The sequence below is a fragment of the Lepidochelys kempii genome, chromosome 1 (genome assembly GCF_965140265.1).
Source record: "Lepidochelys kempii isolate rLepKem1 chromosome 1, rLepKem1.hap2, whole genome shotgun sequence".
Lineage (NCBI taxonomy): Eukaryota > Metazoa > Chordata > Testudines > Cheloniidae > Lepidochelys > Lepidochelys kempii.
Genome location: NC_133256.1, coordinates 225466121 through 225582094, shown reverse-complemented (window position 1 = coordinate 225582094; position 115974 = coordinate 225466121). Strand labels below are relative to the sequence as shown.

Sequence of the window (115974 nt, the reverse complement as noted above, 5' to 3'; positions counted from 1 at the left end):
TGCAAAGCTTTTGCAAGATACAAACTCAGAAAGAAGGATGGAGAGACAATGACAGGAGGAGGGAAGGAAGAAACAAAAGGGCAGAAACAACCTGGATACTTGTAAACGTTGGTATCTCAAATGCTTTCTGCCCAGGGACATGAGGGTCACTACATTTTGATGAAAGAGAGTAAAGGGCTACATTGTGAATGCCTTACGCTGGCGAGCAGTTACTAATGCAGATAGTCCCACTTAATGAGGGTATTTTGTCTAAGTGCTCATTAGTGTACATAGGGGGTTCACAACCTGTCCCTAAACTTGTATTTTAAACACATAGAATGAAATAATGTGTACCCCCAGCTCCTTTGTGATACAAGGAGAGTGAATCTAGATCCACTCCCAGGGCCCAATCTCAGGACCACTGACTTTCAGCTATTTATGTAAGGAAAGTTTGGTCAGGCTTAAGTGTTTGCGGACGTGGGGCCAAAGTGCCTGGGAGGGCAACCTCTTCCCTACATGTTTCCGTGTACCATTAGCTCTCTGGTAACATTTACACCTCCCCCCAACCCCCCCAGGATATCGTAAAATCCTGGCAGCAACCCTGATGCATTCAGTCAACCCTAGATCTTCCTTTGACCAAAGATCACAGTGTTTTTGAGTCCTGTTTAAACAAGATAAGGAGACCTTTTACAGATAGCAGCGGTATGCCACAGCTCTAACCAGTTTTATTGTAAATAAGACGGTCACCTTGATTGTTTGTTTCAAATGAGTTTCACTGACACTTTGGAAAACATCACTGGTGCTTTGCTTTTTTAAATCCTCCTTGTTCACAACATTGTGATTGGAGGAAAATCTGTAGAAACAAGAGAAAAAAAAAGCCTCGGGAGGGTTAACCCTCCGCCGGCCCAGGTGGTTTTCTTGGATTTGTCTGCATTTCGTTTTGTTCGCGGGTTTCGCCTGCACTTGGCATCCAGAGAATTTGCTGCATGCCTTCCAACCAAACAATTGGCCACTAGGGTCCCACTCCGTGTCTGCAAAGTTTCCCGAGCTTGCGAAGCTGGGGCAGAAGAGAAGCGGGATCCCAGCAACAGCAGGGGCTGTGCCTCCAGGCGACCGCGGCGGCGGCTCCGTTCCGCTCAGCGCTTGCAGGCGGGCTCGTTAGAAGGGCAGGCAGTGAATTCCCTCGCCGGGAAGCCCGCTGAGAGAGAGTGTGTGTGTGTGTGTGTGTGTGTGTGTGAGGGGGGGGGGGGTCCTTCCCAACCGGTCTCAGGCGGCTGCTGGGCTAACACGAGGAGAAGCAGCGAAAAGGGGGGAGCCGGCTGGGCGCTGCAGGAGAGCCGAGCCCCGCTTTGCTCCGCGTTCGCTGCCCTTCCCGGAGCTGCTGATGGAGACTCTGCGCGGGACCCGGCTGCTGCAGCTGCTCCTACCCCTCAGCTTGGTCCCTTTGCTGGCGGGGCAAGGTAGGTCCGAGCCGGCCGGACACCCGAGCCGGGGCATGAGGAGCCTGCTCCCTGGGTAGCCTGGGCCCGGGAGTCCGCACCAGTGGGGGCACGGGGAAGCTGGTCCCTGCAGTGCCCGGCCTGGACGCGGGTTGCCCTGGGAGGCGGGAAACCTTGGCCCCAGGGGAAAGGTAACTGGGCGACGGGAGGCTTAAAGGAGACGCGGTTCTGTTTCAGGCCATGTAACCCTGGCTCCTGTTCCGAGCCCTTCGCCCCAAAGAGTGGGACGGACTCGAGGGGTGTTGCTTTTTTAAGAAGGAACGTGGCTACATTTCTTTGGGGGCATTTCAAGGGGGCAGTGAAACCGCTGTGGAGTTCCTCCTGCCCTGCCCGTGGAAACGCAATTGAGAAGCGCTGAGCACCCGCAGCTCCTGGAGACTGAGGGATTTCCCTACAACCGCCCCCCACCTTTGGCCTACAGTTACATCTGATGTTGCCACCCAGTGTGGCGAATTTAGTTGTTTTCCACCGCTCTCCCTCCCCCCCCCCCATAAATTCCAATATCCCCTCTAATTTCAATTCTGGGGGAAGGTGAGTTTCAAGGGCATTCAGTGCCTTGCAATACTGTGCCCTAAATCAGTGGTTCTCAACCTGTCCCGACTACTGTACCCCTTTCAGGAGCTGAGGGCTGCCTGCCCACCCTGGGGGCTGAAGCACGTAACTTAGCTGTGGCATGGGGCCTTAGGCAATTGCCCTGTTTGCCACCCTCTAACGCTGGCCCTAGACTTGTGACCCTCCTAAACTTGTCCTGCGATATCTCCCCCCCCCGGGGGGGGCTCATGACCCCAGGTTGAGAACCACTACCCTAAATGAATGACTTGGTATTGATATTTACTTACGTTGGGTGGTCACTGATGTCTGGGCCCACCTACATTGAAAATCAGCATTACAATGAATTGTGAAATTGTGTCTTGGTTAGAATCAAGGCTTTCTTGCTTGATCTGTTTTAAACTCTAGTTTTCTCCGATAAAGGTCAGGCACAGCAACTTCTTGAATATTCAAAGCCTGAAACATCATAGGTTTTACTTACACTGAGATTCGCACCCTCTGAAAAGGGAACAAACATACATTGACATTCAGTAAATGAGTGGTTTGATTTAATACAAAAATGTTGCATTTTAAAATTAATTCTCATGAAAGATGACTGATTGAATTAACTGAAAACTGAATTACAAAAGATGAATGACTTCAAGTCAATTCCTTACAGAAGAAGGGCTCTAATTTGGTTCAGTTCAATGAAGAATTCCGAAGGTGTGTGAAGGTGGCAAAGTGGTTACTTTATATGTAATAAGAGCCAGTTCTTCACAACAATCCAAAGAAATGATATGAGTATTTATATTACAAGCAACACCAAGAGGCCCCATTCAGAATCGGGGTTTCATTATGAAAGGTGCTGTACAAACACATGCAAAGACGTGGTCCCTGGCCAACAAAACGTATAATTAAATAATGATAGATAAAAACCAGTGAAGCAAATTATCAGTTACAATCACAATATATTGGGTTTGCAAATTCTCTTGTAGCACAGCACTTGTCACAGTCAGCGATTCATACAGATTTTACTTTTTAAAAAGACAGGTAATTAGCCGGTTCTTCTCTCCTCCCCGCTCCCCAAGAAGTGTGTGTGTGGGGGGGAGTTAGGAAAGCAATATCTACTGTAAAAATCCAAAGATAGCAGTTACTTTTTCCGTTTGTTCTGACAACAGAACAGTTTTTTAAAAACATGCTTTTGATGTATTCTGCTGGCTATTGAGGATAATTAAAAATATTGTGCACAACTGTTATAAAATGTTTACTAATTTCACATTATGACTTCATTGCACATTTTACCTCAACTACTGAATTTATATTTCTGATTACTGGTATATTTTCCTAAGTGTTTCTGTGAGCACAGTGTATGCTCAAGATTATCAGAAATGGGTCCCTCATATTTGGCTTCTAACTGCATATTTAGGCATCTGAATCCATCATCTGATTTTAAAAAATGCTTTGACTTCATTTACAGCTCCTGGGTGCTAAACACTTCTGAAAATATCAACATGGGATTTAGGTGCCTAAACAGGGACTGAAGGTCCTTCCATTGAACACCTATTTTGGAAATCTTGATCTTAATTCAGCTAAGAGATTGTTCTAAAACGTAATAAATATAAACATTAAATAAGGTCCTTTTTATCTGTTTCCGCAGGCCAATGGACCAATTAGGGTGTTTTTTTACATAAATAGCTTTAATGTACTCTAATAATTATGTTATTAACACAACTGCATCTTCTGTAGATATGTGCAGTCAACATCAAGAGCAAGGACCTGTTACTGTTACTGTCATTTCTCTTAATTGTTATTCTTTGTTGGTGTTAGTGTGTGCGCTATCAAATGTAATGCAACTTCTCATAACTAAGGCTCCCATCCTGCAAAGAAAAGAAGGCACCCACTTCAGCACGACTTGTTCTTCGTGTGTAAGCATGTGCATAAATCTTTGCAAAATTGGAGACTGTATAAAGTTTAGAAACTCTATAATCGTGACTAAGATTTTTACAGAAAGTATCATATATTATTTGTAACTTACAACTAACTGTGTTTGAAAGCACTGCTCACTGAATAAAATGGATTATGCGCTTACATGATTGTGTCATGTCCATGAATGAGCAGTTCATCAGGCTGGGTCTTTGGTATGTCTTGGTATTACACACAGATAATGTAGCATAACTCAACATCTGGAAATGTCTAGTCAGTGTGATCTTATAGTTTGTAATAAAAGAAATTCCACTGACTTTTTGTGGATTGAGTTCTTTATTTTAAGATTACGATTTTTACATGTGCTTTTTTCAGTAGTAAATCTTATAAGAGTTGTTTGGGGGAAGTAGAACTTGTAAAGGACTGAGGAGGGCTATGTCTATACTGCCCTGCAGTTCAGACTATGGGGGCATGAATAACAGTGTGCACCAAAGTGTTGTGCTGTAACTCCCCCATGTGGTTACTGTGGGCATGAACTAAAAGGTTCCTGGAGCACATTAACAGAGTCCTGTTCGAAGAGGACAATGTTAATGCAAACTAGGAACCTTTTACTTCATGCTCAAAGCATCCACATGGAGGTGTTACAGTGCGGCACTTTGGTGTGCATTGCTATTCATGACCCCATAGCCTGAAGAGCAGGATAGTGTAGACATAGCCCTAAATCTGTGTTTTCTTATCTTAATATGGGGGTGAAATGGTGCTCTTACAAATCCCTAAAAGTTATTTTATAAACACTATAATTCTAAAATGATTGCAGTCTCCAAAGTACAGTTTTCAAATGAATTTCCAATTTTTATTAGTTTTTTTTAAATCCAACCTGACATCTTATTGTAATCAGGGGAATAGCAACATGGTAAACTCTTGTTTTTCATTTGTATAATTGAAATCCAACATGGTTGTGAAATTCAAGATGAAAATCCATATCGAGTTACTGCAATATATTTGTACTTTGTTAGATTTTAGGCGTAATTTGATAACAGGTTGGTGGATATTATTTAATTGCTTTAGCCAGTAACTGCAAGTTTCGTATTAGGTGTTTTTCATAAATACTCCTGTTAAAAATCTACCTGTTCTACAACATCTGTATTAATAGTTTCTAAAATAAAATATGGGTCTTTGCTTTACATAGAGAACTAGGCTGTGGGCAGTATGAAGAGTCAAAAAGAAATTTAAACTTGGTACAGTGGATATGTGATCTCAATAGAGGGATTCAAAGAGGAAGGTGACGTGGTCAGATCCTAGATGAGGAACACAGTTTTAAAATCCATGCTATGTACGGACCAAAGGGGAATAAAGTAGGTATAGAGGAGGTCAGAGGAGGAAGTTGTAATCAAAATGAAAAATAGTCAGGACATGAGCAAGAGTTTTAGCTGTGGGGATAAAATGGAAAGTTCATATCTTCAAGATATGGAGGAATGAACTGTGGGATCTGCACATGGTCTGGATATGCTAAAAGAAAGATGAATCCTGGTTCAAGGTTGTGTTGCTGAAAGTAATGGAAATTGGGACAAGCAGAGAAGGTTTAGGAGGAAAAATAAGTGCCTTTATTTTTGCTGTGCTAAGTGTAAGCTGTCAGTGAGGCATCCAGGAGGAAATGTCAGACACCCAGACTGAAATATAGATGGGTGGAAGAAGATGTGAAGTAAAATAATCACCATGGATATATTTGCAATCACGTGAGTGAATAAAGTAGCTCAGGGATAAAATATATGGAGAAAAGAGGAGGGGGCCAGAACCCTTTGGAAACCACCCAAAGGACAAAAAAAAGGGCGGGAGGGGGGGAGAGAAGGATCCACAAAAGCAAACTCTGAAAGAGTGATCAGAGGCAGTAGGAAAAACAGTGGAGGTTGGTGCCATGAAAACTGAAGGAAGGGATGGGAGTGACCAACAGTGCTGAAAGCAGCAAAGAGATCAAGAAGGATGGGAAAGGATTATAGGTTGTAAGTTTTTGCTAGAAAAAAAATGGCTTAGAAACTTTTGTCAGAGCAATTTCAGTGAAGAAGAGGGGAGGTGGTCAAGGCAGCATTTGTAAATGTCATGTTCTGTGTCTTTACGGGAGAAGGGAAGAAGGAATATAAGTAGGGCCCTACCAAATTCACGGTACATTTTGGTCAATTTCAAGGTCCTAAGTTTTTAAAAATAAATCTTGAAATGTACTCATATTTAAATCTGAAATTTCACGGTGTTGTAATTGTAGGGGTCCTGACCCAAAAAGGAGTTCTGGGGGGCAGGTCGCAAGGTGTGTGCGTGGGGGTGGGGTGAGAGGGTGGGTTGCGGTACTGCTACTTTTATTTCTGCGCTGCTGCTGGCAGCGACATTGCCTTTGGAGCTGGGCAGCCAGGGAGTGGCGGCTGCTGGCTGGGAGCCCAGCTCTGAAGGCAGAGCCACAGCCAGCAGCAGCACAGAAGTAAGAATGGCATGGTATGGTATTGCCACCCTTACTTCTGCGCTGCTACCTTCAGAGCTGGGCCCTCAGTCAGCAGCTGCCACTCTCCAGCTGCCCATCTCTGAAGGCAGCAGCGCAGAAGTAAGGGTGGCATGGTATGGTGTTGCCACCCTTATTTCTGCACTGCTGTTGGTGGGGTGCTGCCTTCAGAGGTGGGTGCCTGGCCAACATCCGCCACTCTGACCATTCCAGCTCTGAAGGTAGTCCAGAAGTAAGGATGGCAATATCGTGGCACCCCAAAATAATCTTGACATCCCTGCAGATCCTTTGGGTCAGGACCCCCAATTTGAGAAATGCTGGTCTCCCCCTTGAAATCTGTATAGTATAGGGTAAAAGCACACACAAGACCAGATTTCACAGGGGGAGACCAGATTTCACAGTCTGTGATGCATTATTCATGGCGGTGAATTTGGTAGGACCCTAAATATAAGGGGAAATGTGCACCCGTGGCATACTCATCTGCAACATAGGGCAATGAATCCACTTGAACAATACACCAACACACTTCAAGGACAGCTATGTTGTTAAGAGTTGTCTTTAGTCAATGCAACATAGTAATATGGGAAGCATTTTGAATTCAACTCTAGTGTCTAATAAATTTGCCCATCCAGAAAAGGGTTTATGTCCCCTATTGATGTAGCTCAGAACTTAGCAGGACTTTCATAGATTCAGACATTTATAAAATGTAACCCCCTTGCCTTGCTTTCACTTGAGAGATCTATCTATTCTTTGTGCTTCACAGAGGTTACTTTAGAATCTTTAAAAGTTCTCCATATATTATTTTTATTTCCAGTGAAATTCTTCTATGGATTCCAAAGAGCTGTTGTTGGGTCTCAACAACAAGTCATTGAACAAGCATCGCTTACAAAGTTCTTGGTACTTACTTTGCAAATGTAGGGTCTATAGGAGAATCTATTATTTTTTATTTATTTGTGTTACCAAGGAGTCTATAGGTACATTTACACTGAACCCTTTCCCCCCTCACCCTGCAATAGCAACTGACTTGAACTTATGGGGCTTGTGCTACACGGCTAAAAATAGCAGTGTAGACATTCCCATTCAGACTGGAGCCTGGGCTCTGAGACCACCCTGATTGCCAGGTCTCTGAGCTCAGGCTCCAGCCTGAGTGAGACTGTCTAAATAGCTATTTTTACCTGCGTAGCCTGATCCCGTGAATCTGAGCCAGCTGACCTGGGCTCTGAGCCTCTCTGCCACAGATAGTGTTTTGGTTTTTTTTTGCAGTGTAGATATATCCTTGGGGTATGTCTACGCTGCAGTAAAACACCCATGGCTGGTCTGTGTCCACTGACTTGTGCTGCAAGGCTATAAAATTGCAGTGTCGATGTTCAGGCTTGGGGACTCTTCCCCCCCACGGGATCTCAGGTTATGTCTACACAGCTACCCACAACTAGCCTGTGCCGCCAACTCGGGCTCGGATTGTGGGACTGTTTCATTGTGATGTAGACTTCCAGGTTCGGGCTGGAGCCTGGGCTTTAGGACCCTGCAGGGTGGGAGAGTCCGAGAGCCCAGGCTCCAGCCCGAGCCTGGAAGTTTACACAGCAGTGAAACAGCCCCATGAGCCCAAGTCAGGGCTCAAGCCAACTGTGTGTTTTTCTTTGCTGTGTAGACATACCCTCAGGGCTTGGGCTGGAGCCCAAGCCCAATCGTCTACACTGCAATTTAATAGCTCCACGGCCTGGGCTCTACAAGTCTGACTCAGCTGACATGGGCCAGCCATGGGTGTTTTATTGCACTGTAGATGTGCCCTTAATCATGGATTAGGATCCCTATTGTGCTAGGCAGTGTACAAATACAGAACACACAGATAGTCCCTGCCCCAATGACCTTACAATCTAAGTAAAAACTAGTGTATCCAACTGTTGTTTTGGCTTTTGTACAGGTCTTTTCCTTACTTCATAATCAATTTACTGTTTCCTAGTCAAGGAGATGACCTAATGGACAAGAACGCCTCTGGGTGTATCTGGTCTGGTCTTTGCTCCTCTCCTTTGGGCTAGTTTCACTGGAAGCTGGGCATCATATCTAAGCCTTATTGAGGTAATATTAGATTAGCGTTTGTATAGCGTTTAAGGTACTCTATAATTTTTAATTCATTGTCATAATCAGGAGTGCATTGCTACACTCTAAAAAAGACAAATTAATGTGCTGATTTCTTTTATTGAGTTAAAGGAGAACCAAATTCTACATTTCTTCAATCGGGGAGGGGGGGAAGTTAACACATTTATTCTTCAAATTATCCATGTCTACTGAGAGAAAAAGCTCATTTTGATCCACTGGCCTGAGTCATTGATACAGACTATTCTCTGAGAACCTGATAATTTGTCTATATAACTTTGGGAGATGCTATTGAGTTCTGAGCTAAATGTCTTAAAACATTCAAAAATGTCACAGACAATGAAACTTTAAATTTCATGTTATCTGGTATCATTCAGCAAAATAAAAGTGGGGAGATAGATCAGAGCAAGATAATGGCAGAGTAACAATGTGATTATAATATAACTGAATTGAATAGTACAGCCTCAGATAAGGGGGAAAATATTAATAATTTGAAAAATTCAGCTAGAGCCACATATTAGTGTCACATACAAAGTACCTTAAGTATATGTGGAAATTGCCCTTATTATATCCTCTTATTTAACCAAAATCTCCCTATTGCCTCTTTACAGAATACTGAATACTAAATCCCAGTGCTAGCAGTGTGAAGGAAATGCCAAGTTTATTGCTGCTGCTTACTTGAACTTAGTAATAGAGACGAGGACCTGAAGCAGCAAGGGTGTTTTTATATCAGCACCCAAATAACTAATATATATACACACAGATACACACTCTCTATGGCTGCCATGTTAAAAAATATATTTAAAATTATATATTTTTAAAATATATATCTTTTTATGAAGCTTACTTGGAGTCATTCAACACTACAGTGACATGCTGTAGAACTATTACAAGTAATACAGCAGTATAAAATACAAACATCATGGACTTTCCAAAGTTCAGACTCTTATCACAAACAAGATTCCAAATTCAGGTTCATGGGGTATTTTCACATCCCGTGCCTTGGCAGAATAGTTATGAGAATTGGACATCAAATTTACTGTGGGGCAGACATAACTTGAAATAGAGAGGGAGGTAAAAGTTGCAGTTAAGAGGCAGCCAAAGTAATATTTTTCTCCACAGAAAGAATCATCCATAGATCATTGGAACATAAATAAAATATAATCCATGTTATGCTCCTGTTTTATAAATCTCAGTGGCACTTCCTAGCCCACATGCTTACTAGTTACTTGAATCCTGATGTGGTATCCCATGAACTTTAACCGATCCACAGAATGTTTCCATCCAATTTTTTTAACATGGCAGCCATAGAATAACAAAACCTTAGATCACTCATTCCTTATCTCTCACTTCAACAAGATTCTTGCCTAAACAATTTTTACAATGTTACTTAATCTCTATGTAACACAAAACATACTTACTTCCTCTAACTAAAAACGTCTCTTTGTGCCTGATCCAAAGTCCGTTGAAGTCAATTTGGATCATGGCCTTAATCCACACGAGCAGAACTGTTAACAGATGATTGCATAATAGCATCTTGCAAAGCTTGTTAATCAGAATACCTCTCAAGTTTAGAAAGGAGAAATCAATCTTTTGTTTTTAATTAAGAGGTGGAAAGTGACTTAGGATGTTGACATCCTTTGAAGCCATTTCTTTCACTGCTTGGGTAAATCTTTTTGTCTAAAACACCATAACATCCATGGAGGAGAGAGGGAAGAAGAAATTCAGTCTCAGTATGTTTGGAAAAACCAACACATGTTCTAATCCATTTTTTTCCCCCCTTTTCTTCCCCATCTCCCTCCCCCCTTTTGTACTGGTGACTCCTTTCACATAGGAAGCCTCTGAGTGCGACCCCCCCCCCCTTATAAATTAAAAACACTTTTTAAAATATATTTAACTCTATATTATACATGCTGGAGGCAAAGCGGGCTTTAGGGTGGAGGCTGATGGCTTGCGACCCCCTGAGGGGTCCCGACCTTCAGTTTGAGCACTCCTGTTCTAAGTAGTCATTAGAACCTCTTGGTTCCAAAGTACAGGATTGAAATCCTGGCCCCTGGACAGAAATCTCATTGACTTCAGTGAGGCCAGGATTTCACTTCAGGAGAGTAATTCAGATGCAAACAGATTCTGGAATCTTGAAAAAAGTAGACTTGTCTATAAATGTCAATTGTAAAGGCAAACAGCAAAGCAAAAACACCAAAAATGTTTCTCCACATTTTATTATTTCATTATGTTTTAGAAGAATGGCCTCAAGGTACGTGTTTTTGTATTGCTTGTTTTTTAACTTCCCTTTCCTCTCAAGAGGGCTGTGGCAGGTTCTTTGGATGGTATGAACTGTAGCGTGAACTGCAGTTTTCCCTCCACAATCCAGATCTCCCCTGTGTGGACATATGTCTGCATTTTATATGGCATTGCTGGGCCTGTTTTAAATTCTCTGGTTACTTGGTTGGAGTAGGGGTGTATTGCCAGAGGTAGAAGCAAGGGTTGTCCTTTTCAGGAGGAACTTGGCTGAGGACCCTGATGTTACTTTGTACAGATTCCTGCAAAAACCTTGGGCCAGCTCTGCACTTCACGTGAATCATTTTTCAATCTGGGTAAAATTAATTGCAAACAGCAGCAGTAAAATGTGGTCATTCATAACAAATTTCATTAAGCCCAAAACACTCAGTGTTTGCTAACAGTACACTTGCAGGAGAAGAGCACCAGACTTCATATAGATGGGTCACTCACACCCAGGCAGGAGACCAGACTCCAGATATCATTTCCATGTCTCCCATCACAGGCAGATCTTTACCAGACTTTGATTTTCTTTGTAGTACTGTAAGCCATATCTGTCTTTCAGATAGTTGCAGGAAATCCTGGACCTACTGAAATCAATGGTAATTTTATCATTGACTTCAAGGGGGCCGGAATTTGACCCTTTGTTTTTGAGTTGTGTATAGCACCAGATGTTCTTGGGTGCATTACAGGAGGAGAAGGAAATGGTCGCTGCCAGGAAACAATTATATGGGGAGTCAATATGGTCCTGTAGCCAGAATGCTGGGCTGGGAATCAGGTGATGTGAGTTCTATTTCCTCTTCTGCCACTGATGCGATGTGTGACTCTGAGCAATCACTTCATCCTTCTGCACCACAGTTCCTCCATCTATAAAATGTGGGTGGTATTTACCTTCCTTTGTAAATCACTGCATGACCCAGGAATAAAAATATCATCTTTATTATATAATTTAAAAAAATCAACAACCAGAACCTGTATAAAACAAAGATAAATTAACAGGAACTTTACACTAGAAGTCGCTCTAATCACAAGCCTCTTCCTCCAGAGTGTACATTTCTGCCTGGTGCGTGTGCAGTGAACTGTTCTGTGACTGGATTTGAATAATAAGAAAATATGACTCTTGCTTTAGTCCAAGTTTTAACATACCTGCTGTGTTGTGAATTTTTGCACATGAAACAGACCTGTGATCCTTGTCGACTTATTAACAGTATTTAGGTTTGCTAAATCAGGTAATTCTGCACAAATACTATTAAAATTAAATAACCATCTCCATTAGCTTAATTTGTTTTTATTTTTACCAGTTTCCCTCTGACTTCTGCTATTTATATCAACTGTATATATATTTATTTATTTATTGAGTGGCCAAAATGTTATATACATTTGCCTTTAGCTTTCTCTGAAGATAGTTATGCATATATGATTGATTGTAGACACTCTTAAAGAATCAATGTTTTAGATGTTCAGGAAATAAGGAAGTTACGTAAATTCATTTATAATTAATATTGTCCTTTTATTGCTGAAGGAGGGATGTCAGATGCTTCCTCTGTGTTATACAGTGTGGCTCATGGCTGCCTTCACCTTCAACATTAAAGTGTGCAATTCAGGGAGATGACTGTTCCATCCAGTATTCAGTGCTCCATCTTGCTTTTGGTGGGAAATGGCCCACGGCATGCTGGGAGCTGCAGTCGCTGTCCTACATCTTCATATTAAAGGATAAGGGTATCTACAGTCTGCTCTGTTTAAGGATAATTAGGTGCAGCAGTTGGGCTCAGGACAAGCTGCTAATATATCCTATGGGGATATATCCATGTGGGCTGCAGAGGGGAGCCAGCAAGAGACTTCAGGTGGTAGGGGGCAAAAACAACCAAAGCGGAAGCAATGGATCTCTGAGCATTCAGAGAACTTTTTTCAATTTTGATTGGACTTTTTCTGCCCTTTGTTAATTGGCTCCAATCCTTACCCTTCCTCACATTCTCTTCACCTCAGCTTCATTTCACAGTTGCCCCTCTTAGCCCCACCTATCCTGTCCCCTTCACTCCCCACAGCCCCAAATAATCATGGAACTAACGTGACATTTGCTACCATCACATTGTCCACTCAGGTTGCGTGTTCTCCTCCTTCCCCACCCTCTGCCTTTCTTGTCTATTTAGATGGTCAGCTCTTTGTGACAGAAACCATCTACAACTGTCTGTCCCGCACCTGGCACAATGAGGCCCCGCTCTTGGCTGGAGCTACCATAATAAACATGTTAAATATAATAATTAAAATACAACTCCTCATTTGGGCATCCCTATCTACTGCATATGTGTGCCATTTCAACCTTACCCAGGGTGCACAGGGAATAAGTAATTGGCTGTCAACTGTAGTAATTACTAGCAGACTTGACACTGTTTGTTAAGGTCCTATGAAATATTCTGATTTTTTTTTTGTTCATTTCTATAGAAAATTCAGTGGAAAAATGCTGCAACAGTGGTAATGAATGGGCAAGTCAAAAAAGACACTGCAGTTCTCTGCCATTTATTTCTGAATCCAAAGAATGCAGGTATGTTATTACTTAATGTTGATTGTGAAAAATTATAGTGACTGGCATTAGAGCTAGTTGGAAAATGAAAAATTGCTTTTGAAAGTTTTTGACCATAAAGTTTTGGTTTCCAAGGGGAATTTTCAATCCAATAATAATATTTCAATAATATTATTTTGAAATAATATTTCAAAAACCTACTTTTAAACATTTCCTTATTGTCTTCCAACTTTTTCCAATTGGAAAATATTTAAAAAAAGTGGAAATAAGGTTCCCACACAGACTCTCTCACATTTTTAATCCCCCCCCACACTTTTTCCAGTGGGTTTAAAAAAAAAAGTGGGGAGAGGAGGAGGGAACAGAGTGGTTTTGTTTTTTGTTTTTAAAGGGAGGAAAAAGAGAAACAAACCTCTGATAATCCAGAAACTTTAAATGGAAAATTTAAATTCTTTTTGCTTCAAAAAACCGAGGAGGAAATGACATTTTTAAAATTGAAATTTGAAAAAATTGTTTCGAATTTTCCTGTCAGCCAAACAATAGGGAACTGAAACTTCATTTTCCTGTGGAAAAAATTTTCTGGTTTAAAAAAAAAAAATCAACCAGTTCTAGCAGGTGTCATAATGAGAGAAAAGGCAAACCACGAAAGAGATTTTGTTGATAAAACATTGGATTAGGACTCAGGAAAACTTTGGTGCAGCCAGGAACTGAACCTGATTTTTGCTAGTTACTTAGTCTCTCTGTGCCTGGAGATACATCTATTAGAGTCTGTGAGGTGCACAGACACTGGTGATGGAGAGAGGAGGGCAAATGTTTAGGTAGATTGAAATCTGTATGTCAACAGGAGACTAGGAAGTTTGCAGAATTCTTGATGTATAGCTTGTTCTGGAATTGTATCTTGTAATATGGAGAAAATGTTTGTGGCTGTATTGGTATACAAGAAGTATATTTAACACTTTGCTAAAATGGAATGCACTCAGCTAATCAGAGAACATGGATATGTGCAGTTAATCACATTATGGTAGTCTTCTGTAACTACAGTATACAAATTCCTGCACTCTGGTTTGCTGATACCATTTAAACTCAGTGTTCACTTTCTCACAGCACATATGGCCATTCCAGTCCTAGTACAATTAGCTGGAGGATGCTACCTATGAATGTGTTCACTTTTACAAAAAGAATAGCAAATGTAAGTAGACGGCCTGCATAATGTCCTGACCAGAGAGAAAGTAAGAGATGGGAATTCAGCACCTGCACTGTCTGTTCTTGATGTGTCATATACAAACCTCTTTAAACTCTTTGAACCAGTTGCTGTTGCCATTATTCATGTTAAGTAGCATTGTCCTCTTCAGGTAGGAGCTATTTGTGAAGCAAAGCCCTACAGCGGGTAAGGGTAGACACTGGCCGTTTATGGCCCACGGAGTTCTATGCAGCCCACAGCTAGTCTCATTTAAAGTATGAAGGCACGATACATAGAGAAGAAGAAAACTTAAAGCTCCTAGTATGTAGCAGTCCATCTTCATCTGAGCAGCAAGCTTTTAGTTTCATGGCAATATTTTGAGTAAGATTTTTGTTAATATCTTTTAAATAATGAAACATATATGGGCCAGAGCCTCAGCTGATGTAAATTGTGTTGCTTCATTGGCTTCAGTGTAGCTATACTGATTTATGCCAGCTGAGGATCTGGCCCAATGACAATAGAAATTCTTGGATACCAGTCAGGCAGGGACAGTAGCCAATATATATAATTAGTATCTTTTACCCAATTTCTCCAGTGTAGTCAGCTCAAGGAGACTTCTGTATTTCCTATTTAGTTCTATATTTGGTTATATGCATAAGTAAGAGGGTACTAATAGTAGTATAAGAAAAGCTACAATTCATGAGTATAAGAAAGTCTGACTTGTTTTGGCTATGGTTTTGTAGGTATAAAAATAGCCTTTGAGTGTAAGGATGAATAGATCTGCTAATTCTATTGATATTAAGAGTGCACTATTTCCTATTATGTGATCCAAAGAAATGAAGCAATGAACTTTAAAAATACTATCAACATTTAATGAATGTGGTGTTTATACTGAACCTTGTAGATATTAGAGGTGTTTATATTTTCTCTGGCACCAATATTTTATGTTAGTTTTGCCATTAAACCAATGCGTAACACTTAAATTGTGGATTTGAGAATAATAGGGTTGGTAGTTTGAAAGGCAGCTTCTAAAAAGATTTTATATTTCTCCATTTAAAGCACATCACCCTGCCTTCTTCTCTCATTTCATATGAATTGCTTAGTGCTTTAAACTTATGTAATTGTAGAAGTGTTGGATTGACCTTTGTTAGGGAAAGAATGTCTTTTGCAGTCATGTCTGTTTGTTGTTTCTGACTTTTTTCGTTTATATTGGCATAGAAAGCAGTCTCTTACGCGCAAGAATTGACAGATAGGACTTAAATCCCAATTTAGGAAATACTTGAAGAGTGAAAAGAATTATAGACAAAACATAGACAGGAAAAACAGGAAACCAAGTTTATTGAACAACTTGGAAGCAAGAGTGTTTCTGATTTAAGGATCATTTGATTGATGTGAGCTGAGAGTCTCATGAATAGTAATTTATCTTTTGAATATTGTAATTTTAGAGGGAGACCCTTAACTTCATAGGAAAGCTTAAAAGTGTACTTAACTATATCTGACTTGTGTATATACAGAAAGAGTCTAGCATCTAAAATACTGTATTATGATAAACAGACACCGTATATTGCAGTCTCAATAAATAACACAGTAACATTTGAAGTGCAGTCCTACTGAAAAGTCACTGTGTAAAAATGGCATCCTTACCCGTATATTTTATTGGCAATAATAAATTATATTACTTTTTATTCCAGTTACCATTCCATCACTAATACAGTAGCAAGACACTCAGCTGGATTGTTTTCTGATGTCACTTCATCAGCAAAATGTCAAGGGCCAAAATCTGCTCTTCATTACATCTGTGCAACCCTAGTCTAAACAGTTGGGTTACACAGATGTAATTGGGGCTAAAATGTGAAGTCAGGGAGCCTAATTCATCTCTCATTTATACCAGTGTAAGTCTACTGACTTCAGTGCTGTGACTCCTGATATACACAGGTGTGAATGAGAGCAAAATCAGGTCCAGTGGTTTAGCTTAAGACTAAATGGGGATAGAATTTAGAAAGAAATTTTCAGAATGGTTCAGGACCCACAAAATGGCACCGGATTTTCAAAAGAGCTCAGCTCCTATTTAGGCACCTAAATACATGTCACAGTTGGAGCTGCTGGGTGCTGAACACTTTTGAAAAACTGGCCATAAATTATGTGACTTAAAGACAACTGAGCTCTTTTCATGCCGAAGGAACTCCGCTTGACTTCCAAATTACAGGTTGAGTTTGCAGGGCAGGCAGTTAGACAAGAATAAAACGCCTTGTAAGGTGAGCAGATTTGATCAGGAAGTCCTAGAGACAACATAACAATGGACTCAATCTGCCACTTTTACAGTCACAAAGTAGAACTATGCTACAAGGACTCTTTTTAGTATTGAAAAGTCTGGATGTGTGCAGGTGCCTTTCCCAATCTATTTTATTCAGTATATTGTTTTTAGTGTCCCTTCCTGGGCTGTGGCTTGATTAACAAAGAAACTAATAACAGTATAACAAAGACTCAAGCTCGGTCCTCCTCCTAGATGGATTACCCCTGGAGTTCCTGCTTTAGGACTGCTCAGCCCATACCCTAGATGGTCCTCTTTTTCTGCTCCCATCTCCCTTTATCTGAATCTGGTGTGGCAGCTGAATCATCTTAACCCTTTTGCTGCAGGCCAACACTTACTAATAGGAGATGGAGGGAGATATTCCAGGCAAATTTTGCCAGCCTATTATGTATCTTGCTTCCTAGAGCCAGCCCCAGGGAATGCTCTCTGGATTCATTTCTAGTCTGTGCAACACCCTTTGGGATCTGACTCCAAAAGATGCCTCTGGTTGCCAGAGGACTTGCCATCCATACTAACTCCTTTTCCATGGGTCTGAGCACATGTCATGAGCTGGAGCCCAGGTTAGATTGAAAAGGTACTCAGTCTTGCTCCACAGTAACTAGCCTGGGCTGCAAGTAGGCCACCTTACCTCAGAGCTGGTCTTTCTGATCTCTCTACTTGTAGAAGAATTCTATCTCAGGGTAGATTTGGAATCCTCATGGACGCAGGTAACCTATTTGGCCTCTGCTGCCCAGTTGTAGTCAGGATGTTCCAAGTCTCCTGCATACAGTGATGCCACTAGAATGGCCACCATTTCTCCCCACAAACTACTACATTTCACTGTGTCATAATAATTCCCAAAGCAACAAGATTTTTGCGTATGTCCCCTGTGACTAGAGCTATGCAAATAACTTTTTTTTTTTTTTGGTTCTCAGGTCATTCCAAAAACAAAACAAAAAAAATTGTTTAGCTTAGAGCAAAACATTTTGTTCAACCTGAAACAACACATTTTGTTTAGTTTTTGGGCTTTCTAACACATTTCTAATATTTTAAAATAAAATTTAAATGAATTATCAGAACAAAAAATGTGTGTTAGGCAATATCAAAATGATCTAATGTTTTCAATATTTTTGGAATTTTTATAAAGGGTTTTGTTTTTGTTTTTTTTTTATTGAAACAATTTGATGAATTTGACATGAATTTGCAACTTGATTTTGGTCAACCCAAATCTGCATTTATTTGGTGGAGGCAGGGAAAAAAGTTTTGGACAAAAATTCTACCTGTGCTGACAGTACAAACAGATAATAGGCCTAGAGTTTGGGTGAGCAGGCTTTTTCTAGGACCCTTGTGCTAGGTGCTGAACAAAAAGACAGTCCCTGCCCCAAAAAGCTTACAATATAAGACAAGAGACAACAGGTAGATACAGACTGAAGAACACAAGGGAACAATGAAACACAAAGAAGTCAGCATGATGGGTAGTGGTCACAGCACATGCCTAACTATTTTATATAAAACTTTATAATTTTATATCATTCTAGTACTGGAAGGGTCTGACATGTCATACTTTAAAGTCGTGACACTTTTTTATGTTTAGAACATTTTGGGTCATTTTTGAAGATGTTCCATGTTTTAACTTTTCTTCTGTGCCTGCTCATGAAACTCAGGGCCCCTCAGGCTTGTGGCGTTGGAGTCTAAAGGATTTTAAAAAAGCAAGTCTCAAAGAAATGTTTAAAACTCTAAAAAAAAAATTCCTTGGCTAGTTTTTCATTAACATGTGGTATATTCAGAATGCATGATCGTGTGCCATGCTGTAAAGATTTTCAGTACTCATTTGGGGTGACCGGTGTAATTCACTCATGGCTTCCTATCTTGTGAGTAATGTACCCATCCCAAACTCAGGCTGATAAAACATTTATATCCCACCATGCCATCAAGATTTTCTCTCTCTAATAAATGGTATGATCATAGTTTTCCTTTTAATGTTCATAAAACATCTTTCTTAATAAGCAGATGATCCCAAGCCACTAAGTTCAGGTCTGGATCAAAATTGATGAAGTTTGATGCTGTTTGGATCTAGGGTTTAGGTTTGGGTCCATCTCTAATATATATTTTTTTGGACAGGTGATCAAGAAGCATGTATCTCTCTGGGGCACCCTTTTTGGTGGCAGCATGGAATCGGTGTTCACAGTGGGTTGGCCTATCAGGTGTCCTGGCTTGCAGCCGAGTCACTAAGCAAATGGTAGCTCAGGTCTCCTTGATTAAGGGTGAGGTGGGGTGCAGAGGAGATGAACAGCCAGTGGATCAGGCCTTCTGGCTTTAGGCTAAAAGCTGAAAGCCATCTGTGGCTCAGGCCTCTTCCCTGAGGGCTAAGAAAATAAGCAGTTAATGGGTCAGGCCTTCTCGGTTAGGGCTGAACATGCAAGCAGTCTGTGGCTCATCCAGCTGTGAGTGCAGGGTAGTGGGGGCCCAAGCCCACCCTGCGCCACCAGGTCCCAGCTCAGGGCCCTAGAAGCGAAGGGTGATCCCACAACAAGGTTGGCGGGGAACTGTGGGGTCGCTGCCTTGCCTCTTAGCAACACAGCTGAGTCAATGTCTCGGTTCCCTGGGCTACTTCCTATCATTGTTGTTGGCTCACTCTCCACTTCCTCATTGAGTCTCTCCATCGTCTGAGGCAGTGGCTGGCCTTCTCTCCAGGCTGGGTTAGGGGAGTCATCACTGGGCATCACAGCCAGTCATGGGCTCTCTTGGCAGTTTGGCTCCCTGGGAAGGACATCTGGATCCTTCCTTGGTCTGGCTGCAACTGAGCTGCAGGGCTCTACTCTTATGCTTCCTGCCTGGCCACCACACTTCCTGCAAGGGGGAAGGGGCAGGGTTAACTGAGCCCAACATGGTGAGTTAACCCCCTTTGTGCCAGAATGAGGTCATTCCACCTCATCATTACACTCTTGTTGCTGAGACATTTTACATTATGAATGTACAGAGCAAGACCTGTAATAATTTTTATTCAACATATATACCAATCTTTCTACAATCATGCATGTTACACAATAGTCTTTGAACTGATAAGAGGGATGACAGAAGGACTAAAGCCAGAGAAATGTTTTGGTTTCAAAAGTCTGTTTAATTTGAGAACATAGCTTGTCTCTGCAAAGCACTTCTTTGAGCGGAATCATTTTAATTCTAGTCTTAATGATTGACTCAAAGATAAAACCTCCAATTCTTCACATGAATAACACAAAAGTGGTTTCAAGGCACACTAATAAGTCAAGGGAGAGGGGAGCAAGGTAATGAGGGTTTTTTTTCCCTGGGTTAAACTAGACTGGCACCAAATGAAGAAATTGTATTATGACCAGTGTTAAATGTTAATGCTTTTATGGAAAGAAATGAAAGGAAATAAGAGCTCACCAGAGGTAATTAGAAAATCCATGCTGGTTTAAGAGTGCACCCTCTGGGGAGGATAATAAAGAAGATGAAAGGATTCTGGGGGTATAGCTGTTTAGTAAACGAACCTGCAAGTTTTTCACTATAAAGTTGTTCTGTGAAAATCAGTAAGCAGGTTAAATTTTAACATAAAGTAAAACCACATGACTCTGGTTCCTCACAGATCTATTAATCTAACGTCCAGTACTTACTTAACTAATTTAAGGTTTTTCAGCTGTTTAGGCTTTCATGAGTTGGGTGTTATGTGCTGTTCTAAATATTGTTGAAATTTATCTAAATCTACTCCCCAAATTACTTTACATTTTCAGCAAATTTGTCTGTGTGCATAAGGATAAAGAGGGATTTCAGAGTTAAACAACTGTTGCCCTTTAATTGATTATATTCTGATTAATGAGTTATTAAAAAGTTTATTTCATGTTTTCTGAAATATCTGTCTCAAAAATACAGTTTTTAAAAAAAGTCTAAAACATAAGTTTGTTTCATTGGTGATACATCGATGAAATGTGATAAAATCCACCATAAATCAGAGATCAGAACATTTATGTGACTCTGATATATCCTCAGTGAAAGTCAATTCTGTAGCTATGTACTCGTAGGATTTCCACATTTAAGGTTTGGGATCCTAGTGAAATTTCAGCATGTACAACAAAACTATAAATTGAACTTCACAATGTTCTCGTACAATGTGATTACTGAAAAACAGAACATTTCTGATGAAGTTGAAGAGGTGACTATTTTGGTGGTTGGTTGAAGTAGTGTGCTCAATTCATCTAAAGAATAACGGAAAACTGTTTATCTTAATTTTTCAGGCCTGATCTTGTAAGCCATCCATATGCTATTGAATCAATAAGAGTGCTGAATATGGAGTATTTGCAGGTTTTGCTCATAGGGGCTGGGTATTGTATAGACATAAGAAGAGACAGTCTCAGCCCCAAAAGTCTAAAGATCTATTGACTTTCCTATATAGTGTGAAGACCTCCCATAGGTGATCTCTCTCTCTCTCTCTCTCTCTGAGTGGTAGTGCACAGAAAGTGGGAGAGGATGAGGCATAGGCAGACTAAGTTGAAGTCAGAGGATCAGCACCGTGAAGACTTTCCAATGGTCTTCATCCACCATTGCATAAGGGCTCATTCTGATGTTGCCTTTGTAGAGGAGATGTATAGCTATTTTACAGCCACCTGTACAGCCTTCTCTACAGCACTGAGCCCAGCTGCTTTGGTTGGGCTTTGGGATGAGAATTTGCCTCATAAATAACAAATAGTATTTTTATTCAACTATTTCCATTCTATTGAATTTTAATTCCTAGTTACATTTAAAGTTAGTTGAACTGCTTAGTATGAATAAAACTGGTGGGGGAAAAAATAGACAAAAAACATTTTTTGTCAGAATTTGCCAGTTCATTGTGAAATACTTTGTGAAGATTATTCAATTTAGACAAAATTCCACCAGAAACTCACCCACCTGGCAGGTTGATAGACAGCCAGGAGTTTGGAAGCTCTGGGGGTCCTGGCTCCTAACTTGCAAATACTTGGCTTCCCAGCACCCAGGCTCCCTGAGCTTTCAGGGTCACTGGCTGCGGGACAGGCTGCCAAGTATACTGCCCCAGAGCTGGGCCTCCCAGTAGAGTTTTTGGCAGAAAATGATAGTCTCCTTTCCCAGAGAATTTTGAAATTTGTGAGTCTGTCTCATGTTGAAACAAAGTCACATGCTCCATAAAAAGGAACTACCAGTCTCTGCCTACCTCCAATTATGAATTTAGCCCCTCTTTTATAATGATTTGTTTTTGAACTGATCCTGATTATCCTTCTCTGCAACTGTCATTTATAAATACTCACCAAATAGTTTGGACAAACAATTTTCAGACTCTGAATGATTGGATTTCACTGTTCACTGTTGCTACTGGGCCTGATCAAAAAGCCCATTGAAATCAATGAAAAGACTCCATTGACTTCAGTGGGCTTTGAGTCAGGCCTGTTTTGTGGCTGGTCGCTGTTGCAGGAGGAAATGGCCAGAAAAGAGTTAAGGGCCTATCACGTGGCTCAGCAGAGGATTTAAAAAAAGACCTTGCCCTCTTTCTGGGGGCTGGGAGAAGCAAGAGGAAAAGCACCTGGGGACTGCAGCCAATAAATTGGGCCCTGAGGCAAGGGCCTGAAACAGACTTAAGTATGGCACTTACGCTTTCCTGGACTGAGGAGTGAGCCCATCAGTTTAAAGTCACCTAAGTGGTATGGTATTGTTGCTGGTCACTGAGTGGCTGACTGTTACATCTTAAAAAGAAAAGGAGTACTTGTGGCACCTTAGAGACTAACAAATTTATTTGAGCATAAGCTTTCGTGAGCTGTACGAAAGCTTATGCTCAAATAAATTTGTTAGTCTCTAAGGTGCCACAAGTACTCCTTTTCTTTTTGCGAACACAGACGAACACGGCTGCTACTCTGAAACCTGTTAATCTTAATGAATGGATGAGAGAAACATTTTAAACAGGAGAATAACTAATACTGATTCATTTACATTGGCCAATTTGTATACTAATAATACTTTGAAATCTTGTGGGTGTTTTGCCTAAGTGAACATTGTAAGATGAGACCTTTATATAGCTAAATAAATAAACAAAATTGATTCGTTATGAATTTAGTCCAGCAGCTTTGAGTATCATCAGTCTGCCCAGAGCTGTACTAAATGGAGAGGATCACATATATGCTACTTGCCTAAGGAGTTAATCTCTTCCTTCCGAAAATATGTTGGATGGCCTAGCCCCATCATCACAATTGCAAATAGTGTAGACACAGGTGTTGTGTAGCAAATAGCAAATAGTGTAGACACAGGATGTTGTTTCTGAATTCCTTTTCAGAATTGTGGGTGCTTCTAAATTATGCCTGCAAACATTTTACTGACCTACTCTAGTACTGTAATCAGTTAATTTAAAAAAAAAATAGAGTGCTTTTTACAGTTAACAATGAGGGTAAATCTTTTATCGTCTAAGATTTTTAATAGATGTAAGGGACTCAGGTGACTTGTTGATGGATGCAAAATATATATTTCTAAATAAATATCTTTAAAGGTGACCTGCAGTGCTTTTTCTGACCTTTTTCTTTCATCCCCTTATATGTAAGAAGACACAGGTGCCGGCTTCCTCCAGCCCAAGGGTGCTCAATCCCCTGCTCTGCTCCAGGCCCCGCCCTGCCTCTTCCTACCCCAGCTTCGCTGCCACCCCCTCTTCCCACCTAGTTCTGCCCCCTCCCCCGAGCGTGCCCTGTCCCCGCTCCTCCCTCACCCCCCCACCCCTAGCGCCTCCTGCATGCGGTGGGCGGGAGGTACTGGGAGGGAGGGGGAGGAGTTGATCAGCAAGGCTGCTGGTGGATGGGAGGTTATTGGGGGGGTGGGGGGAGCTGGCTGCCAGTGGGTGCTAAGCACCCACTAATTTTTTTTCCGTGTCGGCACCTATGTAAGAGAATACTTTTTTAACTTCCCGTATTACATATAAATAAAGAAAAGTTTTACAGTCTAAATTTGCCCTTTGGATGCTCTTTTGTCTTCAGCATCTTATGTAACTTTGTCTTCTGTCAGATAGTAACATCACAATCAACTCATGAATATATTTATTAATTGATGTAAACTGATCTGTTCCTAGTCTGTGAAATTTCCCCTCTTCCCCACTCTATACTGGGTTGCAGCAATGTGACTGCTTTAACCTAAACAAGGTAACAGCATTCTTCAAGATGATGTAGCAATGTGTAAAGGGGAGGAAGCTGTTTGGATGTGCTTGGCATGCAAATATCAGTGATGTCGGGAGAGGGAGAAGTTTGTCCTTACTCAGTTTTATCCATGGGAAGGAGTTGAAGGAACTATTTTGATTTACAAAATTATATAAACAGGGTTGTGATAAATGTAAATAAAGCATTTATGGACCATGTGTCTCAGAGTTGAAAAAGTGAACAAACTTGAAAAGCTTTGCAGGCCACCATTACGTGATAGTCCACTGATGGACACACTTAGTATCTCATAGACATTCGTTCTGATTGTACCTAAAGATTCTTTTTAGCGGCTTTTTTTAAAACTAAGATGTTTGTTCCAAGTAAACCTTTTCCCACTGAAACTCGGTACAAATACTAATTGGTGCATCATTACTTTTGTTCTAAGCATGCTTTTTTTTTTTTTTTCCTTCTGCTGTCACTTCATTTGAATTGCCAGCATAGTCCAGGAGCAGTGCTGCAGTAATAAGCTGGAGGAACACTACTGTTCCATTGGCATTAACATTGCCAATGAACATGAAGAATGTGATTCACATGATATTTCCACTTGTGAAGCCAAATTCACTAAGGTGAGACTTCAGAACAGCTGTTAACTGTTGTTGTTGTTTATTATAGCTAACATGAGTTTGATTTACTCTTAAACTGAAGCATCTCCAGGATTTTGAGGACAAGTAAGTGTCTTCATCATTCTGTACCCAGGATGAAAATGCTTATCTTGGACACCTTGGATTGACTAGTTGCCACTACCCTGTTTACAATCTAGTTTCATTCTTTCTTCAAAATGAACCCTCTCCTGTAACTACTACAAGTGTTCTCTAAAGAGGGTTTTCACCAGTGGGAGATGACCCTAGCCACCAGCTCTGGCTTGCTTCACAGCATGGACTTGCTCTGGGTCCGGTCACCACTTTTTCTCATGCCCTCAACAACATGGCCTCTGCTGCCCTCTGAGCTGCCTGCCCCCCTTTTTTTTCTCCTTCGCTGTGGGAAGAAGTGAGATCCAGGAGCTGAGGGAGGTGGAATCAGGGGCCAGGGGGATGCAGGTCTTACTGCAGGCAGTAACAACACCTCATGGGTTGTCAGTATTTTGTTACACTGAGGTGTTTATGGTGCTGTTGATGGCTTCCGCAAATAAGGGCGGATCTACAGATTTGTTTTGTCTTCCATGTCTGTGGTAGCAAAGCATGTGTACATAAATTAAAGTATAGTTTAAACATTCATTAGGCAGTTGTCACAGGGTAGCTTGTCCCTGTGGATCAACTGAACCCAGCTCTCCTGTACCAAAAGCCGGTGAGCCCAGTCCAGCTAATTTAAGAGGGCTGGGTTGCTCCTGAGCCTATAAAAGGCTGCTAGTAGACAGCTAGGGAGGAGGAAGGCCTGAGGCAGGCTGAGCCCTGGGCAGCACAGGCCACATGAAGTGGACCTAACTCCTTTGTTGAGTCCGTGGAACAAGGGGTGGGCAGGGACTCAGGGAAGCAAGCCTGTGGCTGCTGCTCCAAGGTGGGAGCCGAGCTGGCAGATGCTCGGAAGTTGCCAGGAGCTGAAGAGCCAGAGACCCTGGAGGGGTGGCCCTTAAATGTAGGGCCACATATTGATTTAAGACTGTTCTGTTTGTTTTGTTTTAAATCTTGTTATAAAAGACTAAACCTCCTGGACTGGGACTGGGCGTGAGCGCATGTATGGAGTGGGGGTGCAGTGACGCCCTCCACCCTCACCCCTGATGACAGCAGCATAAGTGCCTACTACCCTCTGCTGAGCCCTCCTACTCCCTTTTTTTTCCTCCCAGCCACTTGTTTCTTGAGCATGTGATTTATTTATTTATTCATTCATTCATTTTTTGTGGAGAGGCAGTTTTTTACCTCCCTTTAAGTGGAGGAAGCAGCTTAAAACCAATCAGAAGTCTTAGCCATATCTTAACCAATTTTTAAGAAGTTTAAAATCTGATCTGCATGTGCATTATATCCACTTTTAAAATGCTCCTAACCCAACAAAATTACTCTGAACTTGCTCACTGTGCAACCTTCAAATGTTTTTTGTAAAATCAAAGTAATTTTTTTTTGACTAAACAAGCAGAGTACATCGAAGGCACCTTTTACCCGTCAGCCATTTTTGACATAGTTCTGGTTTTAAAAAAAAATCAGGGATTTTTTTTACAGTGACAGATGCCTCTCTCCCCCCACCCCCCATTCTTTGTTCACAACTCAGTAATGGCTGAAGGAGTTTTACGCAAAGTGTTTAAAAAATTCACCATCAGAGAGAGATTAAGCATGACAAATTTCAGCCCTGGAGGTAAATGTTTTGAAGAATTATGAACATGTGAAAACAGGGCTGTAATGAAAAGTACAGATCAGCAAGTGTTTCCGAAAGCTAGATCCACAAATTAAAGGGGAGAATATCGTAGAAATTTTGATAGTCCTTAAAATGCTCCGAGGTCTGCCCAAATCATAGCACTTTCTCTCTCCCAAAGGGATAGTATTTAGCCCTTATTCTCCCATTTTCTACAGAAGCTTTTATTTGTCTATATTATTGAATACATCATTTTTTTTATTCTGAACTGCTGGACATAATTTGTATCTTTGTTCACATCTTCAGAAGTTGTGAAAATTTCCACTGGATTCTTATTTTGTCCAGTCTATTTTTCGACTGCTGACAGAAGTGTGTACTTCAGTAGATGAGACCTCTTGTAGAGGAACCTACAAAAACATCATTAATGCAGCATTTGCTATTCAACTGTTTTATATTTAACTAATGATATAAATAACATGGAGGTATTATAATGTTTAGTTAATTCAGTGGTTTTATTGGCTAAGCACTATCAGGTGATTCCTAGTCATACTAAGAAATATTTTAAAACTACAGACTTGTAACTATGGGCTGAATTGAAAATGTATATATGTGTATGGCCTGATTTTCAAAGGTGCTGAGCACCTCTGACTTCCCACTGAAGTCAGTGGGAGGCTTCGGATGCTCATTACCTCTGTCTACCAGGCTATTACTGGATAGGTCTCTAATTTTGAAGCAAGTATATGGTATGCATGTTTGTCTTCCTATATTTATTTACTCCTTTCCATGAGAAATTAAGGTGTGTGACAACTTGATTGTTCATGAGATCATGCGCACCTATGACCCAGGTTGGTAGCTGGATCACGTGCTTAAGAATGACCTAGAGGCAGTGACTGGGAGTATTACAATTGGATGGTTATTTTGCACTCTACATTAAATGAAGAGGTAGTCTCAACCCAGTTCCTAGGGGTTGTCCACATTACAACAAATCTCTGGCACAGTTGGCACCCTTATAGGCAGTGTCTTCAAAGAGATCAAGAACTGAACAGACAGAGAGTCTGAACTTCACTTTCAAACAAATAGATGTTCAAGCTTACTTCAAAATAGGATGGAAGCACTTGGACAAAATAGTATGGGAAAGTTTGTACTGGCACGTTTCATCTTCTTCAGATTATACTTATTTAGTGCCTTGAATTTGAGGACCCTATAGTGTTTTATGAACACTAATTAAATTAGCCTCACTGGCCTCTGTGAGTTATCTCCATTTTATGGATGGATAGATGGACTGAGACATAGAGAGGATAAATGATTAGGACAAAGTCACAAGTGAGGTATGTGGCAGAGCCAAGAGCAGAACCAGGTCTCCAGGCTCCCAGTCTTGTGCTGTAACCACAAGACCATCTTTTATTTTCACCTGTACTTCTTCTTTAATTGAGTGGAAGATCTCCGCCTCAGTCCAGCATCTTCCATCAGTACTAAATTTAATTTAAAAAAATTGTAAACCAGCCAAACAAAATAAGCAAGAATTGACATGGTGATATTTGACCTAGAAGTACTGCATTTATTGTTAATCTTCGAGACTTCTGTTCTTTAGATTGGATAATTCTGTTAGTGTGCAGGTGTCATGATGGTAGTGGCAATATGGCTAAAGAGTCATTCTGAATAATAGTGAAGTTATTCCCTGCCCCTACCCAGACACCTTCGTTTGGAAATATGTGCATATCTGAAATTAAGGTCTCAATATTTAAATTTTAAAGCATTTTCCTCTTAGAATGAACAGTGATCCTGAAGTAACTTAGAGCTGGAATGGCAAGCTATCTTCTGGTCTTAGCGAGAGAACCTGTTGTAGCAGCTGCTGGAAATGTCTGTCTTTCTTTTTTAATGACGTTTTTCAGTTCTCCATGGTACAATCATTCCTGCAGGTCAAACAAAATGCAATAGAATCTTGGTTTTTACAAATACTAATTTTAGGAATGACAAGCGGTTATATAAACCATTTTTTTTCATGATATGGAGAGGTAGAAGGGAATCAAACTACAAAAATGATATTGATGTAGAACAAATTGTCATCACTTCACATTCTGATGCCTTGAGTGCATTTGAAATTGCTTTGTAGTGGTTTGAAGGCCAAGAAGAAAGTGAAGCAGTGCACTGTACTTTAGATGAACAACATCTAATAATGGAATATTGAGATGTTCAATTTTATGAACTCCTCAATCCCAAATTAGTTAGTAAAATAGGGATTCTACTGTAATATGGTCAAATTATGTACATAAGAGATGAAGCATGAAGTAGAATACTTGTGTAAATTGCTCTTCTAAGGAAAGGAAGCAAGCCAAAGCTATTGTCAACTCTTCCTGAAAAAGAAGCAGCAAAAGCTCTATAAAACAAAGGATAATGCTGTAAAATGCAGCACAAAAAGGGGCAAGAGGAAATACATGGATAACATCACCAAAGAAGTTGAAGTGGTTGATAAAAGAGATAATAATAAAACACTTCTGTCAGCTCAGCAAGATTCTAACTAGCAAGTTTACACCAGTTGGAGGCCTGTTAAGGTAAACAAGGAAAGACCCTAGTAACAGAAAGAGAGCGATAGGCAGAATACTTTTAAGGAGTGCTAAATAGAACAATGCCACAAGAAACTATTGACTTTGACAAAGACATTAAACACCCAGAAATAGACATTGTAACATCTAACATTAAAACCGAAGTGAATGATGCGTTAAAAAGTTGAAACAGGGGAAACCTTGCAAGTGAAGACAGTCATGGGGGAAATGTTGAAAGCTTGTGATGAGACTATCAATAAAATCACCAAACTTTTCAACAAAGCATGGGACCAGGAATAGCCTCTGGGACAGTGGGAAAATGGCATTCAAGTCAAAATTCCAAAGAAAGGTAACCTAGATGGTCAAGCTATACCTAATCCTGCTTCATCATGCAGGGATGGACTAAACTGAGGCCCTTCCAGTCTTAGATTTCTATGATTGATTTGAAGCAACTGCAATAACTGGTGAGATGTTACACTTCTTTCAGTGACAGTCTTCTGTAGTACCATCTTAAGCAGAATAAAGGAAGCAGATCAGGCAAAACTAATGGAAGGCAATCTGGATTTTGATTTGGAAGATCAGGAGTCAACCAGATTTTTATCCTAAGGATACTCTTTGAAGAGTGCATCAAATGGGGAAAAAACACTTTTATAATAAATTTAATAGATTTTAAGAAAGCACTTGACAGCCTCCATCATGCTTGACACTGGAAATCTTGAAGAATTAAGGAATACCAACAAAAAACATAACATCAAAGCTTTCTAGCAAGGCGCAGAATGCACAGTTAAACACAGGCATGAGCAAATGGTTTAACATAAACGCTGACACCAAACAAGGGAGCATTCTCTTCCCTCTCCTGTTTGGATTGCCATTGATTTCATTATGAGAAAAAGTGTAGATGGATATAGCACAGGCATCACGTAGTTTAGCAACAGCATACTAGAAGATTTAGATTTTGCTCAACCAACATGCAAACAAAAACTGAAAGATTGTTCAGCATTGCAAGAAAGGTGGGATTAATCAAATATGAAACAAATCTAATGAGAACCCCAGCAACTCCCAACACAAAAATTTACTACTGAATGTAAAGGAATGCAAGGGGTGAGCCAATTCACATAACTTGGCAGTGACATGAAAATGAATGAGAATCTCCATAAGGAAATAATGTCATGAATTGGCATGGTGGCAGCTGCAATCACCAACTTCAACAAGACATTTGGTCCTAAAAAATCTACAATTTAAAGACTAAACTGTGAATCTTCAATTTAAATATAATTTGCACCTTAACATATGGATGTGAAGGCTGGAAATCCACCAAATATAGACAGAGGTCTAAATGCTTTTGAAAGCAAATACTTCAGGAAAATACAAGGCAAAGGCGCCAAGTTTCTTATTTGCTCCTACCCTGTTCTGCCTCCTCCCCTGAAGGCGCCCCACCATAGACGACTCGAGCCTCCCCATACTGGGGGGGGGGGGGGAAGCACGATCTAAAGGGGAGGTCACATGTGTCCCTCCCGCCATCCTGCCCCCTGCACTCAGCCCGGGGCCACCGCACTCTCTCCGCCCCATATTACCTGCAGGGGGGATGCTCTGTCCTCCCGCTGTTCCTGGCCACCACGGTACATTCCGCTGCCCTCCATAGTGGGAGGGAGCTGCTTCTAACGCCAGCCCCTCCCAGTCACTGCTAGGCAGCCTGGCAGCTGCCTGAGAGAGCCTGGCTGGGGAGGAGGCAGCTTCCGCTCCCCCTGCTGGCTCGGCTGCCGGGGACGGCAGCTGAGTGAGCTGGAAATATGCCAGGTGGGAGAGGGGCTCCGACTCACTCACCCCCAGTCCCTGGCACCCGAGCCTGGGTGGGGAGTGGAAGCCGCCTCCTCCCCAGACAAGCTCTCTCAGGCAGCTGCCAGCCCACCACACGGCCACCATGTGCCCCTGACACATCACCCAGCCCCACCCTTGCTCCGACTCTTCCTGCCCCCACTCCTTCCCTCCTCTCCCCCCACAATGCCTCCTGCCCGCTACTGAACAGCTGATCCTCCGCAGGCAGGAGGTGGTGGGAGGGAGTGGAGGAGGTGCCTGCCGGTGGGTGCTGAGCATCCACTTTTTGGGGTTTTTTTTCCCTTGGGGGCTCTGGGACTGGAGCATCCATGGAGATGGCATCCATGATACAAGATATTAAATGGAGTGAACCTGTAACAAATGCTGAGACTCATCAGAAATTTCAACAACTCCTTATGCCTAAAGTTATCCAGAAAAAAAGATGGAAATATATGGGATGTGTTTAGAATGAGGCCAGGACATTTGCCATAAAAAGATGAAGTACAAGTTACAATGCTTATGACTAACTTGCTCTTCTAAAGCTAAAGAGTGTGAGGGGGGGGAAAAGGAAAAGCTGATCTCTTTATTTTATCCTCGTGCTGCTCCAGGCTGTAAAGGAATTCTTCATTACAGTACAGAAGAGAAAACACGTGCACAGTTATTTATATGGGTAAGTAGAGAAGGCGGGCAGGCACGTATCTCAGAGGTGTTGGGAGAAGTGTACTGTTCTTAGCTTTTTGTTGGAAATGGCTTCTTGAACTGATACAAGGAATTTAGGTCATTAACTTCCGTAATGAGTAGTTATTTTATGTTCCAGCTGTGTTTTTAACTTTTTTAAATGCTGCAGGCTGTTTCCTTTGAGCCAAAAAACAATTATAAAAGTAATTTCTAAAATAAAAATTTTAATCTGCCTTTTACTTCATAGCAGTAGTAGGCAGACGCTGGTTTCAGTGAACCAAATTTCACGCTAGCTTTATAGCAGCAGGGGAGAAAATGGAACAATCTGGGAATGTGTTTTCAACTCGGGCTAAAACAAAATCAACACAGCCGTTTGTTCAGAATCAACCTTTGTTCTGCAATGGATTCTGAAGCCCCTGTTCTTCCAGTGCACACCCTCATGCCTAGAAGGAATGGGCACTAACATCCCATTTCAGGACTGGGTTCTTAAGAGGTGACATCCTTAAATAATTACTGTAGAGATGTGTGGACCAGCATTTAGGACACTGGATGAGACTTGCAGACTTTGTTCTCGTTTCTACCACTGACCTGCTGCATCGCTTTACCTCTCTGTGCCTCTGTTTTCCCCTCATCCTTTGTCTCTTGTTTGTTTAGACTGTAAACTCTTTGGGACAGGAAGCATGTGCTTGTATAGTGCCTAGGCTAATAGGGCCCCAATCTCAGCTGAGGCATCTGGGTGATACCATAATACAAGTAATTAATATTAAGTTAAAAATGTTAGGCTCCAGTATGAAGGATTTTTTTTCTTTTTAGTACCTTTTAAATCATGGTTGGTCTGTACAGAATAGTGTCATCTTTCATGTCTTTATGGTCTGTTAATTTTAAGCCCAGGTGCTTTTTTTTTAAAGTGAGGATTTGGGGGAAGTTTGGGAGGGCAGGCAGGTGCGCAGTTTATTTATAAACTGAGCAATGCCCCTCATCCTCACTGTGACAAATAAAATTTGTTTTAAATTAGAAGTGGAGCTCAAGTCATAAAATGTGATTCAGGGTTTTGAGGAGTCCCCCAGTTTGGTGGTGGTCAGAACTGGAGATTTGGATCTGCTCATTTGTGGGAGGGGAACCCACCACAACTGTTGTACATGGACCATTCTTGCCTTCCCATCAAGGACAGTGGGGATTGAATCAAGGGCCTGGGTTTGGCTTCCATCTTCTTTTTGAGGGCCTGATCCAGACCCATACAAATGTTCTGAGATCTAACTAATTAAGCACAGCAGGGCTTTTGAACATCGGGGTCTGAAAGCTTTGGCTGACAGTTTTCTATAAACACACTGGGTGAAATTCTGGCCCCATTGAAGTCAGTGGCGAAACTCATTGATTTCTTTAGGGCTGGGATTTCACTTACTATCTGTTCTTTGTTTTGACAGAAATGCTGTTATTGTTGCTTGCTGGGAAAGACAGCCCAAGTTCAAGGACAGAGCTGTGAGCAGAGCCAGCTGATAGGATACCAGTGTGGGCAGGTGTTCAGAGCTTGCTGTGTCAAGGGTCAAGAAGGCACTGAAGGGTCAATTAGCGATGTTCCTAACAAAGATCAAGGTATATTATACCAGCATTAAAATTAAGCTGAGACAGCAGAGCACAACTTCAAGACATAGTAGGATGCAGGGAAGGAGACGGGCTTGTACTTTTGGATAATTTATGTTGCAACTCTTCTTGTGCTGTTTTAAAATGTACGCCCAGAACAGCCAGAGATTTGGCTGGGCACCTTGAGATGTGAAGTTGCTTTTTAGAATAAAATCTAAATGAATAAATAAGGTTAGCCTAACTTCCGTCATAACTGCTAAGCACGCTCAGTTGCAACCAAAGTCAATGGAAGCTGAGGATGCTCAGCACGTTTGATGAAAATCAGGTTGAACTTTTACGTAGAAGCCTAATGTTAGGAACTCTTATTTGAAACTCTTGGTTCATGTGTAATCGGCAATTATACAAGCTATCTTATGATCTATCATTCATTTGGCAAGTATACTCTGTGTGCACGTGTGTTTGAATCAAGTGTCAAATAAAAACTATTTTGTGTGTTTATAAAATGAATAAATAATTCTTCAGTATTATCCTGTGGTAGAAGTACCCACAGATACTTGCTCCTCATCTTTTCCCAGGTAGATAGCATTTTATTATGAGAGGAAAACTGCTTTCCCTTCTAATGTCTCCTTAACCTTCTTAATAGTTAAAATTTCTGACGAGGAAGTAGACCAAGAGGATCCTTACCTTCATGACCGCTGCAGAGGTGAGTTAACTGACTGTTCCTATGTAGTGACTTTGTGTGTGTGTGTAATCATTTCAGTAAATGTGAAAAACTAAGCAAACTTAAATCCAAGGTTCACCCAAACCATTTTGCTTAGCCCAGCAATTCGCAATACAAATGGCATGAGAATCCTCTCTGAAATGGTAGGCTGTTTCTACCCTCTTTTAATGCTATTTTGATTATTGGAAGGAAAATCTTGCAAAATATGAGATCCTTTTGGATTTGTTAAACCAATGTCCGAGTAAGATGAGAACTCATTTGTCGTCTCTGAGGGACCAGTAAATGAATACTTTTTTTAAGGCACTGTGACAGGGTCCCTGGGGCAGAACCTGGACTATGGGACTGCTGAGCCATCCAAACCCACCAGCCTGGGTTGTCCTTGACATTGTGATGCAAATGTCAAGCTACAAGCTTCTGACCAGTACTGCACTTACACAGCCACCCACATGCAGGGACACGCCCAGTTTAGTTAATGAATGATCTCCCAGCCACTCATGAACCATCAATTGGGAGGCGTTAGCCAATCCCCACCCCAGCTCCCCAGGCTTGTACACCAGAACTGTAACATCTTGCACTGGTCAGAAGCCTGACAAGTGTAAGCTCAGTACTTAGTTCGCCCCTCCCTCAATGTGGAACGAACATACGCTAGCCTTTGTAATTTGAGCTGAGATTCACCAAGCACTTCAACCAAAGACACACTGTTTTAGATAAAATATAAAACAGATTTATTAACACCAGAAAGATTTTAAGTGATTATAAGTAGCAGGCATGGAAATCAGAGTTGGTTACCTTAGAAATAAAAGTAAATTCTCTGTCTAAATGCTAACTTAAACAGTTTAAGCAAGATTTGAATCAAACAGTGTCTCACCCTAATAGATGGTACAAGCAGCAAACCATTTCTCAGTACAAAAGCTGGATTCCCTTTCCAGCCTGAGATCAATCTTCCCCAGTTCAAAGTCTCTGTCTTCCAGGTGTTCTTCCAGGTGTTGAGATGGCAGGGTAGAGAGGCCAAGTGATGGTGTCACTGCCACTCTTTTATACTTTCTTCCAGCTGCTAGAAAGATCCTTGCTGTTGCAAGGGTTAGTCTGCCCCTGTGGTGTATGTGCCCTTCTTGGAGAAGTCTCCAGGATAGTTGATTCTTCTTGATGGGCCATTAACGCTGTCTGGGTCCTCCTTTGTTGCAACGGAGAGTCTGGCTGTGGGCATTTCCCAACCTCACAACATATTTCAATAACACCTATAGCAATACTTCATATACAATGGTTATGCACACAATCCAAGAGGATATTAAGGTTCAGCAGATCAAGACTTTTTCAGTGATACCACACAAGGCACGCATTGTACAAAATATATCATAATCATATGACAGTGGTGAATATGGGGGTTCCAGGATGCTGTTTTGAGGTACCAAGTGTCACAGGCACATAAACTCCTTTTAACTTCAGGGGCAGTTGAGAGTGCTCAGGGCTTTGTAGTAAAAAGCCCCTTATAAGATTAGGTTGATACACTGGGCCATATTCTGTCCTTCAGTACTACATGCATGAGCAAATTTGGAAATCCTCGGGGAGCTTCAGTCAAGATGTGAGTTGGCTTGTGGGCTCTATTGAATGCAGATGAGAAGATAGTGGGTCTGTTTTGATGAAGACTTTAGACCCCTCCCTATGGAAGGGTAAGGTGCTACTGCCAATAACATTTAGGCAAGAACTTGTTTGGCCCTTATTCTGGAAGTCCTCTTTTGAGGCTCAGAATCTCGCCAAATTTCAAGGCCTACTTCTTTTCATATTTGCCAAGGAGCTGGGAGGGAGAGGTGAGGCAGAGTTGGTTGGCTGTGTGGATGTTGGGTCATCTCTAAAAGTTGTGGAGTTTAATGTCTTACGTATTAAATTTTGTACATGCCCTCTGAGTTTTATGGAAGTGCATACTTTGCGGATCTTAAATCTATTTTATAGAGCTCCCAGTGAGCTCACTGAGAGTTATTCACACATGGCTAAAGGCAGAATTTGGCCCTCCATTATTGTCACTTTCTCCAACAAGATAGCTGTCCTCAGTAGTAGGCTCAGAAATGTCAATTATACTGTAAAACTTTTTATTTCAAATATAGGCTACAATTTAATCATGGCAAAAATAACTTTTTACCTCTTGCTATTTGTCTGCTGGTCTGAGGAAAAATAGCTTTCTTTTAAAAGTCAGACAAAAACCTTAGACCAACCACTTTAGAGCTAAAACTGTGACTTCCTTCTAATCTTGTGTATTGGGTAACACAATATTGTACTGCTCAGGAGTAGACCAGTTTCTCTTTCCTGGTAGAGCAGGGATGAAATCTGTACCAGCACCTTATGAGATGCAAATAACTTTCTCCTCTGTACCAGCTGTGCCCATTGCCCATCTCTACCTACCTGTCTGAGAGGGTGTGTAGCAGACCCAGGTTACTTGTGCTGACCCCGGTGCTCTGGCAGGCGATATGGGTAGCCCACAAAGGGGAATAACGGGACAGCTTATACTCCCTTGTTTGCTGGGTGGGCATGTAGGGAAATAGGCATTTTTGCCCTTAAGAAGTAGAGAATTTTACATCTTCTGCTGTTTCCCTTTGCCTGGGCTGTCTTTTATTTGTTCATAACATTTATTATACTAACGCATTAACAAAAACAATTTCAAAGGAGATATTTTTTTTAAATGATGGGCTAGATCCTCGGCTGCTGTTAATCAGCATAGGTCTACTGATTTCAGTGGAGCTATGCTGACTTACAGCCACTGAAAATGTGACGATATATTAGAAATACTCACTGGGATTTTCAAACTTCCTTAGGTCCCTTTGAAAATCCCAGCCTCCAATCTTAATGGTTTGTAGTTTGACATGGATATTGAACAGCATTCCCGTCTATTCAGTTGTATCGAGAACCAAAATTGATTCCAAACATATTTGACCTTTTATTTGAAAATGTCCAGACAAGTTACAACGAGCACAGTGGCATCAGGCATTCCACTTTTAGAGCTTGAAGAACATGTGTATTCTATTCCTATCCTTGTTCATGGTTGAGATGATTAGATCTGAAATGGCGTAACTAATTTCTGTTTGACCTGCACAATCCACATGAAAATTGGAAGGAAAATGAAAGAAAGATAAATAATGACTTGTGCATTGATTTTTTTTTGTGTGGCAAGTGCGTGGTGCCTCTTGGACGGAATATTTGATTTGGATAATCTGTTTATTTTGATTTACTGCCTGTCACATGTGTTTCATGTATCTAAAAGCTTAAAACATCAGAGATGTTTTATTTTTGGCAAACATTTCTGAATAAAGTAATACATTTTGGATTTAAAAAAAGTTTGAGTTAATAGACTGATATTCCAGTATAAGCTTTCAGCACATCGTAGTAGAGACAGTGCTACAAATGCTTTGTTTATGCAGGTGTTTCTGTAGGACACAATGTTTTGAAACTGTACTGTTTCAGTGTCCAGGGCATCTGTATCCCATAAGAGGTAGCCACAGATACTGTGCCCGTTAAGCGATGATTTACCATATTGCCTGTTTGGCTGTTATACTGCATAGGTGTTAGAAACAGAAAACACCTGTTGAGCCATCAGGTCCATTATCCTGCCAAAGCAAAAGCTGGCTCTCCTCCTTGACTCAGGATAATAAATCACATTAAAAGGTGTTAATGTTATACTTTCCTAATATTGCTTTTCCATGTAAGCAATTGCTGTAGTAGCCAGATGGAAGTTATTCGTTTGCCAGACGGAGGGGAATTGGTCTATCCAATTGCAAATGGGAGTTGTTATCCATTAGACATCCTTTCTATTAAGGGCTATGCTATAAACAAGTTTGAAAGCCTGTAAAGAATCATTTCTATCACTTTTTTCCAAAGATGAGTTCAAATGTGTCAGGCAATGGAACTTCCAGCAATTCTCTGGGAGTCCATTTCACAGTCTGAGGGTACTTATGTTAGGCAAATGTCTGATTTGACTATTATGACCCTTCTAGCCTTCCTTATGGGATAGTAGTTGATATTAAAAAGTCACGTTTTGCCAACGGTTACCCACAGAGGTATCTGAGCTTTCCTTCTGAACTCTGAATAGGATATATTTGTGATGGTTGACTAAAGTTGACTTTTTTTAATGCTGGTTTCTTTCTGCTAATTTTGTAAGATAAAATAATCTGATGTGTGAATATTTCTTTCAATATTCCTCCATATTTCCCATTTTTTCTTAGTGTATTCTTCGAGTATACTAGTCAAACATTCTGTATTTTGCTGGGCACTCAAGTTTAAGTAGTTGACATCTTTCCAGTTTTGTGTGATGAACTGAATTGTGAACTTTGTTCTCAAAAAATCACATCTGTTTTTAGGAGGTGGTCCCTGCACACAGCAGTGTAGGGACACAGGCTCCAGTGTTGTCTGCTCCTGCTTTGTTGGGTATCAGCTTCTGTCTGATGGTGTCACCTGTGAAGGTAAACTAAATGATATGATTGCCTCTGTTTGTTGCTTAAAGGTAAAAGTGTTTTGGTTTTTGTGGATTTTTTTTTCAGGATAGAGAATAGGACATACTTATATTGGGAGTGGAAGGAAACATTGGACAATGAAAGGCTGAGTTAGGTAGGGTTTGAGCATGGGGACAATAGAGGTAAGGAGCTGGGAAGAGACCAGTTCAGTGGGGCAGGTGGAGGGTTTGCAGATGGATAGGAAGGAGGAGAAACCTCAAGTCTGGTGTTGTAAGTGAAGATAGCAATAAAAGCATGCCTTTCCATTTGCAGTAGTAAATGAATATTTATATAAAATACAGGTTTCAGAGTAACAGCCGTGTTAGTCTGTGTTCGCAAAAAGAAAAGGAGTACTTGTGGCACCTTAGAGACTAACCAATTTATTTGAGCATAAGTTTTCGTGAGCTATAGCTCACCGATGAAGTGAGCTGTAGCTCACGAAAACTTATGCTCAAATAAATTGGTTAGTCTCTAAGATGCCACAAGTACTCCTTTTCTTTTTATATAAAATACAATATGTCTTAGACCTGAGTTGTTGAATCCTTATAGTTGAAAACACAGTGAGTATCTAAAAATTGAGAACAGAAAAGAGCAGTACTTTTTTGTGGGATATGGAATTCACAGTGCACCCCACATGTGGGTGTTCAAAGTTTCAGTTGCCCCAAGCCTGACCCTTGTCCCTTTCTCTTCACAAGGATTTCAAGTCTTTTATATGAACTGTTTAATTCTCTGTCCACTTTGGTTACTTCTAGATACTAATGAGTGTATCACTGGGATGCACAACTGTGGGATTGGACAAACTTGTGTCAATACAGCAGGATCCTTCCGTTGTCAGCGTGAAACGAGCTGTGGGACTGGTTATGAACTCACTGAAGACAACCATTGCAAAGGTATGTCCCAGGCTGCAAATTGGGCATATATGAGATTGATGTTTACCAACATTTATGATGCCCAAAAATGCTAAATAAATTGTCTTGTTTTTTTTTGTTTTTTTTTAAATACATGTGTAAGTTGTAATTCCATACCAGATGTGTTGTATAGTCTAATATGAGCATCTAACGCTTCGGCCTGAGGTGCTTTCTTCATGGAAATGTAAATGAGCCGCAAACCCAATTTGACTTGGCTTCCACTGGAAAACAATCCATTTGCAGCTGAGAATGGTCTTGATGATTTTTTGCACAGTATTTTCACTCCCCTGAAGGATGTAGGCCAGCTACTTGGGCCTAAATTTTGGGTAAGATTATATTATAGAGATTGATAGATAGTGGGTGTTACAATTTAATTTTTAAAAAAAATTTAGTGTTTGGTTTTTTTTCAAAGTGCTCAGTTGACCTAACTTGGCTCCCTTTTAAGTCAAAGGTAAAACTCCCATTGACTTAAATGAGAGAGCAGTTTTAAGGCCATGGAAAATTCCACCTATAAGCATTAATAATCTTTTCCCAAAGGAATAAGGGGAGTCAGCCTTTAGGCAGTGCTTACCTATTCACATAGCTTTGGAAACTCTTACTAGGAGTTCCCAAATTATCATCTTGGAATTATATTAACTATCAGGACAGAAATTTCTACTATTGCTTTGACAGCTTTTGAAAAATTACGTTTTCCCTTAAGGAAAATACCTAGCAGCCAGATGTATGATAGCTGATACTTGAAAAAGGACAGATCCTTCAACATTAATGGCATGGGGAAATATGAAATCCTTTTCAATGGAAAAAATGACAGAGACTTTATATCAGGATTAAATAGATGTTATAATGTCTGGTTATCATTTTTTGGAGTTTGAATAAAATAAATACACGGATAAAGATAAGAGGTTGACCAAATATAACAAATTTATACCAAAGATAACAAATACAGGCTATGAATAAGATTTGTTAATACTTGCATGGAATGTTCATATATGTTGTTGATAAAAAATATAAAGTTTTAAAAAAAATTAACACAGAATGATAACCTTCATTTATTGTTTTTAACCATCATGTAAAATCAAATGGAAAACTTTTGCCTTATTACAAAAGTCTATCAGTTTTATCCCTATTAAATACTACAAGGCTTTTCTATAAGGGTTTTTAAGCCTACAGGAAACATTTTCAATGTTCATGACATTTACATTCATTTTTTTTTCCCACTGAGCTACTTTCCCACAAAAATTTGCTAAAATACCTACATCTTTTATCGCTCCAAAGAATTTTTATCCCATGACAAATATAAGGCTCAAACCTGAAGTCTTTACTCTGTTTTTACATAGGCAAAGATCTTTTTAGAATCAATTATCTAAATTCTCATTTACACTCAGAATCTTCTACACCACTCTGACAGTGGAAGAGGGCCTTAAAGTGAGCATAAATTACACTTCATTTCATGTTAAGCCTTAAGATGTAGATGGGCCTTAGTGTAAAATGAGAATGAAGCCTGATGAGCTTTCCTGAGAAAGGACTTAATAAAATTAAGGACTTCAGGATTTAGGCCTTTATTCAGCAAAGCATTTAAGCACATGCTTAACTCTCATTGATTTCAGTGGGATTTAAGCACATTCCTGAGTGCCTTGTTGAATCAGGGCCTTAGAAAATACTGCTTCAGACTCTGTGAAAATATTGCAAGTCATTTGGTTGTTTAATAAGATGATAAAGAGTACCAGCCTGCTGCCTATTTCTGTGAGATTCTGGTAAAGACAATGGACCAAATTAATCTCCAGTGTAACTACTTAGAAATGATGAATGAAGTTACACCCAGGATGAATTTGGCCTATGTTTCTTAACTCTGTCTTCTGTCTTAAGTGTAATAAAAAAACTTCTGTAAAACTCTTACTAACTATTTTTTTTTGTGATGTACCAGATATTGACGAATGTGAGACTGGTACTCATAACTGCCTCCCCGATTTTATCTGTCAGAATACTCCGGGATCTTTCCGTTGCCGACCCAAGCTACAGTGCATGAATGGGTTTATACAAGATGCGCTAGGCAACTGTATTGGTAAGACATATTATCACTTAAATAAATTCTTAGAGTTGTGCAAAGGCCAAGTTATTGCTGTACGGGTTCAGGTCTGAGTCTCCCACGTCAATCCTAATGCTGATGTTCATCTTTATATATTACATCATCTTCCTGCTCCCATTAAAAGTAGGATTTGATTATAAGGGAATTAGAATTCTAAGTCTGATTTTTCAATAGAAACTTAGGCAGTAGAAATCTAAGACCTGTTGACTTTCAATGAGACTTAGACACCCAGTCACTTAGGGTAAAATATTCAAAAGCATGTAAGTCTTTTTTTGTTTATCATGTGCGTCTAACATAGGATTTGTAAAAATATTAATTCGTTTTGACATACTTTCTCTCCCTTTATTCAAATGATTTTAAATAACCATAGACATGTAGGGCTCGAAGGGATCTCGAGAAGTGATCAAGTCCAGCCCTCTGCAGTGAGGTGGGACCAAGTAAACTAGACCATTCTGGAAAGGTGTTTGTCCAACCTGTTGTTAAAAACCTCCAATGGTGGAGATTCCACAACCTCCTTTGGAAGCCTATTCCAGAGTTTAACTACCCTTGTAGTTAGACAGATTTTCCTAATATATGACTTAAATCTACCTTGCTGCAGATTAAACCATTACTTCTTGTCCATCCTTCAGTGGACATCGAGAACGTTGTTTAGAACTGAAAGTCCAATGCTTGGCATTACTTTAGCATAAGTGTATCCTCTACAATGGAATTCGCTTTTGCTGGTTTGTTCAGCTACGTAGAACAGATATTGCTTTCCCAAGCCAGCTCCCATAATTCAGAGGAAAGAATTTTTTACCTTCAGAATTTTTACCACCTCAGGAAAAGAATGTAACGACCTGTCGGAATGATAATTAGAGCCAATTATAATGGGAGTGGAGTTTAATTTGAAGGACAGAATAAAAACTGTTAAGTTTTAGGGTATTAATACTTTGCATTCTAGGACTTGTGGGATCTAACCTGACAAACTAGAATTCTATAGATGTCAGAATAATTGGCTTTCAACAGACTTTAAATAGATTCGCCTGGTGTGTCCTACAAATCTATCCGCTCTTTTCATTATAGTAGTACTTCAAGTCCCAACTTAACTTTAAATTCCCTTAGCAGCATAGCCTGTTTTGGACTCGTGAAATCTGCTGAGCAACAGGATTTGCCAATTAGGTAGCATGCGATCAACTTTCCATTTTCCTTTCAACCTCCCTTCCTTTGCTGAAAACTGACATTTGAAAAACACAAGGCTGAAAACAAAATTATCCATGTATAAAATTACACTTGATAAAATGAAGCCAGTTCTGTATGGTCAGATAACTTATCCCTTAAAGACTAATCTCTGACATTTATAGGGGACAGATTCGCAGCTGGTATAAATTGGTGTGGATCTGTTGGCTTCAGTGTACTAAACCAGTTTACACCAGCAGTGAATCTGGCACTTATAATGCCTTCCACAGTCCATCCTGAAGAATTCCCCGAACACTTCACATGGTGGTTGCAAAAACTATTCATCGAATGCTGCCCTGTGTTGTGATGAGCAGGAAGGAGAACAGGAACTTTCCTACCTTTCCAACCCACAGCTTCAAAGTAGGACACTTTCCTTGCACTCTTCAGAGCTGGTTGAAGCGTCTGCTGGTGCTCTGTGTCCAAGGGAATGAGGTCTGGTAGGTGGGTGCATGGCTCAGCAGCATAAGCTACAAGGATGGGGGGGGTAAAGCGTACTCTGGGACAGATTCACCAATCCCACTCCTGCCCTGGCTATCCAGAGTCATTCAGCCCTAAGGTGGATACTCTGCTCTATTCCACACTAACTCTGGGATGGAAGCCATCAGCTCTTTGACAGTAAACCATAAAACCATAACACTACATAAGAATGTAGGATACAGAGTGAAGAAGGTGTTCGCCTGAAACTACAGGGGGAATTTTAGGCAGGCAATTATCTAAACTGAATTGGAATTTGGCTAGGATGCTGTACACTTATAGAAAGTGCTATGCCCACATGCTGTCCGGTCTTCATACCATTTCCCTGTTCTCACACAGCACACTGCCCCCTGTACCAGCATGCTGTAGCACTGATTACTAGACTACTACTGAAATTCTAACTTCAGCCATCACTATGTGCTGGGCTTTCCTTGGAGATTTCCTCTTTAAATACTTGGCAAGTCCTTACTCTGCTTAGCTGGTGATATGGCAATCTGAGGTGCTTTGGTCTCATGTAATTACATTTTAAGGGTCTCTTAAGTTTATAACATGTTTGTGAATGTATATGATATATGCTCCTCCCTGTCATAAAGTGAGCAAATGCCCATTTGTGGAGAATAGTACGGCATTACATGGGTGACAGAGAGATGGCTAGTTTGCAAATAAGCACTTCTACTCTTCAGTCTCTGTGCATAAGTGGTCGGTTACATCTTTGCTCATGTTTTTATTTTCTGCATATTGGGGAGATTTCCAAAGGCACAAATAGGAGTTATGCACCCAACTCCCATTGACTTTCACTGTTTGGGCATTACCTGCCCTTTATGTCTTTTCAAATCTCCCCCTTTGATATACTAAATTGTGCAAATGTGTGTCTGCTCTCAAGGGCTGATTCCCAAGCTTTTAAGGGTGTAATGACAGTATCTTACCTTAAAATGTCTATAAACTGAGAACGGTTTTCTTTAATTGAATTTGTATGTCATCGTAGATATCAATGAGTGCCTAAGCATTAGCATGCCATGCCCAGTTGGACAGATGTGCATTAACACAGATGGCTCATATTCCTGCCAAAGAAATGTACCAAACTGTGGACGAGGTTATCATCTCAATGAAGAAGGAACAAGATGTGTAGGTGAGTAACAGAAATGGAGTAAAACTGTTAAATGAACACATGCATGTGCACACATCTACTTTTTAACCTAACTTGTCTGTTCCCTGCACTCAACCAAAGCCATTCTCATAACTACTTCCAAAGCCTACTCCTGACTCTCTTTTCTTGCTTCCCCTTACAAGCGATGGATTGCAAACAACCCCTCTCTCTCCTCCTTCAAATCACTCCTGAACCTCCATATTCTGTGCAGTTTGTGTGATAATGACCATGCAGAATGGCATTGTCTGCTACTTGTATGAATGTACTGAAATAGTGTAGCAAGGATGCTATTCACTCTGGTGCAGAAGACCAGCAAGAGGCCTCTGAGCCACTTATGTCCAACATAAACCATCATAACAGGTTTTAAAATCTTTAAATGATTATAAATTGTCACAGCTCCGTTGACTTCTTCAGTGAAGTTGTGACAATTTTATACCAGTTGAGGATCTGCCCCAATATATATCTACAGTGCTATATAAAAATTACTTTGCACAGTTCTTACATAGTGTCATCTTCGCTTTTTCATTTGAGACCCACCATAGTGGTAATGGGATTTTAATCAAATAATTGAAACCCAGGAATTGAAGTCCAGGAGCTACTCAGTCAGTGTATATACCTCTAAATAGGTTGTCTTCCTACATTGGTTCCTCTCTCAAAACTTCAATGTAGCTCTTATGTATTTATTAAAAGAAAAAGCAAACTAATATGAAGCTTAGTAGATATGTGACTAATTAATTTACTTCTGATTTCCCTAAAGCTAATCAAATAGAACACAATGCAATGATCAAATTAAAGTTACAATTGAAATTTGATCAATGGTTCAAACTACCTGACTTCCCAGGCTTGTCAGACACCTCGCTGGCACCTGCCCTTACTGTGAGGAAGCCTTGTCTGTGCCTGCCGAGGCAACTCCCCAACTCCTTTGGCCATGGGCAACACAAGCCTTTCTCTCTAAGCCCTGCAGATCCAGCTCGTTTTCTACAGGCTAGTGATAGGTGCACTCCAACCCTTGAGCCTTCCGAGCATCTCTATGGCCTGTCCAGCCCCTGGTCCACGGGACACTCGCAGTATTCAGTGCTCCAGAGGAACAGTCATCCCAGCTTACCAGCTACACCTCAGCTCACCACTTTGCTTGACGCACAGCACTTAAATAAACGTAGGCTTGATTTCACTGTGAACATATCTAACAAAACTCGGAGATTCAAGTGATAGCGAGTAGAAGTGTTAGAAACAAATGGTTGTATATAAAATAAGATCATAACATCCATTCTAGGGATTTGACTTAATTAACAAAATACTCTCATGTCTTGTAGAACGTTGCTCATCCAAAATCCTTGCAGCTCGTCACAATGAGATTGACTGTGACTCTCTTTTCATGAGACAGCCATGCCTCCTAGGTGAAGGATCCAATGTGTTTCTTTGCCCCACAAGATATATCTGCCCCATCCTTTGTTCTCGTTCATAAAGAGGATGCCCTCTGCTGTTTGCTTCATCCTGTGAATTTCTTCTCTTGTAGACTTCAGTCACTACTTTTGCCTGTGGCTCAGTATGCAAATAGGCCTCATACAATAGACAAATGACTAGATGGGAGATAAGAGTCTGCTGCCTCTTACCTGAAAGGAGCATTTGCAAAGTATGTCACCTTCTGGTGACCCACTTAAACACCAAGACCTTAAGAACATAATTTTTAGAATAGTTACATAACTCCTTAAATATTATCTGTACATACATTCTGCAATGATTATGATGACCGTGGGCTACTGGCTTTTAGTAGATACCTCACATGCCACCCTTTGGTGAACTATTATGCCTATATCTGACTCTCAGGATTCCTGTAAAATCCTGTGCCCTCTGCCAGTTGGTACCAAGAAGTCCCTGAATCACAGTAATTACATCGATTTATAAGGTAATACAAGAATTGCCTCAATGCTTCGCAGAAAAGTTAAGGAAGAACACCTTTCTTTTAATATAATCAATTGCATTAAGAATCTGCTAAAAGCAGAAGTTGACTTTTGCCTTTGTTTTAAGGAAGTATAACTCTTGGAATGATTTCTTCCTAGCTTCCTACTTTGGTGTTCTGCCTTAAGTTTTTCTGCATATACACCCTAGATTAGACTCTGTTTAATTAGCTTATTTCCCTCCCTATATGACTGCAATGTCTGCATCTTTCTGACACTCTTACACAAATGCAGAAGTGATTCTTAAATCAGGCACTTAGAAGTTTTGGAATAACATACTTTTAATCCAAAATAATATCCTTGTAATTAGATAACAGGCTTGTGGGTTTTTTTAGGGTCTACCTAGGGAAAAGGTTAGTAACTGTCTCTCTGTCTTTGTAATGGAATACTGGAGAATTCAAATGTCTCTGAATTCTATAAAAAAGCACTCTCTCACCTTTTTTTAGAGTGTCTAATTCATGTGACTAGTCTTAATTGAGAACTAGTTCTCGTGTCGCAGATAACTTGAGCTTTTTTTCATCTGCAAGGAGGTGGTCAGTCTATTTTTTCTCTTAGGGCTTGTCTTCACTACCGGGGAGATTGACCCTGCTGCAATTGATGCAGTAGGTGTTGATTTAACGGGTCTACTGAAGACCCACTAAATCAATGGTAGAAAACTCTGTGGTCGATTCCGGTACTCCAGCTACCTGAGAAAAGTAAGGTAAGTCAACCGGGGAGCGTCTCCCATTGATGCAGCACAGTAAAGAGACTGGGGTAAGTCGACTTAAGCTACGTTATTCCTGTAGCTGGAGTAGTGTAACTTAGGTCGACTTACCCCGGTAGTGAAGACAAACCCTGAGTGATAGACTTCAGGCTTGGAGTCTTTCACTTCTCCTTTTCTGGAGGCTGGTCCAAAGAAGAGAGCTTGCCACAACTTCAGGTGGTGTTGGTGCAAGAGAGGCCTCCTTTTCCTTCTGCATGGTTAGACTTTTGTTTGGTTCAGTATCCCCTTGCTCTGCCTCAGGGATCATCCTTGTCCAATTAGAGATTCTAGCATGTTGGCTATAGCTCATTATGGGCCAGTAATTTGGAATCTTGAACTGAGGTCATAGTAGAAAATTCCAGTTTGAGGCGGACATTTTCTTGCAAAATCCATTCATGACCACAAGCAGATGTCCTCTTTGTAAGCAGGACATGTGGGAAGGATTTGACAATAGACTTCTGTCTAACAGAATAGGGCCCATTCTCACTTTGCTAAAATATAATTAATGGTTGTTCATCATCAGTCACACTTGTGCATCTCCACTCGTTCCTTGTGACAGTTAGTAAGCATGACAAGGGAAAAGGGACTCGGGGGCAAGGAGGTGGGGGATAAGCCCAGGGTAAGTGCATGACCTACTCCAGTGCCATATCACCTAAAATCAAAGCCCCTTTAGCTTAGCATTTGATCAAATACAGTTATGCTGGCCCAAACTCAAATCCGGCCCACGTTCCCTACACCACACATAACATGGGATCCAAGGGATATTTGCTCTGTAGTAATAATTTGCACTTGTAGGTCCTACTCCAGCTCTCACTGACGTCAAAGAGAGCCTTGGTATTGACTTCAATGGGAGCTGGATCATGCCTGTATGCCGTAGTGCCTTCCATCTCAAACACTTTACAAACACTGAGGTAAGTATTTTATTCTTGTTTTACAGATGCGTAAACTGAGGCAGGGAGCGTTACTAAAGGGTGTGGGACAGAACTGGCAGCAGAATTTACTGCTTTACCTCCACTCCTAATCTTTAACCTCAAGACCCTCCTTTCATTCATTTCTCTCTCCTTCTAGATGTGGATGAGTGTTCGTCACCTAACCAGCTATGTGGAGATGGTCATGTTTGTGTAAATTCTCCTGGCAGTTACCGTTGTGACTGCAGACTTGGCTATTATTTTGATGCTATCAGTCGAACTTGTATTGGTAAGTTCCACCTACTGACTCAAACTATATAAGCTCTTCTTAAACATTGTACTGTGGCATTTTATTTGGGTTTTTTTATTATTATTATTTTATTTAATGAAAAGGGTAATTTTATTAGTTGGTCACAAACTCTTTCATCTGAAAATGCATTAGAGTATTTCATGATTTGTATAAGTCCAAAAATGTTTTAAAGAGCTATTGACATTTTGAAGAAAAGTACATTTGTATTGTTAAAATGTAATAACATTGAAAGGTAAGATCATGAGAGGGTGTGCATAATTGGTTTTATGATATTTATGATGTGCACCGAAAGTGAAAAAATTCTTTTAAAAGATCACAGAACAGCCTTCTTTTGCTTATCACATTTAGATACGCACCAGATATGATAAATAAAACCAGCTCTGTTTCCAGACTAACATTCTGAGGATTCATTCACTCATCAGTGTAAAACTTCAATGCAGAGAATGAAAATCAAACTCCAATGATCAAATGGTGATTTGTTAGGCTGCTGCTCTAAAGCTAATCTATACATTGGTTTCTATGCATATTTATCATTGTAGATGTTAATGAATGTAGACGCTACCCAGGTCGTCTCTGTGCTCACAAATGTGAGAATACTCCTGGATCCTACTACTGCAGCTGTACTATGGGCTTCAAACTTTCCACTGATGGCAGGTTATGCGACGGTAAGGATGCAATTTATGTAGGCTGAGTAGACAGAGAGAGAGAGAGAAGCAGAAAATGATGAAGAAAAATATTCAGTTTGTTTACTATTCTTGTTTGGCTGATTCCTTTGTTTTGTCATAGACTAAATTAAACTGGCATAAGAAATGGGTCCACTGTAGTCATTTTCAAGGTGGAATACAAGTGTTGTGATTAAACAATACCATTGTAACTCACACTTCCGCTGTGTGGCGCTCTCTCCTCTAGTGACTGGATCACATAGAGGCTTGAGCCTACTACCGCCTTTCAACTAATAGGCCTGGGCTTGTTAGCTCAGGCAGAAGAGGCTCAGGCTTTTAGATCCACAAGCTGTAGGTTTGATTCTCGCTGCTGATCACGCACCCAGTGTTAGCACATTACATGATGATGGGCAGCAACTTTCTAGGAGGTAGTAGTACATTGCAGGTTGCCTCCCATGTCACCGCCACACCACAGGCAGTACAGAGAGGATTGGGGGCTATCGCTTCGTCCTACCCCTTATTGCCAGCTTGCTCAGTGACACAAATACTAATACATATTTTTGTGAGTCTTATTTAATAAAGACATTTGATTAGTCCAATATGAAGGTTTTTTGAAATTTCGGCCCCAATCCTGCAGGACTAGGAGCCACAAAGGCAGACACCTGTAGTGGTAAATATAGATAATTTTATGTCTTTCAGACTTAAATGAATGTGAGAACAACCCATGTAGCCAAGAATGTGCCAATGTGTATGGTTCCTATCAATGTTATTGTCGTCGGGGCTATCAACTTAGTGATATAGATGGAATCACGTGTGAAGGTAAGAAATACTTAATCAAAGGATGCAAAAAAGGCATCTCCTAAGATGGGAGAAGAGCATTCCTTTCTTATTCTTGCCATGACAACAGAGACTTTATAACAAAAAGAAACAACTCCACGTATCTTAAGTTTATGCCACTACAAAATAATATTTCAACGTTTGGTTCTCGTAGCTCTTCATAGGCAATTAAACGCTACCTGCGTTCTCATATAAGCCCACCCAGCCTCTGGAGGTATCTTGGCTTTCATGATATGAAGGCCAGAGAGAGTTTTTTTGTTTTTTGCTGAAATTTAGTTTGAGGCTTTTTGTACACATTGAAGTGGTTTCAGCTGTGGAACTAAGTTGTTTGCACATTTTCATCATTGGAGAATCCTGGAGAACATTTAATAAATGTCTAAAAATTCTAGTTTAGTATTTTATTCATATCCCTTTTTCTGACAAGTTAAACACACATAAATAAGTCTTGCCCAAATATTTATCATAGGGAGGAAGTGTTGCCTAGTGGATAGAGCACTGGACAGGGACTCTCTTCACTGGGTTCTGTTCCCAGTTCTGCTGCTGGCTTGCTGGGTGATCTCAGGCAAATCACTTCAGGTCCCTGTGCCTCAATTGCCCCATCTGTAAATTGGGGGTAATTATATTTACCTCCCTTGAAAAGTGCTTTGAGATCTGTGGATGAAAAGCACTAAGTTTTTTCTTTGTAAATAGACAATACAATGTTTTTGGCTTCTTGTTCTCTATATTGCCTTTGATTTTCCCCAGACTTCCCTTGTTACCTTTATGCAGTGTTTTTTTTCCCAGCCTGCTAATCTGAGTCACAAGCTAGTGGCTTGTTGAATCCAACACTATCATGAAGCAGTACAGCTGCTGCAAACTAGGTCAAGCTTCACAGGAGTTTAAAAAAATTGGTGGGGATTTCTTTTTCAGACATTGATGAATGTGCTTTACCTACTGGAGGACACATCTGTTCTTATCGATGTAGTAATGTTCCTGGAAGCTTTCAGTGCACCTGTCCTTCTCCTGGTTACAGATTGGCACCCAATGCACGGAACTGCCAAGGTATGTTCAGTAACTGTGTAGGAATATCTGACCAGCTAGTTAGCTTGTGGAAAAATCTAATTACATTTTTAATTGGTGGGAAACATAAATGTGTCTGTCATATAGCCTTACAGACAATTTAGTAGATATCCTATGTCTACTAGAATTCAGTAGGGGCAAAACTAATAGTTCTATAATAATTAAATTGGATCCTATAGAAATTACTCTAAGACCCCAAAGGATACTCTTTCTACAGAATTTTTAAAGCAGTCCATCAAACTCAGTAGAGAACTACATCCCAGCTAATGCTACAGAATGAAATGGGTTGGTTTAAGTATTTAATAAAAATATAATCACGCTCTATAAAATGTACAGGGTTTTTTCCATTTAGGGACTATGTGGGAGAAATAGCTAAATCTTTACAACAAAATATTATTCAGTTTTATGGGTAGGCACCAGAGCGAAGGTAAAGCACAGCTTTTCATGTTGATAAACCCAGACTTTTCGCCTGTTTCCCCTTATCTGTTCCTTCTAGCCAGCGAGAAAAGTGCATGGATTCTTCAGAGTGGTGCTTGCACTTAGTCCCAAGGACTAATACATTTGGCTGCCATACTGTCCCCATGCACAAAAGAAAGCATTTAGTTCACTTGACATACTCCCCTCTTCTGCTGCAGCGTAGTGCGTTCATCTGCAAGGCCTCACCCTGTCCATATTTAAATTCCTCTAAATTAAAAGACCAACTTTTGCCATGCTGCCTACAGTGGATCAAGCTGACTTGTATATTTGTTCTTCCCTTTCCTCTGACCTCTACTTGTCTGTCTGGCCTTCAACCGTGAGCCCTTTGGGGAAGGAACTTACCTTCCTTGTATAAAAATTTTGGCATGTTACAGATGGTCTGATGAACCAATATTAAGTAGTAATGATAATCGGAGATAAATGCATGGATCAGGACACTTACAGCACACACACACATAGGGCTGGAGTTAAAGGAAGGGTAAATGTCAGACAATTTTGTTTCAACTTTTAATCTAAAAAAGCAAAGTGGCTTTTCTACCTATCCAGATGTTTGTAGCTTCCATCATCATAGTGTCCGAGCACCGCCTGTTACCTCTGCATGGCAACAGGCCTGCCAACCCACTTCCCTCCCACAAAGGCTGCTGAATATTTCTTTGCAGGCCTGCAGCCTCTCTATTACCCCCTGATTGCCTAGCAGTTTTTATTTTGGGAAGCAAGAGTTTTCTGTCAGCCTCTCTTATCTGGCCTCTGAGGCCAGCATCCGCCTGTTTGGTTGTTCCTCCAGCAGCAGTTGCTAGCCCCAGTGCTATTGTTCCTATCCCTGCCACTGATGACACAACTCTTGCACTCAGTAGAAGACTGTGGGAGGGGCCATTGGGGCTCCAAATACCTTACATTTTGGTTGTTGACCAGAATTTGTCATTTATTAACCCTGCCATTTGCTTATAGAAAATACAAAAAACCCAACAGTCCTGCCATGTTTTAGAATCTGAAAATCACATGTTCCAACATCCCTTTGATAAATCCACCCATCATTTATCCACCACCCCTGAGGAATACCCGCTTGTGGAGTTTTTTTTTTCTAGCCAGTAGTAAAATCATGTTGCTCCCCTGTATTGCATAGTAGCTAACATGTGAGCTTCTTCATCTGGGGCCTACAAGCAGAGGAAGGGCTTGTGTTTTTATCCCCTTTATCTTTTCCACTTGACAGATATCAATGAGTGTGTTGCAGAAACACATAACTGTTTATTCAATGAGACCTGCTTTAACATCCAAGGCAGTTTTCGCTGTCTCTCTCTGGAATGCCCGGAAAATTATCGCAAATCGGGAGATACGTAAGTACATTCCATTTTCTAGTAGGCTGGCTTGATGGGCATCTCCCCAGGCCTAACGCCACCATCAATTAAGCATATTGTGGATCCTCCCAAATTTGTAATTTTCCAATCTGCTAACCCCATGAGTGGCACACAAAAAATTATGGTCTTTCTCCCACATGTGAGACAGGCTTATGGTTCTTGGATTAAAAGTCTTTAAGTCACAAATAACACCAAATGGAGAGAGAGAAACATACTCATTGACACCAAGTTGGATGCACAAGGTGATGTTATCAGCATAGGCTTCTGATGGACAGCCTGGTGGTGCAGGTCACGTTTAGCCTCAAGATTCCAACACTCCCACAACTGGACTCGGGAGCTCCTTTCTTCCCTCAGATTGGCTAAGTCAAACCCTTTACCTGCTTTTATATTTCAGTGAAAGGTTCATTTTCCTTGCAGCTCCCCCTCTGAAGCCTTGTCTATAGTATGGACATTTTGCAAAAATTTCCCTCCCTGCTAACACCATTTCATCTCCACCACTGTTAGCAAGATTAGGAGCCCAGGTATAGAAGACCGGTTGGCTGCTACCAGTATTTGTTTCAGTTCGTGTTGCTCAGAAAAGGTCTGATCAGCATGGTGTATAAAATGCCACAGGCAGCTGGCAACCCATCGACACTGGCTGTAATGGTGCTAATGATAAGAAGAAATCTTTGCAAAATTTCTCTAGTGTAGACAAAGCTTATGGCTGCTCCAGGGCCGGACTCATTCTGGCTTCTTCCTCCTCCTTCCCATCTGCTTTATGGCAGTTCAGCAATCAAGAGGTTCCTTCTGAAGGCCATGTGATTGTTCCATAACCTTCCCAAGTGCATTTGCCCAGGTAAGTTTCTATTCTATCAGCTAGAGGGAGAGGCTGACATGCCACAGTGGTCATAAATCTGTTATTCCCTTCCCAATCAATGAGAAGACATGATTCCATCACATATCATGTCTCAGCTAAGATTTAATATTCTATGTCCCATCTGTGGAATGAGGCTAACACTTATCTACCTTATAGGAGTGTTGTGAGGATTAGTTTGTTAGTGTTTGCATCAAAGTCTAAAGATGCAAAGCGCTATATAAGTGACATGGTGGGTATTAATTTTATCATGACCAGGATGCTGTTGAGGGAGTTTCATATTAAGACCTTTATTTATAAAATATAGCAACAGAAAGTTTACTAGTGTTTTGTGAAATGTCAATAATTACATTTATGTCAATAAACAACACTTAACAACAATAAACAAATATCAGTAAGCAACACTTGCCAAATAAATGAAGAAAGAATGCTTTGTGATACAGATTTCTTATTTCTTTTTTTGTTTAATTACATCCTAATTTGTAAAATTCACTCATTTGTAATAGGTTACTAAAGTGATTTAGCAAAGTTCTATGGTTATGAAAATTCTTGAGGTGTCAAGATTAATTTAAAAATAAACATGACACACAAACGCACATTGCATTCTTCTTTTAGTCTTTCTCCATTTGTCTTTCCCTTCCAAAAAATACTCTTATTAGTTTGTTGACTTTTGGCTAACTCACTTGCTTTCTTCTCTCTTTTTGCCTATGCTTGCAATAAAGCACACAACAATTTGTGACTTAAAGAACGAGTCCCTGTTAAATAGTCTCTGTGTCTGCTCACCTGTGGCAACCAGCAAACCTCTTAGTATCCAAGCTATAGGAAAAAACACACCCTTTTTTCAGTGGCAGTAGTAGGTCAGAATAGCCTCTCTATGGCTGATCCCTTTTGGAGGCAGCGAGTCTGTTGTTTTGCCCACCTCAAATGGACTCATGGAGAGAGATTCCAGTGTATCCTGACATGGCCAGAAACCAGCTAGATCAGTTAGCCAGAAACCAGCATAAAGAGTTAGTGGTCCAAAAACTTCCCTAGCTAATAGCTTTCAGGCCTGGGTTACGGAACGGGGCTATGTAATGGTGGTAGTGCTCATTGTTGTTTGTTAATAAACCTAAGTGATGTAATTCCATAAAATTATTCAGTGCTTCACAAGCACAGATTAAGACCTGTTTCCTGTCCTAAGGTGTTTATATCTTACTACCAAGAGAAACACAGGATACCACAGAACAGCACGTAGGGTGGAATGGCAAGAAGTTTATTTGAAATCTCTAAATCCCATTTGGAGTTATGCTTTGGGGTCTGCAAATGTAACAGACCCTTGAATGGGTTGTACAAGGAAAGAGATGTTCCTTGCACACTTCCTGGCACACCCATTTATGGGCTGTCAATTGTGAGAAACATGTGAACGTGTTCTCACTCCAGCCCACATTTCACTCTTACTGACTCCTCTTGCTGAACAGCCCATGATCTTGATATTGCTTTTGCTTGGGTACTTCATACTGACAGTGAATTTACTGAACCTCCCTTAATAAACTTTTTGTTTCTGAATTGCATAACAGTTAGGGTCTCTGTGTGACAATTAATTCAAACATTGGTAATCACAAAGCTAAGGGAAAGAAATGGTTATGGCTGTTTACCAGACGTTTATGCTACATCAAGCTAGGACTATATATATATTATGTATTTATTAATTATTATTATTATTATTTATTAAAAGTTAACCATCATTTCCCATTATTCAGAACTTTTTTTCAGTTGCTTATAACTTTGTCAAACTTTAACTCTTTCGGCTAAAATTTGCCATGCCAGGCATCTTTCCAAAACCTTCAGTGTGAGGCAATTTCAGTCAAAATGGTTCAGCTGTTTCCATATATAAGGAGAAGGGGAGAAATCATTGTTTGACTGCTTTTAAAAAAAAGTCCGACCTTTTCTTTGAACAGCTCTAGCACTACCATGCTTTGGAGCAGGGACTTGAAATGTGTCAGGGATGTGCATTTTACTATCCCCATGAGAATCCACCAGAATTTGGCCAAGTTATAAGCCTTTGAAAACTTGCAGTTCACATGTGCTCAGTAGTGTTGTCTTTGATTTTTAGCAGCTAAAATCTCTGAAGATTCCATCCTCACTGAGCATGCTCCATCCCCTCTGAGCAGTTAGTGCTGACCAGACTCTGCTTGCGCTATCCCTACAGCCCAGGGCTACAGTTGGAGGCTCAGAAGGTCTTACCCTCTGTAATGGCTGTTCCCAACTGCTCTGGGGTGAGGTGGGACTTGAACTGAGAGCAAGGAGCTTGTATCTGCTGTGCTCTCAATGACCCCTTGCACACACACCCCCTGCACACACACTCATGCCAAGGTGGTACGGAGAAGGAAGCTATCTGATTCTAATGCGGGGGGTGGCAAAAGAGCAGATTGGGACAAGGAGTCTGGAGAGGTGTAGGGAGAGAAACTATACCTGACTGGGTGAGGTGGGGACTGGGAGCAGAGTAGGGGAGGCTGGGATTGGGAGCTGAGGGGAAGAGATTGGAACTGGTTAAGCAAGAAAACTGGGGGGGAGGTGGAGTGTAGACTGGGAGTGGAAGCTGGTGAGGGAAATAGAGGGGATAGGGGAGGAGTGGGACTGGGATCCAGTTGGCTGTGGGCAGGGGTGCCCTGGGATCAGATGAGGAATTTACAGGATTGAGCAACCAGTATCACTGGGAAAGAACTAGGACTAAGAGACTACGGTTGGATGAGGAACCCAAGGAGAGAGACTAGGACTGCGAGCCACTGGGTTGGGGGGAATGGGGCTGGCTGAACAATGAGACTGGGACTAGGTATGCAGAGGGGGAGAGTGAAATTCAGACAGCAAGCCCAGAGAGGGAACACCAGTACTGAGGAGATTGGGACTGAGATGAGAAGCCTTCAAGACTGGAGACTGAGATTGGGCAGGAAAGGAGAATGGAACTGGAACAAAGAGCTGGGGGTGGAGAATAGACAGGGCTGGGACAGGCTGGAAAGGACAGGGCAGAGGAGGTCACACTTGTGGGAAACAGGCAGAAGAATCTGAGCCCGCTAAAGCAAACCCCTTTACAGAGTCTGGTGTGGAACCCAAGTTGCCTGAGTCTTGTCTTATTCCCCTGCTGTCAGCAAATGTATGTGAAACCCAATGTCTGTGTGTCGTCCCCCTCTAGTCCTGGGCCCCAGAGAGTATGACAATGTATTACTGCCATCAGTTACTCTATAAGCTGAAGTGACAGAGGTCTGTGGGGTGGATATAAAGGGTCCCAACTTGCAGATGAACCATGCGGGTGTCAGTATGATACCACATGATGGAATTTATTTTTTCAATTTGCTTTTCTAAAAACCTAGGAAATTGCCACAATAAACCTCATTAAAAGACCATTATTAAGGTTGCAAAGTCGAGCATTCCAAAAATCAGGAAATGCCAGAAAGAAAGCTGCACAGGCATTATGAGTAAGGCTGCAGGTTTGTCATGGAAGTCACGGATTCTGTGACCTCCATGACTTCTGCAGGGCTGACGCACTTGGCTTGGCGCAGCTCAGGCAGCCTCTGCACCAGTCGCACTGGCTGCTGCTGGGGCAGTCTCGCGCCACTGTGCCCCTCCCCCTAGAGGCAGCAGAGGTTGGGAGGGAGCAGGAGGTTGGGGCCCGGGACGGGATGAGGCGGGTCCCCAGAAGCAGCAACATCCCCCTCGCTCAGCTGCTAGGCGGAGGCATGGCCAGGCAGCTCTGTGCGCTGCCTCCGCCCAGAACGCTGGCTTCGCAGCGACCATTGGCCAGGAACTGCAGCCAATTGGGAGCTGCAGGGGCGATGCCTGCAGGCAGAGGTGGCCATGCCTCCGCCTAGCAGCTGAGTGAGGGGGATGTCGCCGCTTCCAGGGAGCCCCCAGGTAAGCACGACCCAGAGCCCACCGTCCCGGGCCCCTGCCCCCTCCCACACCCAAACTCTGCTGCTGTTAGGGAGGGAGGCGCGGAGCCAGATAGGAAGCCTGCTGGCCCCACCAACCCCTCCTTCAACCCCTGCACCAGTGGAAATCCTGGGCCGCATGCTGCTGCTCGCCCCCTCCCCCCAGCAGCCAGGCTGCCCTCCCTCAGGCTCCACCTCCCAAGTTTTAGTCAGGGGTATATAGTAAAAGTCATGGATTGGTCATGGGCCATGATTTTTTTTTTTTTTTCATGCCTGTGACCTGTCCATGAATTTTACTAAAAATTAGGACTGTCAATTTATTGCAGTTAACTCACGCGATTATCTCAAAAAAAATTAACTGCGATTTAAAAAATTAAATGCGATTAATCGCACTGTTAAACAATAGAATACCAATTTAAATTTATTAAATATTTATGGATGTTTTTCTACATTTTCAAATATATTAAATTCTATTACAACACAGTACAAAGTGTACAGTGCTCACTTTATATTATTTTTTATTACAAATATTTGCACTGTAAAAATGATAAAAGAAATAGTATTTTTCAATTCACCTCATACAAGTACTGTAGTGCAGTCTCTTTATCATGAAACTGTAACTTACAAATGTAGATTTTTTTTATTACATAACTGCACTCAAAAATAAAACAACGTAAGACTTCAGAGCCTACAAGTCCACTTAGTCCTACTTCTTGTTCAGCCAATCGCTAAGACACAGAAGTTTGTTTACATTTACGGGAAATACTGCCGACTGCTTTTTATTTACAATATCACCTGAAAGTGAGAACAGGCTTTTGCATGGCACCTTTGTAGCCGGCATTGCAAGGTATTTACGTGGCAGATATGCTAAACATTCATGTGCCCCTTCATGCTTTGGCCACCATTGCAGAGGACATGCTTCCATGCTGATTATGCTCAATTAAAAAAAAATGCGTTAATTAAATTTGTAACTGAACTCCTTGTCTCCTGCTCTGTTTTACCTGCATTCTGCCATATATTTCATGTTCTAGCAGTCTCAGATGATGACCCAGCACGTTTGTTTTAAGAACACTTTCACAGCAGATTTGACAAAACGCAAAGAAGGTCCCAATGTGAGATTTTTGAAGGATAGCTACAGCACTCGACCCAAGGTTTAAGAATCTGAAGTGCCTTCCAAAATCTGAGAGGGACGAGGTGTGGAGCATTCTCTCAGATGTCTTAAAAAAGCAACACTCCGATGCGGAAACTACAGAACCCAAACCACCAAAAAAGAAAATCCACTTTCTCCTGGTGGCAACTGACTCAGATGATGAAAATGAACATGTGTCGGTCCACTCTGCTTTGGATCGTTATCGAGCAGAACCCATCATCAGCATGGATGCATATATTCTGGAATGGTGGTTGAAGCATTAAGGGCCATACGAATCTTTAGCGCATCTGGCACGTAAATATCTTGCGATGCTGGCTACAACAGTGCCATGCGAACGCCTGTTCTCCCTTTCAGGTGACACTGTAAGCAAGACATGGGGAGCATTATCTCCTGCAAATTGTAACCAAACTCGTTTGTCTGAGCAATTGGCTGAAGTAGGACTGAGTGGACTTATAGGTTCTAAAGTTTTTCATTGTTTTATTTTTGAATGCGGTTATTTTTTGTACAGAAGTTCAACTTTCATGATAAAGAGATTGCACTACACTACTTGTATTAGGTGAATTGAAATATACCATTTCTTTTGTTTTTTACAGTGCAAATATTGTAATAAAAAATAAATATAAATAAGCACTCTACACTTTGTATTTTGTGTTGTAATCAAAATCATTATATTTGAAAATATAGAAAGCATCCAAACATATTTAAATAAATGGTATTCTATTATTAACAGAGTGATTAATCGCGCTATTAATCATGATTAATTTTTTTAATCGGTTGATAGCCCTACTAAAAATATCCGTGACTAAAATGTAGCCCTAATTATGTCTTTAATTACATGATCACATACTATTTTTTCCACAGGACCCTTGCCTCATTAAGTGCACAGAATGGACCTGCTCTGGGGATAAATCAGGGTTGTGAGATAAAGGAGGCAGTTGTCAGTAGGACCCCTGCCTCATTTTTGCAGAGGTTAGAAGGTGTAAAATAAATGAAACTGGGGACTCTGGAGGAAGAGAAAAGAGGATCTCATAATGAAGGCAGTTGAAAGATCCCGTGGAGTACTGGATTCTGTCCCTGCCTCTGCCACAGTTCCTATGTGATGCTAGGCAAACTAAACATTTTGCACAGGGTCACTGATAGTGTGTTCCTTTGTTTTCTCAGTGCCTGACTAGAGACTCTGGGGTCTGATTTGTAGAACAGCTGCGCACTCACAGCTGCATCTGAAGTGAATGGGAACTGTGCTTTGAACACATGGAGTACTGTATAATGCTACGTACCTTGAAAAATCAAAACTAGTCATTTCAAATTGGGCACCTAAAATTACTGGAAACTTTTTTTCTTGAATCTCTCTGTGCTCCCCATAAGTAAAATGGAAATAATACCACTCTCTCACCACACAAGGGAGTTTTGAAGATATATTAATGTTTGTGAAGCACTCAGATATTATAAAAAGAACAAGAGTACTTGTTTCACCTTAGAGCCTAACACATTTATTTGCGTATAAGCTTTCATGGGCTACAGCTCACTTCATCGGATGCTTAGAATGGAACATATAGTAAGAGGGTTATACACACACACACACACACACAAACCTACAGAGAACATGAAAAGGTGGAAGCTGCCATACCAACTGTAAGAGGCTAATTAATTAAGATGAGCTATTATCAGCAGGAGGAAAAAAGACTTTTGTAGTGATGATCAAGATGGCACATTTAGACAGTTAACAAGAAGGTGTGAGGATACTTAACATGGGGAAATGGAAGTGGGCTGTAGCCCACGAAAGCTTACGCTTAAATACATTTGTTAGTCTCTAAGGTGCCACAAGTATTCCTGTTCTTTTTGCGGGTACAGACTAACATGGCTGCTACTCTGAAACCTGTCGGATATTATAGTGATGAGTGCTATAGAAAAACCCCATGAGGGAATTAATAATTCTGTCTTCAGAGCAGGGTTTGAATAGCGTGCAGTAAATAAGGCCTAAGGCCACACACACTGAACAGTGGGGAGAAAACAAAATATTGAATACCTGATCATTCTGTGAGCACCGTCTAGCCCGTGCACTGAATGAGGCAGGGAGGTGACAGTTATTTTTTTTAAAGTTTATGAAATTTTGGAAACAATTTATTGTAACATCACAAGGATCAGGAAGCTGAAAGCTGAGCAAGTGAGATGAAAGGGCTTTTTTAATCAGACTGTTGAGAAGTTTTTGGTTTTCTGTTTGCTTTTGTAAAAACCTATTTGCTTCCAAAGACTAACAGACATTTTGGAGAAAGGACATCCTTGTTAAAGACTCAGTAACTCACACTTTTCATTAGGTGGGAGAGCTGACCATACGCATGTTCTGAGACACACACAACTTCCCCATCCCAAGGTCTTGCATCAAAATCAGGGCAAGCCTGATTTGATATGACTGATGCTTTAAAGGCACAAAGCAAGCAGGGAAAAATCTTTGTTTAAATGTCTTGCACAAGGTCAAACAAGCCCATGGCATAGTTGAAAATAGAACTCAAGTGTTCTGATGCTTTGCCCTGCGTTCTAATTACATTACAAGCTTTCCCAGTCTGCATTTGGCTCTCTAATATACCTGGTTATTATGTATGTATGAAATGTATCTGGCTCTAATGTATCTGGCTATTATGAAACAACTCACCTAATGAGTTATTTATCAACTCAGTGTTAGGATTATGTGCATTATTTTGCATTTACTATGATTCCAACTACACATAAAAAATAATGGGTTCTAAATTAGCAGTTACCACTCAAGGAAGAGATCTGGAATCACTGAGCAGATGTTTTCAGAGAACTATCCACAATGTGCAGGGGCAGTCCAAAAAAAAACCCCCTTGTCAATGTTAGGAACTGCTTGGAAAGGGGAAGATAAGAAAATGCCATAATGCTACTTTATAAATCCATGGTATGCCCACACCTTGGATATTGCACATAGTTCTGGTCACCCCATCTCCATAAAGATATATTAGAATTGAAAAAAGACAGAATTGCAACAAAAATTATTAGGAATATGGAACAGCTTCCATAGGAGGAGAGATTAAAAAGACTGGGACTGTTCATCATAGAAAAGAGATGACAAAGGGGGGATATGATAGAGATCTATAAAATCATGAATGGTGTGGAGAAAGTGAATAAGAAAGTGTTTTTTACCCCTTTACATAACACAAGAACCAGGTGTCACCCACTGAAATTACAGTGCACTCCTTTATTAAGAATCACATCTGTCCTGAATTATTTTATTCTTATACATGGTTGATTCTTACAAGTGGAGTATTTTAGTTAGTATAGAAATGATTTCGTCCCAGTGGTTTCAATCACTATATGCAGTTGATTCTTATATCACTGATTCTTATAAATGGAGTGCACTTTAATAGGCTGTAGGTTTACAAACAAACATAAGGAAGTACTACTTCATACCACACACAGTCAACCTGTGGAACTCATTGCCAGAGAATGTCGTGAAGGCCAAAAGTATAAATGGGTTCAGAAAAGAATTAGCTAAATTCATCAAGGATAGGTTCATCAATGGCTATTAACCAAGCTTGTCAGAGATGCAGCCCCATGCTCTGTGTCCCTAAATCTTTGACTGTCAGAAGCTAGGACTGGATGACAGGGGATAGACCATTCAATAAATTGCCCCATTCCCTTCATTCCCTTTGAAGGTCCTGACACCTGCCACTGTTGGAAGTCGGGATACTGGGCTAGATGGACCATTGGTCTGACCCAATATGTCCATTCTTTTGTTTTTAAATAAGCTCTCTAGTGAACACAGAGTGGCAGATAGTAAGAACCCAAGTTATTTCAACTAAGGTTGGCATAAACACCCTTTCAAACTCTCCACCCAAACAAACAAGTAAAAGTTTTTTTGATGTTATGCTCTTTAGTATTGTTCTGAGCTGAGTCTACCCACTTGGTCAAACCATGCCCAATGTCTGGTGACTCTTCCAACTCAAATAGTGAAGACATGAGGATATAGCAATATGCTTGTGTAGAGGACTCTAACATGCCTCTATTGAGTGCAGAGATTCATATGCACCCTATAAACACACAAACACAGAGCCAAATTTCAGCACTGGTTGTATCACTAGGTCCTTCATTCAGCATATTGATATGGGTTCTATTTCTGGAATAAATTCCAGAGCCGTAGATCCATTGCTGAGTACAAAGCCTTACATCAAAAGATCTGGATACTCTCTCATCAGTGCATGAGGACTTTATGTACTTAACTCTTTTCATCATAATTGTATAAGTAGCCTTTGTATCAAGGGAAAGCCAGACTCAGAAACTAAGAACATCACAACAATTTCTCTTCTAACAATGTCCTTGATATAGAATACTTTATTATTTCCTTAAAAATGAAGTCTCTTTATTGTTTGGCAGAGCATTTATTCTTTAAAGAACCAATATTTTGCACACAAAAACAAAGGTCTCAGTAATCCTTTGTGATCAATGTTAAGTCGAGTAATATCATTTTAAAAGAAAAAGAAATCTGAAACAGTGCTCTAAAATAATTATGCGTGGATCCAGGCATAGTTTTTTTGCAATATTTTGATAATTGTTAGTTTATTTTTTCAGGACCATGGTTCTAACATGATTGCAGAGGTTTGCAGGAATTATAAAGAGCTATTGAGAACTGCTCCACTCTAAGCAGTTCTATTTTTGCTCTGCTACACCAGGTTTTATTTTTTCTCTGGTATCCAGATCCCTCTCCTTCTCTAACCCTTCCTTTAAATAGGTTCCTTCGTGTTTTTACCCACAGCGACACTTAGTGGTAGCAGGATTCAGTAACACGATGGCCAGCTAATCCATAGTGCAATACCACAGAGTTGGATCTACACCCCTGGTCTTGGTCTGCTCATTTGTTAGCACTAGGTTGTTAAATTCCCTACTGTATGATTTTCTTCTACCCGCAGAGGGGAAGAATTTAACGTTGTGCCTAGAAAGTACATTGGGATTTAGATACTCATTGTTTACTGTTCTTTTGGGGCATGACTCCAGATTGAACTCTGGTACTTTGAATGTGATAATATTTGCTAACTATTCTTTGCTGCTATTTGATGGGTCAATACACGTTCCCGAAACTGACAGTGAAGTGTGCACTGTGGAGGGTTGATCACCAAACTATAAGATAAAAGGTCATGAATTTTAAATAATTCTAACTTCCTAGTGACAGACCTATGTCTCCACAAATAACATTTCAGAATCAGCAGAATGTCCTTTTCAATAAGCTTTTTTTTTACATGAACTTTTATTTTAAAATTCATTTGACTTTAGCAGAAGAGTGGATCACCTGTATCTTTCTGTGTGCGCATGCATTTGTAAATGCTTCCAAAAAGCCATCTTTATGCGGGAATATTTTCCATGATTTCATACTCAGCATCTTATCTTTCTAACAACAACATTTCCAAAAAACAAAAACACAAATGCCATTGAATTTTCTTAAGTAAAATTAATTGTATGCTATGGAAAAAATGCAAAAACCAATATATAGCTTAAATATCATCAGAGCAGTCAAGCACAATTAGGCCTCAGCTTATGCCTGTTCTTTACATACATGAATAAAATTAAGCACGTACAAGTTCTACCGCTAGCCTGTTGGGTGATCTTGGCCAAGACACTTTCCCCTCTCTGCCTTAGTTTCCCCATAAACTGAGGAATCCTGCAAAATGGGGATAATGATACTGACCACCTTTTGAGCTCCAAAGATGAAAAGCTGTACATAAGAGCTAGGTATTATTATTATTTATCATTATTAAGTCTTTGAGGATTCAGATCTTAGACAATTAAACACACTTTGTTCAACAGGTTAGTGGCCTGTTGTGAACGTGACTATACTGTGTGTTCTGACAGGAACCCAGAGTGCTCTTGATCTTGCTTTTTAAACATGATTAGTCTGCCAACGGTATTCAATCTGGGTACACTCAAAGGGCCCTAAAATGTACAAGGCCACCTCACATTGGTGATGTGCAAAAAAGCATAGTGTGGCTTGCTCAGAGACTTATGATTTACATAATCTGGACATATTATGAGCCTGTAAGGGGCCTATTTGTTGCATCATGGTGGAGGAAATGGAGTCACATCTCTTACCAAGTGGGACGTGGCAGGAAGCAAGTAATGTTTTTGTGCCTGAGCAAATCTTCAGTGGAGAGCAGCCCTTGGAAACAACATTTTTTTTGCAAATAATTAATGTAGTTCTTATCAGCTTTGGAAGTATAGACAGGACATGACTTGCATGTTTTGATGGCAACGCACTGGGTTAACTTAGTTAAAAATAAAAAACCCCAAAACCTGGATTTCATTTTCTCATTGAGTTTAGCAAATGTCACATATAATTTTACTTGATGAATGACTGCGTATAAGATGAGCCTGAACTTTACTGATGTATCTGAACAACCGCAAAGGCTGTGGAAGTTAAATATCCAGAACAGAATATCATGTCTTTCCCCTCACTCTATTGCGGTCTGGAACAAAACCCTGGATCCTAAGATCCTGGACATGGAGAAGTTCAGATCCAGAACTGAACTTGGTGGTTTGGGTCTATTTTTAGTCTGAATTTGAAACCAGCCTTCATTTTAGGTGAATCTCTAATGGTAAAAATACAGTTCCCAAACCCACCAGATGACATATGCAGATTCTGATTAACATGTTAGCATACAATAATGTTCTCCATTAGCTATGAATGTTAATGTGCATATCCATCTGTCATATTTTACAGGAGAAGCTTCACTTATTTCAGTAGCTGAAAGGAAACAGAATGCTGCCTTTGCGGGGAGCATGACTTACAGTGCCTCTGGTGGGACTAGGGCTGCCAATCCATTGCCACTCTGACTGGCCAGCATTTTGTTGTGGGCATGATTGGCAGATTCACAGTCAGATGGATTTGTGGATGTGGTGTGTTATGGAGGCTGGGAGTTAGGGGGGGGGAGAAAAAAAGCAGTCAGCAAGGGGCTGGAAGACTACTACCAACGTACTGAGATTTTTCCCATTGATATTTCCTTTTGAGTCAGGTCTGTAAGTGTGAGGTTTATTGGTCCAGGGCATGGGCTGGAGAAATGAGGCTATTAGGTCTGGTTTTCAGTGCCTGTTTAGAAGTGTTCTACATTGAGTTGAGTTGGTTCTCTTGGTTACACAGGTTAGCAGTGATCACCCTGCTAGGCTCTGGAAGAAGTTCCTCTTCAAAGGAAATTGGTGAAATTGTCATGGTTAGGGTCAGGAGTCTTCCTCTGCACTACCATGGGTTAACAGACGTGATCTTGGGTGCCTCCAACTTTTGAGACTTTCGGGTTTTCTTTTAATATGGGGAAACCTTAAAGGAGTCTGATTTTTAGAGAGTGGATACTTTCATAAAAACAGGGATCTAGAAGGTATCTCAAGAACTTGGGCACCCTGAATTCACTAGTCACTTGAGAAAATATAGGCCTTTGTTTGCTAGACATGAGACCACAAAACAAAATCTGCTGTTTTTGAAATAAGCTAAACTCTGTGAAAGAGGATTCCAGACAATTGGATGCTAAGTTCTGATAACATTTTACCCATGGTAAGGTACCTCAGACTCCATTCTAGTTTAGCATATCAGCGGGTGTGTGGAAAGGGCAACTCTTCTAGAAGTGGTATAACTCTCTCCTAAAAACACAAGCTACAAACAAGTGCATACTTATTTAATGAATGTCTGTTTGCATTATGATTGAGCCAGTCATACTGGAGAATGGATACAGTGCGCAAGTCAGCATATCATTTCTCACCCCCACTGCCCCCCCTTTTGCTACCACGCTTGCTAAATGTACGTTAATACTCCTCTTGTCTTGTGTTCTCACTTTTCTTGCAGTCGCTGTGAGCGCTTGCCTTGTAATGAAAATAAGGAGTGCCAGAGCCTGCCTTTGAGAATAACCTCCTATCACCTCTCTTTTCCTACCAACATTCAAGTACCTACCGACATTTTCCGCATGGGCCCTTCCAATGCTGTCCCTGGGGATAAAATTCTGCTGTCCATCATCAGCGGGAACGAGGAGGGTTTTTTCACCACAAAAAAAGTGAACAACTACAGTGGTATTGTGGTCATGAAGCAGCAAATCACAGAGCCCAGAGACCTTCTTCTGACCATTCAAATGCAACTTTTCCGCCATGGAACTGTCAGCACATTTATTGCCAAACTTTTTGTCTTTGTTTCTGCACAGCTTTGATCCCTAACATGCAGGCATCGGCTATTTTTTCCCTCTGGCAGTGGCTTTTTATTTTTTTCTTCAATTTTAATAAAGTTTTAATGTCAATTCATCTATTGCATGCTGCACGTACAATTTATTTATCATTGTTACAGTTCTCCACTTTTCTCCATCACTTCTCAACGTGGGCAGTGTTTCTTATATATGGCATATATCATTATATAAGGGGCAAAATAGAGGTTCCTAGGGGACCTTCAGTGCAATTTCTACCCACAAAGGATTGAGGACATAGATAGCTTTTGTACAGCAGTGCAACTAGAACTTTTCTGAAGATGCACAGACTGATACATCTGGTTTCAGAACTCACCGGTGATTTGGGGTGCATCTGTGTTAAGGCTGCCCAAACTGGAACATCTTTAAGGCATCCGATTTTCAGTGAGTAGGTGGCTAACATGTTTTGAAACTCAAAACCCTTTAAGGTGTCTCAAGTTATGCACTCAAAAACGGAGTTGCTTTTGAAAATTTAGGACTTCATTCCCAGCTGATATAAATCAGCATAGCTCTGTTGAAGCCAATGAGTCTGATTTACACCAGCTGAGACTCCGACCCTTAGTTTTTAAGTATAATACAAAAGTGAACCCCCCTAAATGAAAGGTTTCAAGGCTGTTTCATCCTTTCACACATGGAACGTCCATTCAAGTCAAAACTAATGGTAGGAAAACAGCAACAATCTCATAAGTGCATTTCGTTAGTAGCAAACAGTGAGCACCTCCCTACTCAAGTGGTAATATTCTGAAGTTTCTCTAGAGAAAAAAATGAAAAGATGTTTTGTTGGGTTCCATATCAATTTTCTCTCTCTCTGGCTTCCAGATCAAAGCTGATAACATTACAAGTGTAAAGAGGTTTTTTTGTTTTCCCTTGCTAGAAACTCTGAAAAGCAAACCTGGATTCTGAAGGTCAAATCTGGTTCCTATTCAGTTCTGTATGATCACCAATAATGAAGAGGATGCAACAGGAACTCATTTAGCAATTCTACTAGTGCATGAACCAGCAGGGACGCTAGTTCATTCTCCAGTCATTGTACTGACTCTGCAGAGCTAGCCAGAATAAAACATTAAACGTACAGACCTGGGGGCATTGTCCACATATTTTAACATGAATGCTCAGTCATGGCCTCGCATTATCCCTGTCCTATCTAGATTGCTCCTGCCAGGAATAATCTGTGTGAGCATAAAATAACCCATTGTCACGTAAATACACACACCACAGATCAGCAGTAGGAAAAGAACTTGGAACCCCCAGTAGCAGTGTCACAAGCCTTGACCAACTGAGCTGAAGAAGTAACTATTACATGTAAGTTATAGACTTATATCCCCAATGTGAGCCAGTGACGAGATGAATGCATGATCACAACATTTAGCCAGTGTATTGCATGCTTCCTTAAGTAAAGCTTATCCCAAGCAGCTCACAGATGATCAAGTTCCATCGGGTGTGCCAATTTGTAATGATCCTGTCACCACATACTTATAAAGGTACCAGGGGCTACCAGTAGGGATAGAATCAAAACATTACATACTGAAATCACTAGCCTGTATTACTTAAGCTAAAGGAGTTTCTAATCCCACTGATAATATATGGCATCTACGTGTATGTGGTTACAAGTTCATTACCTGGTCTGCTCCCCATGAGGCCAGTGTCAACTTGACTAGAGACATAAAAATAAGATTGGTTTTGCAGCATTAATGTATACTCATTTGGGAGGGAAATCAGAACAGTGCAAGAATCTGGCCCAAAGTACTCTAAAATGCTATCATTTTATTGTGTGTGCGTCTTGAGCAAGTAATTTAAGAACACAGAGCCCACATCTTATGATATTAGACAAAAGCTTTCCTTCTTAAGTTTGAGACTTTTAAGTATATATAATTATATAGCACCATTGAATTTCTAGGTAAGACAATTAAACAATGTAAAGAAAAATGACAACACAAAAAAAAAGGAAAATATTCAAGGGAGCATTATTTACAAAATAATCAGAGCAACTGGATTTTTCTTTATTTTTCCTTTATATTTGAGCAAGCGTTAAGGAAGTAGCAGATAGCTCTGGAGCTGAGATTTGTGATAAAGGCAATCCAAAAGGAAGGAAACAATTTGAAGGAGCAAACATCTTGGCACACAGGATGGAGTCTGTTCCAGACTTAATGGCCACTGTGGAAAGAGGCACAAGTAGGAGAGGAACACACACAGTGTTTAGCAAAGTGTAAGATTGAGTGCAGGAGGAGTATGAGAAGGAAATAAACTGAAGGTAGTTGGAGCCGTGTGCAGCTTTGAAGGTGAAGATAAGGAGTCTGAACTAGGTCCCGAAAGAAGTTGTCCCAAAAGGGACCTGAGGACAGAGATGGTGTGGTTGGATCAATAGAAGAGGATGGTGGTGTTGGCAGCTGTAGTTGGGATATGCTATGGAAGTTAGCAGAGCCATGAGAAGAATGGAGGTCAGAGAAGAGAATGTTAAGGTAGCCAAGGTGTGAGAGAACTAAAGTATGAACCTGAGTTTTAGCAAGGGGGACAGAGAAAAGGGGGAAGCAGCCACTTAGAGCCACAGAACAATAGGGTTAGAAGGGACCGCAAAGGTCATCTAGTCCAATCCTTTGCCAAGGTGCAGGATTTGTTGTGTCTAAACCATCCAGCCACCTTTTGAAAACCTGCAGAACAGGAGATTCTATGACCACCCTAGGCAATCTGTTCCATTGTCCTAGTGTTCTTACAGTTAGGAAGTTTTTCCTGAGATTTAATCTAAAGCTACTATGCTGTAGTTTGAACCCATTGCCTCTGGCAAGAGAGAACAACTTTTCTCCATTTTTTTATGGGAGCCTTTGAAGTATTTGAAGATCACGTCCCCCCTTAATCTCCTTTTCCAAACTGAATTTACACGGTTCCTTCAGCCTTTGCTCAGAAGGCTTGCATTCCATCTCTGATCGTCTTTGTTGCTTGCTCTGCATCCTTTCCAGTTTCTCTACATCCTTTCTATACGTTCATGACCAAAATTGGACACAGTAGTCCAGCTGAGGCCTAACCAGCACCGAGCAGAGCGGTACTATCCCCTCCTATGACTTGCATGCTATGCTTGTGTTAATGCATCCCAAAATTGCATTTGCTTTTCTGCAACAAGTGCAGAGAGAAATTGAGACCTTCATAGATTCTCAGGCCAGAAGGAACCACTGTGGTCATCTAATATTACTTCCTGCCTAACCCAGTCCATAAAATTTCCCCAAACTAATCTGTGTTTGAACCAGAGTATATCTTTTGGGGAAAATTAGTCAATTTTGATTTAAAAATTGCCAGTGATTGAGAATCCAACACAACCTTTGGTAAATTGTTCCATTGGTTAATTACCTTCATTGTGAAAAATTTACTCCTTATGTTGTTGGAAGTAAAGCCAAACTGACTTAGTTACTGTGATTCCAACCATGCAGGTCTCTGAGGGAAAAGACCATCTATATATATTATGTAATAGAAACCTCTAAAAATTACCTGATATAGCCTTTTCACCCACTATCATGATTTAAGATCCGATATCTCCTTTTCCAAGCCTAGATACAACTGTTGTGCCTCCTTGGAAGTCTGGGAATTATTTCTCTCTTGTTCTAATCAGGTGTGATAACTAGCCCTGGTGAACACTATCTTATTTTAAAATTGGCATTGGTCTAATCCTGTATGATCAGTGTAATTTTGAGAGGGGAAAAAGAAGTAAGCATTTTTCTGGTAGTTAACTATTTTTCTTATCTGATCACATGATATCATGTTATGTGTGTGTGCATGTGAGAGGGAGTGAGTTGTGGATCCATGTGCACTAATTTCTGAATATAATATATTTTTCATATTCTTAAATTTCCCTAAAAAGAGGAAAAATTTCCCTAAAAAGAGAGGGGAAAAAACGTTCCTAGTGTGTGTGTGTAGGGGGGCGGGGTTTGCCCTACTCCTTGTTCCATTTGTGATGTTTGCTAAAATGGGCTGATTTAGTTTGGGGACCAAATTGTATAATTTAGCAGACCCTTATTCTGAAATCAACAGTGTCGAATATCTGGAAGTTCCTTCTTTTCAATGTAGAAGATAAACAGTTTGTGACAAGTTCAAGAGTAAGGATATAGGATTTGTCATATTGGGTCAGACCACTGTTTCATCACGTCCAGAATTAACATTCAAAAGTGGGCCAATGTTTCAAGCAGATGGAACCTCCACCCTACCCTATCACATATCTAGGAAAATCTTCCATGTTGAACGTGGGTAGGAGATGGGAAATGGGAATTCCTTCTTAACCAGTGTAGCGATAATCCTAAAGCATGAATCTTAATTAAAAATAATGGGCTGGATCATCAACTGGTGTAAATCAACGTAGCTCCACTGACTTTAGTTGGGCTGTATCAATTTATATCTGTAGAGCATATAGTTTCCTTAATATTGCATATTATTTTCTTTTATGAGTGTTTTTTGCTTTACACACAATCATCATGTGCAACGTTGTTTGCTTTAATGAGTAAGCATGGGAAGAATTTGAAAAGAACAGGCATATTTTGTTTTTGATGGTATCAGACAAAGTAAAGATTCAATTTTTATTTTTTTTCTCTTCTGTGTGAAGTTTTCCCTTTACATCTTTTAATCTCCCTCCCTCCAACTATAAATCCTGAGACTACAAACTTTTCTTTTCTGCTTGGAAATGTGAAGAAATCAGCAGGTCAAAGCTGAGATCGTTTGTAGGGCTTAGGGAAAGTCACATTGCAAGTCTCGGCACAATCCTTTTATCTTCAGGGAACACAGATGGGGTATTGTGTGAAGTTCTTGTATTATAAGTGACTTTAAATTCAATCTAGTTGGACAAAAGTGAGAAGTAGTTTAATTTGTAATAGACTTGCATGTAGGAATGAGCAGCTGGTGGTGATATAATATGAACTGACCCTTACCATTTCCCCAAACTCAAAATGAAACCTTTGGGATTTGGAATAATTTAATTAACCTTTCCCCTCCCTCACCCAATTTCCATTCCTCTCTGTTTTCCTCAATTTGGATGGAGAGCGGAGGTACAGAAAAGGCTGAAAGAAAGGCTCCTTTGGCTCTTGTGCTATAAATCATGTGAGAAAACCTGCCCTGATGATATTTCCTGCCAGATTTCTAGACCAGAGAAGTTTGTCTAAGCTTTGGATGAATGTCTAATACCAAAGTGAGCACTGTGTACCAGATGTTAAGATCATGTAATTCACTGTAGTTCTACTAAAGTCAATGAAGCTGATTTACACCAAGTGAGAATCTAGCCCTGAACTGATGGTCCTTTTGTGTTTGGATAGCTATCTTTCATGGGTATCTCTTATACTGGATTTCTCACATTGCAATTAGTAGGTCCTGAGGTTTAGAGATCCAGTCTTGAGGATTTCATGACTGCAACTCTCAGTCAAGCCAAATTATTCCAGAGTACTGTAGTTTGGATGATTTTCACCTGACTAAGAGTTTGAGGGGAATAATGAATACTTGTATCCATTGTAGCTTTTGGTTCCCCATCTTGCAAAACAAAGTAATTCATTTTCATGATTAATATTTAATCTTTTTGTTTTCCCTCATAGAGGCGGACTTGAAAAGACAGATACTATTCGCTGCATTAAGTCTTGCCGACCAAATGATATCAAGTGTATGGTAGATCCAGTCCACACAATTTCCCACACAGTCATTTCACTACCCACATTCAAAGAATTTACTAAACCTGAAGGTAAGTGTTCCTTGTTCCAGTTAATAGCCTATAACATTTAAAAAAAAAAAAAAAAAACCACCTGGAAATCCTTGCTTAAAGCCAGAATAACTATCAGTGCAGTAAAATGTTTGCACAGTCCCAAATTCTATCATGTATTCCTTCATAATTATTTATTACTCTTTGTATTACCAGACAGCCTGGGAGCTCTAGTCATGGATCAGAAGTTTATACCTTTGTGGGGCAAAAAATCATTCTGAGCTCAAGCACACACAGTTTCTTATCTAGAATATTTGATCCTGAATTTTCATGTGCACTATGTCCACTGTGCACTGTTCTAGCTATGAAAAGGGGCATAGAGGTGGTTGTAAATGAAATTCATATTACTCTGCCAGAGCAGTTCAAAGTGGGCATAATATAAATGAGACTCCGGCCCCCTTTTTCTTTGTTCAAATTACAAGATTGGGTGAGTGGGGGTTAGATGTAAAAGGAAAGTGATCTTACCCATTTTCCAATGGTAAAATCTTCACCCCATTTAAGTCAATGGAAAACTATATTGACTTCAATGGGGCTCGGATTTCACCCTGAGTTTTACAAGAGCAAATCTGACTGGCACTTTTTCAGTCTAAATTGATGATTATTGACCTATTGGAAAAACGTTTTAAATTCCAGTTGAGATTTTTAACATTAAATAAACTAAGGAGGTCTGCAAGAGAGTGGCATGGGATTCAGAGCTTGTTGAGGGATATTTCAAAATCACCTATGTGATTAGGATCAAAGCCTCATTGAAAGCCAGGGGGCTTTGTGCACCCCAGTCATTTGGACCCTTTTGAAAAATCCTGCCTTCCATCTTTAGGCCATTGGCTGGATTTGAAAGTAAGTCAGTAATGACCAAGTCGTGTTAGTATCTGATGGCTGTTTGGTGAATTATGTGAAATGAATTGATGGTCTCTGTATGGTTGCTATTATAAAATGTTCTACATTGTGAAAATCATCACAGACTGGCATCTTTGCTGGCTTTCTTGTCGGAGAGGCCGATTCATCAAAAATGAATGAACACCTGAAGAGGGTGTTCCCTGCAATCCAGTCTTTGCACTTTGGTGGGGCCTATGAGAAAGTTTGTGCTGCTGTTGCTTGTGTGGTGCCTGTGGATTATCAGTCCTGCAGCTTTCTGAGCAGAACATTCACTTCCAGCCTTTAAAAATAATATTACAGACTAAAGGCCAAATTTTGATCTTTGAGTACAACTCTTGTTGCTTTCACTGGGAGGTACCTACAACTCCGTGGTGGAATTTTGCCATCAGTGCCATTCATGTGCGGGATGCACATTCAGTAACATTTTGTGAGATCAGGGCTTTCACTGCACTAATCTATATAGGAAACTTCAGGGCTCCTCGCTCACTTCCTGCCAGATGAGGTTTTTCTCCAAATGTGCCCGTATGTCTGATCTCAGTAAGAAGACCTGTACACAGTTGTTGGAGTTTCTCTTAGACCTCTGTAGCAGATTTAATCACTATGGAAGATCGCTATTTCTCCATGTCCGTTTTGTCACTTGTTTTCAGAACCTTGGTTACACAGGTGTCATCCCTAGGAGGCGCAGAGCCTTCTGGGGTTTCTCACTGTCTTGCACTGAGAGACTTTAGACCAGATTCAGTCACAGGAAAAGATTCTGGAAAAACTGAAGAATCATAAAACAAAATTGTCAGTCACAGCTCTCAAAGATGGGATTTTTTTTTTAAATTAATCTTCATGCCTTCATTTGAGATCAGCGAGCCAGAATCTCAGCCCTGGTACTGCTGCCTCAGGGGAAAGTATCAAGAGCTGCCTTAAAGGGGAAGCTGGGGGTTCACCCTCACAGAAATTCTGTGCTACCCACTCCTCAACCCTTCCGTTGAGGAGATAGGAGGGAATGTGTCCAGAGTGAGAGGGGGTGGGGCAGACTACATGACCTGCCTGATCCTTGGCTAGCACAGTGGTCCTCATGGGACTGCTGCAGCCACCATAACTTCTTAGGCCATACTAAAGGCTGCTGTGTTGCCACCAAAGGGAATCAGTTCAGGGGGTGATCTCCATTTGTTCTCAGCACACGTCATCAGTTTAGAGGGTCCTGGAGGCATTGCACTATCCTCAGTCCCTAGTGAAGGGAACAGTTCGTGGTTGTCTTGAGAAACCATGTTGAAGTGCTGATTGATATTTGGAGTGATCTTCTCAGACTCTGAAAGAACTCATGACTTTGACTGCAGGGCTTTTGACTGTGGTGGCTTAGGATAGTAAGCTAGGGAGAAATAGGGATCTCCTTAAGCACTCCTCCAGCCCCCACCAAAAAAGGGTACCTTGACTATTTTTAAATGTGCAAATTCAAAAAGAATATTTTACCAGTTTTGAAATAAAATGGCACATTATCTATTGCTTAACATAATTTATTTTGTAGACTGAGTATTGAGCTTAGCACATTAAATTGACTTCAAACTCTTTAACCCATTTCGTGATGCTTTTATTCACAGAGATTATTTTTCTTCGTGCCATAACACCTGTGTTACCAGACAACCAGGCAGATATCATATTTGACATAACAGAAGGAAATCTAAGGGATTCCTTTGATATCGTCAAGCGTTACATGGATGGCATGACAGTGGGTGAGTACAGTATTTTCTATGCACAGCACGTGTTCCTTTTCCTGTCAGTAATATCAGAAGATGTAGATCGAAAGGGGCAAAGGAGTATAACTCGGGGTAGCTTTCTAACTTGACTTTCAAGTCTATATCAGTTTAATATTCACCCTGTTTGGCCACATATGGTTCATCTGATCTGATTTTACAGACTTTCATTTGGCCTCAGCATAAATTTTGGGGAAATTTTAAATATAAATCAATTGAGAAATGAATCTAATTACAAATGTAAATTTTCATCTTTAAAATTGTCCTACCCCCATTATAATTCAAGCAGTTAGAAGTACACCATAGAAGATTTTAATGGTAACATTTCTCCAGTTGCTACTTCTGCTTTTTTTCTTCTTTTTCTTACTGACTCTACAGTTTAAATAGCATGGTAACAATTTTTGGTGAATAATTCATTTACATTGTAACTACGGGGTACTTCCGTGAAGCTGTAACTGTTTCAACATTGATTGGCAGGTTGAATTTGTTGTTTTTTTCCAACTTTGTAATTGTAAAACATATAAGTAGGCAGGGATTCCTTGCTGGCAGATTGTGCTGCTGTCTTTTGAGGTTCTGTCAGTTAGGCATATGTACGTAAATTCCTGCATCTGTTGCAATTTTCTGGCCTATCTTAGAGGGGTCCATAGAATCATTTGGTGTAGAAAGGACTTGTACATAGGACACAAAGAAACGCACAGGATCAGGTTACTCCCTGAAGCATGGGATTTGAAGCATGAGATTTGCTTTGCTTTGTCTTAGCATGTATATATGAAAACCAAGGAATATTTCCCCACAGTTATTTGTGTTTAACATGTATATTTTATACTCTCTCAGAGCTCAGATTTATGTATGTGCTTTTATGCTTGTGAAAGGATTCTCCTTCTGGATTGTGGGTAAAATCCTTTCTGTATTTTTTACGTATTGAAATGTTGATGTGAAGTAAAATGTTTTTATGGGGCACTGTATTTAGCCTGGTCTGTAGGTGGCACTGCTGTATTTCAGAAATGTGACAATACAGTAACAACAATGTCTAAGTTTATATTACTGCAGATAAAACGGTCATTAGGTTTCTGTCTCATTCTTTATCAAACAGAAATGTGCAGCTGAATACTGAGAGGCTTATAAGATTACAGATTTCAGGCATTGGTTTGATTCTTTAAAAAATACACAAACATGATCAAGATCACTCTGTAGCTAGGGATTGGGAGTGGCTGCTCACTACAAAAGCAATTTTCCCTCTCTTGGTATTGACACTTCCTCATCAATTATTGGGAGTGGACCACATCCACCCTGATTGAATTGGTCTTGTCACCACTGGTTCTCCACTTGTTAGGTAACTCCCTTCTCTTCATGTGCCAGTATATTTATGCTTGTATCTGTAATTTTCACTCCATGAATCAGAAGAAGTGGTTTTTTACCCACGAAAGCTTATGCCCAAATAAATCTGTGAGTCTTTAAGGTGCCACCGGACTCCTTGTTGTTTTTGTGGATTCAGACTAACATGGCTACCCCTCTGATACTCCGTAGCTACCGTAGTTTTCTTTCCCCACATTTGTTCTTGTCTGAAAAAATAATGCCATATATAGAAGTATGACTGGTCATGGCACTTGCCTGAAGGAAACTGTCCAGTTTTGAACAATAGGACATAAAGCAAATGGCACTTAACTAAATAAGCCAGATATATGTTTTGTAATGTACAGGAGAAGAAGGATGGTCTTGCACACAAATATAAGAATTGGTTGATCTAATTTACATACCCAGCTGTACAGGTGAATTCCTGACTGCATTTAACTTCTCTGCATCTCAAGTCCCCATGTGCAATATGGGGACAATAATATCTACTGACAGTACCTTGCAGAGGTGCTGAGGCTCAATGAATTCCTGTATGTAAAAGCACTTCGAGATTAATGCAGACAGTGCTACAGGAGTGCAAATATTGTCGTCATGTATTTAATTTTCTGGATAGATTAGGTTTGCATTGTTGAATGGCAAATCAGGGCCTGAACAGCAGGAGCGGGGCCTTGTTTTGCAAAATCCTACTTAAAAACAACAGTGAACTAAAATACCTCTTGTGGTGTCTGATCTATCTGTGCTTCCTTCAAACATTTTTCATAGGTCTCAAGTAGAAATGAGAGATGATCAGAACTCTAGTTCTAGCAAAAGAAATGATGAAAAGCAACCTGCCTGTAGCTCAGAGGGAAAATCCAACTGATCGTACATAGAGGGGTCGGGATTCAGGCCAGTAGTTTGTGTTGGTGAAATCAGGAACACAGACTGGTGCTGCTAGCTGCAACTCTGCTGCTCTTACCACTGTTGTATTATTATATTTGTTTGTTTTAATAGCTCCCAAAAGGGTGCTAGGAACCTTCCAAGACCCAGAAAAAGACATGACCCCTAACTCCAAGGAGTTTAGAAACCAATTTCAGACATGACACAACAAGGGAGGGGATGGTTTGCGTGTATATACAAGAGGAAGAAGGATAGGGACAACATCTGTAGAATTATGTAGTTATTCAGCAAAGGCTAGTGCTCGTGATGGTGCAAAGAATTTAAGTTTTCAGAGAGAAATATACTGCATGAATAAGCAGAAGTCTTAGTTGGCAAGTTTCAGTTTGTTGTAGGCTTTGCAGAAGAAGTGGGTCTACAGGAAGCATTTAAAAGAGGAGAAGGTAATAGCTTCATGGACCAGTTCAGGGAAGGTGCGGAAGAAAGCATGGAGATGGTTGGACTTGTGGGTGGATTGGTGGGGAGGGTGATACAATAAGACACAAAGTCAGATAAGTAGGGAAGAAAAGATTTATGTAGAGCCAAGAAGGCAATGAGACAAAACCTGAACTTGGTGCCATGGAGAAGATGGGTGGGGGGAAGGGGGGACTTGATCAGGTTGACAGGCCAAGAAAACTATCTTGGTGGCAATGTTTTGCGTGAATAGGATGGAGGCTGATGTGGGTGTCACATAGGTCAGAAGAAGAAAGCTACCAGGTATTTGCTTGGGGATGGTGCTTGGGGTATGCTGCAGACCCCCAGGGTCTGATTTGGATATGGATAGAGACCTTTTTAATGTTTTTCATGAAATAAATACTACTGGAAATTGTGTGATTATAGGAGACTTTAACTTGCCAGATATAGATTGGAGGACAAATGCTACTAATAATAGTAGGGCCCAGATTTTCCTGGATGTGATAGCTGACAACAACTATCACAGTGGTTGAACCAGCAAGAGGTGAGGCCATTTTAGATTTGGTATTGGTGAATAGTGAGGACCTGATAGAAGAACTGGTTGTAGGGGACAACCTTGGTTTGTGTGATCATGAGCAAATTCAGTTTAATTTAAACTAAATGGAAAGATAAACACAAATAGATCTGCAACTAGGATCCTTGATTTCAAAAGGGCAAACTTTAAAAAATTAAGGGAATTAGTTAGGGAAGTGGACTGGATTGAAGAACTCAAGGATCTGAATGTGGAGGAGGCTTGGAATTACTTTAAGTCAAAGTTGCAGAAACTATCTGAAGCCTGCATCCCAAGCAAGGGGAAAAATTTGTAGGGAAGGGTTGCACACCAAGCTGGATAAGCAAGCATTTTAAACAGGTGATTAAGAGAAAGCAGAAAGCCTACAAGGAATGGAAGATGGGATAGATAGGCAAGAAAACTACCTCTTGGAGGTCAGAAAGTGCCTGGACAAAATGAGAACTGCCAAAAGCCAAGCAGAACTGGACCTTGCAAAGGGAATTAAAACCAATAGTTAAAGGTTCTTTAGCCATATAAATAAAAAGAAAACAAGGAAAGAAGAAGTGGGACCACTAAGCACCGAGGATGGGGTAGAGATTAAAGATAATCTAGGCATGACCCAACACCTAAACAAATACTTTGCCTCAGTTTTTAATAAGGCTAACAAGGAGCTTAGGGACAGTGGCAGGGTGGCCAATGGTAATGAGGATACGGAAGTAGAAATGACCACATCCAAGGTGGAAGTCAAATTCAAACAGTTTATAATGGGATTAAATTGGAGGGGCTCAGATAATCTCCATCCAAGAATATTAAAGGAACTAGCACATGAAATTGCAAGCCCAATAGCAAAGATTTTTAATGAATCTGCAAACTGGGGAATTAAACCCTATGCCTGGAAAATTGCTAATATAATACCTATTTTTAAGAAAGGGGGAAAAACGTGATCCAGGAAACTATAAGACCATTGGTTTTACCTCAACTGTAAGGAAGGTCTTGGAACAAATTTTGAAAGGGAAAGTAGCTAAGGACACATTGATGAATGGTAATTGGGATAAAATACAACATGGTTTTACAAAAGGTAGATCATGCCAGACCAACCTGATCTCCTTCTTTGAGAAGATAACTGATTTTTTAAACAAAGGAAATGCAGTAGATCTAATCTACCTGGATTTCAGTAAGGCATTTGATACAGATCTGCATGGGAAATTATTAGTTACATTGGAGAAAATGGGGAATAATATGAGAATTGAAAGGTGGATAAGGAACTGGTTAAAGGGAAGAGGACAACGGGTCATACTGAAAGGTGAGCTGTCAGGCTGGAGGGAGGTTTCAGTGGAGTTCTCCAGCGACCAACCTTATTTAACATTTTCATTAATAGCCTTGGCACAAAAAGAAGGTGTGTGTTAATAAAATTGGCAGATGACACAAAGCTGGGAGATATTGCCAATAGGGAAGGGAGGAGGACTGGAATATCATACAAGATGATCTGGATGACCTTTAAACTGGAGTAATAGAAATGGGATGAAATTTAATAGTGCAAACTGCAAGGTCATGCACTTAGGGAGTAACAACAAGAAGTTTTGCTATAAGCTGGGGGCTTGTCAGTTAGACGTGACAAGAGGAGGAGAAAGACCTGGGTGTATTGGTTTATCACAGGATGACTATGAGCCACAAATATGATGCAGCTGTTTTAAAAAAAAAAAAAAGAAAGGCAAACACAGCCCTGGGATGCATCAGGCAAGATATTTCCAATAGAGACAGGGAAGTGTTAGTACCTTTATACAAGGGACTGGTGAGACCTCATCTGGAATACTACAGTTCTGGTCTCCCATGTTTATGGAAGATGAACTCAAACTAGAACAGGTGCAGAGAGAACTCCTAGGATGATCTACCTTATGAGAGCAGACTCAAAGAGCCTTGACTTTTTTAGCATAACCCAAAGAAGGCTGAGGGGAGATAGCATTGCTCTCTATAAATGCATCAGAGGGATAAATACCAGGGAGGGAGAGGAGTTATTTAAGTGAAGCACCAGTTTGGACACAAGAACAAATGGAGATAAACTGGCCATCAGCAAGTTTAGACTTGAAATTAGATGAAGGTTTCTAGCTATCAGAGGAGTGACGTTCTGGAACAGCCTTCCAAGGGGAGCAGTGAGGGCAAAAAACCTAACTGGCGTCAAGACTGAGCTTGATAAGTTTATGGAGGGGATGGTATGATGGGACTACCTACAATGGCATCATTGGCATGTAGCTGATCTGCAACAGCTAGCAGCAAGTATCCCTACCAGCCGATGATGGGACATTAGATGGGGAGGATTCTGAGTTACTACAGATAATTCTTTCCAGGGTATCTGGCTGGTGGGCCTTGCCCACATGCTCATGGACTAACTGATTTGCCATATTTGGGGTCAGGAAGGCATTTTCTCCCAAGTCAGATTGGCAGAGACTATAAGGGGTTTTCTCCTTCCTCTGCTGCATGGGTAACTTGCAAATTTAAATTAGTATAAATGGTGGATTCTCTGTAACTTGAAGTCTTTAAATCAAGATTTGAGGACTTCAGTAACTCAGTCAGAGTTTATAGGTATCTTGCATGAATGGGTGGGCCAAGTTCTGTGGTCTGCAATGTGCCGGAGGTCAGACTAGATGATCATGATGGTCCTCTCTGGCCTTATAGCCTATTAGTTTATGAAGAGAATGTTACAGTAATCAAGATGTGAGATGATGATGACTTGCATGAGAGTACTGCCTGTATAAACAGAGCGAAAAGAATGGATCTCAAAAATGTTATTTAGGAAGATGTTGCTGCCTACTGGTTTTTGTATAGGGACAGGGAGGAGTTGATGTTGACCCCTAGGTTAAAGCCAGAGTTACAGGGGGGATGGTGATGGCAGAGACCTGGGGAATGAAGAGGGTTTGGGAGGAATGATCAGGTGTCCAGTTTTAGCTATTGTGAATTTAAGTTGACAGTAAAACACCCAGGAGAAGATGTCAGTGAGATTTAATGAGGTGCAGGACTGGGCAGAAGGACACCAGTTAGGGGGTAGGTTTGTGATTTGTCAGCATGTAGAGCTTAAGCTGTATGAATGAATGACAGTGCCTGGGTGCAGGATGTAGAGCGAGACAGAAAAGGAGACTAGAGAGGAAAGTGCCCTGAGGGACCTACCTCAAGGAATGTCTCAAGGAATGAAAGAGGGAGGAGGTGGGTCTACCTAAGGAGACACTGAAGGAACAACCAGAGAGGTAGGGTAAGAGTGATGAGAGGTCAATGGTGAAAAAGCCAAAGAAGGAGATGACATCAAGCAGGAAGCCACAATCCCTAGTATGAAAAGCAGTGGAGAGGCCAAAGGGGGTGAGTTTGAAGCACAGGCCCTGAAAATTGGCGAGGAGGAAGTTATCCAGACCCTGCTGAGAATAGTTTCAATGGCGTGGAAAGGAAGGAAGCCAGTTTGGAGGGATAGGTTCCTCAATATGCATAGACTTCCAGGCTAGTAGCAGAAAGACAATATCGTGCAGATAGTTGCTTCCAATATTATTACTCCGATTTATATTTGAAACAGATGCCAAGCATGCTATTTTTCTTACGAAAAATGCGGTGGGATTCCTAACACCAGGCACAGTTGGAACCTGAGTTTTGCACGGCATTCTGAAGAGAGTGCTAGCCATTCTAAATCATTTCTTAACAAGAGAGAGTGGGGAGGGGAAAGTATAGACCCACCTTGGGGGGGTTTTTAAAGCCTTTTACAGACTTTTTGCTGCATACCTCTTTAACCAGCTGTCAGTGAAAGATGAAGAATGCATTAATATCCTATTAATGCCTGAGGTCTTATCAGGTACTATAAAGCTCTTTCCTCAGCTACACATTTATTTTCTTAGCTATATATAATACCACCTGTAGTCAGCAAGGCTGGTAAATCTCAGGAAGGTTTTTTAAAGTCCTTAATGTACCTAAGAATAATGCTGTTTTGATATTTGTACTGTAAGATTTCATGCAAAACCAAGTATATTCTTGCATGTAAAATAAAAATGTTACTGCTGTTTGCAAAAGCTTTCCAGGAGGGCTCTCGATTAATTGCAGTTAATTCACATGATTAACTAAAAAAAATAATCGTGATTAAAAAAATGAATTGCGATTAATTGCAGTTTTAATCACACTGTTAAACAATAGAATATCAATTGAAATGAATTAAATATTTTGGATGGTTTTTTACATTTTCATATATATTGTATTCTATGTTGTAATTGAAATCAACGTGTGTATTATTTTTGATTACAAATATTTGCACTGTAAAAATAGTATTTTTCAATTCACCTCAGACAAGTACTGTAGTGCATTCTCTTTGTTGTGAAAGTGCAACTTACAAATGCTTGATTAGTCCAGGAACAGAGAATATCATGATACCTATAACATGAGCTCCTGTGTTTCATAAACAAAAGGTCTGATTCTCCTCTCACACCACTGTTACACCAATGTCACTCCATTGACCTCAATGGAGTTACTCCTGATTTACAGCACTATCCATATCTTGGCTTGACTGGCTCTTTCGCAAACTACTGTATTTCATGCTGTGTCTTTTGGACCATAATATAAAGAGTGACATTGTACAGCACTTATGGATATAACTAAACTCTGCACATACCAGTGTCATGATTACGCCCACATTATCAGCATTGCTAAATATACTTCTTTGGGACAGAGACTTTTAAAAAAAGACAAACTAAACAGAATAAGTGGCATAAAATATATTGTTTTTTGTGTGACTTGTTGAGAAGCCCTTTCTTAATATACTTGTAGTCCTATCACTTGCCAGACTTGTGGCTATAACTTTTCATATCTGCCCTACAAATCTGTGTGTGGTATAAAATTAAATTATATTCTATCACTGGAGTTGACTAATGAATGGAGCACTGAATGCAAAGAAAACCTGGGATCTGTTTTGAACTCTGCCACTGACCTGCCCTGTGCCCTTTGGCAAATCACTGTCTGCATTTCTATTTCCCTCCGACTGTTTCTCTCTCTCTCTCTCGACTCTTTGGATTGTAAGCACTTTGGGGCAGGGACTGTCTCATAAGATATGTGTTGTGTAGCACAATGGGACCCCAGTCTTGATTCAGGCAGCTTGGCACCCTTGTAATACAAACAATAATCATCTTCCTTCAGCTCCTTTTCTTTGGCCAAATTGAGCCCAGGTGTAAGCAGGCTAATCTCTCATTGAAATCAAGGAGAGTTGGGCCAGGTATACTGGGAGATTAATTTGGCATTCTCTCTCTGGACACAATTACAAACAATTAATGAATAATAATAAATCTCCATCATAACTATAGTGTCACTAGCGTGATGCAACAATGAATGATGTCTTGCAATACAAAACTTCAGCAGTCCAGCCATCTATAACCAGCATATAAAGCAGTGATGTAATTAAACATTTTTAGAAGGGCTTATTCAGCCCTATATGAAAGAAGATACAGACCAGTTTTCACCCTTTCAGGTGGTATTTCTCTGTTCTCCTAGTTTTGCCTATTTCCATCCAGGCTTCCTTCCTTCACAGGAGCAGCTCCTCAGCAAAGAATCTCATTTTTGTATGCCAGACTGTCTTATCAATAGCTGCACTGTTGAGAAGAGGTTGCCTAGAAGCCATTTTGTAGGCTGGATGCTAGATTCATTATCTGAATCTGCCCTTTCAGACGATTGATGACTGCCCTACTCAGTAGTCAAAGGTTTCAGAGTAGCAGCCGTGTTAGTCTGTATCCGCAAAAAGAACAGGAGGACTTGTGGCACCTTAGTACTTGTGGCTAAAGCCCACTTCATCGGATGCATAGAATGGAACATATAGTAAGAAGAAATATATATATACGTACAGATAAGTTGGAAGTTGCCATACAAACTGTGAGTGGCTAATTAGTTAAGATGAGCTATTATCAGCAGGAGAAAAAAACTTTTGTAGTGATAATCAAGATGGCCCATTTAGACAGTTGACAAGAAGGTGTGAGGATACTTAACTTTAGGGAAATAGATTCAATATGTGTAATGACCCAGCCACTGCCAGTCTCTATTCAAACCCAAGTTAATGGTATCTAGTTTGCATATTAATTCAAGCTCAGCAGTTTCTTGTTAGTCTGTTTTTGACTCTGTTTTTTCTGTTGCAAAATTGCCACCCTTAAATCTTTTACTGAGTGGCCAGAGAGGTTGAAGTGTTCTCCTACCGGTTTTTGAATGCTATGATTCCTGATGTCAGATTTGTGTCCATTTATTCTTTTGCATCGAGACTGTCCAGTTTGGCCAATGTACATGGCAGAGGGGCATTGCTGGCACATGATGGCATATATCACATTGGTAGATGTGCAGGTGAACGAGCCTCTGATGGCGTGGCTAATGTGATTAGGTCCTATGATGGTGTAACTTGAATAAATATGTGGACAGAGTTGGCATTGGGCTTTGGTTCTATCCTCACAATTCTTGTCAACTGTCTAAATGGGCCATCTTGATTATCACTACAAAAGTTTTTTTCTCCTGCTGATAATAGGTCATTTTAACTAATTAGCCTCTCATAGTTTGTACGGCAACTTCCAACTTATCTGTACATATATATATTTCTTCTTACTATATGTTCCATTCTATGCATCTGACGAAGTGGGCTGTAGCCCACGAAAGCTTATGCTCTAATAAATGTGTTAGTCTCTAAGGTGCCACAAGTACTCCTGTTCTTTCAGTAGTCGAAGCATTTCCCCTGCACCCCCAAAATGTGTGAAGTTGGAGGGCTCTTCTGAAAACGAGCAAGAAAGTCAAGTAGGAGCTGAATTTTCATTGTCTATAAGAAAAATGGTGAGTGCACTTTTCTAGCAAGAATTATTTTCCTGCTCAAGCAAAATAATCTGTCTGATGCCAAGTTTCACTCCAGTGCATTGTACAGTAGCTAGTTAATGAAACATTCTTCATTGATCTATATCCCTCTCTGGCCCTCATATAGAAGATGTAACACACCACAAAAACATTAACACATGTCATCCTCTGTTAAGTTTTCATAAAACAACAAACAAATCAATCTTACTGTTGAAGATCTGTGAATTGCAATGGGAATTCAAAACCCTGCCTACTTGGGGAAAACTGAATGACTCAGGGAACTGATACTTAGCATCCGAGCTTTCACCACTGCTGTCGGTCACTGGATCAAATTACATACTATAGACAAATAGTATGATATGCTCTGTTAACTTTTAAACAATGTATTGAGGTGTGGTCCTCCAGATTATGTATATGAGGAAGTGTGGCCATATGTGTGAAGTCTGACACATTAGAAAAGTGTGAGCCTCACACATTAGAAAAATATACACCAGCAGAATGTTGATTCTGCTCTTATTTATACCTGTATAAATCAATAGAATTACACCTGCGTGAGTGATATCAGAATCTAGCATTGCCACTGACTCACTGTGCGAATTCAGCATTGTGAGGCGCTTTGGTCCTGTTTGCAAAAGCACTTTTGCTTTTCAGTCCAGGATCTCAAAGTGCAAAGAATTTTTATTATTAATGATAGTGCTGCCGCTACTGAGTTTGTACATCTGCTCCTATGATCTGATTCCTGCAGCAGCTTCTGCACTTCATGAGAGCTGCGCAGAGAAAATAATAAGACTCAAGCCAAACCATAAATCTTTCCCAGCATGATGCATAGATGCCATGGCTCACTTAAAAGAAATCATTATCTTTAAAGGGGTTAAATGTGGTGTACTGACCCCTTACTTTAGTCTTATTCTGTGAATTTGGTCAGGGATTAGCATGCATTATCACTCAGAAAACTTCATTCTTCAGAAATTCTGCTAACAATAACAACACAGCCATCATCCCCAGGTGATGACTTACTAGCTGTGTAAGGGCTCTCACACCAAATCCTCAGGATTAGGTGCTTTATCTTTCTTGGTAAATTGAATCACACAGTCATGTCCTGCTGTGTGCCATAATGTGGCTCACAGCCAAGAAATGCTTAAGGTTACAATAATTAATTGCCTTGGTGACATGGATATGCTATTGTATTGGAGGTTGGCTGAAACTGGATTGTGTGTCAATGCGACTGGAAGGATCCAAATGTTAATAAATGTGCACTCAGATGACATACACAAAATGGTAATTGCACACACATTAAGGACTATGATGACTGGGACTAATAAACTATAGATATAAATAAATAGACATTGTGAGTTAAACAAGAGATTGTTTTGCCTACACACAGGCATATCTGGTGTAGATGATTTAGGTTTTCTTATTTTAACATTCAGCCTTGATGTTTTCCCCATCTTTTTGTGACAGCTGAAAAACTAAACCTATTGAACCCAGATAAAATTTTCAAAAGCTTAGGACAGAAAAAATGAAAAATGAAAATAGTGGAAAATAGTTTGTGTCTCTGAGGATAGTGCAAGTGCAGTTAGTGCATGCGTAATCTCACTGTGTTGTCAGCTTGGAAACCCTTTGCAAGGTTTTGGCCCCAAGGCAAACCCAAGATCTAAAAGCACTTTGAGTTTGCCAAAACCAAGATAAGAGCACATCTTTCTGAATTTATTGGGTACCCTTAATAAAGATCGCAGTATTCGTAAACAAGCCAAACCTCACTAGAAGCCAAGGTTGCTTTTAACTCTTTCACAATACTTAAGCTATATGATCTAACATGACAGATAATAGCTTTGAAAATATTTATCATTCGTTTCTGGCCAAAAACTTATAAATTCCATGAAGCCTGTTAATAGTTAAGAACTACAGATCCTTCTATTCAATGAAAAGCTTTCTAAAGCTCACAAGTGTTCATAAAATTAATTTTTGATGAACAACTGAAGTATTGCATTTACAATAAGTTGCATCCCAAATTTTTGAACCATCGAACATGGTCATTGAGTAAAGTAAGATTCATTTTTAATTGAGAATATCCCTGAGCATGGCATTTCTAATGTAGTTTCCTTATGAATCAAGAAAGTGAATTCCTTGTAACTAAGACTCATTAATCCTAAATTTATAAGAATTTATAACCCATTTTGAAAACTTCATAGACTTGTTTCATTGCAATCTGAAGAGCTTAGACATAATTGTTTATTTGGTCAGACTTTACATAAAGTTTCATTTATAAATGATTTATAAAGGGTTAATAAATGATTAATAGTCATAAGCATGTTACAGGAGTAGTGTGTGTTATACATAGAGACATCAGTGGAAGGCGTTATAGATGGTTAGAAGCAACCTGTTGTCAGTTTGGCTCTTTAGCAATCTATTACAATTGATTAATCATTTATAAACTCTTTATAAACAAAAAGAAAAGGAGTACTTGTGGCACCTTAGAGACTAACCAATTTATTTGAGCATGAGCTTTCGTGAGCTACAGCTCACTTCATAGCTTTCATAGCTTTTTTCACTTCAATAGCTGTAGCTCACGAAAGCTCATGCTCAAATAAATTGGTTAGTCGCTAAGGTGCCACAAGTACTCCTTTTCTTTTTGCGAATACGGACTAACACGGCTGTTACTCTGAAACCTGTCTTGATAAACAGAACTTTAATCAAACTATACAAATATCAGATCAAGATGTTTAGGACCAGGGAAATAAACTGCAATGGTGGTTATATCAGAAAAACAGAGAATTGATGGGATCACTCTAGTAAGTGGGAGTTTGAGGAGAAAGAACAGCCCCAAATAGAAGCTTCTCTGGAGGTAATAGAAGCTTCTCTGAGGTAATATAATAAAAAGTTCTCTCTTATCTGATTCAGTATTTCAGGAAGTATACAACATTCACATATGCACACAATGCACATTCTTGGCTAAATTTTTCCACACTGTTTCTGCCCAAAGGTCAGTGAGTGAGTGAGTAAGTTAGTGTGTGTGTGTGTGTGTGTGCGCGTGCGCGCGCGTGTGTATAAAGTTTCATTATGTCACTGTAATGACTGTGAGTGCTTTAATTGTTTGTCACCATAATTACTTAGGGTTCATTAATGGTGCTTAGGGACCTGAACCAGGCTGGGATGGGAATGAGGGTGCATTAACTACTTAACAATTTCTGGAAGTATTATAATGCTTCCAGAGATGCTGTGGGATGGCACATCTCAGTGTATTTGGTCAACAGAAAGATCCAGAGTTCCTATGTACATAGTAACCCTGTCATGAAGGGGGTGTGGTATTATGGCCCCATCCACACCACACCCAGAAAGGTTTCCTTGAGGCAGCTAGTGCCCCAGAGTAAGTAGAAATCAGGGAGGGAATTGTGCCTCAGAAGGAAGTCTCTGTTTCCCAAGTCTACTCCTTGCTCACAACTGTGCCTACAGGCACAATCTAGATGTCAGAATATAGGCAATTCCCAGATACGTATACTGCCTGCTATCTCCAAAGAGCTACCACATTACTTAAGGTTTTTCCATCATTCAAAGGCTAAATGATCCTTTTCATTTTTCCTCACCATTTTAATGGAATTTATCTACATTGCTCTTGAATTATTTGTGACAATAATGATAAAGGCTCCTGTCGTGTGTTTTTTCCGGAATTTCTGATAGAATCTGGTTTATTAATAAATTACTTTTCTTTAGAAAACAAATTATTTCTTGGTAACCACCACTGCAGGCATCAAAAATATCTCCAAAGATAGCATTAATCCTTGAGCTGCCACACATGACAAACATAAATATGGTTACATGACTCAAAATTCAAAACACTGAAATAGATTCCCATTTACTTTGCAGTATAATACCCTTACAGCATTGTGAATTAGGCCTTCATTCTTGTTTGATGGTATATTTTGAATATTTCACTGAGTGTAACAGGTTTAGAAGATTAGGTACATAGGTGGATATATTAACGTGGATTCCATGCTAATGTAGAATTTGTTCACAGGAATATAACTGGGCCATAAATATCTGTAATTGTTAGGTACACTTTTGCAGTACTGGCCAAGATTTTCAAAACTGGGTGCCTAAAGTTAGACTCTAAAATCCTTATTTTGGTGCATTAAAAAGTGCCCTAATTTTCAAAAGTGTGGAGCACCCAAATCAGGTAACTTATTTAGAAGCATAAATAAGGATTTAGGAGCCAACTTAAGGCATGTAGGATATAATTTTCAAAAGTGCCTAAGTCCCAATTTCAAAAGTGACTTAGGCACTTAGTAGCTTAAATCTAATTGAGAATCTATGAAACTTAAACTCTTAAATCACATAGGCCCCTCTGAATATGGTACCTCTAGTTTTGAAAATTTTGGCCACTGTGTATATAAAAGTATACAGAAATAGATGTGGAGGAGAAAAGGAGAGTACATAAATAAATAAACTTAAAAATAAATGTGGTCAAAAATATAGAATTATGGACAGAGCTGACAGTGGTGCCTATAGTTAAAGTTACCCAACACTTACCATTATAAACCCCTGTTTTCAGTTGCTTATGACTTTGCCAAACTTAAACCATTCAGGCTGAAATTTCTCATGCTTGTTTCTGTTTTAAGATGAATTTTAAATTTTTGGTAAAGTTTCAGCACAAGTCAGCTGTTTCTTATATTGCATTTAGGAGAAAAGAAATAGTTTTGAAATTGTTAAAAAAAAAATCCAATCATTACTTTTAAAAGCTCTACGCTTTTAAAGCTCGATGCTTTTCAAGGTGATAATTACGGTGTCAGGTAGGTGCTAAGCTCCCCACTGCAGCATAGACGTACCCTGGGAGCTAGGCAGCTGGACTTTGTGGCTCGGGCGGGAGCTCAGAATCTCAAGCCTAGTGGCCCCAGTGGCCTTGAAAGTCCAGGCCACAAGTTCCACACTGCTATCTTGAGCCATGCTAGTGCAAGCCAGTCTACCCGGGTTGGGAGGCTGGCTCTCAGCTGCAGTGTAAATATATCCCTAGCCTCCCATGCTTTGGGGCAGCCTGCCGGATGGGATACCTCAAATTCAGGTCTCGCAGAGTATGTCTACACTGTGACAAAATACTTGTGACACAGCAATGGCTGGCCCTGGTCAGCTAACCCAGGTTCATAGGGCTTGGACTCTGGGACTATAAAATTGCAGTGTAGACCTTCAGGCTTGGGCTGGAGTCCGGGTTCTGAGACCCCATAAGCAGGGAGGGTCCAAAACATCCATACTTCAATTTTATAGCCCTGCAGCGCAAGCCTGTGTCTGATGACCTGGGCTCTGAGACTTATTCCCCTAGGGTCCTTGACTCTGAGGTAGCCCACCAGGCAGCCTGCCTTGAAATACACAGTTCCAGGGTTCCTGGCTCCTCAGGATCCCAGAAGGCCTGAGAGCACCAACCAATAGGAAACCTGAGCTGTCCAGTTTTCCACCTGGCAGGCTGCAAGGGCTCTAGGCATCTCAGAGAGCCTCAGAAACATTTGAAAAGGTCAAAAGGAAATGTCTTGATTTTTTTTTTTCCCTAAACAAAATTTTGGAATTCCCATTCCAGGGCAAATTTTGTAATTTCATTTTTTGTTCTATTTCAGAGCAGTGTTTTTGATAGGATCTTTTTATGTTTTTTTGAAGGGGTGGGAAGGGGAGAGGGAGGTTATACTTTGGGATTTCCTACAGAACAGGAATTCTAGTTTCCAGCCAGCTTTTGTGGCTACATTTCAACTAGGTCAGGCTCTGCAGCTCTGTTGAGGACAGGGAAGGAACTCTCTTCAGTCACTGGGTTCCAGTAGATGCTTGATTTTTTTCAAATTAGTCAATTTGTGCTGACAGTGTCCACGTAAAGGTTCATGGAGAAATGGCAAGAGGGAAAAAATAGGATATGTGTTATATCTTTGAAAAACTCCCCTCTTAGGGGTCAGTCACAGGTCCACAGTTAAGTTTTTCACTTAAAGCAGGACTCACATCCCTCTATTTCACATACCAGGAATTGAATTTAGTCTCTAAATTTAACCCAGTTATTGGTCAGATGATGATCCAATTTTCAATTACTTTTTTTGGATAAAGTAGTTACTAACTTTTCCAGAGAAAATCATTAAAATCAGTCTGTTTTCAAAGTTGTCCCTCAATGTCTCACTTTTTTCTGCTCCCTGCAGCTAAACTACCACAGTTTCCAAACTTCATACGCGGGTATTATCATTAATCTGTCAGATAAGCCACCCTGGGGCAATTTCAGCATTAAACAGGGAAAACCCTACTTCCCTTTTTCTTCCTCATCGTTTTTATTTACACTGAGGAAAACCAATGGATCTTTCTCTGAACCTGCTGCACAGCTTGCCTCTCTGGCTACCTAGCCTGACGTCTCCAGGCAGCTTCTGGCCATAGGTAGGCAGGCTGGCTAGGCAGTAGGGCCAGCCTGGAGGAACGGACCAACTGAATGTGTGACCCAACCTCTGAAATGCACGAAGGCATGACAGAGCTGTCAAATGAAACACATGACACTTGGCAGCCATGTTTAGTGTCCAGTCCTGCTCCTGTTGAAGTAAATAGAACTGTTGCCATCAGCTTCAGTGGCAGAAGTAACAGGGGCATAGATCGCAAGCCAGCCAATTTCCCCTCATTATTTCTTAAACAGGTCCCCATTGCCCCAGGCTCCTACAGGCCTGATCAGAACTGGCAGCTGAAGTCTCCTCCTCTGGCAAACCACAGCAGGTTCTGCAGAGAGTAGCTGTCACCATAGCATGGCTGTTAGAAGTTGACTGACAGGCAAAGCTACTGCAATCTTTCCCCCTCTCTTTGCAGCCTGTGACTATATTTCACAATGAAAATGACACTAACAAATGTACTGAAGGAGCTGTATGTTGTACAATATTCAATGTGACATTCCATATGCTATTTTTATGGTGCACTCTCGCTGATTATTTTCATATATTCTAAATTGCACTGAGGGTCCCACTCCCAATAAAGTCTATGAAAAAAATTCCCACAGACCTCAGTGGTGCCAGATCAAGCCAAAAATAAACAACTATTTAATAGTTCTACCTGTTTATTTTTAAAGAAAAGTGAACAGCTAGATATGCTGACACTTGTTTGGCTACGTTTGGTATTTCAAATATGCAGCCAATTTTTTCCCTTTTCAAATACCCTTTCCAGGGTGTCTCTTTAAAAGTACATCACATAAAAAAACAGACAAAAAAGTGTGCGTTATTCTCAGTAGAGCTGAATTAATATGTACACTGCAGATTAAGACTCCAGAATGTGGTTCATTCCTCATTTGGACTCAATATCAGCTACCATGTACCCTTTACTCTTCCCATAATTCCATGACTATTTATCCCAAGTTGATTTCTGAGCACCCAGGAGTCTTACAGTTAAACCATTTAATACAATCTATTGGCTTCTTTTTCAAGACAAGTCCTTTATCCTCACCAAAGATAGGCTGCATTTAGTACTTCCATGTAAAATCAAGTGTGAGATTTTACTTTATTCAAAATAATCATGTCATTGGATTTATCTGAGGACAAAAAGTGCTTCTATCTGTTAAGCTGCCAGCTAAGAGAAATCACAAGAAGGAGACCGGGACAAGAAAACAAACAAAACTGTTTATTAGTTTTGTTCTTATGTTTTCGTGCTATAAGGACACAGCAAATGACTTTTAGAAGAGCAACAATGGTAATTGTTTCAGAGTAGCAGCCGTGTTAGTCTGTATTCGCAAAACGAAAAGGAGTACTTGTGGCACCTTAGAGACTAACCAATTTATTTGAGCATAAGCTTTTGTGAGCTACAGCTCACTTCATCGGATGCATAAAGTGGAAAATGCAGTAAGGATGTTTTATACACACAGACCATGAAAAAATGGGTGTTTATCACTTCTGACTCTGCACCATTAAAATCAATAGGAGCTTTGTCATTGATCTCAGTGGAGAGAGGATCAAGCCTATGCACAATGGTCATTACTAACATTTGCTTGTTCCAATAAATGGGTATCTCTGTGACGCAAATTTTCCATGGGTTAAGTGAGGGTGCTAAAGAGAATAAGGGTAGTCTTGTAGTTAAGGACCTGAGCTCAGGAGATCTGGGTTCAATTCCTGACTCTACAACAGGCTTCCTACGTGCCTTTGGGTAAGTCACTTCATCTCTTTGTGCTTCAATTCTCCATCTGTAAAATGGGGATAATAAATACTATCTTCCACCCTTTGTCTATATTTTTATTGAAGATCTTCGGGGTAGGGGCTGTCTCTTACTCTGTGTTTGTGTGGAGTCTAGCACAACCCTATCTTGGTTGGGGCTTCTGGGCTGCACTGGAATACTACTACTTAAAAATTAATGGGGGAAGTTTAACTAAAAACAGCTGCCCTATGCAGAGACACAAGTTACCGAAGGTTGGGTGATAGGGATTGTGATATCCAAACTACCCCAGATATAATTGTGACATGTCTGTAATAAATAGGTGCTGTATGTTGGGAATGACTGAAACATTTGTTGAAGAGTTGAGCTAATCAAAATTGATTGCAATTCTTTAGTTTACATTTATAATCTTGTTGCCTTACATTTAATAACCCTTGTCCGATAGAGTCTGGATTTCCTGAAGCCAAATCCTAATGCAAAAATAGGATCAGGCGCTCTGGATTGTACTCCCTAATGGGTTAATGTGGTCATAAAGTGGTTCTCCCAAGTTCAAGATTCAGGCTTATTAGCAAATCGACTGCATAATACAAAAATACAAGCAGAAACCAGACATGGAGGTGAACTGCCTGAGGGTCCTACATATTTCAAAGGGGAAAAATGTAATTATATCTTAGAGATATAGACAAGCCAAGAAATACCTGCAGCATCTGATTATAATAATAGAAATATTGATGAAAGGATTAACAATATTAACACTACTGTCTTATTTATCTAATGTTCTCTCTTAAGTAACACCTCAGTCATTTAGATTTCAAAATCAGTACTAATTTCTCTAAGGATTTTTATGAATTTGCTATTTTTATTATTAATTATTATTATTATAATAGAACTCACTTGAAAATGAAAATTACATATTATTCTTTAAGATGTCCTTTGTATGCATGCCGCTTTACAAGACAAATTCCCTTCCCCCAAAGAGTTTATAATCTAGACTGAATCAAGGTTTCAAAAAAAGGGGGAGGAGAAGAGAGACCCATGAAAGCAAAGTCCTTGAGCAATTAAAAATCTTGTTAATTCCATATGGGAGGGAGGTGTATGTGTGTGTTTTAGTTTTGACATGAGCTAAGCTCTCAACTAAAGGATTAAGCTATGAGATAGGTGCGCAGAATGGATTGTTAGTGGTGGAAGGCCAGATGAAAAGTGAGAATTTAGAAGGGACTTGATGAAAGAGTGCAAGGTTGCTTGGCATCATGTAAGAAGGAGACTGTTCTAGACATAGGAAATGGCATGAAAAGTAACATGGAGTTGCCAGAAAGAGATTAAGGGTTCCGACAGGCAGACTCAGGTTGTAGAGTCGAATGATTGAATGAGGGTGTATTAGGAGAGCAGGAGCAAGGATCCAAGATGCAGGCATGGGTAACAGTGTGCCAAGCCTTGAAAGTGAGATGAGGCTATGAATTTGATCATGGAAAAATCAGGAAGGCAGGGTGTGTGTGTTTGTGTGGAGGAACAAAGGAAGATAACTTTGCGGTGTATTGAATGAACTGACAGGGGTGCTGGAACAATTTGTGTAGTGCGGGTGCTGAGAGCCACTGAACCAAACTGTAAACCCTGTATATAATGGAAACCACTGCAAGCCAGGGGGTGCAGGAGCACCCCTAGTTCCAGCATCTATGTGAACTGGATTGGGGAGAGATGAAAGACCAGGAGGTTGAAGAAAAGTTACTGACGTTAGAGACAATGAGATCATGGACCAGACTTTTAACGGTGGGGTCAGGTAGGAAGAGGTGGATTTTGCAGGTGATAAAGAAGAAGTGACAAGATTTGGTGGGAATCCAGTTGGGAGGGAAAGTGGACAGAGAGAAATGACTCCAAACTGAGTAATAGCAAATAGCAAACTCAGGGAGCTCTGTGATTAAGGTCTGAAGTGGTATAGAGAAAGTTTCTTTAGGACAGGTGAGACAACACCACTATTATGCTTGTTATTAATCTACATTCTTGAAGGTGGGGGAAAGGTTCCAGAGAAGAGGTAGGCAGTGATACAAGATGGCAAAGGATAAGGAAACTATGCAGTTGGGGAGATGGGGAGGGTTTTGAATCAAAGAGACCGCTCAGGGTGTTCAAAACAGAGAAGATGAGAGATAAAGATTAGGGCTGTCAAGTGATTAAAAAAATTAATCACGATTAATCACACTATTAAAAAAATTAATTGTGATCAATCACAGATTAATTGCACTGTTAAACAATAATAGGATGCCATTTATTTAAATAGTTTTGGATGTCTTCTACATTTTCAAATATATTTATTTCACTTACAACACAGAATACAAAGTGTACAGTGCTCATTTATATTTATTTTTTATTACAAATATTTGCACTGTAAAAAACTAAAGAAATAGTATTTTTCAATTCACCTAATACAAGTACTGTAGTGCAGTCTCTTTATCATGAAAGTTGAACTTGCAAATGTAGAATTATGTACAAAAAAACTTCATTCAAAAATAAAACTAAGTCCACTCAGTCCTACTTCTGGTTCAGCAAATCGCTCAAACAAACAAGTTTGTTTACATTTATAGGAGATAATGCTGCCTGCTTCTTGTTTATAATATCACCTGAAAGTGAGAACAGGCATTCACATGACACTGTTGTAGCCGGTGTTGCAAGATATTTATGTGCCAGATGCACTAAAGATTCATGTGTCTCTTCATGCTTCAACCACATGCATCCTTGCTGATAATGGGTTCTACCTGATAACTATCTAAAACAGTGCGGATCGACGCATGTTCATTTTAATCATCTGAGTCAGCCAGATGCCACCAGCAGAAGGTTGATTTTCTTTTTTGGTGGTTTAGGTTCTGTAGTTTCCGCATTGGAGTGTTGCTCTTAAGACTTCTGAAAGCATGCTCTACACCTCGTCCCTCTCAGTTTTTGGAAGCCACTTCAGATTCTTAAACCTTGGGTCGAGTGCTGTAGCTATCTTTAGAAATCTCACATTGGTACCTTCTTTGCATTTTGTCAAATCTGCAGAGAAAGTGTTCTTAAAACAAACAACAGGTGCTGGGTCATTATCCGAGACTGCTATAACATGAAATATATGGCAAAATGTGGGTAAACAGAGTAGTACACGTACAGTTCTCCCCCCAAGGAGTTTAGTCACAAATTTAATTAATTACTTTTTTTAACGAGCATCATCAGCATGGAAGCATGTCCTCTGGAATGATGGCCAAAGCATGAAGGGGCATATGAATGTTTAGCATATCTGGCACGTAAAGACCTTGCAATGCCGGCTACAAAAGTGCCATGCGAATGCCTGTTCACAATGTCACCAGAAAGTGAGAACAAGAAGTGGGCACCATTATCTACTGTAAATGTAAACAAACTTGTTTGTATCAGTGATTGGCTGAACAAGAAGTAGGACTGAGTGGACTTCTAGGCTCTAAAGTTTTACATTGTTTTGTTTTTGAGTGTAATTAGGTAACAAAAAAAATCCTACATGTGTAAGTTGCACTTTCACGATAAAGAGATTTCACAACAGTACTTGTATGAGGTGAACTGAAAAATACTATTTCTTTTGTTTGCTGTTTTTACAGTGCAAATATTTGTAATAAAAAATAACAATATAAAGTGAGCATTGTCTGCTTTGTATACTGTGTTGTAATTGAAATCATTATATTTGAAAATGTAGGAAAACATCCAAAAAATTTCAATTGGTATTCTATTGTTTAACAGTGCGATTAAAACTATGATTAATCTCAATTAATTTTTTTAGTCGCGATTCATTTTTTTTAGTTAATCACGTGAGTTAATTGCTTTTAATTGAAAGCCCTAATAAAGATGAATAGATTTTTATAGACTCTAAGGCAAGAAAGAATCATTATGGTCATCTACTCTGACCTACTCCATAAGACAGGCCAGCATAATATTTCACCTAGTTATTCCTGCATCAGGTTCGTAGTTTGAGAAGACACCAAAAGTGGTGAGAAACCCTTGCCTACATTTAGTACACATGGTTATTTGGGACCCAAATATGCATACTGTCTTTGTTTAAAAAGCAAAAGACACAGTAGGTGTGCAACCTGGAGCCTGTTTATGACCCACCTTTTAGTATTGCTTTGATTTCTGATGTAGGCACTGTCATATTGTACGTGCAACATTTGAGTACATCTGCAGCCGCTAGTAGCAAATATCTCCAATAGCCAGAAATGGGACACTTGATGGGGAGGGCTCTAAGTTACTTCAGAGAATTCTTTCCCAGGTGTGTGTGAGTTTTGCCCACATGCTCAGGGTCTAATTGATTGCCATATTTGGGGTCAGGAAGGAATTTCCCCCCCAGGTCAGATTAGCAGTATACAACCAAGGAAAATCAGCAGTGACTGTAATATTTGAATGTAATAAACGGTGACTGTAATATTTGAATGTGTGTGCCCCAATTCCACATGTGGGCGCTAGGATGGCCAATTTTGGTTGGACATATTATTGTCAAATGACAATCTTTAATTAAAAATTGATTGTTAATTCCTGGGAACTCCAGGACAATCCTGGATGGCAACCCGTGGGGTTCAACCTTACAAGGGTGAGAAAGGTGATACTCAGAGCTATGTAAATTGACTTGCACTCGAGTTAATACAACCTAAGGTTGTATTGAGCTAGCTGTTTAACTCTGATTTACATGGCATGCTTCTGTATTTCGGTGAGGGGGCTGTAGATCATCCATTGCAATCACCAGAGCTACTCCATTACTGGTGTAAGTGAGATAAGAAAGTGGCTGCTTTATTCCTGCAATTCTTGACTCTTGTGTATGTTCAAAATTGTAACCTTCCTGTTACTGTAAAGTATGTTTTTGTACTTAATATTAATATTCAACTAAAAATGCTGGAAGGAGCCAGACCACAAAGCTGAACCTTACCTTTGGTCTGCCAAAATGCATCGTGAAACAACATGTTTGTGCAAATGCTGCCGTGCCTGATAAATCTGCTTCGTGTAAAAGCAGTCGTAAGTACTACATGTGGCATTTTAGATGAAAGCTTTTGAAACAGTGATTGATACTAATAACCAAACTTGTGTATTAAATATACTGGGCCTGATTCTCAAGCGCTTTGCCCCTTGTGTAGGCACCTGCCCCTGTGCAAAGTGGGTGTAAAGCACCACAGTCATTGTGAAGGCAAGGAGAGAATTCTCATGGGGTAGCACTTTGCACACATAAATGACTGAAGAAAATGCAAGGCCTTGGAGGATCAGACCCTTCTTAAAAACTGATGACAAATTATGGCACATGATCTAAAATAATGTCTCAAAACCGCTTCCAGGACAACTGTAGCAGATTTACCGGAATCTGGATAACTGAATAGCCTTTGTCCTATAAGGCCCCATTACAAGCTTTTCAGCAGCTCTGGTGTATGGTTTTCTGTGCTTGTAAGAGGAAAAGGATCAATTGTTCCATGTATCACTTGTTATCAAAAGGAAGAAACAGAAACTCTTGATGAGCAAATGTTACTGATTATTGTACACTAGGCGGTCCTACTGCATGTGTTTGTCCACCAGATCATTTTACAGTTAATTTCTTTCACATATCATAAAACCCTAATGTGGCACAGCAGGGAAGCTTCTCCAGAAATCGGACTTAGAGAGGGTTCAGCTTCATCTATACTACCTGTAAGGAAGCCTGGCCAAGCAGCTCCTACATATTTGATGGAGGAGGAGTTTTGTGTTCCGCTGGCTTTTTAATTTTATTTCTGTTTTGCAATTTATTGCAGGGGCACTCCTTTTTTATTTTGTATACAAATCTAAATAGATAAAAAAATCTGTTTTTTAAAACAAAGAACTATTGAAAGAATATAGGATACACCACATTCCACATATTTTACCACAGCGAGTCTTAACAAAAACATCACACTTCAATTTTCTGTACAAAACTTTCATTTGAGCAGTATTTACTCCCAGGCCCATGATTAGTCTTGATTTTAAAGCAGCAGCAAAGTAACGATAGAGGAACTGTCAAATTGTACACGGTGCCTTTGTTCTTTCCCTCTATCAGCTGCTTCTAAAAGCAAACTTAAATTTCACCTGTCTTTTACTAAGCACTTATTTGAATGAATCAGAAGAGACAATAAAGATGAAATGTAATGGCATTTGGCTACAATCACTGCCCTGCACTTTAAATGGGTTGCAGGGTTGGGAGGGGATTGGCTGGCTGGCTGGAAGAAGAGGGCAATGCTTTCTGGCTTGGAGGAAGAGGAGGGGGATAGAGTCAGTCAGTCAGCAGTCAGTGTGGTGGATGACTCACCACTTAGGAATGAGGGGCCTGGGTCTGGCCCCTCCCCTCATTCACTCGGAACAGGCTGGGCAGCACCCACCCTTCCTCCCTATTAAGGTCACAAATAAGCTGGGTGATTAGCTATATCTGCTGTGGGCATTATGCTAGCTGCCCCGCTATGGGGGGCTGGGAAGGAATTTTTCCCTTACCACCATATTGGCCAGGTGCAGTGGGGGGTTTTTTGCCTTCCTCGCAGCAGGTTCAGGTGGGCTCTGTTCAGGCATAGCATGACGGGTGGTAGGCCATATATCGGAACTCTTTATTTAAGTGTATAATGGATGTTCAGTGCAGATACTCCATACGTTAAGGCAAAAAAGAACGGATAAATGGTTTGGAAAAGGAATTAAGGAGACGTGCTTGGTAATTGAGCAAGCTGGGGGCAGTTGGGGCCTCCTCTGATTGGTACAGCAGGGAGCCAACCCCCCATCATTCTAGTCCACCTTAAGCCCTCCTACGAGGGGGAGAGGGTGGTCGGTAAGGTCCTGGCAAGGGAATTGCTGGAGGGACCTAGATGAAAGGGGGGGGAGCTCGTGGAAGCCCCCTCCCTTGGCATTGGCTGGAATTAGAGGTGCCTGGCAGTGGATCTGCTGGAGGGACATGAACAGAAAGGGGAGGGGGGGGAGAAGGGGTTGAAAAAAAGCCCTCACCACCACCCCCCCAAGTGAATTGTGGGGGTTTTCACCTGCACTGCACATTTTATCCGCTGGGTTAATCCCAGACATCCAATAATAAAGTTGCGGCCTGATTAAACCCATATCTAATGTCTCCTGTCCTTTCAGCATAGCCAGACACTAGCCATAATGCTCAGAAGTTCTGTACTGTAGCATCAACCATCTTAGACACAATTGCATGACTACATAAATTGTGGTGTGCAATCTGACTTTGAGTGAATAGATTGAGAGGTGAGACTAAAAATATTAAAGGATTACTCAGTAGGAACACTAGCCCTTACCCTCTGAACATTACTAAAGAACAAGAAAGAAATTAAGTGGATTAAATATTAGATGCTATTGATTGGATTCCATAGTGCAAATTCACATCAGTGAGGTGGAAGATGATTTCCACAATAACGTCATGTAATATTATTAAAACACTTCCTACCATACAGGAAGGGGAATTCCAGAGAGATTGTTTTTTTCCCCCCTACACAGCCCTTGCTACCACAAGTCAATTTTACAAGGTGCAGGATACTGGCCAAGAAAGCTTTAAAAAAAAAAAATGTAGGGGGAAAAGGATGCTTTAAAAGAAGTGTATTCATTAAATATGGCAAGCAAAATGAATGTGGTGAAAAGTTTGCTATTTTACTACATGCTGAAGATATTAGTCAGTATTTAAACAGAACAGAGCTGTAATGTCATCACTGCACTAGAAAAAAGGTGCTGACAGCCTACATAAGCAAACGTTTATCTCCACCATCAGATCTTAAGCCAATGTGTTCTTAGGGAACTGCTCTAAGAATTCTTTTGGAATTCCATAAGGACGGTGTGCTATATGCTTTGAAACATAACCCCTAAGGAGGAATAAGACTAAAATAATCCCCTCCAACTATCTTTCCTACCAAATCAAATGCCACAGTAACACATCAGCTGTCAGAATCAAGTATTTGAAAAGGGGATTCTATACCAAATTCCTGCTGTCTGTCAGTTAGCTTTGGATTTATATATCTTTGACCACTTTAAACTTCCAAGTACTAATAATAGAGTAGCTGTACGATATGTTTAATATGGAGAATAACATAGTTCATGGAAGCAAATCTTGTGTAATTTTGATTTAGGGCAAAGCTCCCACTGACTTTAATGGTGCAGGATCAGGGCCTTAGCCCCCAGTTCCTGCACCTATTCTGTTTGGCTGCAGAGGTCTGCCCATGCAGAACAAATTGCAAGATTAGGCCTTAAAAAGTATAACTGATTGCTCCACTATCATTTTATTTGTTCATCATATGTCCCACTGCAGATGAAGCAATGTGAAAGTGATGTATTTAAAATGTGATCAGCTGTAACAACAGAGATTAGTTTTTAAAATTAAACAACATGTTTCAAACAACACTAGGCCAGATTCGGATAGTCACGTTCCTTACTCACCTTGCATACTTACCTCCTTCCAGCTGTCATCCTACTGCTTTCAGTGGGATTGTTTATAATAATTTGGCCCACTATAATATGAAAATTGGTGGTGATTGATGTGTATATGAGAAGTGCTTATTAACAATTAGCGTTCCTTGTAATCTCTCCTGTCTGAAATAGAGTGGAAAGTTCATTCTTGGTGTTCTATGTAGCCATCTCTTTGTACATTCTCTAGTATAATCTGCATCTTGCTTTACTTAAATCAATGTTTTATGTTCTATTTTTAGAAAAATAGTTTGCATAGATTGGGCAAAAGGTGGAAGAAAATATTGGTAACTGCAGAGTATTCAGCGTTTCTTCCATTATCAGTGTTTTAGTAATGGTACTGAAAACAGGAGCTGGGGAAAATATGAAAGGGGAATAATCATTGCCTTGTTGTATGTTTGCAAACCAGACTGACATTCTGTAAATGTAATAGTTAATCAAAAGTATTCACAACCCCATATAGTCTACAGTTAATCAGAAACCATTTCATTTCACTGCATTAAACTTCATTGCTTATTTTTGTTTTTTCCCCCCACAGGTGTAGTTCGTCAGGTGAAGCCCATTGTTGGACCTTTCCATGCCATTCTGAAACTGGAGATGAACTATGTGATTAAAGGGATTGTCTCTCATCGTAATATTGTCAACGTGCACATCTTTGTGTCTGAATATTGGTTTTAGTAGAGCTTTAAAATCTGAAACAAGCAAGCCACTGCAGACTAAATCCTTACCACAAACTATTATGTTATATGCCTGTTTGTAAAACCCAATAGTTTGTGTTTAATATTTGGAATATAGTTTAATTAAGACAAGTACCAAGTTATGTTGACTAGATGTAGGATGGAGCGAAATAAATGAACCTGATCTAATGGTGTTTATAAATAAGTATGGTATAAAAGTGCTCATCTGCTTAGTGAATTTAATTTTTTTTGTAAATGTTCAGGCAAATCTTAACTATTGCTCCTTTACCTGATAGCCAGCACTATAAAGGACATGGGAGAAATGGACTAGCCCTAGACCATTGTAATGAATGTGGTACCACTGGAGGAAAGTCCAAAAAGTAATGAGTCATTTTGCCTCAAATTTTTGGGTGCCCAATTTGAAATATCTGAAAAGGCCTGATTTTCAAAAAATGCCAAAATATCCACCCTCTGAAAATCAGGCCCCTTTAAATTAATTCAAGATGCGCATCCAAAATCAATTGTCATTTTTAAAATCTTGGCCTAAAGATTTAAAAAAAGCTGTTTGGCCACAGTTACAAGAGGAGTTGCAAAAGGAAGTAAAGCTAGCAAGAGGAACAAGTCTTTGCACATATCAGATAAAACACTCATGTTTTGTACCTCTTATTTGATTATAAAATGAAGCATGTGTTGGATCCAACTTAACCAAATACCTCTAATTTGAAATAATCTATTGCAAGAATTACAGCATATTGCCTACACTCCAAACCAACATATACTCACCAGTACATTGGAATTCTAGATAAACACCTCCAGAAAGTAAAGCACAGTACAATATATATTTTTTAAACTTTGTAAAGAAACTAGTATGTTAAGCTATAGACTTTTCTGAGCACCAGACCAAAACATATGCAATAATATAATGAAACTCTCTTAAATAAATTAATGTTGAATGTATGTTCTGGGCATCCAAGTAATGAAAATAATGTATCTTTTTATTACAAAAGTGAAAATAAACAGCTCCATGTTTGTTTTGGTCTGTAATTGAGAATCCTGAAGAAAAAAAGAGTTAGTGGGAAAATACCCGTGTTTCTTCTTTTTCCTGCTTATCTGAGAAACACACACACACACAACCCTGCCAGTTCACCCACCCATTATTAGACAAACACTTGCCTTTTAACTAGCATATAGGTTCTTTATCCAAACCCCACTGAAGTCGATGGGAGGCCAGTCTACCTCAGGCACAAACTGGGAGTTTATAACAAAAACATTCTCACATATAAGTTTTGACTAAAGAATATTTGATTGATTATATTAAATTACACCTTACTTACTGAACACTCCCTGGATTACTGTACATAATTTGGCTTTCAGGATGCCATCATGAAACAGTGATAATCTAAAACATATCCAGTGTTCTCAAAGGCTCCCTGGACAATACTCAGTGTCTCCTTAAATAGTTTCCATATTTAGATAGAAAGATGTTGGGGTAGCAAGTGGATTCAGAGCAGGTGCCTTTCATCATTCAACCAATGGAAGGAGATTTTTGGATAACCCCAAATCACAAGAAACACCTTGTCTTCAGGGATTATTAGCCATTTTAAATTGTTCTTTAAAAAAAGAAAACAAAACAAAAAAAAACCCACTTTATTATATTGAATTAATAGTGCCTGAGAAAATGGAGATGAGAGAGATCCATTGAGTCATCTAATTCTCCTCCTAGCCAATGCAGGAAAAATAAATAGCATCAGTATCAAAAACCAGGAAAACTGGTTCCATCTGATTATCTAGATTGTAGTTTGTGATTGCTCATTTCCTGTATAGTTAGTTGCATCAGAAAGAACTTCAGTACAGTAAAATATAACTTTTAGGCTCAAACTAATGAACAAACTCATTTACAACCTCCTTTACTCTTATTCCTCCACCTCCACTCCTATCCAGTCCACTTTTTTGGATAAAATACTGAAAATGGGGATGGCAAAAGACATCACTACTATTTCCTGGAAAACTATTTTCTTATAGTGTATCCAAATAATCTGAAATTGTAACCAGCTTTTTGAATAGCCTGGAAGTCATGAGATAGTACTTATCCAGCAGTGATTTTATGTTTCACATCTAATGAAGATAGTGATTGCTCAGTGCCATAGTCACCATGACATTCCTTAATTTATAGTAGTCCCGTAGAGTAAATCAGAACATTTAATGACAACAGGAAAGGATAGATATTCATCTAATCCAAGCGTGTCGCATTCAACTTTACAAGCATTACAAATAGCATGAAGTCAGATAAAAATTTGTAGTATGTATGTGTGAATGACACTAATTAGAGCTAGCCCAATGGGAAAATATATTCATGAGTTTGTCCACAGAATCCACTGCAATTTGGTTCAAAATGTTTTTGAACCCTTTGGTTCATTTTTCTTCCCAGACACTGTTTCTGATTGCATGGATGTCAGCACAGGCACTTTTATTCACATAAATACTGGTATTCATATACAAATGAGCAAGTTTCTTCTGACAACAAGAGTATGCACTACCATTATTATTCTGTTTATTAAAAATTGTCATCCACTCAGAACAGAATCAATAACAGATGATTTAGGAGATAAGTCACATAGTAAATAATGAATAGTCATAAGGCTCAAAAGCAAGTAATACATAGACCCAGGCTCTCTAAAGAGGCACAGTTGTATTCAGCAAAAGGCTTGTGGTGGTAAGTTTTAAGTGGGTAAAGGTTGACTCTCTAATTATAGGGATGGCAAATGCTAGCCTTGTCCCCAGTATGAGAGAGATCTTTCGGTTGTTCTGTCTTTCACAGACTGTCCACTGCCCCTTGAGGCAGTGATTCTTGTCTGCCAGCACTGGTACATAGGTAGATCCTAGCTATGCTCACTGGGCTACAGGAGCTGCTACCAGGGTATTGCTGTACATTTAAGCTCTGATTAGGGACTGTCCGCACCATTGGAGAAATGCAGAGTGGCTCGAGGACACCAAGAATTGGGCCCAAGGTCTGTACTTTGTTCAAAGTGTTTGGTGGATGATAATGAATAAAAAACAACTAGGGAAAATCTTCGTCAGTTTGTAGATACTTTGGCTTTTTTTAAAAAAAAAAAATCCTCCCACTTAAAAAACAAATGAACCCAAAAAACTTCCTGAGGGGATTTATAATTTATTAGCAGACAGAGAAGGGAAAATTGCATAGTGCATGCAATCTTAGTAGACCTATTAAAGAGCTCCAGACAATATCTAAAAGAAACACAAACAAATTTCCTAATAGTGTTCACAACAGTATATTCCATATAGAATAGTCGGATATGTTTGTGCCATGATGACAAAAGTTATTTCATGATTTGCAGAGAAATACTCTGGGGTATTGCACGATAGTTTTAATACTTCATGTCATGAAAAACCATGCATATTGATGATTGTAGACAATTCATTGGTATCTAAATCTAAAAAGTAGCACAAACCCACATGTCTATGACTGGTGGATTTAGCATTTGATTCCTTAAATTAGTAGACATATGTAATACACACTGTGACAAAAGTTCCTCCTCTGCCTTGGTGAGTCCTGTGCTTATTGGCGGATTTTCTCACCTCAGAGGTTCACGGCAGCCCTCAGTTTGGCCACTTTCATGGCTCAAATCTGCCGTTCACTCAGTTAGCCTCATCACTGGCCAGCTTGGGGAAAGGAAGAACAACAACCCACAGTCCAGTTCAACTCCTCCGGGATCAAGTAGGGAGTTGGGGGGGATGGAGAAATGGGGGGAACCCAGGCCCACCCACGAGTCTGGGTTCCAGCCCAGGGCCCAGTGGATTGCAGCTCTCTACAGTGGCTCCTGTAACAGCTGCGTGCCAGCTACAACTCCCTGGGCTACTTCCCCATGGCCTCCTCCCAACACCTTCTTTATTCTCACCACAGGACCTTCCTCCTGATATCTAATAATGCTTGTGCTTCTCAGTCTTCCAGTAGTACGCCTTCTCACTCTCAGCTTCCTGCACCTCTTGCTCCCAGCTCCTCGCATGCACACCACAAACTGAACTGAGCTCCTTTTTAAATCCAGGTGCTCTGATTAGCCTGCCTTAATTGATTCTAGCAGCTTCTTGATTGTCTTCAGGTGTTCTAATCAGCCTGTCCGCCTTAACTGTTTCCAGAAAGTTCCTGGTTGTTCTGAAACCTTCCCTGTTACCTTACCCAGGGAAAAGGGACCTACTTAGCCTGCTCTCCTGCTCCTGCCCTCTGGCCTGGGCTTTCCTTGCTTTTTGCCCCTGCTTTCAGCTTCCCCCCCGACCGGGCCAGACGCTCTCCTCCCTTTATTTTCTTTTTGTTGTTTTTTTTTTCTTTCTCTGCTGTTGCTAGAGTGCTGGCCGACTGCCGGCCGGCTGTTAGCCCCCCCGCCGCCTGCCCTCGGACGCTGCTGCCGGTCCAGCTGAACCCCCCCCCCGTGAGGGGGGGGCCTGCTGACCCGCTCCCCGGAGCGGGGGAGTGGAAGGACCCAGCCCTCGGACCCAGCCGCTTGCTGTTTGTCTGCGGACCCGTCTCCAGTCGAGAGGACTCTTATCACTTACTCTGGCATTTCTGGAATGCAAAAAATAAAACCCAAAACAGACAGAGAAAAAGCCATCCACCAGAGGAACACCGCCCGGGGAATCTACAAATCGCCATGGAGGGGGCCTAAGACTGAGTAACTTTTGAACTGTGCTCTCGTGTGGGGGGAGGCCTTGACTGTGTCTTAACTGTGTTTGTAGGGACACAGGGGGTGTGGCATAGAGCTTCTCCCCGATCCATCTGTGTCCTCCCAACCCCCACACTACCATCTTCACCCCCCCCACGCTCCACCATCTTTGCTGGCTGTCCAACATCTGCCTCTGGACTCAGCTGCTCGCCCTGATTCCACCGCGTGGGCCAGAAGCACCAGCCAACCAAACAGGACTCTCTGGACAAGCGTACGGTGGTTCATGTACCCCCCCCCCGAATTGTCCACCCCACAGCTTGTCCCTTTCTACCTGACCCCAACTCCTGTTAATCACCTGCCGCTGGGGCATCGGCAATGGAGGGCACCAGGGTGACCTCTGCCACTACCATGCCCATCGGCTCCCCAGGCTCCAGGGGAGCCCCCCTGGCCGGCGGGAAAGGCCAGGGCAAGAAGAAGGGGAAGGGCCCCGCTAAAACCACCAGGCCCTCCATGGCAGGGGCCACCCCCACCGCTGCAGCCCCGCCACCGACCATGGCGTCCTCCCCCACTGCCTCCTCCACCAGCAATGCGGATGTCCCTCCCTCAGCCCTCAGGATGTATGCCTGGGTGGCGGCAGCCCCCCCACCTGCCGCCATGTCATCTCTCCCGCCCACCGCCTCCGCCACCATCAATAGCGGCTGGGGCCCCTTTCCCATCATGACAAGGAAGCACGGTGTCCGATGCCTCCTGGTGCCCACCTCGCCCCCCGTGGAGACCTACGTGCGGGAGTTGGCGAGGGTGGTGGGGCCCTCGGCCATTGTGGCGGCCTCCAAAATGTACACGAAGGTCGTTTTCTTCTTAGCATCGGAGGCTGCCGCCCAGGAAGCGGTGGAGAGGGGCCTGGCGGTGGGAGGGGTGTTTGTTTCCCTAGAGCCGCTAGAGGACCTGGGCGTCCGCCTGGTCCTGACCTCTGTCCCTCCTTTTCTCCCAGTGCTGCCCTGGTACCCGCCCTTTCCACCCTGGGGAAACCTGTTTCTGTTATCAGCCCTCTCCCATTGGGCTGCAAGGACCCCACCCTCTGTCACATTTTTTCCTTCCGCCAGCAAGTGCAACTTTTACTGCCATCGGGGGTAGTGTGGGGGGAGGCCTTGACTGTGTCTTAACTGTGTTTGTAGGGACACAGGGGGTGTGGCATGGAGCTTCTCCCCGATCCATCTGTGTCCTCGTGAACCCGGAGGCAACCGTCGTGGCGGATGCCGGCGGGGAGAACCCCGGGGTGGAGGAAAGTGTCCTCTCCTCCATGTTCGAGGAGATCAAGGCCTTAGATCTGACCCTGGTCACCCAAGGGGAGGACGACCTTTTGCCAGCAAATCTCTATCTTGGCAACCTCACTCCACCCCTCTTTTCCCCATGCTCCCTCCCCTTAACTGCTGCTTCCGCTCCACCTCCGAGGAGCCTCTGGACTCCTCCACCGACCTGGCCGCTGATGGCACCCCGCTGACGACCACCGAGCCTGTTCAGGTGACAGCCGGCGCCACGCGGCCAGGAAACGAGTTGCCAGGGGCACCCCCCATTGGTGCAGAGCAATCGACTTCCATCCTGGGCAGTGGCCCTACAGAAGATAATCCACCTCCTGATGCTGTAGCCACTAAATCCACCATAGAGCCCGTGCCCGGTATCACTGAGAGCTCCCTCCCCACCCCCTTAACCCTTGAGCCTGATCAGGAGGCGCCACCATCCAGCCACTTGCCTCCCGAAACCCAGAACCTCGCCTCTGCCCCTGCCCCTATCCCTATCCAATTTGCCTCCTGCAATGTCATTGCCGCCCCCGGCGCTGTCTCCTTCCCTTTCCCAACTGATGACCCCCAGGGAGCGGCCTTTGTGTTCTCCTGCCCCAACCTATGAGGAGCTGCTATTTTCCCTCCACTGCCCCTTATCGCTCCAGAGCTTGAGGCGAGCCTAGAAGCTCCAGCCCATCAGACACCCTGTTGGGGATCTGCACCCTGCTTGTCCGTTTTAGTGGACCACAGGGCTGCACCAAGGGCCCAGCCGGGGAACAACCAGGAAACCGTAACCCCACCCCACCATGAGCTGTGAGGAGAGCTGTGGAAGTTTTTAGAGGATGTCCGTGGCTCCCGCAACAAGGTACAACTTGCTCTCCAGCGATGAGGGGACTTTTCTCAAATCTCCGGGCCACAAGGGCCCTCGTGGGGGAAGGTAAAGGGACGGGGAAGCAGGATGCCGCGGCCTACTGGCGGGTCCGCGTCTTCCGTAAACAATTACTCACCAACGGGATGGGGCACGGACTGCTGCATGGCCCGCTGGGAGATGCAAGCGTCCCTGCCAGTGAGGACCCCCCCCCCGACCCTCCCCATGACACCTCTCACCATTGCAATGTTGAACACTCGGGGTTGTAGGATGGCTCTCCGCAGGTCCCAGGTGCTCTCCTTCCTTCAGGAGGGAGGATACTCTGGTTTTCCTGCAGGAGACCCATATGGACCCGACCGCCAAAGACAGTTGACGGCTGGAGTGGGGGGACAGGGTCTACTTTAGCCATGCCACGGTTCGACAGGCTGGAGTGGTGACCCTGTTCTCCCCCGACCTGCAGCCCGAGGTGCTAGGGGTCGCCGAGGCCGTGCCAGGTCGCCTGCTGCATCTCCGGGTCCGTATGGAGGGGCTCGTGGTTAACCTCATTAACGTCTATGCCCCGACATCGGGCCCGGAGCGGCTGCAATTCTACCAGCGGGTGTCCGCCTTCCTTGGCACCTTAGATTCTCACGAGTGCCTAGTCCTGGGAGGGGACTTTAATACCACCCTCGAGAAACAGGAGCGCTCGGGGACTGAGCAGAGCCTGGTCGCCGCGGACACCCTCCGGGAGATAGTCGAACATCACTCCCTAGTGGACGTCTGGCGTGACCACCACCCGGATGACACTTCCACGTTCACCTTTGTCCGGGTGGAAGCCCACTGGTCGAGCCACTCCAGGTTGGACCACATTTATTTATCACGCTTCCATCTCTCATGAGCCCACTCCTCCAAACTTCGGCTGGCCCCATTTTCTGACCATCATCTAACCACCGTGACAGCCTCCCTCTGTGCAGAGAGCCCAGGGCCGGCCTACTGGCATTTTAACAACAGCCTGTTGGAGGATGAGGGCTTCGTGATGTCCTTCCGGGAATTCTGGCTGGCCTGGTGAGGGAGGTGGCGTGCCTTTCCCTCGACACGGCGATGGTGGGACCTGGGGAAGGTGCGCACCAGGCTTTTCTGCCGCGACTACACCCGGGACACCAGCTGACGGAGAAATGCGGCAATAGAGCAGTTGGAACGGGAGGTCTTAGAGCTGGAGAGGCGTCTGGCCGCCAGCCCCGAGGACCCGCTCCTCTGTGGAGCGTGCCGGGAGAAGCGGGAGGAGCTCCGGACCCTCGAGGACCACCGGTCCCGGGGCGCCTTTGTTCGATCCCGCATCCGCCTTCTCGGGAGATGGATTGCGGCTCCCGCTTCTTCTATGCCCTGGAGAAAATGAGGGGGGCCAAGAAACACGTCACCTGCCTCCTGGCAGAAGACGGCATCCCCCTCACAGAACCGGTGGAGATGTGCGGGAGGGCCTGAGCCTTCTACACAAGTCTTTTCTCCCCGGATCCGACCAAACCTAGCGCTTGCAGAGTGCTCTGGGAGGAGCTCCCTATGGTCAGTGCGAGCAACCGAGACCGGCTAGAGTTGCCTCTCACTCTGGCCAAGTTCTCGGAAGCTCTCCGTCGTATGCCCACTAATAAGTCTCCAGGCATGGACGGGCTGACCGTGGAGTTCTACCGTGTGTTTTGGGACGTCCTTGGCCCAGACCTAGTCATCATCTGGGCTGAGTCTCTGCAGAGCGGGGTCCTCCCTCTTTTGTGCAGGCAAGCTGTGCTCGCCTTACTGCCAAAGAAGGGGGACCTCTGCGATTTACGAAATTGGCGTCCCGTCTCGCTCCTCAGCATGGACTACAAAATCGTAGCGAAAGCAATCTCGCTGCGGCTAGGGTCTGTGCTGGCGGACGTGAGCCACCCAGACCAGACCTACACCGTCCTGGACCGCAGTATCTTTGATAACCTATTTCTGGTTCGGGACCTTTTGGAACTCAGGTGTAGAGACGGTCTGTCGTTCGCCCTCCTGTCCCTAGATCAGGAGAAGGCATTCGATAGGGTGGACCATGGGTACCTCCTGAACACTATGCGAGCGTTTGGCTTCAGACCCCAGTTTGTGGGGTGCTGTACACTTCCGCAGAGTGTCTGGTTAAGCTTAACTGGACCCTGACCGAACTGGTCAGCTTCGGGCAAGGAGTACAGCAGGGGTGTCCCCTCTCGGGCCAGCTGTGCGCTCTGGCGATCAAGTCCTTCCTCTGCCTCCTCTGTAGGAGGTTGACAGGATTGGTGCTGTGGGAGCTGGAGCTGCAGCTGGTCCTGTCGGCGTACGCCAATGACGTGCTCCTCGTGGTCCAGGACTCGGGTGACTTGGCGCGGGTGGAGGCTTGCCAGGCCACCTATTGGGCAGCCTCCTCCGCCCGGGTCAACTGGGTCAAGAGCTCTGGCTTGGCGGTAGGAGACTGGTGGCAGGCGAGCTCCCTCCCACCTGCGCTTTAGACCATCTGGTGGAGCGCGGGTCCACTGCTCTACCTCGGCATTTACCTTTCTGCCACGCATCCCTCTCCGCCAGAGAATTAGGAAAATGTAGAGGGTGGGGTGATAGAGCGGCTCCCGAAAAGGACAGGACTACTCAGATGTCTCTCCCTTCATGGGAGAGTGCTGGTGCTTAATCAACTAGTCCTGTCCAAACTCTGGTACTGGCTCAACACCCTGGTCCCGGCCCCGGGTTTCCTGACCAACCTCCGGACATCGATTCTGGGGTTCTTTTGGTCAGGAATGCACTGGGCCCCTGTCTGCACACTCAGGTCTGTGTCTTCCGCCTCCAGGCCCTACAGAGGCTCCTTTATGGTGCAGGCAGTTCGGCGTGGAGCATACTGGCACACGCCATCCTGCGCTGCATCCGAGGGCTCCGATATGACCGGCAGCTCTTCTATCTCTGTCCGGGAGGTCTTCCGCGAGACCTCTCCGGGCTGCCGGTCTTCTACCAGGACCTCCTCCAGACTTGGAAACGGTTTTTAACGACCAGGTCTGTGGCAGCCACCGAGGGGGCAGATCTCCTCGTGGAGCCCCTGCTACTCAACCCCCAGCTCCGTGTGCAGGTGGCGGAGTCCCGCTCGGTGCGCCAGAGCTTGATCCTGGCAGAAGTCATGAGAGTCGGAGACCTCCTGGACTACGACCAGGGAGACTGGCTGGATCCCCTGACGCTCGCTCGGCGCATGGGGCTCTCCAGACCTCGTACCCCCGCGGTGCGTACTTCAGGAGGTGAAGGCCGCTTTGCCACCCGCTGCTTGAGCTTACCTTGATCGGGTTCTGCTCAAGGGCACGCCCTGCCCACCCTCTACCCCAGGCCCGCCGGACCTTTTAATTGGACCCCTGCCCCATAGACCCAATCGACCCCCTCACCCCTTTACGGCAAGCTGGCTGCATAAACTGCAGCCGGTATGCTTGCAAACCACACCAAGGAAACATCCATACACGCTCGTGCTCCACACCCTTCACACCCTCACCCTAGTGTCCCGCCCCGACACAAAGTGGCGAGACCTTCTGCCACCTTTGGAGGGGGAGCAGCCCCGGTGGGCCAGCCTATATTCCACCTTGGTTCCGAGGCCTGTCGGGAACATCAGTTGGCGGCTCCTTCACGGAGCTGTAAGCACGGGCACGTACTTGGTGCGGTTCAACCCCATCCCAGATACCTGTCCCTTTTGCGGTGTGAGGGAAACCCTGGCGCACATATATCTGGAGTGCGCCAGGCTGCAGCCCCTGTTCCGGCTCCTCACAAATCTTCTATTACGTTTTTGGTTGCTTTTTTCCCCTCACCTTTTTATTTATGCACTCCCCATCTGTGGCCTCACAAAGTCGCGGGATCTCCTAGTTAATCTCCTCCTGGCCCTGGCTAAAATGGCCATCTATAAAACCAGAGAGAGGAGGTTGGCCGATGGAGTTTCCTGTGACTGTGGGGCCATTTTCCGATCCTCGGTCCGTTCACGTATCCGGGCGGAGTTCCTCTGGGAGGCGTCCACCGACTCCCTTGATGCTTTTGAAGAGTGGTGGGTGCTGTCCGAGGCTCTCTGCTCAGTGTCCCCGTCCAGCTCCCTTTGTTTTGACCCTTTGATTGTGGGAGAGAGTAAGGGACCCAGCCCCAGCCATTGCTGCTGCGGACACCACCACCTTAGAGGGGTCCTTTCACACATGGGTGCACGTGACCCCACCCGGATTGTCCACCCCACAGCCTGCCCCTTTTGTTGGGTGCTTTCAGAGGAGGGAATTGTTGGTGACACTCGGGCGTGGCGCCAGGTAACTCGAGGGGGTGGCAAACCTTGAGAGTCGATGAAACCCCCTCCCTCTGGGCCACCAGGTAAGTCAGAAGGGTGGAAGACCATGAGAGTCGAGGAAGCCCCCCGCTCTGGGCCCAGGCAAGCTTGAACACTTCCCTCCCCTGAAGCTAATGAGAAAATAATTGTGATTGGTTGCTGTGTTACACATTGCATATGCTGTTGTTTTGTTTTGTAAGTGTGTTATGCAAATAAAAAATTACTCGCCTATTAAAAAAAATATACATATACTAAAATTGGAATGATACAGAGAAGATTAGCATGGCCCCTGCGCAAGGATGGCAAATCTGTGAAGCGTTCCATATCACTCTCCTGTAGCCGTCTGGCCCGACCCTGTCACAACACATAAGAAGACAGTGCCCAAGCGACAGTGCATTTGAAAAGGCCCATATGGGCCATTTATTCCAATAAATGCCTAGAATATATTGGGCTTGTAAATAAATGTAGTCTTGCTTCAGGTGTTTCTGTACTAATGTGTGTGTCTACAGTTCACTGTGGGTGCAAAAGATGCACATGCAAATTTGGTTTATGCAAAAATGGGGGTGCAAATTGGACTGACAAAAAGGGAGCTTGGGCTTTTGAAAACATTGGTCAATGTGAAGACTTGAACACTTCCCTCTTCAAATTTCAGTAGCTTGGAATTAGTTTTTCCACAGATGGCTTTGATTGTGGCTCTGATCTATGACTTTTCTCTGTTCCATAGTGTAGTTAAAGTATCTATGTTATATAGAAAATTAGATCCATATTTTATGTCTTTGCCTCCAATAACTTAATTATTATTTCTCTTCTGTGTAAAAAAGTGTGGGCAAAACCTTTTCTTTGCAAGTCTCAGGCATGCAGGGGGGAGGGAGGAGAGCAGAGCCAACAACATAGTAGGTTCAGCAACCATCTTTTGCAGCAAAGGGCATGATGACTGAGAGTAGATTGGTGGGAGGGTGCCTGTTTACTGCTGCCTGAAAAAAGGATCAGCATGCACACGCTTTAGTATGTGCTTCTGGATACATAATAGGCGCAGAGGGGGCTGGGCCTGAGTATAACCCCAGTTTATCAGAGCTTGCTCCCCTTCAAGCTGTGATCTCTTGGCTGGGGCACTTGCTACCTACTGAGCATTAGGATACTTGAGGGAGAATGAGCACTGAGTTCTCATTCCGAGTCATCACATCCATTTCTAGCTCTCCCACTAACACACCTATGTGAGCCTGAGGAAAAATATTGAATTTTCGTTACCTTATCCATAAAATGGGGATAATACTTAATAACTAGAGCTGGTCAAAACTTTTCTGCTAGAATGCTGGTTTCTCTAAATTGATACATTCTATTTTAATGTTCATGTAATATTGTTTTAAAAAATAGAAACGCTGCATTTTAATAAGGATGAAACATTCTGTGCGGACCTTAGCAAAACAGAATGTGTTTGCTTTTTCACTTCGGAATGACTTTTTGAACTTTATTTCATTTTTATATTCTATTATAAATGATAATAAAACATAAAGAGTAAAAATTGGAAAAAAAGGTTCAGTTTTATTGAAATGAAATGTTTTGATTGACCCAAAATAAATTTTTTTGAAAATTTTATTTCATAGAATATTTCAAAATTTGATATTGCATTCTGATTTGGAACAAATTTTGAAATGGACATTCTGGTTCCTCCACAGCTCTATTAATTACCTACCTGACCACTACCACCAATCAGAATTTTTCAGACACAAAGCTGTTTTGGTTGAAAACTATTCTCTTTTCCTAAGGACTTGTCTACATGATGCTTTAGTCCACACCAGAGGAGTGCAAAATTTAGTCCGCACTGGCATGCTGTGCACTAACTTGCCCACACAGACTCTGCTGGCATTCACCAAAAGTTACTTAGTGTGGATTAATGAAGTCCTGTTTCAGACTGTACTACATTAACATGGACTAGCGAACTTTTGGTGAGCACCAGCAGGGGCCATATGGGGCAGTTAGTGCACGACACACTACTGTGGACAAAATTTGCACTCTTCTGGTGTGGACTAAAGCGCCATGTAGACAAGCCCTAAAACAAAGTTTTTCACACAAAAAATGTCAACTTTGTTGAAAAATTTTTGTGTTCATGGAAAATGTGGTTTTTTATCACAATTTTTGAAGGTATTATTAAAATAGTCATTGAAAATTTTGCTGACTGAAAACCATTTTTGTGGCAAATTAAAAATGTTGATAACCATTTTCAAAATAGAAAAGGAGTACTTGTGGCACCTTAGAGACTAACAAATTTATTTGAGCATAAGCTTTCGTGAGCTACAGCTCTGAAACCTGTCATTTTCAAAATAGTTTCCATTTAAAAATATGCAAAAATGGGTCAATTTAAATGGTAAAAACAACCTTAAACTTTTGAAAGTTTTTCCAAAACTAATTTTTGTTTGTTTTATATTATTACCCTATTCACAGGGGCATTCAGATGATTATTTAATTAATTACTATCTAGTTATCTAAGGGTTTACCTTGCCATTCATCACTGTAGTATTTAAATGTTTCTCTGTCAAATCAAGAGCGATAGCAAAGACCCTACTGGATTTAATGGTGTCTCTGGCACTTCTCCCTTTTGTAGGTCAAAATGGTGCTTGGGGTAGGGTGGTTCTTTTTTGGGGCGGGGAGAGGACTTGTTAGGACATAGGGGGTGTCAACATTGAGAGTTTCAGAGTAACAGCCGTGTTAGTCTGTATTCGCAAAAAGAAAAGGAGTACTTGTGGCACCTTAGAGACTAACCAATTTATTAGAGCATAAGCTTTCGTGAGCTACAGCTCACTTCCTCAGATGCATATCGTGGAAACTGCAGCAGGCTTTATATATACACAGAGAATATGAAACAATACCTACTCCCACCCCACTGTCCTGCTGGTAATAGCT

General features: G+C 41.4%; 1 protein-coding gene and 1 pseudogene across 2 annotated transcripts; both read left to right on the top strand.

The window, feature by feature from the left end:
- The first annotated feature begins 1048 nt into the window (after window positions 1-1048).
- FBLN1 (fibulin 1) lies at window positions 1049-102933 on the top strand. Of its 2 annotated transcripts, XM_073329642.1 has the most exons (17): window positions 1049-1439; window positions 13228-13327; window positions 24406-24535; window positions 32710-32878; window positions 33510-33569; window positions 37934-38035; window positions 38818-38955; window positions 40898-41035; window positions 43734-43877; window positions 47664-47792; window positions 48353-48478; window positions 49175-49294; window positions 50222-50353; window positions 52059-52182; window positions 71889-72031; window positions 74515-74646; window positions 101826-102933. In XM_073329642.1, exons 1-17 carry the CDS (start codon window positions 1364-1366, stop codon window positions 101963-101965), a joined length of 2103 nt encoding a protein of 700 aa, XP_073185743.1. In that variant the 5' UTR covers window positions 1049-1363; the 3' UTR covers window positions 101966-102933. The 2 variants fall into 2 exon arrangements, with proteins under 2 accessions (XP_073185743.1, XP_073185749.1); XM_073329648.1 differs by lacking the exons at window positions 71889-72031; window positions 74515-74646; window positions 101826-102933 and adding an exon at window positions 65946-66395.
- Window positions 102934-113304: 10371 nt separating this feature from the next.
- Window positions 113305-113403, top strand: LOC140905684 (U6 spliceosomal RNA; annotated as a pseudogene).
- Window positions 113404-115974: the final 2571 nt, after the last annotated feature.

Coding starts and splice junctions, on each gene's coding strand:
- FBLN1 (XM_073329642.1), top strand. CDS start 1,364: ATGGAGACTCTGCGCGGGACCCGGCTGCTGCAGCTGCTCCTACCCCTC. Junction 38,036..38,817: donor TGATGGTGTCACCTGTGAAG/GTAAACTAAATG, acceptor GGTTACTTCTAG/ATACTAATGAGTGTATCACT. Junction 43,878..47,663: donor AGAAGGAACAAGATGTGTAG/GTGAGTAACAGA, acceptor CTCTCCTTCTAG/ATGTGGATGAGTGTTCGTCA.